General features: G+C 40.5%; 1 protein-coding gene across 1 annotated transcript; it reads left to right on the plus strand.

Annotated features, from left to right (window-relative positions):
* Nucleotides 1-10,462: 10,462 nt before the first annotated feature.
* Nucleotides 10,463-98,967, plus strand: ZPLD1 (zona pellucida like domain containing 1). Its single transcript, XM_058800319.1, has 12 exons — nucleotides 10,463-10,539; nucleotides 70,547-70,660; nucleotides 79,221-79,334; nucleotides 84,505-84,725; nucleotides 87,017-87,198; nucleotides 87,832-87,904; nucleotides 90,929-91,026; nucleotides 91,630-91,710; nucleotides 92,526-92,697; nucleotides 94,023-94,131; nucleotides 96,876-96,905; nucleotides 98,792-98,967. The coding sequence occupies exons 3-12, from the start codon at nucleotides 79,229-79,231 to the stop codon at nucleotides 98,965-98,967; spliced, it is 1,248 nt and encodes a 415-aa protein (XP_058656302.1). The 5' UTR covers nucleotides 10,463-10,539; nucleotides 70,547-70,660; nucleotides 79,221-79,228.
* The last annotated feature ends 45,212 nt before the right edge of the window (nucleotides 98,968-144,179 follow it).

The raw sequence follows: 144,179 nt of genomic DNA on the forward strand, positions 1-144,179 counted from the left end.
TCTCTTCCGACCTTACCCAGTCTGTGATTCTGTGACATGGGTGCATTTTATAGAGATGTAAATTTTGTGGTGTAAGCTGCATGCTTCCTTTTCGTACTTTTCTTTTCCATCTGTACATGATTTCCTTTCCATGCTTTACTCCCTCAGTTATTTGTTAGAATTCATCTTTATAACTGTCCCATGGTGGGTTTCCACACATATCACAATCGCAAACACACGCGTTGCATGTATGTGCCTGACACGAAACACAGCTCTGTATTTCACACTGGTTGCACCAGTCCTGACCGATACTGGAGTCGCTGTGCTGTGCTCAGGAGCTGCCTGGGAGCCAGGGCAAGCCTGGGGCACTGAAATGTTTGGTGTTGCAACACCTCCTATGTGCTGCACCAGTTCCAGCTCTCGCACTCCTCCCCGCTGACAAACTCTACAGGAATGCGCCAAGCCAAAGTCTCAGGGTTTCTGTTTAAGTTTTCCCTTCTATTTTGACTTCTTGAATAAAAGTAGATAAAGAGATGCACAATTTTCTGGGCTTCTAAATAAGACAATGCTGTGCCACTGGTGTATCTTCAAAAATTAGCCACAGAATTTTAGGAAAGAGAGCTCCCTTCTCAGAGAGCAGGTACTTGTGTCCTGCACATACATTAAGAAGAACAACAAAATCATTAGCTGCTCCCAAAAGCTTGGCCTAAGAATTTAAAATATGCTGTCCAAGAGGATATGAAGGTTTGAAAGACAACTTATATTGTGGCTCGTAGTGTGGTCTTCTAGGCAGCACAGAAATGCAAACAATGTATGTTATGAACCTCTCTTGAAAAAGCAAGTGCAATTCTTATGCTGTGTTTGTGTTTCTGGTGAGATCTTCCATAATTATTTTGATGTTAGTCTGATCAGTTACTGAGCTTTCATGAATTGCTACTGAGGGGTTTCTTTCTGCCTTATAACTGGCTGATCAGTGATTTAAAGTCAAGTGAAGGCTGGGATTTCAAATTCTGCAAGATATTTTGCACTTGGGAATGTTTTCAGCCATTGCTTCTAACTTGCATACTTGTCTTCTGTAACCTGGAATAATGTTTTATTTCTTCAGTCAATATCACTGAAGTAATGATGTTAAATTAGTCATGATCCAGTAACTTACAGCATGGGATGTTTTGTCAGCATAGAACATTGTATCTTTTAGATTGTAGGGCGGGAGTCTACTCACTCACTCTGTTTTTAATTTTAAAAATAAATAGCACAAGCTGGGATGCTTTCTAAAACTAACAAAAATAGAGGAAGCAAATATGATTATTTTCAGGGTTCCAGCTCAAAGGGGCAAAGGTCAAAGGCCTGTAATGGATTGAAGTTATTAATTAACAACTACTTACTACTTTTCCTAATTTATGACTGCATGTATTATTACTAGTTTGGAAAAACATCATAAACATGCCCAGTGAGTAATCATACAGTCTGAATTGACAAAAAAAAAGCTTAGAACACAGCAGCTACAAATTAGTAGAGTCTCTTCTTGACTGGAGCAGGTCAGAATTTACTCAGCAAAGCCCTTTGTTGAAAGAAAGACTCCTCAGTTGTTTTAATAAAGTAGAGGAATCCCCCTGGGCGCTGGACAGGAGCTGGCTCTGCCAGGGTGTGCTGCCCATGCCTGGAGCAGGGCACAGCTGTAGTGCTGGGGGCTCAAGGGCAGCCCAACAAGTGGGCCAGAAATCAGCTGCATCCTTATTTAGGGACACTTTGTGTGGCTCCCTGTGTGACTGTACTGCAGGTGTGGGTGAGGGCTCTGGGGCCATGGCCATGCTGAACTGACCAGGACACACTCTGCAGGGCCAAGGAATTGCTGGGCAAGGTGGGGGCCCTCATAGGAGACCCCCAAGAGGCTTGTGAAGATTGGCATCTGTCTGAGCTTTTATTTAAACAGGACTATGCAATTTGATCAGAATATTAAACCTCAAAATGACTTTGAGAGCATCTGCTTCCCCACTAGTCTGCAGAATTTAACATTTAACCACCCTTTAGAACCAGGGCATGATGAATGTTTGTATCCCCTCTAGCAGGAGGGGAAAGGGAAAGGGAGAGAGGAAAGTCTGAAAAGTGAGTGTGGAGTCAGGAAGGTGAAGACCAAAGGGCTTGATGAGGCTTTTTCTCTCCCTGGCATCTTGAAAACTTTTCTGTATAGGGGGTAACCCACAGTCCATCTTGTTCTGATTCAGCCATATTTCAATAATAAATACAATTTCAGTGTGAGAGGCTGAAACATGCCAGGAAATCAGTGTTAATTAGACAGTGGCCATTTTACTTGTGGGAGGTTTGGACAGAATCCCCAAGGGATCAGGATCCTGCAGGAGGTGGATTTCCATATCTGCCTGATTGCCTCTCTGCCTCCCATCATCATGGCTATTTGCAGTAACTAATAACCTCATAACTTGCCTGTGAGGCATTGTCTTTGCCTTATGGATTAGAAGCTGAAGTGCTGTACAGACAAATGACTTGCCCAAGGTCATGCAGGAAATCTCTGTGTGAGCCAAGAGCTTCAAAACCAGCATTTCTGAATCATGGCTTTAACATCTCTGCACCAGCTTTAGCTTGGTTAAGGCTGGGTCCCTGTGCGGAAGGAAAGAGCGGAAAAAATCCCCAAAAAAGCACAAAACACACCAAACCCCATGTTGACATTCTTTAATGAGAAACTGCCTCTAAATCAAGCTTTTCTCTTATGCTCTGACCCTTCATATTCCCAGCTGTCAGTTACTCTGAAGAGCCTTCCCTGCTCTGTTTGCTTGGTCAATGAGTGAACCTTCAGGGTCACAAAGCTTTCTTGCCCGCTGCCTCTTGGATTTTTCTTTGTTTTCTTTTCCTTTCTGTGGTGTTGGAGGGCAGGGAAGGGAGGGACCTCAGGGGCAGGCAGCCAAGGGTGTGAGCAGTGCCAGGTTACATAATGGCTGTGCTGACACGGATTCTCGTAAGTGCTGCCTGTTCCTGCCCTGCCAGGAACAGCCCATCAGGCGGCACGTTTTGAAAGTCTAATCAGCCCAGACCAATAATCTGTTGACCCACACAGGGCTGCAGGAGAAACCCTGCTCATATATGTGTGTGTTTTCTGAGGGAACTTATTAATTAAATGTAATAATATTTAATTACTTTGGTAATAGGTGGCTGGGAGCTACAGGAGTCTGATGGAGCACATGTGAGAGGCTGAGGGAGGTTGGTGTGATCACAGTGCAGGAGGGAGGGCACAGGCTGAGCTCAGGGGGGATGCAGGGAGCTGCTCCCAGAGTGCCTGACCCCAGGGGCAGGATGCTGGTGATCCCTGGAAAGCAGTGCCTCACTCTGCTCACATCTGCTCACTAAAGGGTATGATTCCCTCTCATTTTTTTGTCTACCTCCTCTTTTGTTTATTGATGGTCTGCAGGGGTGGAGTTGCAGGCATTTTGAAGTGCCCAAGCAAATCCTCTGTGTTGGTTTGAGCTTTAAAGCCATCTGAACACGCTGTATACACCACTTTCTTTCCACAGGATTGGAAACTATCTCATTTTCAGTAATTGCTTTAAATAGGATTTAAAGCGATAAGATCCTAAATTTTCTTCATTAAGCAGTCTAGCTCTTTAACTAACTGATGAAGCAAACCCTGATATCTCATTCCTGCATTTTTCCTGCCCACTTTGAGTTCATTAATTTATCAATGCCTCTTCCTTGTCACAATGTCAGAGAAGCAGCTCAAAGCCTAGTCCTCTGAAGGTGACTGTTCAAAAGAACAGCTTGATGGACATACTGAAGTTAAGATATATATTTTGAAGTCTTCTACCAAAAAAAGACATTAGGTTCTGAAAGCCAAAATATCATGATGGAAATATTTTGGAGAAAATGAAGATTGTTCACGCATTTTTTTTTTTGAACTACCATATTTGTAGTGGTCTATATTTGTGATAGAGGTGCAAATGATTTTCCTGTGGGATTCTTTCACAGGCTTTAGCACAGAGCACATCTGTGCACTTTTTCCACATCATTCCTTGGTTTTAAGAAATTTGTGCTTTCAGCATTTTGGCACTTCCATCAGGGTGATGTGAAGAGCAGGTGAATTGTTTGGAAGTGCTCTTGACTCAAGCTTTGCTGGGGCACAGGCCTTTGCACAGAACCTGAAGTGGGGCTGGAGGGAGCCAGAGGGCAGAGGTGGAGATGCTCAGTGGGACCCAGAGCCCCTTTCTCTGCTGGGGCAGACCTCACCTGCTGCGTCCCTGGGGGAGAGGAGGCTTCATCTGGGCCTTTTGTGTTGACACAAAGGAGCTTTGCATTGCTTAACTGCCCCATTTGAGGCAATACTTCACCTCATGGGGAATGTCTCTGACCGTGATTTGAAGCATCTGTTTTGCCTTTGTGGGCTGCATGCACAGGGATGTTGTCCACTCCTCCTTGCTGTAGAAAGGGTGTGCAAGCTTGCCAGAATCAGCCTTCTACAGACACTAAACACAGTTGCTGTGCAGCACTAGTGGAGAGTATCACAAATCCTAATTTTTGCAGGCTGATGTGAACCAACTCATACCCATTAAACCAGCAAGAATAGATTGTTGTTTTTTAGAGTTTTCATTTAATCAATTAAAAAAAACCTAAACATCTCCTGAAATGAAGATTTTGATATTTCTCAGATAATGGGAAGGGTAAATACTTGTGCAATAGGGATGAATTATACTCTAAACATCATCTGAAATTTGCTTTTGATGTAGTTTGTTGAAAGAGCTCCATTCACTGATAGAGCAAATTTCTTGGCTATTTGTGATGACTCAATCCTGAACTAAAAAAAAAGTCAATTGGAGCAACCACACCAAGAGAAAATGTGACTACCCTACTGGGAAATTCTGTATTCAGTGCAGAACGACTTGTTTCATTACTTATTAAAATCAAAAATATTTAATGGTTTGCTAATCTCATGCATAGAAGCTAGTGTACATATTGGTTTAGAGAAAGTGTATTTATGGATGTAAAGGGAGTAGGACTGGAAGGTCTTTGAAAGAATTTGCTGTTTGGCTCACTACAGGTATGGCTGATATGGCTGATGCACACAGCACACTTTGGTTTCACTATGATTTAAAAAAAAATCCATCTTTGACCAAGAAGTGACCAACATCAGTTTTGTTTTTTTTTTTTTTTCCTGACAAGTCAGCAATTCCACTTCCTCCTTTGCTCTCCACGAGGAGCAAATGCTATACAACCACAGAATGGTTTGGGTTGAAAGGGGCCTTAAAGATCATCCTGTGCTATAGGCAGGGACACTTTCCACTAGACCAGGCTGCTCAAAGCCTCAGCCAGTCTGGCCCTGAACACTTCCTGGGTGGGGGCATCCATAATTTCTCCACACAACCAGTTCCAGGCATGCATAATTTCTCTGGGCAAATCAGTTCTCAGCACCCTCACAGTAAAGAATTTACTGAAACGCTGTCTTTCAATTTAAAATTGTTACTCTCCCTCCTATCACTACACACCTGATACAGAGTCCTTTCCAGTCTTCTCTTTAGGCCCCTCTTAGGTACCAGAAGTTTGCTATAAGGTCTCCCTGGAACATTCTCTCCCCTGAAAGCTAAATAACCCCAATTCTGTCTTATGGGGGATATTCCAGCCCTTGCATCCTCTCTGTGACCCTCCTCTGGGCCTGTCTTGTGCTGGGGACCCCAGAGCTGGATGCAGCACTGCAGGAGGGGTGGGGGGGTCTCATGAGAGTGGAATAGAGGGGCAGAGCCACCTGCTTCAACATGTTGGCCACACTTTTGATGAAGCCCAGGACTTTCTAGGCCGCAAGGCTGCATGGGCAGGTCGTGCCTGGATTTATGTTCACCTGGTGCTGTGTAGCTGGCTGTGGGCTGGTGGGGCTCTGGGGGGTTTGCGGTTCCAGCAGGCACTAATTACCTCCTTAACAAAAAGATTATCAGCGATTGTCATGGATATATTTTATGAAAAATCCTTTCCTTAGGATTTTTTTTTTCTCCTGAGAAGCTGAGAGGCCTCAAAAATGAAATGTAAACAATGATTATCTGCTGCTGTGGAATGCAACAGGTGCATCTGTGATTGGTCTCATGTGGTTGTTTTTAATTAAAGGCCAATCACAGTCCAGCTGTCTTGGACTCTGGTCAGTAACAAGATTTTATTATCATTCTTTTCTACTCCTTGCTAGCCTTCTGATGAAATCCTTTCTTCTATTATTTTAGTATCATTATAATATATAATTTTCTTTTAATGTAATATCTATCATAAAATAATAAATCAGCCTTCTGAAACATGGAGTCAAGATTCACATCTCTTCTCTCATCCTGGGACCCCTGTGAACACCACCACAAGTGATGGTCTGGAGACACACTAAATTTAATATTGCCCATGACCATACCCTTCAGAAAGAGGTCCTAGGTCATGAATTACTGTGTCATACATCTGATGCAGGACAGGGCCTGCCTAGTCACAGGCCTGATGGGGCTGTGTGTGCAGAGATGCCTTGCCTGGCTTTGCAGGAGCTGCTGCTGGCCCTGGAGGCTCTGCTGTTCCAGCAAGGCACTGGGGGGCTGGTTCCACACTCTGGATGGCTTTCAGATCCCAGCCAGGCAGGAGCCATGTGGATACCTGTGACTCTGTTGGTTCAGAGAGTCTCTTTTGGCTGCTCCAAACCAAGTAGAGACAGAGCTGTTGATAGAAACAAGAAATGCTTTGCACCCACCTAAAATGGTTACAGTGTCATCCTTCTTACTTCACCTGGACTACTCCACTTCTGCTGAGTGTGAACAAGTGTCAGTCTGAGAGTGGCCAGCTTGCCTGCTGCATGGCTGGTGGGTAGGGGGGTGTACGAGTGAGGGGTGTGTCTGTATGATGCTGTGGTTGCATCTGGCTCCAGGGTGTCTTGTTCTTCTTGGGGCTCCTGGGCCAGCAACTCTGGCTACATGGCCACGCCACAGCAAGCACATGGTGGAGATATAAATTATAGAAACTAATTCTATCAGAGCTTGAAATAACTGTCATGCTTCAGGGCATCCAAGTTACAGTTTGAATCTGATTGGATTTGCTGCCAGTCATGAGAACTGATTCTGGCAGGAATAATCAATACTGCCTCTTAATTCTCTTGATAGGTGCCAACACGTTCGTGCCTAAGAGACACATTCCTCGTGTTAAAGCATGGCAATCAAAATAGCTCAGTGCTGGATGAACATACTGAGAGACCTAAATACACCAATCTGTGGGCTTGCTCAGCCATGATGAGAATATGATCTGATTTCAGCTCTGGAGTGAAAACACACCCTTCTCAGAGGCAGATGATCTTGTCAGTCCAGGTAGCTCTAGGCAGAGCAGAGGTACTGTGTGTCTGCTTGTGTTACCCAGCACTTGGTGGCAGGGAGAAGCTGTGCTGGTACCTTGTGGCCTGGATACCACTGGGAGAGATGGAGCCCTTTCAGACATGGAGACTTGTAGCCATGCTGCTTAAACCTGTCCTGTCCATGTGTTTTGTGCATGTTGGTCATAAGGAGCTCCCTTAAGGTCAGGATTGGAGGCTCTTCTGGGTAAGTATGTCCAGCAGTGCCATGGTGAGCACCCCTGAAGAGCTGCACCTGTTTGTCTGGACCCTGTTCTCTCTCCAGGAGTGGCCAGGTGAACAGGCACTGTGGGGGAAGGCAGAGCAAGGCAGGTGTGCATGGTACTGCTCCCCTCGTGTTCACAGTAACTTCCTGAAAGTCACCCAAGAATTTCTGTCATGCACTTGGTCAGGGTTTTTACAATATTATGTGATCATGTGGTTTTAAAGTCTTCTCTGCCTTCATGGGGAACTCCCCATGAGTCAAGGTCTTAAACAGCAAAATCACCTCCATGAACAATACAATCTTTCCCCCTTCTCTTCCCCCTCACTTTGTGTCCCCAACCCTCAGAGCTGGGTTGGCAGTGACAGGAGCCTCAGCTCCTGGCTCTGATGCAGGCTGGCCAGGGGCTGCACAAGTGGTTCAGTCAGGTCCAGCATTGCAAATGATGCAGTGCCTTCAGGTGGGCTTTGGGGCAGGTAAAGAGGAAATTTCTGCTTTTAGATATTGCTGCTGCTCTGTGCTATAGATCTGGGACCTTGCTGTGCTAAGTGATGCACAGACAAATGTCCCAGATCCTGGCACACTGTAAGCTAAAATAATTCTGCCATGAAATCAGGTAGGAATCCAAACAGACACATCTATGTTCTCTGGCTTTGCTAGCAAAGGTTTGCCAAGTCACTTAAGGAAGCGAAGCAGTTTCCAGAGACTCTGCAAAGCTGCTCTGTCAGGTATTTTATGAGACATCTTTGCCAGGAAACTGAAGAAATACCATGATATGGTAAGGACACTTAACTCTCTTCCAGTATCAACACAGTGTGAACAAATAGCCAACTGACACAGAGCTGTATGAAAAGATACACATCAAACATATGCTCATGTGTAATGGATGATGGATACTTGTCATAACCTTAAGCATAAAACAATATGTTTTTATCTGGAATGGAATAATTGTTATAAAAACTCTTCAACTGCATTCTGAGTATTCTTCATTTCAATGCTGTTGAAAGCCATATTGTAGCCAATATATGAATATTTTAAATGATTTAGCTTTACAGATAAGAGAAAGATCTGAGTCATAAAATGAAATTTTTGTTATTTCCCCCATCTCTTCTTGAAGTAAGGGTGGACCCCTTAGAACTGATCAGCATTTTGTCAGCTTATGAGTTTTATATAGCATTCAGAGAAGACTTGAAATTCTACTAAAAATTTCCTTTCAAAGGAACAGATTGGTAAATTAAAAGAAAAACAGGGGTGCAGAGCTTTATCTGTTTCAGCAATTGATGTTAGTAGGTGGGAACAAAGAGTCACCTGAAATTTCTTGCACTACTTAATTTGCATTTCTGGGATTTTTAGAATAACGAAATATGCATCTTGTAAGGTGTAACTGAATTCAGTTCATGCAAAGAACGTGTTACAATTTTTTTGTTTTGTGACTTTCAAATTTGCAGTGTTTCTGACAGAATCATATAACTTTTCACATTAAGATAGGCTCTCTGCTCCCTTCATTGTCTGAATAAAAGGCAGAAGCTGACACTTGTGTATTATGATATTTATACTGATGCAACTTTTGATGCAAAACCATTTTCTTTCCCTACTTAACAGGCAGCTTCCTTTATGTGGTACTGAGAGCTAGACAATGAACCCCAAGTGATTGTAATACTCTCCAGACACTTCAATTATGTCACTTTTTTAGATTTCTGATGTGGAACAGGATCATCCAACCTGCTTGAGCAGCCATCCTCCTCCCTTTCACAACATTTAAAAAGTTTTCTTGAAAGGTGAAGTTGTTTCAAATGCTCTAAATGTTGAACCAAGAATGTCTGGTTCAACAAAAATCAAATAGCAGAGATGTCTTATTTATCATGAAACAAATGAAGTTGTGATGGATTCTTGTATCATGAACAAACTGGTTGTCTTCCCATCATCCTGGAAATGCCCCAATTTCATAGCATATACCTCTGGGGCAGAAGGAATTCAGCATGTGAATGCTGAATGTGTTGAAAGTTCATTTGTGTTTTTAACTTTAAAAAAAAAAAAAAACATTTGTGGAAGAGCTGTTGGGCATACTCTGATATGAAGGAATGATGAGCAGTGGCCAAGAATTCAAAGGTCCTTTGGCTTTGTTGCCTGGCTCTGGCATAATTGTACACTGGGGCTCTCCAGGAGAGCTGGGATCTGCCTCCAGGCCAGATGCCACTCATTTATTGGAAACTACACCTGCCTGTTGCAGAACTGTGGAAATTTGGCATGCTAGCTTGTTTTGTTGAGAAATGGTGGGGTTGCAGGGCAACAACCAGGCTTTCTAAAGCACTGTGTAAAGTTGAAATCAATGGGTAGTTTGGCACTGTGGCACCCAGAGCCTCCAAGGATTGTGATTCAGTGCCAGCTGAGGGGTGGTGGTCATGACATGGACATCACTCCTGTTCTCATCAGTCTGTCTGAAAGAGATGGGAGTAGCTGTGCTGTTATGCCTCACCAGTGCTGGTGGGATATCTAGGGGAGGGTCCTGACAATGAGCAGTAGCCAGGCTTGGCCCTCTCCTGCCTCATGTCACTTCACCCAGCTCTTCCACCTCACTGTATGCCCAGCTTGTGGAGTATACTCTGCACAAAGAGCTCTAGCTGAATTCATATTGATCATCTTCTAATATGGTCTTATCCCATTGTGTAGAAAGAATAGAGGTTTTTAACTGAAGAAATAGAAAAGAATGTGGTGGTTGCATTTTCAGCTATAGGAAATGTAGATGTGGTATTAGGACAAAGAGTGTTGAAACAGGTAATTGTTGGTGGCAAGACTGAATGAGATCCAGCTGGGTTAAAGCTCAACACTGAATGAGATCCAGCTCTGGCTTTTCCACCAAAGCAGGTGCCTTTTGTCCTTGCATGGTGGGTTAACAGGCTGGGAGTGCTGGAGGCTGCTGCTGGCCAGCTCTATTTAGCACCTTCCTCCTTGAAAGCACCTCTTTTGTTAAGGCGCTGGGGAATACAATGAGGAAATGAAACAGGTAAATATATCTTTCCTCATCCTCCTGTTGCTGTGAAGGGAATTTGAATGCATTTTTGAAATCTGCATTGACACAATTCCACAGAGTCTGAGGTAACAAGGATCAACTTCTGTTGTGCTAGGATGTGAGTCTTGAGATCAGCATGGCTGTGAGCCATTTGAAATATTTTACTTGGTATGAGGAGAGATAAATACCAGGGTTGTATAGCAGGTCTGGCTGAATAAGGACTCCAGTTAATCTCTGCAGAGGATTTCCAAAGGGAAGTATTTATCCTTGTGCCAAATGTCTATACCTGATATGTCTGACCTTGGGTGTAGTATATTTCTCCTCTAAAACACGAGATTTGAAGTGCTGCTGTTCTGATTTACTAGGTTTTTTTTTGCTTGGGTAGAGCAGGTGTGGGTGTACTTCTGCTCTGTTTCAGTTCACCACAGTGAGAAGTGAAGGCAAGCAAAGCAAGGCCCTGTTGAGGGGTGAGAGAGGGGAGACAAGTGTGGTTCTGCCTGGAGTTCAAGCTACAGCTTCTGACCCTGGGGTGGCTTTATTTGGGTAGGTCAAGGTGTGTGCAATTGGCCTGCCAATCAATACATCTCAAATGCCTTAAAAAATGTAAGATAGAACGCTTCCACCTAGAAATTGTTCTTATAAAGGTGTGGACATATAAACAGAGAAATAAAAAGCTTTGGAGGGGAAGTCTATATCTTCTGGATATCACTGTAAAACCAGAAGTGCCCAGTCTCTTTAATTTTTATTAAAAAAAAAAAAAAAAAAAAGAAGAAGACTCTGTTTAACAGTGTAACAATGTATTCAGAATTCTTTAGGTTATGTCTCAGAGCATAGGAATGAAATTATTGAAACATTTAGCTTTGCTAGGAGCAGAGTGTGTGGCTCAGCCAGTGGGCTACTGCAGACCTTATCTCTCACTACAGCAACCTGAAAGGAGGCTGTGGCCGGGCAGAGGTTTGCCTCTTCTCCCAATAACTAATGATAGGATGACAGAGAATGGCCTAAACTTGCACCAAGGGATGTTTAGATTGGATATTAGGAAACATTTCTTGACGGAGAGGGTTGTCAACCACTGGAGCACGTTGCCCAGGGAAGTGGTTGAGTCATCGTTCCTGGAGGGATTTAAAAGGTTTGTAGATGTGGCACTCAGGGACATGATTTAGTGGTGGACTTTAGTGGCAGTGCTGGGCTAATGGTTGGACTGGATGATGTTTAAAGGTCTTTTCCAACCTAAATGAGTCTATGATTCTAGTTCTATGCTCTTTCTGAAGGTTTTCAACATTCAAGGAAAAATGAGGAAAGTGTGTGTACGTCACAAAGCTGAAAGCAAGGTCCCATGGAAGGGAGCAGGAATATACTGTGGATGTTCTTACGAGACAATTTTGAACTGAGAAACTGTGGTGGGTGGAAGGATTCTGTTTTGGAGGAAAAAAAAGTCCTTATTATCTTCTTTCCTGTAATCCAGATCAAAATTTGTAATGACCTGAAAGTTCAATCAGACTTATGCTAAAAGCAAACCCAAGTAGTGAGGTGGAAATGCATCATTCTATGGGGTTTCCTTGTATGTAAAAACAGAAAGTCTGAGTTGATTTTTGGCATGCAAAGCAGAAAGCAGAAACAAGCTGTGATGGGGGTGAGAGTCATGAGATGGCTGAGCATAGGTTTGCTGAAACTCTGTAGTACTGGAAGAATAAAAAGTGGGGGCTTCACACTCTTCATGGGGTTATCCAAGCAGGCTGTTAAGAGTCTGGATATAAAGGTTGCAGAAATGAGAAATGAAAGGGTGGATGTGTTCACACTTAGGAAAACTTAAAAAATACATGGTTAGAATGAAAAAGAAACGAATCCACATTCTTTGATTAGGAATGGAATTTTCTGCTGTTTCCCAGACAATGCTGGCATCATGTGGCCATTTTATTTAGCTTGCCTTGTACTAAAATATATCTGAAAAGTCATTGCTTTCTCAGCATCTTTCTGATTGGGATTCCTTAAAAAATCCCAAAGTCATGAACACACACAATTCTTATGGTGTGAATCCTCGGGATGTCCTGTGCAGGACTAAGTGTTGGACTCAATGATCCATCCAACTCAGAATATTCTGTGACTGTCACTGCAAAACTCAGCTGCTTGTCTTGCCTGGATGTCCTGTGACACTATCTCCATTTTCTAGAAGAAATGAGGAGTCTTCAATTGGTCATTTGGGGTCTTTTGCTTTCTGACCACTGATCATGTTTTTAAAGTGATCAGTCAGCCTCTTTTAACACACAGAACAACTTTTAGTTGTGCTTGGCTTTTGAATCTAAATGAGAGGAAGAAATTGCCGTGTGCATGGCAGGCTGTGGTGGCAGTGTTTTCCCACTCTGGGGCCGTTTATAATGAGGGGGAACAATATTAAAGGACAGTTATTCTTCCCAAATAGGAAGAATGTGGGGTGCAAGAGGAGAAATTAAGCTCGTTTTTGAAAGGCCAGGAGCAGGAGAGATGATGCAGGGTCCAGGACATTACCACACAAGAAAAAGGAGTTAGAACAAGGAGGAAAGAGAGCTGCAGTGATGCTTTTCATGTGCTCTCTGCAAAGGAGCAACATCCTTTTTAAGGATCTTAGAGGAGTCTTCTGTGACTGCTGGGAGAGAAAAACTGTGCATGTAATTCCAAGTTGAGCTGATTAGTTAAAAAAATCAGGCTATATGGGAGTATTTTTACATCAGTACTACTGGTATTTTGGAAGAATGGAAACCTGAGTAGAATAGCATCTAATACTACTTGAAGAAGAATCCTCTTACACTGATCATCTTCAAAGGACTTTGCAGAAGTGCTCCTGAAGCTCAAGTAAATAATGCTTGGGTAGAGTAGCTTTAATCAATGATACTAGCAGCTTATTAACCTGCATCTCAAGTAACCTGGCAGGAACAGAATCTGTTTGGAGGAGTTCCTCTTTGCAGTTCTGTACATCCAGATAAAATGGAAAACTTGGCAATAAACACAAATAGTTGGAAAAGTATTTCTCCCAATAGTGTTTCAGACTGTGTAAGAGATGATGCAGAAATGTTAAATTTAATATGAGACTGAGCAAATGTATAATTGCACACAAGTACAAATGTACAGGGTAGTGGTGCATGTATATATTTCTGTATTTATAAACACTTGTGTATATATATATGCACAGCCAAATTCATTCTTATGAAGTTTTCTTTTTAAAATAGTCAAAAAAACAAATGGAAGTATAACATGCAAAACGAATGATAGAGCTGTTCAACCTTGTAAAACCAAAACCAAACAAGTCTTGGTCACAAATAAGTGCATTGTGTCTGGATGCCCGATAGCAGCAAGTGGAAAGTCAGTTACTAGGAAACACGTGCCTCCCTCCAAAGTACGCAGCGCTTGCTCTATAAATGCAGACATTTGTTTAAATAAATATTTACTATAATTATGGCGCTGTCTTAATGGCTTTTAGGAACTTTTTACTATGTGTTTAGGTGACATGAAATCTTTAATCTGAATTGATTGAGATTTAATGTTTAATCTTGCTCAGATTTGTTGCTCTTTGTTAAGATGTTTTGCTTGGATTCTGACAAAACTTCAGCTGGGATCAGGATACAGAATTCCATAATTCATGATAATAGAGTTACTTGGGCATCTGCTTTGTGTAGTAGAAAACAGATAGTTAAATATTTTTGCACCTAAGTGACGATTCAAAGCAGATCACTAAATTTCTTCTCCTTTATCACTTGGAATATAAGTGCAGTTTCCTGGGAAAGCATTCTTTATCTAGGGTAGACTCAGGAAAATCAGACTAATTGAATTCAGTACTGCAGATCCATGAATGCAGACTCTGCCGTTCTATGGTAGATACTTTTCTGCAGCTTTTATCCAAAAGGGAAGACACTTTTATTTCTTTAGCTATACATGGCTAAATATAAAGAGTAATTTATGCACATACCAGTTCTGTGTGAGGTTTGCTAGACTCTTCGTTCATAAAAAGCTGCTTTTTCAGCTTTTGTTCTTAGAAGTTTTGATAAAAAAACAGTAAAGATGTGTGCTGTTTTATCTGCTCTTTCAGTGCAATTTTACTCAGTAGACTGTCTGCATTGTTAAAAGTTGTTTGGCTGGACACAAATTGAACTCACCAGTATGTAGAGGTTTTACTGTCAGGAGTATGACTTACTGGAAGCCATTAAATACATTTGCCTGAGTGTATAAATGTTTGAAAAAGGAAAATGAGAAGATAATTGTGGCTGGGGAGAAGAGAATAGGTTCTTCTGCTTAAATGTGAAGCTAGGGAAAAGGTGAGCTTTTTGGTAGATTATGCTTTCTCTAATTGTAGCTTTGCCTTCTCAGCTCTCCTGGTTTGAAGAATTAGAAATTCATTCCTTAATGTTTTAGAGGCTTTTGCATAGCTCTATGGGTGAAAGTGGGATGCATCACTTACAATGACCTTAATCATTTTGGATCCCAATATTCCAGATGTCTGTGTAGCGTTACCAGAGCCATAGAGAGCAACCCCTGGCACGTAGAAGTGAAGCGCACCTTTACAAGGCAAACAGGCTTACACCTCTTTCTGCCACAGAATGAAACTTTTAGTTGTGAAAGAAAAATAGTGAGCTGGTTGAGGGTTTTTCTAAACTGTCACTTCCCTGTTTCACTCTGGTTTCTCAGTGGGGGCAGAGCAAACAACAGCTTAAGATACCATCAAACATGATAGCAAGGCATGCTTTATGTTCTCCAGAATATTGTCTATGAGCATGCCTTGCAAGAAGGACTGACACATCACATGCAGTGTAAAAGCATGTGCCAGAAATGGACAGTATTAAAATGTTTGTTGTTGCTGATTTCAAATCTAAATCTATTTTCAGGGAAAGAAAAAATCATGCTTTTTTTTTTTTTTTTCTCCTTTTCAAGGGGAGGAAGAATGAGACCTTCTTAGCTAATTCAGATCATGGTTTCCTACCTAGTTTGTTAAAGATTTAAAGCCTTAGGGAAGTGCCACCAAGTATCTTTGGTGACAGAACTCAATAGGGAGGTTTCAGCTCTAATTAGTGAATGAGAAACATCACAAGAAGTAGAGTACACACTGAGTAATCGGCTCAAATGCCCCATGGAAAATTTGACTGAACTGGAAATGATGTCAGATTCCCCCATGAACTAAACTACTCTTTCCTTAAAGTTCTAAAGAGGTCAGCACCCTGGCAAAGGTAGGAGAGTGAAGTTGCTCTTGCGAGAAGAAAAAACAAACAAAATAATCCCCAAACCCAAAGAAATCAGGATTTGTAAGATTGCATTGCTGGACGAATTGTGGGTTTTACATTTTGGGGAAGAGTGGATGAAGTGGTAGAAATTCAAGATCAAAGCATTCTTTAAGGATAACTTTGTGGCTACTGCATCCAGGCTGAAGACCCCAACTTTCCTGGGCTGTATCTGTTGTTACCCTGTTCGAGGACAGGCAGGGAGGAAGGTGGTGCTCAGTTAAGAATGTAATGAGAATTTAACAGCCCTGATTCAATACACGTGAGGATCAGCAGGAAGGAGGACTGCACTTGACTCAGGTTGGCACTATGCTGGCAGAATGCTGCCTGCTCAGGAGACAATGAATAGTGAGATACTCCCTCAGCTCTGGAATGTGGGAAAGAAAGGAGTATTGAGGGAACTGTGTGACCTTAAGCAGCCATTTAGACAGGCTCTAAGTTTTAGATCTCATATGGAAGGTAGAGACTGACAGAAACATGCTGCCTGTCCATTTGTTGCCCAGCTCTGGTGTCCGAATTCAGGACATTCCTCTGGCTGTCCTGAATTGCCAGAACCCCTGCCAGGGGGCACAGAGACCTTGGCATAGAGCCCAAGACACCTGTGATTTTGATTATGACCCATGGAAAAAAATTGCCAACCTTATATGAGGATCTGCAAGCCACGAAAGTTTAAGTAGAATAATAATTAGCTTGTCACAGGGTGAAAAACAGATTATTTGGGGTTTTTAGAATGGGGGTTCAGGGGGCAAGATGGAGAAATCTGGGCATGTCCAGCCTTTCTCCTTCTTCTTGGCCTCCATCTTCTGCTGTGATGTTGGCACTTTTGGATTGGTTTATAGTAGAAGCTCACTGTCTAACACAGGTGATAGGTATTGGGGAATAATTGTAAACATTATATATGTAGTTTTTAGTATAAAAAGTTTACACCACCCTGAGGGCGTCAGTGTGCCTCTGTCTGCTGAACAGACCTCAGCAGGCCAGAGAAAAGAATTTTATATGTAAGAAGCAAGAAACAGCCTTGAGACTGAGACAAGAAGAGCTCTGACTCCTTCTTTGAGCGCCGGGCTGAGAAAAGAGACTTTCTAACACATCTCAGGGTCACTCTGACCAGCTAAAGCCCTGAGACTCTGGGGCAGAAGAGCAAGCAGGTGTTAGGGCTTGGGCCAGCTGCTTTCTGGTAGCCCTTCTGGCTGTCTTGCTACAGGTGGATTTGGTCTGTGGGACTGGAGGCTGATGGAAAAGCTTGCAGGGCTGCTCTGTAAAATGCAAAATATGTACCAACCTAAGGGAAAGAGTGTGGGAACTACTCTTCAGTGGTAAGGCTTGGGAATGAGTGAAAACAGGTAATACCACAAAGGGTAGCAGGTGTCTCATGGATCCCGGCTTTGGATTGACTCAGTGCTGTTGGAAAGTATTGGAGGGAGAGCTTAGTATTAAAAAAAAACCCACCCTGCTTTTCTGGTAGAGGTACACAGGATTTTTTCTGCTTAATATATCCTCTCTCTTTTCCCCTCTCTAGCTGTGTTTCTACCTCATTCCGACCTTACAATATATTTAATACTTTTAAATTTTTCTTTTGTGTCCTTGCCATGGCATGTGCTCTTTTGAGCAAGTCACTGTGAGCTTTGTAAGCAGCGTTGCTTGTTCCCCACACAATTGCTCTGCTGCAGTGAGGTTTGTGAAACTGAATTTGTTTGCTGCTGCTGTTCTCTTTCCCCAAATATTTTTCATAAGATATATCAAGGCTGTCATGAGATTTTTAAATTTAAGAGGTGGAATGGGTAATGGAACATGTGAAACATGGAGCTCTTTTAACATCCCTGAAAGAAATCTGGATATTTTTTGTCTCTAATGTTTTTCCTTGGTGTGCTTGAGCTGTCTGTAATTTATAATCAATTCAACCCTTCCAACATTTTTAATGAGAAAAATACCCCTAATCTATAGCAATAACTTCAATATAGTGTATCTTACCGTGGTAATAAAAACATTCAACAATATTTTAATCTAGTATTATGGAATACTCTTGGGTATTTTTTTAAATGAACATAAAGGCTGAATGCTGGAAGATGCTCCATAAAAACAAATTGTATTATTAATCAAACCAAAACACAGAATTCCTCACATAGTGATTTTAAAATGCCCAAGACAGTCTTTAATTGAAATGTTACAGAAAATAATGGAATGAGAAACTGTGTACTTGGTGTTTAATTAACTTACAATGTATGTTCAGAAGCTTGTTAGATGGATCAAAATGTAACTATAGGATGTAAGAGTGTGTTGGCAACATAAGTCCATTTATGTGTTGTCCAATAATAAATTTCAACTTAGATTAACAAGCACCATTTTAATTAAACAGTCTTCCCTTGTTGCATGCTGAAATGGCTGGTGCTAAGTGCCATTTCCATTCATTGTCTCCCATCAAATTCAGCACTTGCTCTTCCTTATGAGCATTATCTGTCACACAAAAGAACCAGGTTTGAACAATGATTTTTCTCTCAGCACCTGTCATGTAGTTGATTTTTTTTTTTTTTTGCATTCTCTTATCTAAATCCAGGCTGTATTTTAGCCTTCTGTGGCTGTGAAAAGGGTGCAGGAGATTTAAAGAACTCCCTGGAGGTAGACACCAGAATGGCCTTGTCCCCTTTCTGGTTTTGCTCTGTCCTTTTCAAAAAAGCTAAAGGAGGACATCCAGACTTTGGCAAAAGGTCCAGCTTGTGGTCTTGCTGTCGTGATGGATAGTGGATGACTGAATACAGTAGGAGTCCTAGTAAAATATATGTATTGTAAAAGTGACCTTGCCCTGATCCTAGTTGTTCCAAATGGGCTGCAGCTGTGGCTAATGAAGATAACTGGGATAAAAGGGGGTGGGTTGGCTGGTCAGGGAGAGCCTTGGGGGAGTCTTGATGAAGAAGCAGGGGTAACACTGCTGTGAAGAGCTGAGTGTGAGAAAACCCCTCAGAAGGTATGGGACTCTAGAAATATAATAACAACAAGTGGTGACCCTGATGTGACAGAAGATAGGACAGCTGAGAGCTGGGACTCTAGAAATATAACAACAAGATGTGATAGAAGATAGGACAGCCAAGAACTGTGACAGCCTGAGAGCCGTGGAGGAAACATGGCCTTTGAGTTGAGGAGCTGTGACAGCCAGGAGCTGTGAAAATATGGCCTTTGAGCAAGGGGCTGTGTCTGTTGTAAGTGGCCTTTGAGTCGTGGGGAAATGTATGTATTGTACTTTAATGTCTGTATTGTATTTGAATATCTGTAAGTAAAAGAAAAGGGGGAAATATAGTAGGAGTCCTAGTAAAATATATGTATTGTATAAGAGGCCTTGCCCCAATCCTAGTTGCTCTAAATGGGCTGCAGCTGTGATGCCCTTAATTGGGCAGCAGCTGTGGCTAATGAGGATAACTGGGATAAAAGGGGGTGGGTTGGCTGGTGGGGGAGGGCCTTGGAGGAGCCCTGACAAAGAAGCAGGAGCAACACTGCTGTGAAGAGCTGCGTGTGAGAAAACCCCTCAGAAGGTATGGGACTCTAGAAATATAATAACAACAACTGGAGAGCAATACAAGGACAGGAAAAACCTATGCTGATGCATTCCTATTATGTTCTGTTGGAATCATGTTGCCATGACTTTGTTCAAGCTGTGAACAAAGATCTCCATGCTACTGAAAGCTCCTTCCATAACTGGCCAGTGCTTGGGCCTTCAGGGCTTCTGCACCTGTGCCCACTTGGGTTAGCAGATATGCACCATCACAGCAGCTCCAACTCTGCAGAGGCCCAGCTCTTCCCTGACATTGCTGGTTTGGTTTTGTCCTCACCACTCTAGCACTGGCTGGTGAAGCCCCTGGACATGTCTAGTGTGGTGGGGCCACAGGTTAAGTCAAATAGAAGTAGTTTCTCTACACCTGACAAAAGGCTCTTCCCTCTTTTTTAACTTTATAGCAAGTTGTGTGGGATGGATTGTAGTACAGGGCTGGCAACCCTCTTGTTACCAAAGTAATTAATATAGCATGGCCTGGGTTAGAAGGGACCTTAAAGTCCATCTTGTTCCAAACGCTTTCTACTGGACCAGATTTTCAAACCCCCATCCAACCTGCCATGGAACACTTGTAGTGGTGGAGGGTCTAAAACTTCTCTGAGTAACCTGTTCCAGTGCCTCACCACCCTCATTGTAAAGAATTTCTTCTTCAGCTCTAATCCAAACCCACTGTGTTTCAGTTTAAAGCCACTGTCCTGTCACTGCATGCCCTTGTAAGCAGCTCCTGTCCAGTTGTTTTGTGGGTCCCCTCAGGTACTGAAAAGCTACAGTAATGTCACCTCAGAGCATGTGCTGGGCTTCAGTATAGGACAAGGAGTAACAGTTTTAAACAAAGGAGCTTGATTTGGAATAGATGTAAGGAAGAAGTCTTTAAAATGAGGGGGATAAAACGCTGGAATGGGTTGCTCAGAGAGGTGGTAGATGCAGTTCCTGAAACAAGGTGGGACAGGGCTCTGAGCACCCTGATCAAGTTGAAAAAGTCCCTGCTTCTTACTTCAAGTGGATCGGATTAGATAGTCTTAAAGGCCTTTTTCAACTCAAACTGTTCTATGATACACCCCCAAAAAGCAAGGGAGGATGGTGAGCAATAATCTTGCTCCTATTCAAGTACCATTTGATATCTGAGGTAAATGTTTAGGATCACTTCCCTGCTGCTTTATTCTAGCAAGGCTCCTCTCTAAAAGAAAGAGTGTCTTACCTACACCCACCTACAGAATTCAGGGCTGTCCCAGAATCCCTGCCATGGGCTGTGGGTGCTGTGGGGGATGACAGGGTACTTGTGGGGTTTGCTGGGCTAGGGGAAGGGAGGTGCCCTCAGGACACGGGGTAGGTCAGCACTGGGATGGGATGATAACAGTGAGGGCAAGCAAAAGTTTTCCTCTTGCTCAGATCTCAGCCACCTGACCCAGGTGCATATCAGTGTTGCCTTGCAATATCCAGAGCTGCCTCTGCTTTGTATCTTATACCAGTCATTAAGCCCTGCTTTTAAGGGTAATATCTCTGTTGGTACAAAGGTACCAAGTGAGCTGAGTGTGGCCTCTAGTGGTCTGTTAATATCAGATACTGAGAGTCAAGGCTTTCTGGGCTGGTGATCTGCTGCATTCTGTGTGCTTTGTGTTAATTAGGATCTGCAAATCTGTGAAAGAAAGTGACCACCAGAGAGCTGACATGAAGAGGTTGCTTGCTATCATGCACCTGCTCAGGTCAGGTCAAGCAGCACTGAGGGCATCAGTGCTGCACTAAAATAGCTGCCACTATGAGATGTGCCAGCTTCTTAAACTGGTGCCACAACTGGATCTCACTGCCAGAGCTTTGGTACTTTTCAATATACAGTAGAAGCTTTCAGTAACTTAAAAGCTGTAGTAGATGAGAGCGTTTAGACAAGGACAAAGTAAATATTAGACCACAGTAGTTGTAATATATTAATGTTTACTTCTCTAAGTTGCCGAGCTCTATTGTAGGCCCTCTGAAGTTTCTTAGCAGCAGGTATCTGGTTTGGGTATCAGAGGATGTAGTTTCAAAATGTCCAGCACATCTCACTTGGTCTATAGCAGGTTCTACTGTCCTCCAGAAGAGAAATGCAGAAGCAAAACTGCTCACTCTGAGCATATTAGGAATGAAAGAAAGCCCTAGCCCAACAGGATGCATTCCCTGAAGGACAGATTTAAATGATAAGCAATAACCATGTTACCAATCAGCTGATTTGTTTATCTGCTATCTTTCATTTTAATCCCAAGCAGTATAAGCATCTAGCAGATAAGGCAAATCAAGTGGCATTTCTGTTTTGCTTTTAGTTTCTGGGGGCTTTGTGCTTGGGGAATATATTTCCCACCTTTCATAGCATCCTGCAACAAATGTGTTCACACCTGTGCTTGCCCACAACTTTGATGTCTTGACATTGAAGAAAGTTATTCCTGGTGCTTGTTAAGTACAAAACATTCTTTGCAGTAAGAAACTTTCACAATTCTGTACTTCTGATCTGTGGTGCTGACTCACAAACATGAGCAAACTGTAAAATTGTGCTGGTGAAAAGTGAGCCTTCCCTGGACATCCATCATGCCCTGACTCAGATGTTATTCCCCTCTGAGGCATCTGGCCCTGCTTCAGCTGTGACTCAACTGTTTGTGGCACTGAACGGCACAAATAACAGCCCAGCCTATGAGGAAAGCTGAAACTGGCACTGATTATGTATTAATATGCTGCAGCTAGGCAGCCACTTGTGAGAAGCTGAGTCATGCCTGCAGCTGGCCCAGAAAAGTCTGAGGTAATTGGGAATCAGGCATGCTGCAGCTCACGCTCCTCCTTTCTCCAGCCCTGTGTCATTTCAGTCCCTCAGCAGCTAGGGAGAGCCTTCCTCACCCTGCAAGAGACAGAAACCTGGGAAACAAAAAAAGAGCTTAATTCCCCTTCTATCTGCTGCAATTTAACCTGCTTGCAGTGGTCTCTGTCCTGTGATTTGTGATGAGCAACATATGCCTGCTAGAGCATGGAATGATCATGAGGGTACATTTGAGTTTTCAGAAGCATGTAACAGAGAACCCATAACTGTTTCTAAAAACTGCTCCAGTATCTGCTTATCAAGGCTTTCTAACAGTGTACATTGACTTTTTTTGTTCATATAAAAAAGCTTTGATTTTTTTAATCACTTTTTTGTACTTGTCTAACAGGGACCTGTATGCTCTCACTAGTGAGGTTAGGCACCCTTGGACAAAGGTGATGTGAGGATGCTCTGAAAAAAATTACTTTTTGCCTTTTTTGTTTCTTCTTCCTGTTTGAGGACACAATAAAGGCCTCAACAGCTGCTTTGTCTTTAGAGAGAACCTGCCTCTTGTCTGCTTTTTAAAGCTGTGCCAAGAAGAAGAACTTTTTGGAGTGTGCCTGAAAAATACAGTAGAAACCATCTTAATGTTAACGTCTCCAGACTGTTATTTTTCTTTGTAATGAGACTGGGAAATGGTGATGTCTCAGATAACCCTGAAAAGATATGGCTGGAAAAAGCTGGCTTGGGTGAAATTGCTAAACTATATTTTAGCCACAAAAATCTTCCCTAACTGATTCCTACAGAGCTTAGGAGGTTTACCATGAAGAATCATGTTTTCTTTATGTGTGTAAACAGCATTTGGAATAAAAAAAGTATTCAAATGGCTGACTAAAAAGTGTCAGTAACTGGCAAACTGGAAAAACTGCCTCCCTGTCTAGCCTTCCTGATGGAGCTGCTTTTCCTGGTGAATAGGCTCTGCTCTCACCACTTTCTGTGAGCAAATGCATTCTCAGGAGAGGCAGGATGGAGTCAGCTTTATCCTGCCTGTGCAGGGTGACACTGTTTGTGTCAGTCTGGAGCTGGGAAAAGGATCTGTGCAAGGGAAAGGATAGGGAAAGAGGATACAAGACAGGAAAGTGACCCTTGTTTGAGCAGTGTTTTCTAGCCTATCTGTTCCTCACAGGCATAAACTTAATATACAACTTATTTTATGGCAAGAAGCTGTAGTACCTTTGAAGTCCTTTAACTGAAGAAAGTTTTGTTACATTTGCCTTTTCTCTGCTAGTTCAGACCTTGGTTGTTTTCATCTGGTATTCTAATTTCTATGTGAGTGGATGCTTCAGGGAAAGGCAAAGAAATAAAACGATCACCTTAAAATGGAGTACAAGTGTATAAAGTGTGGAGAGCTATGTGTGAGAAATGCTTCCTTGTCTGCAAGTGTGATCTGCCTATGCAGTGAAGCATGAAATTTGGTTATCATCTTATTCCAAACTTTATTGTAGGTTGTGGAGCTTAAAGCATTATTAATGTAAATAAAATGATTCAGCCTTTCCTAGGTAACATAGTACTCTTTAATTTTCAGAGTCAGAGAGTCCTGCAGATTGGTTCTGTACATCCAAGCAGGCAATTGTTTTTTGCCCCACAACTTGCTTTTACAGTAGCTGTGAGATAAGGGACCCACAGAAGGTCTACGTGTTCTGACCCAGTGCATGTAAAACTGAATGCTTTCAAAGACAATGGGTTTTTTTGTTGTTGTTGTATGCTGGTCTCTTTAAAAACAGAATCCCGTGCGTGTCTGGTCCGAAGCATCCCTTTTATCGCGGCAGATCAGAAACACATGGTGTGACTGTCAGAATATTTGGCAAATGCCTCAAGTCCAGGCTAGTCGGTCCCTGGGCAGGCTCTGCTGAGTGCCAGGGAGAACGAGCAAGATCGGAGCTGCAGCCGAGCCTGCAGATGGCAGCAGAAGAGCACCGAAAGCAGAGCCCTGTCCGCTCGGCGCAGCAGCATCCCCAGCCCTGCCTCAAAAGGAGAATTTCAGGCATTCTCCGCTGAATCCTTCTGCCAGGTTGAAGAGTGTGGGCAGTGAATTCAGGTATTCAAACCGTGTGTGAAGGTGTTGGAGTTCAATGCTTTGCTGACAAAAAATAACACTTTGGAAGAAAGTGAACTGTAAAGAGACAAAAATCCTTAAATGCAAAGAGCATACTAATAATGTATTACAAGGTGATGCCCTCTCAGTGTGTCCTGTTACTGTCCTCAGTAAATACTGACAAAGGAAGGTGTTGTTTCCCATCATGGGGTTCTTAACTGTGGTTCTGATGAATGCTCTCATTCCCAGACTGAGCTCAGGGATGCCTTTGGCAAAGAGAAACGGGGTACCAATACAGACTGGGAGAGACCTACTTCCAGAGTAGCTCTAACTTCATATTTAACAATTTCTCTCTTGAGACATTAGATCAGAAGCCCTTAGACAGAAAAAGAAATGAAGTAACATCATGAATGGTTCTTTGACTGTTGAGTAGCAGGGGCTGTTGCTGCTGCACCTAAGGGTGAATTGCAAAAGTTGTAGGACTCTCAATACACCTTGTCCTCACTGCTGTTCTCCCATATGTGTTACAAGGTGGGGGAGGCAGGCTTCAGCTCTGAATTTCCATCACTTCCAGGGTGAACCTTATTCTGGGAAATCTTCAGCCAGCTGCTGAAGCTAGCTATGAGCCTGTTTTGCATGGTTAGCTTATGTGCCAGGATCTAGCTCTGGGTGTCTGTTATGATTATTTATTATTGTGGGTGAATGTAATCATTCTAGAAGGCTGAAGAGGCCATTTACTGTATATAATAATGGCTGATTTTATTTGTTGGTATGTTTTACTGTTATTAAAAGCCCTCCCAGCAAAGGATCTAGTGTTCTGGTATCAATCAAAATAAGACTGCTATGAGAAAAGGTTATTGCCCATGCAACACAGCTCTTCTTCAGCAGTATTTTTATTAGGTATTTTTATACACATGCAGGTGGTAGTACATAACCTCTGGAAAAATGTGCAATTAAACAGAGTACTTGCACTCCTTTCAGAAATCATGATAATATGCCAATTTTTTTCTGCAGTCATGTTTCTGGAAGTGGTTTCTCACAATCACCATAATAATTGAAAAAAAGGGCAGTGTTCTGTATAATGGAGTTTATTGGGCATATTGAGCAGTAGCATACAGCTCAGTGAACCTGTGTGTAGCCAAATAACTCTAAGGTGTGGATGTAGTACTTGCTGCTTTGAAAATGAGCTAAAAATTGAGTTTGCTTTTAGCATAAGGTTCAGTCAGCAGGATGGGTGCTTTGTTTCATGTTTATCACCTGCCCTGTTGATCTCTAAAGCACCAGACCGGCAGCTAAAAGGGTATATTCCCCCCCCATATTTGCTTTAAATAACAAAAATATTAATCTGGCTCCTGATATTTTGCAGCACTGTCAAGTCAAATATAGTCAAGTACTTCTAGCCAAATGAAATATGGTGAGTCTCAGTAGTGCCATTGAGTTGCTGATTTCCTGATCCAAATTGGTTTGATACTTAAGGCTGTCACAGTATCAGTGTGTGCAGGAGCAAACAGAGTGGATCCCAATACAAAAGTTCACCTGTGGTATGAGAAATGTAGAGTTTAAACATGTAGGTTTGGTTTGGATAGAGGGTGGAAAACAGAACTGTCTCAGAATAGCACCTGTTGCATAAAGGTTGTCAGCAGATGTCACCTGAAGTCTTTGATGGTTGATCTTGATCTGTGTTGCTTAAAATACTTATGATTTTGAGAGAATGACATCTGCAGTGGTGACAGCACTTCTTGGCACAAGAAATATCTGGATTTGAATTTTAGTTCTGATAAAGGATTCCAAAATTTTGTGCTTAGGCTGGCAGATCAGCAGAAAGGACAGAAGGGAGGCCCCACTGTACATTAGCTGGAAGTTAGGTACTTCTTTTCCAAGTTGATCTAGTCACAAGGATCCACACATCCAGAGATGCTTGGCTGTGTTTTGTGTTCAGTAGCTGTTCCAAGCACTGGACACCCTAGGCTATGCAAGTGAAATCACACTGAGACCATTGCTTTGTCACAAAAAATCTTAAGGTTTTAATTCTTTGAGCTCAGCTTTTTGCCTCTGTTAAAAGTGGCATCCCCACCAGCTGGGGAGGAGTGAGGGGTGGCTGACTTGCTGTGGATTGAATGGAGTATTAAGTGAGTGACCTTTGCAAGACTGTTTTTGGAAATATTTCTGAAGTAATACTCCTATCTTTGTTCTTCTGTTTTTAGACTCTGGCCTTGAAATACACTCCTTGAATGCTCTCAGAAGCTTAGCAAGTTTTCATGTTGAAGCTCATGGAAACTGGGCTCTGTCTGTGTGCTCAGTTGTGATTATTCATTGTTGTGGGTGAATGTAATCATTGCAGCAGTGAGAGCTGTGTGCCTGGGTTGCTCATGTGCTGCAGCACCTTGACTTGAGCTACTTCTAATCCAAAATCTGTTTTCCATGTCAGCTTGGCTTGAGACAACAAGCTGATATGGCACCTTGCAGAGATGTCAGTGTGCCACAGTACATAACAATGATGATATCTGTCCCTGTAGCCTGGCATACAATGCAAGAACTCTGTCTTAGGTGGGATTTTGTTTGTGAGGTGTGTCTGTAAATCCAGCCACTGTTGACTGGAAAAAACAATTCTGACAATATCTAACAAAGTACAGATTGCTAGCAGAGGTTGGCACGGAGGCAAGGAGCATTGCAGTTACTGTCAATAAAGTTTTTAAAACAATGGGACTTCCCTGAGTATTCATTATTTCCAGAAGACCTCAGGGTGAGTCCTTTGTTCTACCTCTCCCTGCACAGCATCTTTGTACAGGACCACTGTAGGAGTGGAGTTTACCAGAGGTGGAAAAGGACCTTAAGATTGGATGGCCTGTCCTGGGAAGAGAGAATGAACTCTCTGAGCCAGAGAAGTGTGTTTTAGATGAAGGCAGTGATACAACAGGTGCAGAATGCTGGAATATATGAATGGAAATGAAATTCACAGTATTTACAGTGGTTTGCCACTAAAATGGGAGAACTAAGTAAGCCTGGAAAGTGTATTCTGGAGCCTATACTGCTGAGAACTTACAGAAGATGATTATTGAGTGTACTGGTGCTGGATGTTAAATTTTCTGGGCTCAAAAGAACTGCAGGTAGCTTGGAAATGACAAATAGCTTGAGAAACGAGGAAAATCGTGTGTAATAGAGAGCAATAGCATAGAATAGAAGGCAAGAAGAAAAATATAACTCAGCAGAACAAGTATGAGATACTTTGCTTAAGCAGGAAAAATGAATCGCACAGAAGCAGCATGGGGGAGTAACTCAGTAGGTGTAACTCAGGGAGGGGAGTGAATCTGGTCTCCCCTACAAAAGATGAGGTAGGGAATGGTAATTTATCACAAGTAGCATATGCATCAGTAGTGTTATGACACTAAGAAAAGAGGCAAATATGTTACTGAAGTGTATAGTAGACAGGATTACAGTCAATCAGAAGTGCTGAACAGACATACTGCTTCATATTGCTGTCCTGGCACTGCTGGAGTTCTGGAGCTATTCTGTATGGAGTGCTCAGGAAAGATGTGATCTCCTGGGGAGGCCCCAGCAGAGAGCACCATCAGAAAGCTCTGGCAAACATAACCTGTGACAGGCTGGAGGAAACTGATGGTGTGTGGCTTAGAAAATGGCATTCCTCTGTAAAGTACTGTAGAGGAGGGCAATGATGTGTGCCCTATGTGGTGGGTGCAATGAGACCTGATGGACCTGAATTGCTGCTTTTTGTTTAGGCAAAGTGTTAGGGGAAATCTGTGGGGATTACGATGGAAAGAGGGATTCAGAGAGCACTCTCAGCAACTGGAGGTATTTGAGAACAGAGTAAGTACCTGTCAAGAGTGACACCAGAAACCCACGAACTCCCTGTTATTTGGGCTGCCTATATAATTTTTTATTTGAGCACTGTCTCCATCCTTCATAATTTTAAAAACTTATTGGATATCCCCCCCATTTGGAAATACACCTCCACACCGTGCAATCCCTCCCTTTCCCATACAGTTGCCTTCTGCCTCTCGCTGCCCTTTCTCAGCCGCCGAGCTTGGAAATGCCGCTTTCGGGGACTCCTTGTTCGCTGTGGGACCCGGCGGGCCTCGGCCCTGCTGAGCCCCTGAGGCTGCCGAGCCGGGCTGCGGGGGCCGGGAGCCGCTCCCGGCAGCGGGGCGGGCGCCAGGGGCCGCTGCCGGGCCGGGAACCGGGCCCAGCGCGGCGGTGCCGCTGAGCCCCGGGCGGTGCCGGGCCGGGAACCGGGCCCAGCGCGGCGGTGCCGCCGAGCCCCGGGCGGTGCCGGGCCGGGAACCGGGCCCAGCGCGGCGGTGCCGGACCGGGAACCGGGCCGGGGCCTGGAGAAGAGGCAGCGGGGGCTGGTGTGAGGGTTGCGGGTAGGAAACCCGGGCTGGTGCTCGACAGAAGTTTCCTGAGGCAGGGATGTAGCGGGCTCTGTGTTGACCGGCGTGTTCAATCAGTAAGAGGTTTGCTGATTTCTATCGGTTATTGTTCACTTTCCAAGCCTTGGAAAGCAGGAGCATGACCCCCTGGTCGTCCTTCACAGCCCTGCTTTTTTTTTTCTTTTCTTGAAGATCAAAGTTCATTATGAATGCTAGTCCCGTTTTTTCAATTAGGTACTGGAGCACCTTTTCACACCTTCATGTTTTAGGCTTTTTCTGTCCTCTTTAGAACGAAATTTGAAGCATCCCTTAGGTGAATTTGAGAACTTAGTCGTTGACAGAGTAAACTTGCCCTGTTTACCTGCCACCTCTGAAATACAGAGCTGTGTTTCGTGTCAGGTACTTACAGGCAACGTGTGTGTTTGTGATTGTGATAAGTGTGCAGACTGACCATGGGACACTTATAAAGATGAATTCTAATAATAACTGATGAAAGTAAAGCACGGGAGAAGGCATTTGAACCTATGTTATGTTGGCAATTAACCTTAATTGATTTAGGAGCATTTGAATTAAAGTGTTAAGGATGTTGCTCTTTGCTTGTAGTTAAGCCTTAAAGAGTTTTGCAATAATAACCTTTTGAAGTATAATTTTAGAATATTGCTTGTATCCTTGATACTATAGCTTTGGAATATATATAAAGGAAATATGCTTATCTCACACCTTAATAAAGCAGAGAAAAACAGCTTGAGAAAGGAAGATGAACATCAACTCAAGGATGAATTGTTTCGACCATGGGAAGCTGGACATCACCATTATGAGACTTATAGTCTTTGGAATTAAAAGGTGGACCCACATCTGGGGAGCTGGACTTCACCAGATGGGGTTGATCTTTCTTCTTTTGGAAACTAGACCACCACCACGTGGGATACTCCTTTTGGGATACATCCTGAGAAAAACTAAATCACCATAGTGTATAGAACTGTGACGTAAAAAAATGGGAATATTAACAGCTGATGAGTAAAAACTGGAATAGAAACTGCTGAGAAAGCTTATGAGTACCCCTATAAATGCCTGTAAGACTCAACTATCGGTGTGCAGTTGGAGGGAAAACTTCCCCCGCTGTACCCAGCACTGTATTGCTCATACTTTACCATATTAATTAATAAATTGATTGTTGCTTGAATATTGGCCTAGTCAAGTTTCTTATTCGTAACACCTCTGCTGCGAATTATTAATACTGAGCACTTGAGTAGCGTAGCATGTGACAATCTCAAGTGCAATGTGACACAGTTAACTCCTATTGCTCAATATTGTGAGGAGATGCAATTTTGTATGAACCCTTCAAGTCCTATCATCTTCCTATCACCTTCTCAGAGGCTGGGAGCAAATCCTCAAGATTTATGCTGTTTTGCTTCATTAGCTGCTTTTGTCTTAGGAAGAATGTTTGGGATGTACTCCAGGTCTCTGAGAAAAGGATTCTACATGGCTGAAAGACCTTTCGGTTTGACTGCAAACTGGTCCCACACTGCAAAGATATCTGCAAATTGTGTCATCTCTCTTGTTCCCTGCAAATGAAAGGAAGCATTTTGCTATTAATTCACTTTCAACTATACTTAATGTGAATAATAACGGTCTCATTAAGGGCTGACAAACCTGTCTATTTTAGAAACTTTATTTTAACATGGGATGATTTGAATTTCCATAGATAAATTAGGTGTTAGCCTTGAGTAAGTACAAATTTGTAGATAATTAAAATCAGGATTAGTGAGAGAAGAGGTGAAAAATGGGGGTCAGATGCAAACCATCATGGGTCAGGCACTGTCAGCTTTGCTCTTTCATTTTTGTGCTGTTCAAAAAAAAAAGTTTTTGATTCTGCTGGTTACAACAAGTTTCTAATAGTTTGGTGAACGGAACTACTCATTTCTAAGCAGGGCCTTATCTCAGCAACAGTGATAAATTCTCTCACTTAACTAAAATTTGCAGACTAAAAGTTTAAATATATACTGAGTGTCCTTCCAGCTTTATGGAAGTTCTCCACAGACACCTAAAATAGGTGCAAGGAGTTCAATTTAGTTTAGGAAACACACACACATATATATTTAAATTATTTTTTAAATAGGGGAATATATTCCTTGAAATTGATTTGGGATTTCCTTATGGATTGTGCTTTAGGTATTAATGTATGTTTCTTGTGCTCATTGCCTATCTTATCTTTTGGGAGCCATTTTGTATGGGTGATAAAATGGGGATTCAGTGTCGTGGAAGGAGACCCGGACACCAGGTGGTTCATCACAGGTCCAGTTTATTGAAGAAAGCATCAAACACTTATACAGCAAATAATAAGCTTATGAATATTCTGTAAGCCAAGCAATCTATTGGTTAAACTATACCATCAACTCTTCCTCATTCCTTAGGGGTTACATCTCTCTTTTCTCATGTCTCTTTCACTATTTGTTATTATACTACAGCTAGGCCCAAGGACACGCTATCTAGCAGGTGCAGAACTTGGAATTAGCCACAGTTTTGTATTTTTCCAGTCTCTAGCAGCTAAATTCCCAACAATTCAGCTTAAAGTGCTTTGAAATGGAACTGTTATTCTTGGAGTAAAGTGCTTGAGGTAACATGCAAAATTCATGCAGCTTCATTGTTCAAGGAATGAGATAATAATTTATGGGAAGTGCAGGATTTAGAAGTTGTTTCAACCTCCAGCAGATTGCAGTGGCCCCCAGCTTGAGATCATCTTGTGGCATAGTTAAGGGTAAATGCTGGAAAATGTAAGTTTGCAGACTTCTGATTTAAGCAGTGAAGAGCTTTATTTCTCACTGCTGGTGGAGCACCATTCCTGCAGGTCTATACCTTATTAATGCACCATTATAATGCTACTGTCAACCTATAGATATTAAAGATTTTAAGAGATTTAATCCTTCTTATGGATTTATTTTTGTTACATCAAGAACTGTGTGACTTGTGTTTCAGTGGGAGTTATTTACCACCATATAGAAGGGAAGTTTGGTGTAGGGGACTCTCCCATAGTTTAATCTGGGGGGTTTGGAGGAGACATCAGAGCCTAGAAAAACTATCTTGTGCTTTGAGTAACGGAACTTCTAAGCATTGCTGAAATTGAGTCTAATGTATCACCCTCCACTGCTGGAGCAACAAAAACATAACCTGGAAGTAGCCTTTTAGCAGAGGCAGTAATGATAAAAGTAAAGCCAGGTCACAAAATTTCCCAGAAAATACAATAGAGGGAGGGGTCTGATGACAAGCAACTTGGTTATGTTCTCTGGGTAGAAGTGAGGGATGCCTTCATTCCTTGGGGAGTCCTATGGACTAACACAGGCCTTTAGGGTCAGCTTAGGTACATGGCTTTGGGGACCTTGACTCTACCCTCACTTGATATTCTTTGAATTCTCTGTAATTACAGAGTCCACACACCACCAGCGACTCTTCTAGTAACAAGAGATCAGTGAATTGAAGAGCCATCTTCAATTTTCATTTTTACTGTTTGCCTTGGTGTTAGGTGTCCCAGAAATGCAGAAAGGGGTTTGTTGTAAAAGCATGGTCTTGCTCCTCTGAAGACCTCAGGTGTCCAGCTGGAATTTGGATGTTTGCTGAGGTTTCTTTGGTTATTTTTAGAAAGGAGACATCCATCTTCTGAGATACTGAGACTTCATCCTGTAGCTTGAAGGGAGTAGGGGGCACATGAGGTTCCAACAGAGGGTTCATGAACCCCTACAGGAGTGAAAAAAATGTAACTGCTATCTTCCTTTGTTTCTGATATCCACAATTTTTATGGCAAAAAGCTCGTTTCCGTTCTGTTTGAAGAGCTGAACCTTTGCTTTAGCTGTCACTTAAACAAAGCCCAACCAACGAACCAACCAAAAAAGCCCAACCAAGCTGCTGCACACCCCCAATCACCCTATTCCCCACCCCAGTCTCCCTAATAACTAAAACCCTAAAAACAGAAATGTGTTTTGCCACTGTGGTAACTTGCAGGTTGAAGATCATTGCAGTGGAGAGGGGGAAAACCCGTCACCTGCAGAGCTTCTACCAATTAATTCATTTTCTTGCAGGAGAAAGTGAAAAATTTTCCACAAGATATAGGGGTGGTAAGGAAAAATTAATGATCCACTGCATGTTTCCTAGAGGTGTCAGTGACCTGGTTCCTACCTCCTGCAATAGTTCAAGATTTTAGGTGGGAGTCTTCCCCTACTGTCCTTCAGTTCCCAGTCCATCAATGTTATGTCTACTGTAGCTGCCAGGTTCCTGCCCCTCATCATTACTTGGCTGTTCAAAAGGAGGGAACTGTGGAGATTACTGGGTGACAGTTGTGTGGGTGTGAGCTGAATTCCACTCTTTCTCCAAAAATCAGGAGCAGAAGCTGGTGAGTAGTAGCACATCCTGAGGGACCTGAGCCTTGTCAGAGGCCCTTGAGAGGGGCACGTGGCCAGGGCAGAGCGAGACAAGCACTTGAAGGTGGGCAGGTGCCATTATCATAGTGCTGTGTTTGAGGGTAACTGGTTCCATGTCTTCCCCCACTGAGGATGAGAGAGCTGCAGGGGTGGCAGGAAAGAGTGGAAGAACTGTTCTTATGGGAATGGTGTTTCAAAGAGGACATGCTTTTTAGGATGTACACCAACTCCCTCTGCTTCCTGCTGATGCTTTGTTGAGGTATTCTGCAGAAGCAGGTTACTTCTGGATTAGCTGTGCCCTTGTGGTGACTTCCATATTTACAACTTTGGTGGAAAATAACGAATTATGAATAGCCATTTTATGTCATTAGAATTACTGGAATCATATGTGGATATTGGCCTTTTAAGATGTAGCTGAAATGAAGCCAGGGTGCAAAACCAGTAAATTAGGACACTTATTTTTCATCAATTGTCTGGAATTTCCATGTATTGTGCTGTGCTGTTTACAGCAGTGTGAGAAAACGAGAGTTAGAAACCAGATATATTTATCTGTGATTGTACAGTTTGCAATAATTTAGGCACAGCCAAAGTTTCCTGCAAATAAAGAAGAAGTTGATTCTTATGAATTTACTTATTTTATTTTAAAATTGCTCCTGCGGTTGCTGTAAGTGCTTGGAAAGCAAGATTAGAGCATTATTAGAAACTTGTCCCTTGGGGCACATCTTTTATAGTATTACCACTGGGAAAGAGGTGGTTGGGAGGGAAGCATTTATCCCTCCAGCAAGGTCAAGAAATATTTTTCTAAGTAATACAGAACTGAATGTCCAACCTGGTGACCCTTCACTGTCACAAAGAAATCCTTTGCTAGGCAGAGTGCCATTCATTTCCAAAGTGCCCTGTCACCTCCCTTACTTGTGCACTGGCAGTATTTTTCTCTCTATTTTTTCTTAAGGCATTAGGCATAAGAGTCTCCAGCTGAACCTATTCAAACATGGGTGTTCTGGTGAGCTGGGATGTACTTTTTGGCTTTTCAGCATTCTCTCCCAGGCCATTTATTGTCACATGGCACCTGTGGAGAACTTTCTCATCAATATTTCCTGTTTTCAGCAGCACTCCAGCTGTGACTGTCTCTAATAGCCTGTAGGATTGAAGAGGAAAGCAGGAAGAGTAGGCTGTGGGGAGGAAAGGAGGTGGTGAGACCTGTCCTTTGGTTTCTATAATTCTTAACTGGGTTTGGCCTTGTAACTTTTTTGACTGTTGATATTTTATTAAATCCACAGAAAAGGTGACTGGGGTTCCACTGAGCTGCTGTAATTTCCTACCTGTGGATATAAGGATTGGGATCTGTCTTCTTGCTCCAAGTGGTTTTTGTTCTGCCTCTAAGGAAGATCTTTTGTGGGATATGTGCTGGCTTGCAATGGACAATGGGATCCTCATTCTTTGTTTTCCAGTAAAGCAGTGCTTTCTCAGATAAAAACCTTTCCTGACAGCCAATTTTGATTTTAATCTCTTTCCACATGTTATTCTATTTTCTTTCATGAGGGTTGAAAAATCTTTTTGAAGAAATTTTTGGATTACTTTGCTCATTTAGTTTACTGAACCTCTGACTCCAGTCTAGGTGCTGTACAGAAATAGGTATGCCCTCATCAAGTTCTTTCAGGTCTTGTATCTGTGAGGGAGTGTTTTTGCCTTCCCTGTGGCAAAACTTCCTTACACTGAGGTGGTAGAACACATCAGCACCCCAGAAATGTCAAAATAGATGTAGAGTATCTGGGATAGCTCTGGGGTTTTTTCCTCCCTCTCCTCAGTGAAAATGTTTTCCAGTTTTAATTATGAGCCCTGGATGTGCATCTTGAGATTTACAGCATCTGGAGCACGGTGCAATGATTTCTGCTCTGTGACAGGCATGCAAATAAGCAGCAGCTTAGACTTGCTCCCTATTCCTCCTGGTATCTGTGTCACTTCTGCATGCAGGCTGTCTCCTCAGCCCATACACATATCTGCCTCCTTGTGTCAGTGTAAGAGACATCTTTTCAGACTCCCTTAGATTTCAAGGCAGAAGGATGGATTCTCTTAGGGGAAAACCTTACATGGCTTTAGTGGTTGGTTTCTTGAATTAAATGGGTATTTTCTAATTGGATAAACTCAAGTGAGTCACGCAGCTACACACGATAGGGGAGGGAAGATTGGCACTGAACTGGTTTGTTTATTGCTAAAACCCATGGATAATATTCTTCATAGTACCAAGTTTTCACTCCCACTTCCCCGTCCTGTCCATCACTTCATATATTGCCGAGGATAGCTCCAAATGGAACAGCTGTGCCATCTGCCTCCAAGATTATTTCAGTCCTCACTGTTTTGGGATAAATTTCATAAAGTGTATTGCACATGCAAACATTTAATTGAACAAATGGGAAGCCTCTCCAGTTAAGAAATCTTTGCAAATGACAAGTAGTGTCCAATTTCCATTCTAATGGTTACTCTGGGGCTTTAAAATATGTGTGAATTCATCTAGCAGGGGCTGATGGTATATTGGAGGCAGATGGCTTGGTTCTGCAAAGAAGAAATGTAAGTGGCTTTTACTATAAATCTTATTTTTTTTTGGCAGAGGGTTGACACAATAAAGATGTGACTATTACTGAGAGTGCTCTTTAATAATCATACTACCTTATGTTTTCCCTCAAGAATATGGTTAACTGACTAGAAAAATCTATTCTGAATTTTTATGTTTAACTATAACAAACAGTTTAGGAGCACCCTTTTCTTCCTCTCGGAACAAGACTGAATAGTGGGCAGGTGATTAAACAAAGGGCAAACACCAGGCCTTGCAGAAACACTGCAACCTCTGGAAAGGTGTTGGGCCTTGTGACAAATGCAGCCCAACCACGCTCAATGTCTTTGCTTATTCAAGGACCTTAAGACCAAGCTTAGACCTCTCCTTTCCTGTAGATTCTCAGATTTTTAAGGCAGTTAGGAAGTGGGCAGTCAGAAAATATTTGAAATGTTTCTCTTAAAGCTGTGCTCATGACCTTTGCTTTAAGCTTCAATGTCTTATAAATCTCAGTGCTCATGAAAGCTCAGCTGAGGATTTCTGGGTTGTTTGGCTGAGTGGGCAGAGACAAGAGTTGCTGAATGCAATGGAGATGAACATGCCTATGGCATGAGTAAAGGGGGAAGGTCTTCAGAATTTTGATAGTGCTTGTCTGAATTTGCATTCAATGACTGCATGGAACCAGGATGTCTAATATAGGTTTAGCTGTTGTCTGTGGCTTTGAGACACTTATGATACCTTAATGGAATAAAGCATGAACAAGTATAAATTTGTCAGTAAACTTAACTACACAGTAAGGACAGATCTTGTTAGCAGGAGCAGGAAGGGTGGACACCCCTGGTATGCATAACTGAGAATGTCTGTGTGTTTGCCATGAATTTGGTAAAAGCTGCATAGTCATCATGCCTTTCTTCTCAAGGTTTACTGAGCTACCCTTCTTCACTGATATTTTCCCTCCAAAAAAATCTCTCATCATTTTGTTTCATCCTAGCTCAGGATTTGGAGGTATGTATGGATTTTTGTGGATTCTGGTGCTAGCATTGTAAAGATGTTACTTGGACAGTTTCTGGAGCTCTCTTTGGAAGGTTGTGAACAACAACTGAGCTCTGGAGTTCATTTTAAATCTATCGTAAAAATAAAAGTAAATGGGAAGAGAGAACTAAATGTGCTACCTACCCTGGGGACTAGCACTCGATATTTAATACAAAGAAGACTTGAATTAAATCCTAAAACTTCAGCAACTATTGAAAAACTCACAACAATTACACTCAACCTCCAAATAACAATTATCCAGTATCAAGTCTTGTCTTATGTGTATGAATTTGTATACTAGTGAATACTTGCATATATCAAATATTAAAATATTCTTGTCAGGGCTCTTTTTATAAGAACAGACTGTATTATTGAGTCTGTAAGTGAATTTTTTCATTGACACAGGTTTTGCTAGAAAAGAAGGCAGACACAATGAAACCTTGACAGACTCCTTAACTGGGTAGTTTTGGCAGACACCAGACTAGTGTCCATAAGCCTTCTCAATGATTCTTATTTTAACTGTAATAAGCAGGTATTGACTTTATTGTAATCAGCATCAAGATTCATTGACCAGAGAGGTAAACAGTGGTGAGAGCAAAGCCAGGGTCAATACAATCCGCAAGGGATGGTTAATCTCTGTGGGCTGAAAGGGGAGTCAGTATTACATGATTGCAGTGTAAAAATTTCTTTTATATGCATGCACAAAGGAAAAAAGGAAGGATAATCCAGAAATGTAATGTAGCTATTTCAATGGACCCTGTGTGTAGGATTCAGGTCATGAAAGTTGATTATTTTACTGATCATATTCTACATGTAATTTTTTCTTGTGGTGCGGTCTGAATTTGGATCTGTGGAATTTTTCTTCACTCAGGGTCACCAAATTTGGTGGTGTTTGCAGGGATCCCAGGATGAGGGAAGAGACAAGAATCTTGACTCCATGTTTCAGAAGGCTGATTTATTATTTTATGATATATATTAAAAGAAAATTATGTTTTAAAACTATACTAAAAGAATAGAAGAAAGGATTTAATCAGAAATCTAGCAAGGAATAGAAAGGAATGGAATGATGATAAAATCTTGTGACTGACCAGAGTCTGAGACAGCTGGACTGTGATTGGCCACTAATTAAAAACAACCACATGAGACCAGTCCCAGATGCACCTGTTGCATTCCACAGCAGCAGATAATTATTGTTTTTCTTTTCCTCTGAGGTTTCTCAGCTTCTCAGGAGAAAAATCCTGGCAAAAGGATTTTTCAGAAAATATCATGGCGACATTTGGATCAAAAGAAAATGAAGAGCCTAAGACAGGGTGACAAGTAGATGACACTGCCCAAGTGTTTTTTTTTACTGGGTGGACATAACCCTGACAGGTGCTAAATATTGTCCTCTTTATGCAGCAGACTGTTGGAGTTGCTGTTATCGCTTACTGCAGAATAACTAAGTGCTTGCTGCTTCTCGGTCTTGAGAGCCACAGTTGTTACAGCAAGGCAGGATCTACCTTGAAGCTGGCTGGTGAACTGGTCTGTGCAGGCCAGGTCTTCTGGCCAGTCTTCCTAAACAATTACCTGACTTTTAACTGAGCCATGGTTGTGAACAGTGCATGGGGTTTTTGTGTCATCTTGCTCCCTGCCTGTCCCTTCCACTGTTCAGTTTCTTCTCTGGTCCATCTCTATCTCAGCTTGGGTAGAAATCTTAGAAACTAGCTCATTTGATGACTATTCCATAGTTTTGAATGCCATGCCATTTGAAAATAATGGTGAGCTTTTGGAGAACTTATTTTGGACAGGCTCTTGCAATTCATGATTTGTAAAGTACAGCAGCAATACGGCACAAAAGAACCATGGGGTGACAGGGATGCCAAATAACTGCTTATGAATCTATGCAAAATGTGAAGTCTTGCCTTTGTCCTGGGGAGGTCAGTGGTCTGAAGGGTGCATCTGGGCTTCAGAAACAAAAGCAAAGCCATTTTGAGAGCCCCTTGTCGCATTTGCTCTTCTGCCTGTGTCTGAAATGGGATTTGCCCTCTGGTGAAGCACCCTGCCAGCCCTGCTGCTGTGATTCACGAGTCACACTTGATGTGCTCTCTGAGGGAATATTGTCAGCTCCTAAACAGCTAGGTAAAGATGGCTTTTCAGTAGAAAACAAAATTGGCTGTTCCTGATTCGTGATTTGTTATTCCTCTTGTATGCATGTAGCAGCCCAAAGTTTCACCCATTCACTTGGGAAGAAGAAATGAAGTTGTGTGACTTGGGAACCTGCTCAAACACATTGGATAATAGGCAGGGAACAGTAAAAGTGAACAAGCTCGCAGGCAAACCCTCAGGGTGAATGTCCTTCATATAAATTATTCAGTGAGTAAATTGCAAACAGCAAAGATATTTGTAGAGGATGGATTTGGTTTTGAATTACTCAACAAAGTAAAAATAGGTTTGGAAACATTGGACCATTTACTCATAAAAATAACTAGACTGACTCTTTTCTCTCTTAGGATAGTCTGCAGGTTTCAAAATTCACATGTTTTTAGAAATACATCTTATCACCATCTACCCATCAGTCTACAAACACATGCACTTTTTGCATAAAAAATATTAATTCAATTCTTAAATAGGAATATGATTTAAGTGATGTAGATATAAATGCTTTACATGTGCTGTATTCAGATATATGTACATACAACAAAAAACATTGAGGTAATTCTATAAAACACATTTTAAAAAGTCAGTAATAAGAAAGGAAATACTATCTTTTCCACTGTTAATCATCCTGGCAGTTCATCTTCAACCAGACTTTCTGTAGGTATAACATCCTGGTAGGGCATGTTTTGAAAAGTGAAATTAGCTTCAAGTGTGGCTCTTATTTGGTGTTATTTCAGGTTTATCATGGTACAGGTTGGAATTAGATCAACAAAACTAGTTTGATATGGTGGCAATGCGGTTCTAGCTATTGTAAGCTTTGTCAGCTCCTGCTGTCCTTTTTATCCCACCTCATCGTTGTAGTATCCAGCTACCTGTTTTTCTTCAAGAGAGAACTTCTATCTAGAAAAACTTGCTTTGTTGGCTCTTTAAATGTTAAAGCAATATTATTGTGCAATGCACTGCAAATTCCACAAAATGTGAGCCAGACTACTGAGAGGTAGTTTTCCTTGATTTTCTACAAGTTAATTTCCTTCTCTGGATGTTCATATCTGGATTTCAAGGTAGTTTTCCTGCATGGGTGATTATTTTCAGTCCAGCCTTCTTATCAGAAGTTGGGTAGAGCTCAGAAAGACAAACTGTTTTGTCTCTTCAGTGCTGTCCCAACCCAGAAATTTTCCTAAAATGAAATGTTGCATCCAATATTGAGAAGCACAAAGAAAGAGGGTGCTGCTATTTATCTAGATGTATGTTAGAAATAATTGTAGCTAGATAAAAAATGTGAAATAATTGAACATTTCCATCCAGAATTAATAGAGCTGAAAAACAGGAGCTGCATAATTGTGACTAACTTTATTAAACCTAGGGTTTCAAACAGTTTTGTTGAAAAGAGGAAGAGAAGGAATGATACTTCTGCAAAACATTGAGAGTTTTGGTATTGTGGGCGGGTTTTTCTTTTTGTTTTTTTCCTTTTTTTTTTTTTTTAAGAGAGGAGATTGCTTTTTTTCATGTAGCTCTTTGAAGTAGTTTCCTAATACTCTGTAGTCATGGGATTATGTCCCAAAATGAAGAAAAAACCTCAAAGAACCTGACACATTGTGTCTACTACCATGTTAGAGCTTCTACTGTCTGACATCTCTATTTAATAGTAATAATCATAACCTCTGTTACAATTTCTACAGAAATTGGGCAATTCCTCTTTCCTGAGGTAGGATTAATTGTATTTTAGGCAAGGAAAAATTGAGCATAACAGTAATCTGCTGAAACACCCACCTGTAGAGAATTCCAACATTAGGGAGTAGATGCATTACTGACAAGAAAATATTTACAAGATATTTTGATAGAAAATAATTTAAAAGCCTTATGTAAAAAACTTCCTAGGCAGGAAACTTTACCCCAAATGCTCATTGCTATGTCTGCATATTGTGAGTGCTATAAATTGTTAAATATGTGCCCTCCTAATCTGTCATGAGAATATTGATTTGTCAAAAATTGATCGGAAGCACATCACAGATTCATGCATCTACTTTTTGCCACAGAATTGTAACACAGTTTTGTCTGAAAGATTCTCACATAATCCAAGTTTCTTTTTTTCTGTAATACAAATGAGACTGAGATGTGTATAACCTGGTAAAAGGGAAGAAATGCTTTTTCTAGAAGCCCAGTATTTCAGTGCAAAGTGTTCATTTGTCCCAGGAGCCACTTGCTGGAGATGTTGTTGCTGTTAGCACTGAATGGATGTTCAATTTCCAGGCTCACAGCAATGGACCTAAAGAATGTTGCACCAGCATGACTGTGTGAGTCAGACATGTGGCACTGGACTAACAAATTCATGTGCTGAGCTCAATGTTAATCAGCTTCTACCCTGTGAATTCCTCACATTTGCTTTTAAAGTATGTACTATCCATTTTATGTAAAGAGCAGATGTGCACTTCCAACATATGGTGCAATCAGAAAAGTCCAGAGGACAGCAGAGTACACATTGCCCATATTTTATTAGGGTTTGCAGCACACTGATAGCACATAGAGCAGCTCTCACCTTTTCTGTCTGTTGCTTTGGAATGTCCCTTCTCTTTTCTTGCAAATTACAGTTAGAAGTTGGTAACAATTTCACGTTACTTCCATTTGGCAGAAACTTTGTTCTTTTCAGTTTTTACCTACTTGTGTTCTTCGTGATACAAATGCAGTAGCTGTAAATATCTCCCTGCCTGTCTCTGTTCCCTTGTTTTAACTGTTGAAACAATGACCTTTTTTTTTTTTTTTTTTTTTTTCTTGTGTGAAAGCCAGAAATAATTTTATTCTGTTAAGATCTCTTGGAAAGATGGACTTCCCTCAATTCTGAGTTTCCTTAAGGCACTGAGGGCAGCCTAAGGGTATTGTAGGTCTTGTAAGAGCCCTGATGTCTGAATTCAGCTTTGTTGTACTTTGGTGGCAGCAGTCAGTGCGAAGTGGGTAAGATGTATTGCCCACATTGCAGGCTGTGTTTATAGTGTGTAAAATCTAATTCTGGATCCTTTAGCCATATAAACCTCCTGTTCTGCCTGCGGGCTAAAATGTTGTCCAAGTCTTTATTTTTTTTTTTTTAGGTTATCCATATCAGAGGCTGATCAGACTCTGCCCTTACTAGCTTGTCTTTGTGGCTTCCTCCTGTGCCCTTCACAGCGAGAAAAGCAGTGTAAATTTGTTCTTGGCCTGAGGCAACATTCACCTGGGTATGCCTCTCTTCTCCTGATCCAAGATCTTGGAATAAGAAGTCTTCATTAGGACTTGGAGGTTGGAGAAGGTTTTCACTGCAGAAATCTCTCATTGTTCAATCAAAGTGGCCGGAAGTCAAAAAAGCTTAGTTAAAGTTGAAAAATAATCCTTATTTCTATGGAGTTTTGACTATACCACGTATCTGTTCTTTACAGATACTGACCACTCAAAATCTGGTTGGCAAATGGTGTAACTTCCAATGCTGTCTGATCAGAAAGCTTCTGAACAATGAGCCTGTAAACACATGGAAACAGAGTGAAAAGATTTTTGCAGTCTCACATGTGGGCATTGCCAAATGCTGGGGCTAAGTGAAAATAACTGGCAGCTGCATGCAGAGCTGTTTCCTCATCATAAACATATGGACAGAGTTCCCAGAGGAGGGTAGAATACAGCTTGTCAGGGTTTGAGATGACCTTGCTGGGTTCCACCTGGGAAAGTGGATCTGGTCGGGCTTCTCTGCCCCTCTTCTACTTTGTTCCCACTTGCCTCAGAGGGTTAAGCTGAGGGGACCAGAGAATTTTGTATCATGACTTGCTGCACTCGTGGTGTGACTGTAGGAGGTCAAGGAGATAAGACTGCCTGCAAAGCTCCTTCTGCAATGCCTGTGCACTGCTCTCCCTTCTCTGTGTGCCTCTGCACTTGGCTCTTGCAAGCACTAAATAGCTGTGACAGACTGATGAACAACCAGAAGAGCAATCTGTGGGCAAAGACTGGTAACTAAACTCCTGCCCTGGGGCTTCTGCTCATACAAGATTGGAACTGGAGGAATAATAGCAGAGACTCCAGGCTCTTGTGTGTCTCCCGACCCCAACTTATGCATTGTCTTTGAAACACTGAAAAGGGATTTCTGGGGCCTTGTCTGAAACATGATTTCCCTCCTGTCCATTACCCAGGTACTGCTATTACATGTGTATCAATTTTCATCTTTCTTTCTTTTTTGTAAACCCCCTTTTATCATTGGGCATTTCTGCCTGTCTCATTTTATAGGTGTGTGGTGGGAACCAACTAGCCTTTTGTTTTCTGCAGATGAAAGGAATATGACACCAATGTACTTTTCTGGTATGGTACCAAAATTAACATATTTCCTTCTATGCCTCTTCCCCAGCGTTAGAAGAGTGATGGGAGTGATTTGCCTTGGTTCTTTAAATCTGTGGCAGGAGGCATCAGGGAGAACTGCATGTTCTGCAATGGCACAAAGCTGAGAGAAAAGCTGCAAGGGTAATGTTCTGTCCTTAATCTAATAATGTTCCTTGTTCAGTATTAGTAGAAAATTACTCTTTCTGCATTCCTTCATATTGCTCTGTAATAAACAACAGCATAATACTGAAAATATGAAGTAATTTACTAAGTTCAGGTTTTGTGTCAGATAATGGATAACTATGCACAGGAGTATAGTAAGTCTTGAATGACAGTTTTATTTGATTACCAAGCCTGAATGCAATGTTCCATGGCACTGCTTTACTGTAACACCCTGTCATGCTGTAGGAAGTCTGATTGCCCTCGGATCTGGCTGAGCAATTCTCATTTCTGTGGCCTCCTGTCTCATCAAATCTGACAGACTATGCCCCAGCAGTGCTTGGGTGGAACCTCTGGAGAAGATTTATGTGGGATAGAGTGAGAAGTCCTGGTGACTCAAACCCATCATCCCCACCTAGTCCAAACTGAAACAAAGTCTCTGAGATAGTGCTAAGTTAAGGTTTGATGCAGTTTCCATTTTCAGGTGTGATGTACTGCTCAGACTCATGCCAAATATTGAACCATAGGTTCTGTGGTTTCACTTATTTTATTTTTTTTTAAAAATTAAATTAAGAATTTTTTTCAGGTGTCCTTTCAGTGTCCCTTGGCTTCATTGCAATGATCAGTGAAATGGTTTCTAATGGAGTAGAAAGATGGCAAAGTTCTTTGTTGTTTCTGTCAGAAAGTCACAATTACTTAATAATTATTTCTCAGACACTGATGGGCAGATGGAATGTGTTCCTTCTCTCTCAGGCCCATTTTTTCCATTCAGCCTCTTACCACCATGCTGCTTTGGCAGGGTGACTTTGAGCAAAACAAGAAGACATTTGCCAGCTTTCTAATGAAGCACTGACACTGTCCTTTAATCCTGCCCTGAGAGAAGTCATGGTATTTTGCTTTGGCTTGATAGAAGGCAGCCAAATGTTGTGACATTTTGTGATGTGTGGGAGCTGGGAATGAGATTTTGTCCTTAGGCACTGAATTAGTTAACTGTTACATTAGTTTTGAGTCAATAAAGTTCAGTATGGATTTACTGAACACCCTATGGGTGTGGAAGGAGTTGCACTTCAGGTAGTTTGCTGTTTTCTTTGTGGAGATTGCCAATTTTAACAAAGATCATGTTGCACATGGTTACTTTGTTGGGCTTGTTCACAATTTGCTGATTTCAATTCTTAGATTTTTTGGTAAGAAGGCTTTTCTTATTATTCCTACATTTACATATATTTTAAGGAGGTATAAAGTTGAATGGATTTCCAATTATGTTTTTTTATTTTTATTTTCCTTGTTGTACCTCTTTGACAGAGATCCTGGGACAGGAGGAACTATTTCTCAATTATAAGATAAATTGCTGGAATTCTCTGTGCTAAAGATTGAAGCTATATAAAACTACTTTGCTGGAACACCACAAGGACAAAGAACTTGCTCTTTGCTAGTGCTAGAGAGAAAGATTTGAAGCTGGAGAGGTCATTTGGATATGCTCCTAACACCACTGTCAACTCATAAGACTGCAGTAAAAACAGCATTGCATCAGGATCACGTTTTTTAAAGTGTGCTGTAAATGGTCAAAATAGGGGCTTCTCTGTATCCCAACCAGTGGATATAATTTATTTTGACTTTCAAAAGGCTTTTGTTATACACATTCATAGAAGATGGCTGAGAATTCTTGGTTAAAGTGTGAGAGGAGGGGGGCCCTTTGAGAGAAGGAACAAAGGCTGAGAATAAATAGCTAATTCTCAGTGTGGAGGGAGGTTAATAGTGGTGCAGACCAGCTAGGATCTTGAAAGGAGTACTGGGAGATCAGAGAAGCTGTTTTAGAGAGTCCATCACCTACTCTTTATCATCTTATTCACCACTGAAGCTAACTTCTAAGGAAACTTCTTTTGTCTCTTTAATTAGACTGAATGTTAAAAAGCAGCTGGAACTTCTGCAGCTAAACTGAGGCCAAGTAGATGAATATTGAGGTTTCAGGGTCCTATGAAGGCAGTATAAACACAATGTGATGAGGGCACTTGTTAGGCAGAGCTCCTGCCTTCTCTCAACACTTGTGAAGAGAATGCAAATTTGCAGGATTTGATTCATGTTTTCTAATTCTAGAAAAGGCACTTAATGGGGAAAACCAGCTAAACTTTTTATTTCTCTTTGAAGAAGGTGTTTCCATACTGTTAGGCCCAATAACATCTCTTGGCAGACACCAGCTGTTGTGTTGTGTGTTTTACTGGTTGATTTATTTAGATCACATCAGTGCATTGAGCAGCCAGTGAGGAGACCAGTAATATGCAGCCTGTGGACACAGAACTCAGATGAGAATTTTGCTCTAAGGAGCTGTAAGTCAACCTGAAAAAGGATGAGCATCACCTTTTTTTATCCACTTCTGTGGATTTCTCTAATGTGGCTCGTTTTATACATAATGAGGCTCATTTTTGCAGAATGCTGTGTTTGGATTATGCATGTCATGTTTGAGGAGAGGAGATAAGGACTGGAATGAAGTAAGGAATAGAACCTGATTTACTTCTGGTCCCTTTAGATTTGAATAATACTTACTAAGTCAAGTATTTGGCCTCAATTCACTTGGCAGCATTAGCTCTCTATACTAAGGTTCTGTGCTAAATATACCTCAATGTCCTTATTTGCAACCAGCTATTAATATACTCCAGTTGAGTAAATAATACACAATCAGGGATTCATCCTGCAAATAGAATCTTGCTTTTCACCTTTGGAAAATACATGAGCAGTACAGTCATCTTGGCACCAAGATCTGCCTAAGTGTGACACTTGCTTTTTGCAAACAAATCCTTAAATTCTTAATTAAATCCTTAAATTCTTTTTTTCAACCATATCTGCTAGCATGACTCAGTGGCACGAACACATTGGAAAGTGAGTGCAAAAGAGGTCCATGTGATCAAAGGAAGTCCTTGGATTTTGAGACTTTAATATATAAATATATAGGTATTCAATTTTTATATATAGTATTCACACAGATCTTAACTTTTACTCAGGGGAGTTATCATGTCTGTGAGATGTTTGGTAATATGATGCCTAAATTCAAATTATACTTTAGGAATAAAATTATACTTTGGGAATGGCATATTTTTATCGTGTATTTTTAATATGTATTTTTGGTCAGAAACTGTATCCAGAATGCAGTCAATTAGAGATTGCCCTGATGGTGTAATGGCCATTGGTTACCTGAGGAGAAAGTGGATGGAGGTGACAGAGCACTGCAGGTACTCCACTCTATTGCCTGCATTTCATCACGGCTTTTAATCAACTCTCGCACCCCCCCTCCCTTTTCTCTCAGAACATCAAACTCATTTTAGAAAAAAGTGTTAAGCCAGGAAGAGAAATCCATTCTTTGTTCTTGAAAAGGTGACAGTGAGCACAGACGTGATTCCCTGTGCAAGTGCAGATAGAATTTCTCCAACATGGCCAGATTTATCTATAGTTAATAATGTGATGGGGGCAGGTCATGGCTAAACTGTGTCCATGTCACTTCAAGGGATTAAATTGTGCCCACCGAAATAAAGTGCAGAGCTTGCCCAGGGGAAGCAGGATATGGCCCTGAGTGGTGGAGGAGCTGGTATTACATGTGAGAATGTCAGGCAGAAAGCCACTGGAGCGTTAAGAGTTGATTTTTTTCCAGCTGGATTCAATGATTTAAGTCCTGAACCTTCGTAATGGACTCCTTTTCCTCCTTTGGGTTTTGGGTGTATAAGGTGGGTGTGTAATAGGTACAAACAGGACTTGCACAGAGGTAAAGACAGCAGGCTTTTATTTATTTGGGTCCATCCTTAAGCAATGGATGAAAGCATCCATGAGCATGGAGAGCAAAATTAGGATATTCCACAAATACTGTCCTTTCAGTTAAGCAACAGGCTGAATTTTAGCTTAATTGTTAAATTTCCTTATGACTTCAGATTCAAGTCACCTTCTGTTATTTTCCCTTGGTTCTGTTGCATGTGGATGCAGTATATTATGCTAGACTGGCTGAGGAGTCTACTAAGACATCTGACCTGTATTAAAGAGAGCTGACACACATCAGAATACTAAGTTGTGTCTTTGGTGCCAGTAATCTACACAACCCAACAGGCTGTGACTGCATTAAATTGCTGTGATTTTTGACAGAAGAGACCTTGTTTGCATAAATCCCTTGAATACCGATGGGAGTGTGATTACAGCTTTAACAAAGGGAGAGGTTGAATACAAATTTGGGAGGGCCAGAAAGTGTTTAGTATCTCTTATTGTTTTCATCAGAATTCTAAATCTTATTCATACTGGTGACTCTGATCTTTATATCAATGCACAAAAAGAGAAGAACAGAGGAGCAGAAAGACTCTTCTCTTCTGACTGAAACACTGATTTTGTTATCGTGTTACCAATGAGGGTCCATTTGGGATATTATTCAAGCACAGAGATCAGTGCTGGCCTTTTGTAAGAGCCCTTAAATGTTTGGAATACATTTTCCCTTAAGGGAGATAACCAACTGCAAAAAAGTTAGATTCAAAAGAGGAGATAGAGAAGGTGGGATTTTGCTTTGCACATTGATGCTTGCTGGCGAGCAGTTCTGCCTTAAGCTTAAAGCTACCTGCATTCTTTTGTAGCCCTCTGCACTTAATAGCTGGGTTCTGTTTTCTCTGTCAGGTTTTGTTCATGAAACAAATTGGCAATTAGCCATTGGCTGAGGCAACAAAGCATATTTGTTTGGGATTAAATGTGGTGATTGGGGTGTGTCTTGCTATTTGGTTTGAGATCAAAAATACCAGGCATGTGGGGTTTTTAACCAAATAAGTGAAACAGACTTCTTATTATACTTAGACTACCCATTCAGTTTTATTTTCTTTGTCCCTTGTTGCCTCTTGTTGCTTCAGGGGTGGTAGGGGTGCCTTCCAGACAGACCTGAACAAACCTGAGAAGTGGGCCCACAAGAGCCTAGTGAGGTTCAACAAGACCAAGAGCCAGATGCTGCATTTGGGTTGGGGCAATCTCAGACACGAGCACAGACTGGTAGGGGAATTGAGAGCAGCCTGTAGAGAAGGACTACAGTCTTTTCATGGATAAAATTCTGGACATGAGCCAACACTGTGTGCTCACAGCCTAGAAAGTGAGCCACATCGTGGCCAGTGTCAAGGGCAGCGTGGCCAGCAGGTGTAGGAAGGTGATGCTCCCCTCTACTCTGTCACTGTGAGAACCTCACCTGGAGAACTGCATCCAGCTCTGGGGTCCTCAGCACAAGAAAGATTGGAGTGAACCCAGAGGATGATCAGAGGGGTGGGGCACTTTTCCTGTGAAGAGACAGAGTTGGGATTGCTCAATCTGGAGAAGAGGTGGTTCCAAGGAGGTATCATTGTCGCCTTCCAGTACCTAGAGGGGGCTTTATAAAAAAGAGGGAGAGCAACTTTTTCCATGTGCATATAGCGAGAGGACAAGGGGAACTGGTTTTAAACTAAAAGAGGAGAAATTTAGGTGAGATATTAGTAAGAAGTTCTTCAATCTGATGGTCATGAGGCACTGGCACGAGTTGCCCAAAGAACTTTTCAATGTACCATACAGGTATAGGATTTAGATGCCCTTTTCTAGGTCTGATCATTGGTTGATTAAAGTTGTTTAAGAACTGTCCTGACTGTCTGGAATGTTCCGTGTGCAATATTACTCTCCATATAGGCAATGTAATGGTATGCCTAATCATAACTACATAAACCTACTGACATAGATTTTTCCCATGGACTTCCACAAATGGACTGGGTCTATTTCTGTCTTTTTTCCCTGCTTATCTTTCTTCTCCACCTTTCCAAGCTAGAAGAGCTGCCAAAAAAGGACACTTCTTCTTAAAGGAATAAGATCTGAGTAATTAAAATAACCTTTTTAAGAACTACCATGGGTCATTAAATAGCACTGTAGAGAAAACAGAAATATAAATAGCATTATTGGTTTATGCTTTTATCAATACATACTGCCTCAGAAGCGAGCACTTTACTTTAGGTCATCAGTTTTGACAATCCCAAAGACACAGTTGTTAAACGAATGCTCCTAATCAATAATGCAGGGTTTCTAGGTATACATCTTTATTTTAGTTGCCTTTTTTTGTGCCAAGTGTATGGACTGCCATAGGTAGCAGCTCATTCACTGCAAAGGAGATACGAATACTATTGATCTTATCCAGTGAATGTGCTGCTCTGTACTTTCATATTTTCTCCAGCACGCAGTTCCATAAATGCTACCAGGGGATCATAAGCACAGGAACAAGAATACTTGCCAGGCCAATTGTCAGTCTAACAGCAGGGTGCAGTTGTGGTATGTTGTCCAGTGTTATTTTTGTCACAACATTGACAAAGATGGATACTTCAGCAGTGCTCCTGTGGGCTCCAGCTGCTGCAGAGGTGCCTAAATGAGTATGGGCAATGCAAAGGACTGGAGTGTGGGTATGTGTGTGATCCATGTGTGTAGGAGTGACAGAAGGCCATAGGAGTGGGGGGAGATGAGGAGAAAAGCCCTGCATTTACCTGTCTTGCCAGTTCCTTAGTATCAAAATCCTGTTGTCTTTAGGTGCCCTTGCAGCTTGGAAGAAGCTGGACTGCAGCACTGTGCTGTGATCATCTTTGTGGTTGCACAGGTTGCATGACAGCAGTTTGACACAGCAGCAGTTGCCCTCACTGTTCACAGGAAAATGACAGATTGCTGTCCAAATATTTCACTGTATTAGTCCAAGACTAATATAAGAATTGTGATAATTCAAAGCAGAATGATGTTTGAAACTATTCTTGCTCTTCTTTTTTGCTTTCCAAATAGAATGATGTTTGTAACTAAGGAAGAGTTGGTGTCCTCTGTTATGTTTAAAAAAGAAGATAAAAAGATTAGGAATATTGAAGTAACTCAATGTCTTGCTGCTCAGTTACTGCTGTCTTTTCTCAGATTACTTCAGAATGAAGATGATGCTATTTCTAAATTACTTTCATCTTTACTGTAGTTACTAAAACTGGAGTTTTAGAGATATTTAAGCTGAATATCAGCTATTTTCAAGTTCCTGGTTTTGACTCTTGCTATACAATGACATGGCTAAAATGTAACTGTACAACCCCCATGGCTATTTGGGGTTCATTCTGATTCCCAGTAGACCACTTCTGCCCTAACATGCTGTCACCTATTTAATATCTTGGCTTTTGTCTGGGACTCTAAGCAATTAATTAGGAACCACTTGAAGTCAGTGAAAACTTGCCACACTCCTTTATCATATGTTGCCTTGAGTAGCACTCAATTATGAAGGGAATTCTCCTCCCCTTTAGATTTTATTTGCTTTCATAGTAATGAGAGCCACAAGTATTATGTGAAGCCTAGATCCTAACACAAAGAAATAAATGAAGGCCCCATGGCCAGCACTCGTTCCTCTCTGATCTTCTTCCATCTCCACAGTTTGCAACGTAACACCTTCTACACACCTGATTAGTACTCAGATGTTAAAAGTTGAATCTTGCAGATTTTCAGCTCTATACTCAAAAAAACCAAACCAAGCAAACAACAACAACAAAAATATATAAAATCAAACCAAATGAAGCATCTTAAAATTCTAAAGCACTGCTTTCGGTAGCCAAAAGTAGCCAAATGATGGGCATCAATATTCAGCTTGCTAGACTGGTGTTGTCTGTAGGCAGAATGAAATTAGTGATTAATGAATTTTTCTTGTGTGCAGAGACTGGGACTACCTGAATATATGGAGGTTAATCATGGAAGATATTGAAATAAACAAAAATAGTGTACAATCATCACCACTGTGTCAGGGAATGAATGGGACAAATGATATGCTGGATTTTTTTCAAATTTGAAGTGGTTGATTATTACATTTAATGGCACACTTGTTTCACCTTGTTACTAGGTTTTATGGAGAAATACTTTTAATAGGGAATAAGTATATAGCAAACATTCTGTAACTTGAATTTGTCTAGTTTTGATTTGAAATGTAGCTTGTATAAGCTCCTGTTGATAGGCATGAAAGCAGATATTTATTTTCCATTTATTTGATGAAATCAGTGGACTTGAGGAATGTGCTTCAGGCCAAAACTTGACCATCATGTCCAAGCCAAGTGTCAAATATGAATATGGCTTGAAAATAAGCAGTGGAGAGAAAACTTGATTGGGGGTTTGCCTTGCAGGGTCCCTGCTGCATTAGAGATAGTGTTTTTCACTTATTTGCTTTTTGTTTTCCATGTGAGAGCTTGCAGAGGGGCCCATCTTGTTATCTTCTTGACAGAGCTTTTGCCTGGTCCCTCTGTGGGATGAAGATACACATCTGGCCCAATTCCCATTGGCTAATGGGAAAAAAGAAACACAGTCTGTGGGTGTCAGCCCTGATAATTCAGGTTCTGAGGGTCTGTCTGAACTCAGTAGTTACCTTCCCAGTTCTGGATCTCTGGGGTGAGGATCTTCCCATGGAAGCAATCATCTGCTTTGGCTGGCACTCAACTTGCACTGAATTGCATGAGACCAGCAGGGAGAGTGGGAGAGCTACAGGGGAGTGAAAATCTACTTACACAGGAGGTAATATTTCCTTCCTCCTTTCCTTGTGAAAGGAAATATTGTCCCCTCTTTGCAAGCATCTTGAAAAGCCTTGGGAAAGACCTTGCAAATGTTGGCTTTGTCTTCTGTGTTTAGGAGCAGGAAAAAGGAGTGGAAGGAAGCTGTCCTTTGCTCTGACTGTTGGAGGGGAAACACAGCTTATAAATAATGAAACACTGGGCTCTTGCATGAGGTGTGACATAAACATCTTTCTCTGCCTATCTTGCAGGTGAACAGCATTGTGGATTTTTGTTTTACTCCTAAGGAAAAACAGGGAGAAAGACCTGTAGAGGTGCCAAGACTATAGTACAGCCTTCACACCTTGTGGCAAATAGTTATGGCTATAGACACTTCAGATTACACAAAGGCTGTGTCATTTCTTGCTGGCATGTGGCACAGCTATCATTTCTCTGCTTGGGCAGGGCTGTCTCATCAATCAGTGCTTGTGCTGCTTGCCAAGGCTGGGAAAAACATATTGTAATAATGACAATAATAATAGCAATCAAAATAAAAGGGCTACTAGAGGAGCATGATGAGCCCTCCTGTTGAGAATGCATTGTAAACATATTGACAAATGGAAATGTACTTCAGTCCTTTTAGTGCTCTGCTTCCTTGAATACATTTTGATGATATAGCATTGCCATGTGTTGTGTGGAGTGGAGAGTTGCTTCATGTTTTGTTCCATTTGTGTGTGCTGTAATTATGAAGTGGAAATGGAATTTCAAGTTGTCTCTCACCTGGGGTATGAATCTTCTGCTCAGTGCAGCTGAATGCATACATGCTTGTTTTCACAGCACCAACAAACAACTACATTAAAAGAGTGTTAGGGCTGTGAAATAAGTGTGGAGAGTAAGAGATGAGGAGTGAATCTCCAGCCCAGTGATGTGGGGTTTAAAGAATATCCAGCTACTGAACCACACTCCTCTGCTACTCAGCAGAAGTTAAATACTTAGGGGTATGTTTCTGTGCTTATTTCATTACTTACACAGATTTTCCCTGATATTTAAAGTCCTATGTCAGCTGATAGCGGTGGGCTGGTGCTTCTCTGGATATTCTATGCTTTCTTATTCTTTGAAATAACCAAAAGCAAATACCCTTATGAAACGACAAGGGTGTGCAAGCAGCGGCTGCCATGCACAAGAAACACTTGCAAATTTATTCATGTGAGCTTATACTTGATATGTATTCACATTGTATAGTTATGTACAGCTAATCAGTTTATGTAATTGGCTATTGTCAACCATATATTTGTATGTAAAGAAATACTGACCACAGTTTAGGTTTTTTTCAGTAGATTGTATAGTGAAAGGAACCTGAATATGAAGAACTTGGCCTTCAAAACAGCTGCTTGAATATGTGGTGGTTTTTATCCAAGAAATTTAAATTTAAAGTAACCTTTGAAGTACCTTTGTAGTTAATGCAGCTGTCAGATTTTTGTCTGGAGCTGTTGCCGTTCACCACATGTGTGGTATTGAGTGTACAGCTCCAATGGTGTTTGGAAGATCCTGATTTAAGAAAATTGAATTAAGTATCTGTCTTTTCTTGTGAGGCTACTAGTGCCAATTGTTGTATTTCTATCATAAGGAAGTCTTTCAAGTGCCGTTTCACAAATGGAAACATAGTATAGCATTGTAAATTAGGCATGTTTTGACAACTGTTTTGGGTTTGCAGAATTAATTTTGAGGCTTGGCAAGGCTTTTCTTTGCATTTTGAATGCTTATCCTTTTCATGTATTCTGCCTGCTGAAGAGCACAGTTGTTCCTAGAAGTTAATGAAATTTAAACAAGTACAAATGCAGTAAGATTTTTCTAGTTAATTTTTCCAATTCTACTTCAAGATAAAGTGTATCAAAATTCAGGATATTTGTTCATTGTATATTTAAGCTATCTGAGCCTCAAATATCTTGGTATTTAATAATGAAATACAATTTTTTGAATCAGGCTTTTTCATCTCATCTTTTTGGTCTCTAAGAACATGAATTTTGCTTTCCTTTTGTAATTATTTCCTTTGTGTGTGTGTCTGAACTCTCATCTATTCCATAGAGCTGAAGCACTTAATAACTGGTGCCTGAAAAAGATTTGGAGTAAGTGAGTGCTGCTAGATCCAGCAGACAATGTTCAATTGCTGTAAAGACTAATCAGTTTTATGATCACTTTGTCAGCTGTTGAAAATATGATGCTATGGTTTGCAAAGTAAATTTAAATAAGGCTATACAATAAATTCTCCTATAATGCTTCTGAATCAGGCACAATTCTCAGATTCCAGAGTCAGAAAATAAAACTGTAGGGAGACATTTCTGCTTGAGCCTCTCCCTTTCACAAATGAAAGCTGTTCCATACAAAAGTTGTACTTCTGGAGTCTGAGCTTTGTTAGACTAACTTTTGCCTGAAATAAAAAAAATTCTCTCCTTTACATGGCATGCTCCTGCCCCCATCATAATTGTTGCCAACTGATTTTATTTATTTCGTTTTTTGGGAGGGCCAGTGTCATGTTCAGTCCCTTCAAAATAGAGAGATTTTCTCTGATCAAATGTGTTGTGTTCTACCATTTGTGTCTTTGGCCACGCTCAGCTTCTCTGCTGATTTGGAACTTAAACCAGAGACATAATTAGCCGCTAATGAGGTATGACTAAGAGTTGCATGCCTTACCCCACTAATAATGTATGACTAAGCATTGTGTGTTTATTGGTGTTCATCTAATTACAAATTTGATATTGATCATTGGAGTATTTGATGAATATTGTACCATTTGGGATAGCCATTTAAGGAGACTGTTGTTCTCAAAGCTGATTGTGAAGAATTGTATTAAAGTAAGGACATTTGTTTCTGTACTTGTGCCATTTGTATAAGGTGAATAAATTCCTAAAGGGAAGGCATAGATCAAACCTGCTTTTGGCCATCGATCCAAAGCTCTGACTACAGTTTATTTTTTTTCTGCCAGCACTAAGATTACAAAAGAAAATAAAAGAAACCCAACAACTTTTCAAGGAGGCTTTAGAACCTGAAATAGAAAGAGCAGGGGAGGTGTTCTGTTGTGCAAAAGCTCAGACTAAAACATTCCAGGGGTTTCTCTGGTCTTCAATACATATTTGAAGTTAGAAGTCAGGTTTATGCTGTTCTGAGACTGAATTCCAGCCTAGAGAGGAAACATACAAATGTTTCTGATTGTGGTGGAGATACTAGTAACTGAATTCATGCTATGCAGCATGGTACAGAGGACTCAGAACTTTGGTTTTGGCATTTGTAAAATATGATGCTGATCATTTTTCTGCCTGCCATGGTTCTACACTTTGGTGCTTTGCAGGGTTTGGAACAATACCAGTTTTCATATGAGGTATTTTTGCTGGTGGTGTTTTCCCTCTACTGTGCCTTTGCTTCAGTAGTGTTTGTTTTTCCTGGAGGTGTTTAGTGACAACTCCAGCAAAGAGACTTCTCAGCAAGAAAACTTGACATGGTACAATGTCCCTGTTTAACTGGTTCCTGTGAGAGCATTTCCAGGTGTCACAGACATATTTTATGAAAAATCCTTTCCTTAGGATTTTTTTCTCCTAAGAAGCTGAGAGGCCTCAGGAACAAAATGTAAACAATGGTCATCTGCTGCTGTGGAATGCAACAGGTGGATCTGTGATTGGTCTCATGTGGTTGTTTCTAATTAATGGCCAATTACAGCCCATCTGTCTTGGACTCTCTGGTCAGTCACAAAATTTTATTATCATTCCATTCCTTTTGATTCCTTTGCTAGCCTTCTGATGAAATCCTTTCTTCTATTCTTTTAGTATAGTTTTAATATCATATATATCATAAAATAATAAATCAAGTCTTCTGAAACATGGAGTCAACATTCTTGTCTCTTTCCTCATCCTGGGACCCCTGTGAACACCATCACATCCAGGGGCCCTGGCATAGGTACTTTGCAGTTGAAAATAAATGGATGATGGAGTAGAGCATTCATTTGGAGGCTGGTAACTGTGGTAACTAGTCAGCATAACAAGGAGTCCATGACATTGGTGTGTTTATATCCTTCTGGTATATATAAGACAAGTAAGAATATTTCTGATTATTCAATAATTTGACTTAAGAAATCAAAATAAATTAAGAGTAGCTAATTCCTAAGATGGGCTTTTGGATGATTGATAAAACCAAACATTATTCACAGTCTCAAAGGGGCATCTTTATGCATTTGCTCGATGAGAGAAATAATCATCTTAAATCTGGGAGCAGGCCAGCAGCTGTGCTGTGCTCAGTCCATGGGATGACGGGCTCCTCGTCTCCCATGCATGAGCAGCCAGCCATGCATCATGGCCATGTGAGGCCTGCTGCCTTTCAGGGAGCCATGGGTTGCAGCTGCAGTGAAAGGCAGCAGGAAACCAGGCTCATTTCCTTGGATGCTGCTGAAAAGGAAGGTCCAGATCTGTGGCTGATGGGTGGAAAATCACCCTGTTCCACCTGTGACAGCCCAGCCCCACCTCTGTTTGGCTGGGTGAGCATGGTGGCATCACTGCCTGGCTCACAGCAGGGTCTGGGAGACAGCTCTGTGTGGTCCTGCCTGTGGCTTCCAGAGGGGCCTTGGATCTGATTCCTTTTTGCTTTGTCCAGGGGCACTGATGAATCCCATGACCAGATCTGCCTCTTGTCCCCAGACCCTGGGACTTGGCTCTGAGGCCACCAGGGCTGCTGGCTGCCTTGCCCTGGTGAACAGCTGGCCCTTTGCTGCTGCCTGACACTGGCTGGCTCGGGTACCCAAAGATACTGTGGGTCTCTGTCAGTGCTTTCCTGAGGAATCAGGTCCTGGAAACCACAGTGTTTGTTTTCCCTGTTTGTTTGTCTAGGTGTTAACTCTAGAGAAATAATGTTAGTATTTCTGGTAGCTTGTGACAGAAAATATCTCTTTGATATCTTGCTTGCAGAGCATAATGAAACAATGCCGTGATGGCCCAAGACCTTTAGTAGTATAATAACTGTGGTTTTCTGCACAGTGGGATCTAAAACATGATATATATGCCATTTCTTTTGACAGACATGCAGCACTTGAAAAAACTGGGTTTTCAACTATGGAATGCTTCTTTAAAAAACCTGAAATGTGCTGGTGGTATGAAAGATTTTTAGCAAGATGTTAATGATATATAGTCAAGGTGGGTACCAGCCAGGCCAGCCAGAAAGGTATTTGCAACAGTTCTACATGTAAAACAGCATGAAGCATATGCAATGCTTTCCTTTGTGATGGGAAGGGAGAAGGTCACAGCCACCAAGCAAGAGATGCAGTGGAAACAATCATTTGTCTTGGGGTCATCATGCTGCAGGACTGTTTCAGAGGTGTGCTGGAGTAAGACTGGGAATGGCTTGGATTTGTTCTGCTGTATGAAAGCATGGAGAAATTACAATCCTGAAAAATCAGGACTGGTGGAAACGTCTTTTTATTTTTCCTTTTTGTATGACAATTTTAAAATTAGGGAGGAATTGTACAAATTTTATTCATGTTACCCACATTAACACAATATCTCACCCTTCGGTGAAGTCTCCTGTATGCATCTCCTGAGTGGAGAAGAGAAGAATGGATACATTCATGTTTTGCAGTAAAATGGGAAACTAAATTGATGGAGGTCAGTGGTAGAAGCTTTTGTGTATCATGGAAGCATAAAAACCACTTGAGTTCTGTGAACAACTCAACTTGGTTCCTGTCGGGATGCTCTTCAGAGTTAGTGGATTCCTTTGTGTTTTGTTCTTGTGTGGAAGAGGGGAGATGCTTGTGACAGTGACCAAAGCTAATGTGCTAAAAATGGAAAGTCTTGGGAAGGGTGAATTTGTGGACAGTAGTCACAATCTTGTTTAACTGCCTATCCCACATTGCCTTCCTGCTTCCCTCTTTTCAGAATACTGGATTGTGTTGCTAGTTTGTCTGTACCACTTCTGCTTGTAGATTGTGTACTTTTTTTTTTGCCCTCTATCCTTGCTTCCAAACACTTATCCTTCTGTCCTGGTCTGCACAAGACACATAGGCACTTCCAGCTTACTGTGCTCCTACTTAGTGTTTAAAGGGCCTTAGTCTGGATCTAAGCTGAGGTAATTTTTCTCCCACATAAATAACTTAAAGGTACAGGTAATGAAATGATCATGTAAATATAAGACACCCTAATTTAGCAGAGCCACTAAATCTACTTCATCAGCTATTTACTAGTATATTAAGAATGCACATACATAAAAATAGACCGAAGTCTCAGCTAAGTCTCTGCCCATATTTTTCCTAATACAAATATTTAGATAGAAAAGTGGTCTAAAGTGTTAGGTTGGCTGATAACCTTTTTCTTAAGGGCGTGGGAAAATTGTGCAACCTTATTGTTACGCCTATAGGTGTATTTTAGCTCCCATACTTCTTCATAAATGTACCATGCTAACTTAAGTCAATAAATGAACTCAGATGAAACTTATTAAAATCTAACTCTGTTCACATCATTAATTGCATGACATTTTATATCCCTGGAACAAGCATCTCTACTGTAAAAGAACCTGCCCACAAGGTCATCTGTCCTTGCATAGTTATGGATTATAAATCTGGCCCAAGTATTTATGCTGATAGTAATTTTTGTTCTTCTCTTGCTCATAGTTCATAATATTTTTTAAATAATAGAATTATGGAAATTATTTTATCCCAATATGAGCATTTGAGTTATTTACAAGGTGAGAACTCTTGCCTGGTACTATTAATGTAGATTTTTGAAATAAAGGAATGAAATGCTACAGTTTAGTGTGTGCATAGAAAGAGTGTGAGTATAAGTAGAAGTAAGTGAATTCTGGAAGTAATTACTTTCAAACATTGGCATTCAAACCCAGTGTATTGATCTGTGTTAATGTGATTATCTCTAGGCAGTGTCTAAGTACTGCAGCTCCCTTCTGTGAAATCTCTACGTTTTTCCTTGTTGTGCAAGCAGATGAGGCCGCTCTTGTCATTTCACTCTGTGTCTTGTTCCAGAGATGGGGGCTCTGCCTCGTTGTCTGGTGGCTTGCTGAGTGTATTCATGCTCTGCTTGTACTCTTCTAGGATGGGAAAGTGCAGTTTTAGCTGGCTGTGTCAGTGATGCCTGTTTCTTTGTTCACTTGTTGCTGAGTTCTTCTGCACTGACTTGTGTCCATGCTCTTTGCAAGATCCTTTGTGGCTTTAGATGTTACAGTTCCTTCCTCATCCAGTACTGATAATATTGCCTTTTCCCTATAATCAGTGATGTGTCCTGCTTAAAACTTAAAAGATTATCTTTGTTATTTTGTTTCCTCTCAAGCCAGGTAAGAAATCTCTAAAATATACCTGTTCCTCTCCCTATTAAGGCTCTGCTATGTTAAGGCCTGAACACATCTTGGCTGGACTGCTTATGGTCTAAACCATTTCTCTTCCATTCGCCAAAAAGATGCTTCAATGTGACAAGAAAGAGCATGGAAAGGCTGGGAGCAGGGGCTGGATTTATGGCTGGGGATGGGATTTATCTGGCCTGTTTTCCCTGCTGCTCCAAGACAGGGGCCCAAGGACCACAGCTCCTCCTGCTGCTGCATGGGGTCTCATGGCTTTACTGGCTGTCCTGTATGTAAGCCACATGTTCTCGTGGACTGCAAATATAATTCCTAAGCTTTTGGGACAGATGCTATCATCTGGGTGTTTCTGCAGTCTCTGGCACAAATGTAGGATTGTTACAGTAGAAAGAGTATATAATTGTCAATGGATTTTATAGACAGTGCTTTATCTAGTTAAAGTTCTTTAACCAGAGCTTTAGCTGAAAGAAAATAGAAATACAAAGCTGAAAGAGAATTGAAAATGTTATTTATTTAAGAAAAATGAATTTTAGTGTGGACTTTTCTAAACTAGTGCATTATGTTGTATGTTCTTTCCACATGTGATATTTATTCTCACTTATAATGTTTGGAATTAAACTAGACAGTAAACTCTCCAAAGCATAATTGTTTTCCCAAATGTATTTGTCTTGCAAGTAGCAGGCTTTCATCTTAAGACAGCAGCTTCTTGCATAGAATAATAAAAGGTAATAGCAGTTACTTTTGTTTGGAAATAAAGCTGAAAATGATGTGGACTGTATAGAAAAAGTGTAAAAACAGTAGGCTTTGTTTATGATCTCCCTTCCCCTGTGCTAGCTTAAGCTGTAAGCTGCAAGTATAGTTGTGGTCTGTGGATATACTGCTTTAAAACAGATACAAGATCACATCCTGATGCATCTGTTCAAAGATTGTTATAATCATTAGTGTTACAGTTGTAGATTATTTTAGTAAGAGTTTTCATCTACTTTACTTGGATTCTCTATTTTAGTACTGATAATGTTGTCGCAAGCTTACATCACAAACTTGATTCTCTGTCTTTTATGTGATTGTCTCTGAGATTGTACATAGGTCCTGTTGAGGGAAAAATAATTTTTTTATGTATTAAAAGATTTATTACATGAGTAGAGTTTGTGTGTATGTGTTGGGCAGATTTTTAAAGCGTGATCTTCATTTTCTGTGGCTCTGCAACCTGATATGGACTTTCTAGTTTTCTCCAGTATTTCTTTTAAGTTAATCATAGGTCTGCAGCTCTTTGCTACAAGGATGTTCTTGAAGCTGTGATTTGTATTTTATTCAGGAATAGCATTGCTGAAGTTCTTGCTTCTTCTCTGTTTTGTGACCCATTGTTATTCATACATTCTTTTCTCTGTTCTAATTTTAAAACCGTCTGTGTTCCAATTTAGCTGAAGTGTTCAATGTATTCCTTTTTATGTTACTTAAAAGTTTTTGTATTTCTTAGTGGCTTGATTTCAGAAAGAGATCTGATGGAGCCAGCTGGCTGAGAAATGGATTTCTCCATTTCACAGGAGAACTTCCCTGCACTTATTTTAGAAAAATGATCTCTTTATTTCCCCAGCACCCTGATTTGAAATGGAAATGAAGTTCCAAATGTTCTGTGGAATTCAGTTTGTGAAAAAAGTATATTTCAGATGTATCAAGCTAAAAAAACCTCCAAACCAAAACTCTGATACTGTTTTAATGATTTATTTAACATTTTACTTGAGATATTTTCAACGACCAACATGCTAATGTTTTGGTCTCTAATCCAATTTTGTTTTCACTGCTCAAAAAAGTGTGGAGGAAAAGAGTAAGTACCTTTACAAACAATAAAGTACAGGAGACTCTCCAGCCACAGTGTGAGAATACATAAAAAGGAAATAAAACACCTGTTGAACATTGCTTTACCTAAAAACCCATGTTTTGGTAAGAATTGTCCTTGTGTAGCTGGTAACAAATATGAGAGTCTGTGCCTATCCCTGTGTCATTTCAGCCATTGCTGCTCAGCATTCAAAAGCCTAACAACAATTGTGTGAGTTGTATAGGCACAACAGAGAGTGTTTTGTCCATGTAAATGTGCTGGGTATTTACCTGATTCATGGATAGTTTTTTAAAAATGCTTTGGGTCCCCGGTGCTGTAGCCTGGCTCCCATGGGTAGAGCTGTGGGCTTGAAACATGTTAAAGTCAAAGACTGTCTCATCTCGCAGGATAAACTTTCAAACCATGTTTGGTGTGGGTCCTGGGGCTAAGCAAAAGGGGGAGGGCTGTCTCTCACAACAATATTTCTTTATCACAGAAAGACAAAAATATCCTATTACACCCTTAAATGTCTTTCTTGGCTGTAGCCATGCATGTCCTCAGTACAGCAAGCGTTTTGTGCTGCCACACGTAATTGTGAGCAGCAAATATCTGTGATCTGTTACTGCTGCGTTTAGCAGTAACAGTACTTTTAAATCAAATGACTTCTGAGTGGTTATCTTGATTAAAGCACTTGAATGAATAAATAATTCAGTGGACTTAAAAGTAAGGAAAGAAATAGATCAAGTGGAGCTGTAATTCTTGAGAAAATATATTTTCCTCAACTTTTAACTTTATGGATTTTTTAAAAATATATTTAATCACAATGTTTTTTGGGTTTTTTTCATTTTTTGCGGTGTTTTTGTTTAGTGCACTAAAATACAGTTTGATCTGTTGCTATGGTATTTAATAGGCAATTCTGATATTTAGCCTACAGTATCTTTCCATAATGTACAGACTAATGAAGATTTGCAAGCATTCATTTCTTCTGTGTTTTCTCTAGAAAATGAGTATGAAATTTAGAGCTTAAACTTTGTAGCTATTTGTGCTCTTTTAACATGGAAGAAGATGAAAATTAAGATGTGCGATGCTGAACCACCAGCATGTTTTAATTTTCAGTCCTGAGAAGTTGTCTTGCAGACTCTTGTACAGCAGCAAAGAAGGGACAAAATCACAGACTGGGTAGGTTGGAAAGGGCCACACTGGGTCCATCTGGTCCAACCTCCCTGCTCAAGCAGGGTCATCCCAGAGCACAGGGTTGTATCCAGAGAGGTCTGGAATATCTCCAGTGAGGGGACTCCACAATCTCTCTGGGCAACCTGTTCCAGTGCTCAGTCACCTGCAGAGTAAAGAATTTCAGAGAAGGACAGTTCAAAGTGGGGATTAGATGGATCAGCTAAGGTCTGGTGATGGGCATGTTCAGCTAGTGAACAAAGGGAGGAAGCACCAGCTTTGAGTTCTCTCAATGAAGAATGTGGGGTACGTTGTTTCCTGCCTTGGGAGATAAACTCTGCAATTGAAAATACATGTTCAAGCAATCAAAGAGAGTAACAGGTTCCTCCTCTCCCACCCCCCACAGAAATATCTGATCTTATTTGACTGACTACTAAGGTAAGGGCCATAAACCTCATTCTCCACTGAAATGAACAACTTAGGGAATGTCTAACTTGTTCAGAGATGTGACAGAAAGGAAAAAAGAAAGGATATGTCCAAAAATTGGAGCACTCCTCCCCCTTATAATTCTGTGCCTTTAGCTAGAGCAAAAATGATTTTGAAGTACTAGTGAATTTTGGAGTAAAACACCAAATTTAAACAGAAAACAACAACTCAGCAACCTATTCCCTTTCCTCAAACTATACCATTTTTTAATTACTCTACTCTCTAGCAGAAGATAAATAGCTCCTAAAGATAAACAACATTTTTTTATTGAATTTTGCCCTGACAAACAAATAGCTCCCTTGGAATCCAACCAGGTCCTGGGATGAAGATAACTCTTTACAAGAGAAAATTGTGCTTGCTACACAGTAAAGATGAGATGTAATAGGCAATTAATACCTGGTCAGTCTAAATTGCTGACAAGAGCAGGGTGCAATCAAATAAAATGAAAGCACTAGAGGGTAAAACAAGTGAGAGGAGTTAACACTAAATTTTGTACATATAAGTCTTAACTCTAAATACAAATTATAGAGGAATTAAAATAACTTGATGTGTAGAAGAGTCAGATGACAAGACTGATTCCAACCTTTCTCCTGAAAAAATCCAGTGAGTGCTTTTAGCATAGGGCATTTATGGATTGGTGATGTGTGGGTGGGAGAGGAAAACAAGCCTGACTGATGGCTGCAAGAATGTAGATTATGTATGTGGATTTTGTGCGTTGCCATAAAAGAAGAAATCAAATGTCAGCTTGAATGAAAAGATCATGGTTTTAACTTCTGTTATCCCTCTTGTGATGCTATTTGTAAAAGAATTTGGTGGCCGTGATAGAAAGTTGCTTCTGCAGTAGCTCCTCTCTGTCAATTTAGGGATCTGCCTGCTTGACTAAGATGTAGAAGACTTAGGTTTAATTCCTCTCTAGTCTGAGAGCATTATTTCAACTTTGTTGCTCAGGACAGTGCTGTAGGCACTGATCTAGATGTATGTTGAACTGGATTATTTTCTCATTTGTGGTAATTGACATTAGAGTTTTTATTTAACTGTTTCAGTGTGAGCTGGTGGGGACCCTGTTGCCACTAACCCAGGTGTAAGTTTAATCCTTTGACCTAATGGAGTGGTCCCCAAGGTGGAGCTGGAGGAGGGACATTCAGCCTGTTTTCCTGTGCTCTGGGTAAATGCCCTAACAGCTCTGGGCATAGAGTGGGGTGAGAACACAGTCTTGCTAAAACCACAATGATGGCAGCACAACTGATTTTATCAACAGCTTATTATTATTAGCTCTTTGCCATATCTGTGAAGATGCCCAAGAGGGGAAGCAAATATTTGTTCAACAGGGCACAAGAATGCTTTCATTCTCAGCTTTGATAATGACATGAAATATCCATCTCCAGTGGATCCAAAATCATGTTCTTTTTTAGCTGATGCAGCCACTAAGCTGGGAACTCCTCCTTGCACAAGGAGAGCTGTTCTGGAACATGTCCCTGCTTGGAGGGAGCCTGGGGCAGAAAGGTGTTCTTGTGCTGGGTGCTCGTAAATGATCTGAAGACGAGTGAAAATCGATGCAGCCTTGGCAAATTATGATTTGGGAGCTCATTATCTCTTTGTGAAACTCATTTTCCAGCCTACTGATTAGGCTTATAAAAGCACAGTTTTAATATGCCTCCCACCCTGTTTTTAATTCCCTGGCTGACAGTAAAGAAAATTCTGACCAACTCTCAGGACAATTTATACTCTTCTTTTATCTTGATGGCATATTGATCCTGCTGCATGTTCCTTCTGCAAAATAATGAACATGCATCTTAAATGCAGTTCATAGGGGTTGTGTAGTAAGCTTTTTTCTTCCTAGGGGCAGTTTGCTGCTTTTGTGTTCTGAGAGCAGGTGCAACCTAGGAGGAATGGGTCAAGGCTCTTCTGTGGAAAAATCTTTCTGATCTCTGTCACTCTTCTTTGCTCCTTTATTAGAGTTTCCTGACATTTAATGGTCTTATTGTTTTGAAGTTTTAATCTTGCATTTAATTACAGAAAATTGTCATAGTAACTACAACAGTGACTGTATTTGGCTGGGAAAAATCTTATCAAAAATGGTCTTAGAAATCTGTCCATGAATTGACTAAACATGGAAAACTCTGCATTTATTTCACTAACACTGTACTTGCTTTTTTTTTTTTTTTTTTTTCCCCTTGAAAATAAGTAGCTCAAATTCCCCCTGCCTCCAAAAATAAGAGACTTCCAAAAGAACATTCTGGTGTAGTGTAAAAAAGCTGAAAAACCCACTTACGCCAAAGGAGGTACGCAGAACCATTTGGCTTGGGGACCTTCACTGGTGTATTAAAGTACATAAAACTCTCATCCTACCTTACTTGGTGATTGCTTTCCTTCTGGCAGAAGCCCCAGGCTGTGGGTGCACACATGGTCTGCAGCAGTGCTTGGTGAGGCAGCCCCTCTGCCCAGCTCACTTTGGGCTCTCACTGAGCTGGAGCAGAAGCTGGGACTATCTGCATGTAATTTTTCACCATTGTGAGCAGGGCCTGACTCTCTGAAAAGGAAATAAAGGTCTCAGGATTTGTCACTGGAATAATGATAATTTCAGACATATTTCTTTGCAATGCAAGCTAAACTACCTGTATTTTTCCAACAAATAATTATTGCCTCATTCACCCTACAGTCTGGAGGCGAACAGGCTCGCAATCATATGAATAAGGTAATCTTTCAGCAACTTAACACTAAACTTGAGAAGAGATGAAATAAGGAAACCACTTAGAGGAAAATGACCTCTCTGTGATGGCCCTTTCTCAGAAATAGAAGATTTGCTGTTCAGCACCAGCAAGTGTGTAGGGAACCAGCTGAATGGGAGAATCTGTCCACTCCTCTAAGTACTTAATGGGACACTTATTTCCCTTTTCTAAAGAAAGGCTGGTGACATCTGCATTTAGTTGAAGAAGCTAATGGCAGAGGGAGACAAGGAAAAATGCTATGCTGTAAAGCAAGAGGACCAGGTGAATATTCCTTTCAGGTCAAAAACACCCTTTCTTCTCATCTGAGGGATGAGGGGGCCTCTGCAGAAGAAGAAAATGCTTTAACTACTGAAAAACTAAGAATAATCTAGGACAGGAATAAAGACTGTGGGTTTGGCTGGGAGGTGGAAATATGTTCATAAAGGAGGGTGCCTCAGTTGTTACATACAAATGTGCAGTGTTCAGGATTCATCTAATGCTACCAAAGAGTGTGCATATTTGGAAATTGTAGCCTTAAAAACAAACTTAGGTCTTGTGTATGAAAAGCGTAACTCTCTATGACCGGAGATAAGATAGCAAATGGTAACGTGGTGATTTTTTTGGGTTTTTTTTTTTTAGATTTGGGACAAAACAAAAATTTTCTGTATAATCCAAAAGGAAGTTGAATTCCAGATTTATTTTCACACTGAGGTGTCAAGTCTGTAATTGTCAACACGAAAACTCTTTTTCAAAACAGCCACAGGTGAGCTAAGGTAATCTACGGTGTTGATGTAGATCAGTTGTAGGTTCTGCCAGTAGGGGCTTAAAAATCTAAAACTAAAAAGCAGAGTTGTGAAATAAAAAGGAATTTTCAATGTAGAAATGAGCTGGTTTAAATGCTGTTCTAAAGCATAGGGAGTATGTATTTATTACCACTGAGCAGGCAGGTTTGCGTAAATCCAGAGAAGCTGAAGGAGTCTTGTGTGTATTTTTTATTTCAATTCCCAATTTGTAACCACAGCCATTTCTAATTCACATTTACCTCTGCTAATACTGAAACATAGTGGTCTTTTGATGTATATTGTTGTGTGCTAGTAAAACTAACAGGGATTTGTCATTCCCAGTTTTGTGGTCTGTACCCAAATGAAACGGATGCCAGGGTTATTCACAATCTGTTCGGGTCATGTTTTTGCCTTTGGTAAAACTTTGCCTAAACTGGATTTGGGTTCTGTGATGTTTCAGGGCAGGTGTACTTTCATGATAATTTTTCTCACTTGTGCTCCCTGTTCTGCTAGTAGATTGCATTGGAGAGATTTAAATTACAATTGCTTTGGCAAGAAAGAAAGTGAACTAGATGGTTTTGAGGTTGAATACTATTCAGTTAAAACTGGTGTGCGCTTTCTCTAGATGCCAATAATGTAAACAGCCATGACAATTTTTAAGCCATATGTTTGCGTGAGTATATTTGATTACAACTAGGGAGGAATCTCTCATGCAGTATTGATTTTTTTACTTTTTTTTTTCCTTGTGGTTACAGCACACATTGATTTGGTACAGTAAGAATTATATAAGTTGTTAATCCAGTTTAGCTGGGGTTTGAATTAGGTCTGATCTTTTAGAAAATAAACTTGGGTAGTAATGTGAATTGCTTATATCAAGGTGCTCAATATGGACTTAATACTGAGAAATGCCTAGAGAAGCAAGTGTGTGTGTGTGGAGTTTAAGTGCAGATGAATACAGGTGTAAGAAACACAAAGCAACTGGAGAAGGAGTGGGGGCCTGTTTGGAGGATTACAGAATTTCACTGCCAGAAGAACTGAATGTGGATGATGATGATGTCTGGGGAGAAAATCCGTGAGAATACTCTCAAATGTAAGCCTATACACAGATCACAGATATATGTCCCAAAAATATGCCAAACGTTGACAGGTTATTTTATCAGAAAGATTTGGTTGTTTGTGTTTTGACAGCTGAGGTTGTTCTTTCAACTATCCTTTTTTTTTCAGACATATTTTAAACATTTGATGTTGACATACATTCTACAAAAAGCACATTTTTATAGAAAAATTGCTTATCTAGTTGTGCATAAAACATTCTTCTGTTTCTAAACAGTGGAGATGTGCTTTGGCTGAATTGTTCCATTAGAAGGCCACTTAAGCTGCAGAACTCATTTAATGGATGCTCCAACAATCACTGTGCAACTTCAGTGCCCATTTCCAAAAAACCCAGAATCCCTCTTCACAGAGCAAAGCATTTCACTTTTAAAATGAGAATGGGAATTTCATATGACTTCTGACATGGAAGAATATTTTGTTTTGAAATAGCCTCTGTGCTTCAATGTAGCTGAGGTTTGTAGAATTTCATATTAACAGTGAAATTCTGATGTGGTCTCTGTTTGGTAGGAGCAAGTTTAAGATAATTCCAGAGCTATCTATTAGAGGATAATAGTGATAAAACCTAGACTTTTTTTTATTGTGGTTAATAATAAAGGATGATCTCATCTATATTATTTTTATTATGATAATTGCAAATCTGACAAAATATGTAGTTAATGTGGGCAAAACAGCAGTGGAATTTGGCTTGCATGTGGGCTGGTTAAAATCTTTGGACATAATTTTTCTTTGAAATTTGTTCTTCTCTATTGAGTTTTTCTATTTTCTTGCAGTTTCTCTGTCTCTTCACAGGTATTTAGATATGGGTAGCAAGGTGTGGGGGTTTTTAAGTTCTGGAGAAGAGGGGAAAAGAAATGTTTTTTGCTTATGTGTTATACCCTTCTACATGAAAAGAAAAAGTTCCTTAGAAGCCAATTAGATAAAATTAGTAATCAAACTGTGTCCAAATCTCCTTGAAAATTATGGTTTAGAAGAATCTGCTTGTCTGATTTCAAATAATATATAAAATATGAGTGAGATGGGCAGAGGGATTTGTGGAATGGAGACAGATTTTTAATTTGGAAATGAGCAAGATGTCTCTTAATGAGGTACATTTGGAAAGCTTATTGTGATCTATTCATAGAACTGTAGTCTTATATTTGTTCTGGCCAGAATAGCTGTTGGAAATCATGCTGAAAACTTTCAAAATAATTGACTATTATACCGGGTGAAAATAGTTTTCCTTATGAATACACTCTTAGATTGGAGAATCAAATATTTGGGGGCACATTCTCCCAAGGGTTAATGGTGAAATAGTCAGGGATTTTTTTTTTTTTTCTCTGTCAAAGGATTCAGGGATTTCCTTTTTTTTTTTTTTTTTGTAATGTAAAGAACCCAGAAATAGCACATTATATAGCAGGGGAATTACTGAATTCTCCATAGAGAAGTTGAAAAAGAAACTTGGATTTTTGAGGGCGTGTGGTACATCCTTCGGGTCACTTATAGGTACAGTGTAATAGCAGTGAAGGGCTTGTTTTTACTAAGAACAGGGATTTCTTGATTCATAGCTCTGTAAACAAGAGCAGTTAATAAATCATGAAACATGCTGGGCTGTTTTTCACCCTGCCTATGGGGTTTTAGATAGATTAAGGGGAAACCAGCTGCCCTTCCAGGTGGCAAAAGCTGGTTGGGGTTGGGAACATGCAGGTAATCACTGTTTCCCTGAGCAGGTAAAGGTGAGAGGCGCTTGTGAGCAGTGACTGCCGCAGGGAGCATGCTGTGCTGTGCCCTGCTGGGATGGAGGCAGGGGATGCAGCCACTGCAGCCAGCTTTTAACCCACTTTGCTCTCACACCTGGGCAGGTGGAAGTGTGCTCACCTCTGCCAAGCTGCTCCTACAGCTTTTGGGGAGAGCTGTCTCCCAGAAGAGCACAGCCACAGCTCCTCCTTGGACAGCTGCTGGAGAGCAGCTCCTTGAGTAAGGCTCTCATAATAAGGACCTGTCCCGCAGCCTTGTGCTTTGTCTCCTTAATTTGTTGAAAAACAGTCTGCAGCAAGGGAAAGGTGGGATGACACCTGTCAGGATTTCATTGTGTACATGCTCCTGCAGAGGGAGGAAACCCAGATGTTGCAGAAGCTGTGATTGCTGTCAGTGGAAACAGAAACTGCACTGTGATTTATGATGATTTGATGCTTCCAATAATCTCATCTGAAGACCAAAAGGCAAGGGATGGCTTTTGTTATTGGACATGTCTTAAATGATAAAACAACATAAATAGAGATTCTCATTTTGGAAACCTACTCAAGGTTAGAGTGTTCTTTAAATGCACTTGTTTGTGAAACTGATATTACACAGAGAAATTTTAGTTTGGATTTGTACGACACTTCAGTGTTAAGAGGAAAATCCGCTTTCATCTGTCACTGCCCTGACATGGAGGATGATGAGGAGGAGGGGAGTCAGTGCATCATGTTGGTGCTGGTTCTGCCAGGTCTGCTCTGTGGGGCCTGCCTGGGTTGCCATCAATGTATGCAGTGTGCTCTGCAGCACTTTGATGTTTAAGAGGAGCTGGCCAAAGTGGAGGCACGGCAGGGGCAGGGCTTTTCTCTTCTAAAAATTGCCCCACATTCCAACAAATCCAGGTACCTCATAGCTGTCTCTATATTGCAAAAGCCTACAAACCACTGTTTTCCCTGGCCAGAGGTGTAACAAAAGCTTCCAAGCATAGATGGTTACAATATAAACTGAAGGGAGGGGGCAGGAGGAGGAAGAAAGTCTAATGCCAGAAATGGGAGTTAAGCATCCCCTCCCCTTCCCCCCCTAAATCCCAGAAATAGAGGAGTAGACATTATGAAGCAGGCTTAGTTTCTAGCAGCTTGATCTTTGCCTTTGTGTGCACTTGGCTTTGTGTGCATTGATGTCCTGTTGGTAATTATCCTTCTGTTGTCACCTGTATTCACGATGACACCCCTATATCACATTTTCATCACAGCGTGAAATGTCGCTCTTTTTGCTTTTGTTTTGTTTAGTACTATGAGTTTAGCCCAGAGCTGAAAAAAACCACAAAAGACACTTCTCACAACACACAATGGTACATTGATAACCTTGCAGTTTAGTTACTGATCCTATCTCAATGCTTCCATCTCTCTCCTTCCTCCCACCCCTCTTTTTAAGCAGACAAGGTTTTCCCTCAACAAGCTGATGACAGAAAAATTTCTCCAGGTTGATTGTTCACCCCACATGGTCCTCTGGATTTCTTCATACAAGTGGAGAGAAGCAGATCAAAAGCCTGCAAGAAAAAAACAGGCAAATGATTTGAAAAAGGCACCATAAAGAACCTACTCAGGTTTCATTCTGATGATGAACAGGCTTGTAAAGTATTCTGAGACCTGTCAAATTTTCCCATCTGAAATCCAGACCTATTTTAAAAAGAATTTTCATAATGAGTGTCTCTTTTCCTCCATCCACAGGCTCAGAATATTTTCTGAAAAAGTTCTGCAGGGCAGAGGAGTTGAACAGTTGATCACATGCAGGAGCACGGGATAGATGGAGTACAGCTGACTCAACAGCTACAGGGGATTTGGGTAAGTGCCCACCATGTCAGCCAACTAGGACTTACTAAAATAGTGGTTAATATCACAGTACTCATTACTTTTAAAAGGAAATTCTTACTTTGTCACCCATCAGACAAATTTAACCTCACTAGGAAATCTCAGGGGTAGTTTGTTGGGGAAAAAGCAAGCAGGGAATGGCTGATGCAAACATGAAGGCTTTAGCGTCCAACTGGGATAGACTTTTGCAAGTTAGCTTTTACCTAAGGGTACACAGACCAGACTTGTGCTATTAATGCTAGGGGAGGAAGGTTATAAGCCCTGTGCAATGTGGAGGCTATCAGTGTATGTCAGACCCACTCGTGTTGCTTTCAGGAGGGAAACAATCAATTGCTTGAAGGAGGCAATTTTCCCCAACTTGTGGTGTCAGTCAGCCTGTTCCCACAGTCATTGCATTGATGGAGGAAAATTTTGATAAGCAGGACTTCTTATCTGGCTCCACTGCAGTTGAATGACAAGAGTTTGTTGATTGGAAGTGACATTGTTTCCGGTCACAAAGCTGGCTGGACATGGTAATTGCACCACCTTTGTTTATTTTTAAAGTAATGATAACAGCGATATATTCTTCAGTGAAGATCGCGGGGATTTGAAATCAAGTCTTGGGTTAAGCTGATGAACTGATACTGTCCAAATTGACATAGTTGCTATAATTGCCTTGTGTACTGTGGGGGAAAGCCTTAAGAGCTGCAGGAGATAGGAATGCTGGCCCTGCTTGCATATTCTTGGTCAAAGAATGGTTTTACCAGTGCATGATGATTTGTTTTTTTTCAACTAGATCTTCAGCAGTACACCTCAGGCTTGTCTTACAGGTTGGCTCAAAAATTACTTCAAATCTTGTTTTAAGTCCCAGATGGCTACAACACGGACTTGAAACATGATGAAAGAAATAGCCATAAGTGAATCTCTTCTATTTCACAGTAGAAGCAGTTTTTCTTTTTAAAATATAAATTTGGGAACGCAATCTCTTTGATTTCATAGTTTATGAAATCTGTGGTATTACATGCTTTCTTTGACCAAGATATTATTTACTGCTAATTTTTTTAACTTCCAAGGGTTAGATAAGGTTGTACTCTACTGCAGCGTTATTCTACATCCTTAGTGCTTAGTTGTTGCTTCTGAAAGCAAGGAAATTGAACTAATCATGATGGCATAAACTCTTGGTGCTTTTTGTCAGAGAAGTCTTATTTTACTGGTGACTTTTCAAGCTGCAAACAGATGGCTGCAGTATAATCTACTTGCTAGTGACATCAAGCATTATTTTACTGAAGATTTATATTTATATCGCTCTCTTCAAAAGCATAAAAAGCGCAATTAAGTCGAATGATACTAATTTAGATCTTTATCTGCCCATGTGATTGCAGGGCTCTGGGGTCAGGCAATAGGATTAAGAGCAGCTCATCACTAGATCAATGTGTTTGAATCCAGACCATGGTTAGAGGCTACTGAAGGCCAGTGGAATGTGATGACACTTCAGGGGCCTCTATCAGATGATTTGACACTCTCTGTAAATTTGATCTGTAAATTTGCTAGCTGGTGGAACCCCTATAATGATCAGTGGTCTGAGAAGGAAATCTGTGGACTGAATGTGCGTGTGTGGAGAATGTATTTAAGCTTAGGAACAGTCTTAGTTCCAGGTTTTAGGGACAGTCTTTGTACACTACCTGTGCAGGGGACATGACACAGCTTTTACTTTTGTGTTTCAGTCCAAGGTGATCCTGGACTTGCTTTAGTCTCAGTGATTGTCAAATTGCAGTGTCTCCAATGAAAGTGAAGGAGAAACACAAAGCAATAGAGCTAAATGGTCCCATTTTTTTCCTCACTATTGGATTAATTAGACAGTGTCTTAAGCACTGTAGTTCTGTTCATTACAGATACTTCTCTATGTGCTTGCCAGCCTGTAAGTGAATGTGGCCCAGCTGGTGTTTATCTGATGGCTCTTGTTTTGTAATCAGCTTGTTTATAGTATTTTGTGGCTGAAGTAAGATAAAGAAAATCCAACATGGTTTTTATTTTAGTTTTATGATGTGAGTCAGAACTGCAGTGGCCTCCATATCAATGGAATCTATCAATGTTTTCTGTTGGTTTATGTTCCTGGTGTTTCAGTTGAATCCACTGAGGTTGTACTAAAGAATTTAGCCACAAAATTAAAGAAAAGCAGAGCACAACAAGCCAAATTATGTTGATTTTAATGATTAAAAGGAGGACTTGATTTGTCAGGAACATCCAAATTTGAGCTAAAATGATCTTTTCAGACTAGTCACTGCAATAGTCTCCAAATCTTATACTGAATTTCCTTTCTTTTTTTCTCAGGTATCTTGCTGGTGTCAAAGTTTTTCTAATGCAGTAGACAATATTAAGCAGAGCTATGGTGAAAGTAATATGGAACAGTGTAGGGAGAAGATATCACATATGAAGAATATTATTTCACTAATGGATGTAGGAAATGCTAGAATAAATTTGCTATTTAGCACAGAATAGCAGCAAAACAGACCTCAACACTTGCAAGTGAACAAATTTAAATAGACCTAGTAAGTCAAGATCTCTGGCTTGTTCAACAATAGTTGTTTAGATTTATTTATACTATTATAATTGTATTTTCCCAGTAGTCTGTCTTCTTGGAAGAAGGTATTATGCTGCTTTTTATAAATCTGGAAATATTTCATAAAGGTGTAGTATTCACTTGATCACCATTCTCTTGTTACATTGGAAATATGCAGTTAACTCAGTTTCTTTTCAGACTAGATTAAAAAAAAGTCTGTGCATCCAAGGATTGGTTGTAAAAATAAAGATATACACATATACTAAGGTACAATGTTTAAAAGTTTATTAGGAATGTTTTGAAGTGTTAGAGGGTAGGTTTGTATTTTTTTAAAGAGCTTTTTGGCAGTGTGGTACACCAATTATATTTCCCTAGTCATTAGGCGGGCAGAAAAACTGTCTCAGCTGGATTTTTGTCTATCTGAGGCTCTGAGATGAAGCTCCAGATGGACCTGTGCTGCTGCCTCTCTCTAAACACACCTGGTTTTATAGATTCCAGAGCTGTAAGGCTTCTATTATTTACCCAACATACACATTTATTTCTCACTACAGTCATAAGCCTCACAAAAAACACTGAGCTGTGAATTCTGGAAGCAGATGTAGATTTTCAGCCTTTTGGTGTTCAGAAGGGTTTAGAATTATTTCATTTCAATTCATAAGCACATTATGTATTGCTTCCATATAAATATTTTATGATCTTGAATATGAGTTGCCCATTGTAGTGTGCTGGTGAAAATCTGGGGTCTTTCAAATTAAAGTCCAATGATTTTGTTGTAGCTTCCTTTTATGGAAACTTAACATCTCTTTCTCAGACCCTTTGGCTTTTTTGTTCTGTGAAAGAGATTATTGTAAAAACACTTGAAAATAACACAAAATTCTTTTAACTTACACTAGAATTTTTTACAATTTTGGACCAAAGCAAAAGCTTTGTTTTTCAAAAGCTGCAAAAATTTCTTCAGTCTCATTTTCCTTGGACAGTACGGGCACCTACTTGATTCACAAAACATCTTGGCATTTGAGGCTTTACCTATGATTTAGAATTGGTCAGGGGCAGCTCCCACTTCGTTCTGGTAGTATTTTGATAGATTAAGGAGGTGTTCCAAGCTTTTACCCAATATTTAATTACAAACCTAATATATTATGGAGCTAATTCAGGATTCTTTTTTATAAATCTCAAGAACTGAGGGCAAAAATATGACTAGGAAATACATACAGGTCATTCTGAGGCCAGATAATTGATGCTGAAGGCAAGTCCCTGCCTGACTAATGTGTGTTTTTAAATCATGGTCTTTCTCATTCAGTCCACAACTGCTGTGTTCTGAATAGCTACAAGACAGATTAGTTTATGTATTTTAAAGAAAAATATTTTCACATTTTCCATGTGTGGAATCATCTGGTTTTGTACATTCTGAGGTGCACCGATTTCTGATGTTCTTAGTTTTATTATTTCCTCATATATATCAAATTATTACATTTGCTGTGAGTCTTAAATACTGTAATTTTGGGAATATACAGGCTGTTCATAGGTTTAGTAGGAGACTGTTGAACTACAAGGCTCATGTGTGTGCCTCTGTGTGTTTGCATTTGTCATGTACATATATATATGTGCATATTTGTATATATTTATTTTTTCCATTTTGTAGGTTTTTATAGGTGTCAGGAATGTGATGGCACTATGGGGTCTGAAATCACAGAACACTCTAAAAAAGATATGTGTGTTTCAAAGTCTCAGAACCAAAGATTATCTACAAACATAGAGAAATTTTGTAGTTGAAATGTGTCTTAAAGTTCTTTGCATCTCAGTTGCCCTTTATCTATAAAAAAAAAGCTTTTAAAAAAAGGCAATTATCACCTTTTGATAGACTTATCTTTAAAACAGTTGCTGTAAAGATCCAAGTCCTGTTTTATCTGCATCAAAAGACCCAAGGATATAAAGTAGAAGGCGATACTGAAACTATCTGGATAATTTATTTCAACAGGATGTACAAGTCATAAGAAAAAGTTCCCCTGAAGAACTTGAAGTAGAGAGATATTCCTCTGTTTTTGTTCACTGGGTTACTTTTAAGTGATGGCAAACAGTCTCGTGTGTGCTTAGAAGCAAAGTGGTTCTGGAGGACCTGACAGCGGTGCAGTAAATGCTCTTCACAGCTACTCACATCTTGGGTGCACATGCAGAAACAAATGTGGCAGAAAGATGAATGCAAGCCAGGAGGACAAGGAGCTATTTTGTCATGAGATGGTTGAGATGGGCCTGTTGAACTATGTAATGATAATTTGAAAATATTTTTGTTAGAAGAAGTAATATTCCTATTCCATTATTTGTAAATACCTAGTGTACATTGCTAGACAACATTTAAGCAGTTACTAGGTATACCAGGCATGTATGAAAACACTTATAAATATAGCACCAGCTTATTATGTGCTCAACACATCTATAATTTTCTTTCAGAAATTTTTGTTATTATTATTAGCTGTACTTTTTAAAAGATTTATCCAGTCAAAAGGCATGAGGATCACCATGTTATTCTGCTGAACTGCCATACCCTGTGCATTAAAAATAGAGAATAAGCAGTGGACTATAGAAAGTTCTTATAAAATACAGGAAGAATATTTGAAGTAATAATGTGCTTGGAAGTTACAACTGGCTCACAAATGCAATTCAATAAAAATGTAGGGCTGAGTCAGTGAATACTGTTGACAATGGAAAATTTTTGAAGATCTTTTTAGAGAGGACGGGAGAGAAAAGAAATGAATATCAGGTCATGACAGAGGAAAGAAGAGGGAATTTAAATCAAACTATACTTTCTCAGTGGAATTAAATTCCTAAATTGACTGCAAAATCTTGTGATGTTTAAATCATAAACATCTTTACTTGGGAATTCTCTGCAGGTTTTCTGACATGGTGAAGTTTATCAGAGCAGGGACGAGGGCTTTGTAAAGTGATAGCAATTAAAGTGAGCACTGCCTGTTGCAACTCTGACCTCTCTGTACTCTTCAGTGGTGAGCAGCACAGAACAGCAGGGCCTGACTCTGGGTACATCAGTGAAACCTGGTATGGGTTTGTTGTTTAGGAGTTTAATGAACAGAGGGGGTCAGATTTCCCTTGCAGTATGTGTTGGCATCTTTTTAATCGTGAAAATCTTCTCAACAGCCAAATGTGTTTGTTGTAGATCAAAGAAGCCTTTTGTTTTTAAACCACCAAGAACAGCATTCCTCAAAAAAGGCATACTAAGAATTGCACACTAAATGAAGGAAAAAAGGCAGATATCTTCCTCATGTATTTCACTCCAGGATTATAAATCATCCCATTCCTGACACTTGCATGCTATCTTATGGTTTTGTACATGGATTTTTAGTTTCATATTTATATGTCAGCAATAATATAATGTCCCTGCTACTATTTTGATAAAACTTTTATGCTTCAATAATTGTACTAAATTGTCAGCCATATTGGTAGGGTAGGAAACTTTTGGTTAGGATGCCTTATACATTTGGGAGGGCTGAAGTTCAGAAATTTCTGTTGAGAAATATCTTTCTAGGGGCCTTTAAGACCAGACTGGAAAAGCAAAAATGGCTGCCTTAGTTGTGTCTGGGGAGGGCAGATCAGTGATGTTGGCCTCTCAGGATGCTTTCTAGCCCTACAGTTCTCTTGAAAAATGAAAAATTATGCATATTCATAGTTTATTTAACCAAAAGCAGCAGGAGTCAACTCAATTGGTGATATGGATGTGCATGTTGATTCATATGCAGATGAGTCAATAACCAAAAAGCAAGTAGGACATTATTGGTTGTGTTAAAATATGAAATGTTCTGAATACAGCTAGAGAAATAATGGTATAAATACTTAATGTCTTAATTCAGATTTGTTCCTTAGCAATCATCTATCCTTCTTCCAAAATGAAGCAGTTTAAGTTATGTTTAATAATTAAAATTTTAGAATTTATTGTGAAGTTCTGCTTTTCATATAAAATAATAATTACAGCTTTATCAGTGACATCTTTCATTTAACTCTTTTCAAACATTTTTTTACTAGCAGAAAGCCACCATGGATGTTAGAACATTAAACTCAGATTTAGATCTTGGTATATCCTTGATATATCCCATTGTAATGGACATCAGAAACCAGCCCATATACAAGAGAACAGTAATATCCACTTTATCAATGTAACTGCTGTATGTTCAAGCAGAGGTAAGGCTCCAGAACACTGGAGAAATGCCAATATTCTGAAAGAAATGATGTTTCTTTCAAAATAACATATAAATTTTCATAGTAAACAAACAAACAAAACACTGCTGTGCCTCTCTGTCTGAGAGTGATGGACAGGGTGAAGAGATCATGAAAATATAGAGGTTTCATAGCAACCCAGTTGGAAATTTTATTTTCTTTCTTATGTTTTCACAATTCTTCATCAACATTAGCTGCAAGTGCTGTCAATCTCCACAGGAATCTAATGGAAAAAGTGTTAAGAGTCAAAGAGTGTTTTTGTTTGGAATTAGGTATCTACCTGAAACAAAAAGGAAGTTGCTTTGTTGCTGTAAGTCACTCATTGAGAAAGTTGTGAAGAACTAGGTTGGAGAGCTGCTTTTGGATGTGATAATAGCAAAAGTTACACCTGGCTTCCCAAATGTGCATGCTTAGCTGGAAGCTGGTGTTTCCAATTCTGGTTTTATTCTGTGTGCTTCCAAGCAGAATTACACAAGAATCATTGGCTGTACACTTGGACACACCTTTGACTTTTTAGAAGAATTTGGGTCAGTGTTTTCTTGGAGTTGATCTGTTCGTTGACAAAGCATGTGGGAGTGTCCTCTAGGGGTCTTTCTTTCAATGCAGAGCATTAAATGAGCATGGTTTGAAAATTAGTGAAAGCCTTTGCATTTTTGAGGAGGAGCAGCTCACACTGCTGTGTAGCCATGAAAAATCCAGTAAAGAGTGACATTTTGTCTCGTGTTCTCTCCATGTGCTGTGGCCTGCTCTTCTCAGCAATGCAGGACAGTTCCTTGCCATGCCAGGTATGGCTGCAATTAGATGTGCTACACCTCTGGCGTTTGCACATGTACCTTATCCACTTGGAGAGAGGTGATCTGTGGTCTTAGAGGAAGCAATTTCCTAAATCTTGGAATTGCTGAGTTCCTGTCTAGGCAAATGGAGAACATTGCCACGTTTGGGGTCTACATCAGCAGCTATATTCTCTAGAATGACAAAATCTTACATATATAAAAACCCCAAACAAACAAACTAACAAAATAAACCAAACAAAGAATTAGTGCTCTTGAATTCACTGACAAAAATCTCAATATTTTGGGATGCTTTTGACAGACATGTATAAGAAGTTGGGATTTTTTGGTTGTGGTAAGTACCACAGGTATTACACCTTGGAGCTTTCCTTGAAAAAGGAATCATTACTGAGAACACTTGAAATTCATATGTTCTGATTGCCAGATACAATTCAAGTAGATGCAAGTGTCTGTACCAGCTCTTTGTGGAAGCTCGGTTTAATTGCATTTGTGCTGCAAAGAACAAATGTTTGGCAAACAGATATGAACCCATTTTTATTATAGGATCTTGAACCTCAGAATTTCTGAGCTAACAATTTATTTCTGTGGTTTTGTATGACTTGGAAAAATAGTTTTATTATAGCCAAGATGTCTTTCTTCAGCAATTTTACGCTGAAACATCAAAAAACGATTGGAATTTAAATATTCAAGCAATTCTAATCTATCATTATATTTTAGGCTTGTTTTTTTTCCCTTTTCTATTATCCTTGAATGCCTTATTTTGCTAGTTATGATTGAAGTTGGAAGTTAATATAAATTAGGCATTACTCAGGAGCAGAGAAATGGGCCCTGCTGCCTGTGACCTCTTTCCCACAAGCTTGTGAGCTTTATCCCCAGTTCCTTTGCTGGAGATCATCGCCTCCCAGCAGTGGAATGTTTGCAGTGAGCATCTTTAATGCAATGAACAGATGTGTGTAATAACCACCCCATATTTTGCTAGGTTTTGCAATGGAACAGGTATGGTTGCTGCTCCTGCTGACGATTAAAGTGCTCCCGGTGACTGCTCAGTTCAATGGATACAACTGTGATGCTAACCTCCATAGCAGGTTTCCTGGTAAGTATTTAATAGACTTTTTTTCTAATGGCTTCTTTATTGTCTTGGTTCAAAGCAGTGCTTATTTTTAAATACAGAGCTTTAAATCTGTCTAAGGCCTGGGGGTAGGACTCCAGATTTAGTGAGTCTTAACTGTTTTTGTGACAATGAACTTGCCTAATGCTGCACTTTACTTCCTTCTTAATTGCACAATGGGTCAAATTCAGCCTGGTAGCAAGGCAAACAATTCCCCTCACACCAGTGGGGCTTGACCTGCCTTTGCCAGTGCTCTAAACTACCCAAGACATTCACCAGAGCTCATATTGTTGTAAATGTTCTCTATAGATTTAACACTCTCACACTTCTAACTGGGTTTTCTTTCATGTTTAGGTTTTATAGTTTTCTTTTTCCTGGGTAAGAGAATATAATTATATCCTTTTAGTAAAATAAAGAAATATGTATCTATTTTAAGCGAAATTACCTTGATGGCAAAATTTTAGTGCCTCACTTCAACATTAAGTCCTTGCTTAGGGACAGGTGAAGCAATGAGTTTTGTCTATGGATGATGTATTTTCCTTCCTCTAAGAAAATGGGAATGAAGTAATTTTGGGGACATTGGATGCTCAGAGCTGTTAATACAAGGAGAAATAGAAATGAAATGTCAGTCTTGGTGGCATGGTATCAGGGTTTACTCAGGCAAAGGATCCTTTAGTTTCTATTACGTTGCTGATCCTTCCTGCTTCAGTTGTATCATGGGCAGAATAATAATAATAATAATAAAAAGAAGCCTATGACTACTGTCTCTCTCACATCTTGTTTTTCTGAGATAGTGATTGACTTGAATAGTTCAGTAATGAACACTCAGTATAGTATTACATTGTAATACCTCTCTTGTTGTTGCTTTCTGAATAATAAAAGTTTTGATTTTTTTTTTCAGGGTGGGTCAGCTCTTTTATTAAATTTAAGTCAGCAGAAGGCAGAAAGTCGGTGTATTGGTTCCCATGTTACTATCACACTGCTAGGTGTTTTGTTGGCATAAGGACCAGCAGTGGGTTTGATTCTTTTCCACTTAATCAATATGAACATGAAGAACAGAGAAATAAGATATGCAACGATCAAATACATTGTTTCCATTCCTGAGAAAATCACAGTTTAGCTGAATATTTTGCAAGCTACTTTTTAATATCTATATATTCCTATTATATTCTATTCATAATAAATACATTCCATTTAGTGTCAATTTTTGCAGACTTGCCTCTGAAGTGTGAGTAAATTTTGCCCACTTGCTTCAGAGCTACCTTTTGAGTTTCTTATGTAATTGTGGCTTATCTGGTCCCTGTTTCAGGCTTCTTGAGATGTTTGCAACAGATAGAGGGAAGTTTATGTTCTTCTTTCTGTGTTTTAAAATTTTTATTTGGTCATTTTTTGCACCTGCTCTGTGCCAATGTTTGTTTGCAATGTGATACCTGCGAATTGAATTCATCTCTTATTGAGGGTACTGAGGGGCCTCTTGCAGTTCTGCCTCATAAAAATGAGTCATATCAGATTCCATTTCTGCCAAATCTGATTGAATTGGGAGAAAATCTGTTTAGGTTACAGGCAAACAGATTTTTTTAAAGTAAATGCCAATTCACCCCTAACTGGCCATATGAGCTGAGAGCAGAGTCCTTCTTTTTCTTGTTTGTCATAGAAGATTCAAAGGCCAGGATTTAATCAACAGTCTTATTGTTGATGTTGAGAGCTAGGAAAGAAAAATAATTCTGTTTGTTAGTTGTGCATCTGAGATGGAGGTAAAAGCCAAGAACCCCTTTTGCCCCAAATTTGCCAGGTGTTATTTTAATATGCAGAAATGGGCATATGCTGTGTAATGGGCTGGGGCCAGTGGAGCTGTGAGGCTGCTGAAGGTGGAGAGAGCCTCTGCAGGGAGAAGGGGCTCACTCTTCCTCTGCTGGCTTCCCCAGCACTTGGCTCAGGAAGTGCTTCTCAAAAAGGAGAACATTTTAAAACCAATATCTTCCAGGCTGAGACAGTACTCGCAGAGCCTTGTTATGGGTAGATTTTTCTTCCTGTTCCTTATTTGTTCCATGCAAGGAGTCTTTATTGCTGTCAGCTGGAATACCAAGCATGATGTGCAGATACTGGAGAAGCCACTGGGTGTTGAAGTTGTCTCCTCTTTTTCTTTAAATGTTGATAAGAAACAGCAGTTGTCTTCAACAAAGAGTACAAATGAAGCCTTCCTAGAGGAACCATGGAGCTCATCCATTTTTCATTTGTTTGTGCTTTTATCATTCATTGCTTAGGTGACTTCTTGCATGGGAATAGTGCTGCATAAATAGGATGACAATCAAACAGAACTTTTGTTTCTGCAGTTTGCAGGTTTATTTTAGAGTGCAGGTATGCAATAGTCATCAGGAATGAAGGAAAAAATAGCCCTATTTTTGGTAGACTGAAAATGCAGCAATTTTTTTGTACCAAAGCTAGATTTGTTCTAGAGAATATATAATTAGGTTAGATCTTGCCATCATTCAGAAAGCTTACATAGGGAAAAAAACTTTAGATCTGCATTGCAGTGAAGCATAGCTTTTAGAAGGCTTCTGGGACATAGAGCCATATCAGTCTGTCTCCAGTTGGGACATGCAGTTTTGATTCAGGGGGCTCTTATCTTGAGTTCATGTTGAAAACTTTGTAGGGACTGAGGAAATATTGCAGATTTTTCACATACACTGTGCATTTTAATTTAATATCAAAGCAGGGATTTGATCAAAGAGGAGGCTCATGAGGAGAAACTGGTTTTGAACTACACAGGACTTTCATTCCTCTTCTGATGGGATGACTTTTATCAGTGGTGTTCTGTGGAAACTCTTCTCCTCTGAGGGTTTTTTGCTGCCTGCCCTGGGGTGAGTTGTCAATGTGTGGAGAGGCAACAGAACAGAAGTGGGCAATGGAGCTCCCAGCATTTTCCCCCATGAGTCTGTCCATAATTCAGGATGGTCTCTGTTTCTGTAGGATCTGTGTACCTCTTGGGCTATACTCTCTTGCTTGAGAGACATCCATGAGCACTTCTGGCTGTAGATAGCTTGTGTGATTTGAGTCAGAAAGAAACCAAATTTGCCTGTATGGAAACTCTGAAGCCCTCACAGTTAAGTCTTCATCAGCTGGGTGCCATAACCTTAAAGCCATCACTCCTCTGACTCAGAAAACCAGAGGCTTTTAATGCAGGAATGCAAATACTTTTTGTTTGTTTGTTTCTTTTAACTTATATAGGAAATATTTACCCTCCCAAATTATCAAGAAATGTGCTGGATATTTAGCAACTTAGAGGGCATTAGATGTGTTTGGGACTGGCTTCAGATAAATTTCTGCACAAAACATGTTTTATTTCCAGAATGGACTAATTTGGCAGCAATACTTCTTCATGAAATAGTGGGCAGAAAAGGTTAAGTCTGGAAAGGTTGTTTATCCTCCTCCTGTATCATGCAGAAGTTGGTTTTGTATGATAGGTCTCATCTCCCATAGTTTCAAATCATAATTTTGCAAGCAGTAATGATAAGTTAATTGGTAAAGTTATTATTCTGCTTTCTGAGAAGGCTTGAGGTGAGTTATGAAATTAACTGAGCTACTTTGTTACATCCTGCAATTTGTTATGATCTGTTTGTGCGTCAGTCCAAGGAAGCATAAACGCACAATTTGCCATTCCCTGTTTTGTGCTGGCCCCTCTACCTTGGTACACTCATTAAATGGATGGTAATAGTCCTCCTGCAGAGAAAACGAAGGCATGCTGCTTCCTGATCTTTGTGCGTTACATTAGTGGGATTATGATTGTGTACAAACCAGGAGAATTTCATGCCAAATCACTTCAACTCCTGTCTTGCCTCCAGTACCTTTCTGCCCAGATTTACAACCAGTGAGTAACATTTATCATGGCATTAGCTCAGGACTAAGTTTGGCCTGTTAATTTCTGCACTTGATTGTTTTGGCTTGAAAGCCACCATTAAAGCTGTCTAAATTAAACTGCTTGTGCTCCTGTAGCACGGGGGAAGAACTAGTTCATTGTAATGGAAATTTCATTTCCCCTCTGCTGTGACTACGAAGTGAAACAATTCGTTTTAGCAGGCCTAATGGTACAGTATTGACTGAAGTTGTTCTACAATTTTTAACAGCCCTTAATCTTTAAGCAGATGTAATAAATTAGTTCTATAAAGGAGTAATGTCTGTGTTTAATACAATGCAGTATGTATTTTTGTAAAGCACTGGGGGGAAATGCCAGAACAGCCCCCCAACCATCTATGGGCAAAGAAGAGTTTAAAGAAGAGCAATGTTACAGCTTTAAAGCAAAACAATCTCTTGCTTGTGCCTGTATCTGAACCTGATGCTTTTCCATTCAGAACATAAAAATCTTCAAAGCTTTTGAATAAAAGGTCAAATTGGCGAAGACACTTTTTTTGCTTTTCAAAAACTGATCAGTTTTAACAGCTGCTTCTTTCTAGGTCTTTTGTGTTGTCATAATGCACAGAATGAAAGATTGCAAGATGCTTTGTGGTATTGATCATAGTCTTTCTAGAGCCAACTGATTTTTCATTAAAGCTCAAGTTGATGGTTCTTAAAAAAAAACCCCAAAGCCAAAATCTAGGGAAAACCAACTTTAGAGAGATCATAATAAATTACTCTGATATGCGGTTGATTGTACTTCAAAGTCTGCACAGCCTGAGACTGTGATCTCATACAAAGCGGACTCCAGACAACTCAGAATAATGTAGCCAGTTTTCATGCCAGAGTGGGCTGGGAGGCAGAGCTTGGCCTTCTCTATTTCTCAGAATTGCTGGAAATTTCTGTTCCAGAGGGGGCTGCTTAATCAGACTCCAAATATTTGAACACTTGCTGTTTTCTACTCTATTGCAGTGTTTCATTTTACAAATGTGCTACTAAACGATTTGCTGTGGGATTAATATATTTCTTGCTTGTTTACACTATGTTACTATATTAACTTCTGTTTTTTTTCTTCAGCAAAATGGTAGAGTCAAATCTGTTCTTCATACTAATGCAATTCCTACCTTTACATTCTAATATTTCCCTGAAAGTGAAATCTAAAAATTTATCTGATTGTAAGTCACAATGCTAGACAAACTGCTACAATAGTTGTGTCATGATTTCTTCAAATCTTACAATGTCTTTCCCTCTGTTTTTCTTGCAGCTGAACGAGATATCAATGTTTTCTGTGGAGTACAGACAATTACTATGAAGATAAATTTTTGCACAGTTCTTTTTTCTGGTTATTCTGAGACAGATCTGGCACTGAATGGGAAACATGGGGATGCCCACTGCAGGGGCTTCATCAATAACAACACCTTTCCAGCAGTGGTCATTTTCATCATCAATCTGAGTACTTTAGAATCTTGTGGAAACACTTTAGTGGTAAGACCAAAGCAAAGTGAAATTATAGCATGGCTATGTATACATAGGATCAAGTGAATGCCCTTGACAGCATTGTGTCTTCCATAGATAATATTTAATTTGTCTTATCCAGTTGGAAACATATTGCATATATCAAAGAAAACCAGAAGAAGCTCATAATTTATAATCTTGATTGCTATTGAGAAAATATGATGGGACCCACGTTTGTGCTCTGATTAGAAAGTGTAATTTTTGTTTAAGTGTTTTGTCAGTGGAAGAATGAGATTGTTCCAAGGTCTTTCTAAAAGTCTTGCTGACCATGCCTTAGATTTAGCAGAAGTGGAGAGTTTGATAGTTCATGTGTATCACATTGAGTGAAATCAAAGTACCTATGAATAACTTAAAAAAACAAGTTTAAAAATGTGTTATTTTCAAGGCTTTTATTCTCTCCAAAATTCTTATTTGTACTTGATCCCTGTCAGTTTTTATAACAAACCCCCTGTTTTGTTGCTAATAATTTTCCTTAAATGTTTGATATGCTCTGTGACTTAGGGTGAGTTTTCTTTTAAAATTTTAACAAAAAACCAGTTCAGCCAATTCAAGACTCTCTTTTCTAGCTGTAGCACCTGTATGACTTGCAGTAGAAGAATTTTCCAGGAAGCAACTTCTTCCTGTTCCTGTGTATTTGGTCACCCTGTAAACTCTCTGATCTTGCTATTTGATCATAATCGTAAGAGATTGATGTTTAAAAAACAAAACAAAAAGACTCCCCAGTCTCATAAGTCCAAATAATTGGAGCTTCCCATGAAGTCCCCCATCAGGCTGCAATGAATACAAAGACAAAGCAGCTGCTAAAAATATACCAAGAAATATTCCCCCATCCTCTTTGCTTATTCATGCTGTGCCCCCAAATGAGGACAAAAATGGAGCAGGGAGCATTTCTTATCATGTTCCCCCCACTGGAGTTTTACAATCCCCTGCATTTCTTGGCAGTGTTTCACAGCAAAGACCTTCAAGCTAATTTTCAATAAAAGTAAAGGAAAGACAACAGTTCAGGCAGAACTTGTGTAAAACCCATGTCTTTCTGTAACACAGCAGGCTCTGCTTTTTACTTTATGGGAGTAGGGTGGTGAGGAAGTTAAAAAAGCTTTGGTTGACTGTACTAATTTAGCCTGTACTGTTTAGGCAAAACTCAGATCCTGGAAAATTCTATTTTCAACGTTTTGTGCCATTAAAAAAATGATTAAGTATGCTAGGGCAAAATGCATGCCTGTTTCTGTCTTTTGGGTTTGTTTTTGATGGACAAAGAAATCAAAATTCCATGCATCCTGTGCTACTTACTGCAAAATGCTACAACTCGTGCACCTCAGGATGATTCTTCCATAATGAAATGGTTTTTAAAGAAACCATGTGTTTTAAAGCTACTGAGAACATCTGTTTTGCTAATACAGTTGTAAGAAATGCTGCAATAGAAGTCCAGTGCCGTGTTAATTTGCCCTGTTGTGTCTGTGCCTACTGAGAAAGGAATTTGTGCTGTTCTCAGTTATTTTCAAACAACCCCCTTATTCAGATCAGTAGCTACAGATGGAGTGGGGCTGGGCTGGTACCAGCAGGGAAGAGTCCCTCAGTTTTCCTGAGGACTGTGTGTTCTTGCAGGCTCTGCACACTTTGTGAGCTGAGCAATACAGAATAGCATGTGCCCATGGATGCAATTCAGGTTGCATTGACATTAATTTTGTACTACTTTTGAGCTCTGTAATTTCTGACAGTTTATAGTTTATATTTAAGATTTAGAAATATATAATATAAACAAAGCCACACTCAAAGTTCAACTATTTGGCTTGTATCTGCTTATAAAAGTACCTTATTTTTGATGTGTCCAAACTGAAGTGCAACAGCGAGAGAATATTGTTTCTTGCTTGTGTATTGGCCTTTTTATTAGATATAGAAGCTCATTGTAAGATAATACTTTTTAACAGTAATAGAAAGCTTGCTTTAGTTTTTCCCAATGAGTTGCATAAATTAATTGGGAATGTAGAGAAAAAAAGTACCTATGAAAAAATATGCTTCCAAGATTCATAGTTCCTTTCAAATGTTTCTCAAGTCCGTTCTAAGAACAGTGACTTTTATATGCATGATTCCAGGGTGGTGAAAGACAGAACACAGGGAAGATGTTATTAAACTAAATAATTTTTGAATGTTTTAGTGACAATATTTCAGGGTAAATTATGGGCTAAACCATGAGTGTCCTTCAGTTTCTTTTGCTCCACACTTAACTTCAGCTAATAGAAATTTTCTCTCTTCCTCAATAGGTATCCTCAGCTAGAGGTATCAATGCCTATGGAAATACCTCAGTGGTACAGATAGGTAATGTTTCAGGCTATATTGATACACCAGACCCACCAACGATTATCAGCTATTTGCCGGGGCTTCTGTACAAATTTAGCTGTAGCTACCCACTGGAGTACTTGGTTAACAATACCCAGCTCGCTTCGTAAGTGCCTTTTCATTTCTATGTGTTTCATCCCCATGGTTGTCTTAGCATCTATATGTGCAGGCCATAACAGCATTGTCCATGTAGCAATTTTGGCTGCTTAAGAGTAAAGGAAAAGGAAAAAGCACCAAAAGAAGAAGTATTGCAAGGAAAAAGAAAATTCTGTAGTGTCATTATATGAGATAATATAATTTATGAAGACCTGCTGTTATGAAGAGACCCTTAGATAATGTAAAACTTCCCTTAAAATTCAGGTTTTCTTCTCAAAAATTATAGCAGAAAAAAAAATTCTTCATGAAATAGAAACTTGTAAATATAGAATGCAAGAGAAAATATTTCCATGAGTAAACCTTGTACATCATGTCACGTGAGTTCCTTTTTGTCACTTTGCCTCTCTGCTAATTATTTTTCTGATTCGTGTTTCCAGTACAATACATTATTTTCTGCATAGTTAAGACTGTCAGTATTTTCGCTATAAATTCCTGTTTCTGAAGTTTATAACCCAAATGCATAAATTAACTCCTTGTGATATGACTCATTGAGTTTTTTAATGATAAAGCCTACTGAAGTATGCAAAAACAAAAATAAGGTATCTTTCTTCATGATGGTTTTTGGTTTCTGGGTCTGTTGTAGGTCATCAGCTGCTATTTCTGTAAGAGAGAACAATGGTACATTTATCAGCACTTTGAATTTGTTGCTTTACAATGTGAGTATAAAGCACAGTATGACCTGGAATGAATTAATCTCTGTGCTATGTGGTTGCAAACTGTTTTAGCAGATGAAAGTATAGATTCGTCTTCATAATTTGCTGTTTTCTTCCCACTCCCCCCATGAGCCAAGACTTTCTTCCAGGCATCTTTCATCTCTGAATTCCTCCTTCCTTTTTGTTTGCATGTACCTGCTGTCTTGTGTTTATATGGCTGGTCTTTGAGGACAGGCACAGGATTTTTGTCCTGTATTTATTCAGTTCCTCAATTTACAGCTCTGGCTTTCGGCTGGTAGTGCCACGTGACCAATCAATTGTAGCCATAACAATCACACTCCAGAGTGCATATTTTGTTTGCATTGATTATGTTTCTCTGTGTGTCTATAGGTGCTTTGTGCTTAAACAGAGAGTACTCTGTAGAATTCTATAAAATTATTCCAGACCTATTCCCATAGCAATGAACTGGAGCACTTTGGCTGTGGTATTTTTATGTTCAAGCCACATCAGAGTGTTTCAATCATCTCTGATTGTTGTGAAGGATGCATCAATTCCAAATCTATATCCTGATGCATATGCTGCCTTAAGGTGTGGACTTTAAAGATGTAAAAGGTTAATAATTATGACAGTTTTCATCCAATGCTTCTTCCTTATGTTTTAGATAATTTGAATATGCATTATTGTAAAAGCTTTTACCATGTAAATGGGTTGGTGACACTGAAACATGAAAAATGCAAGGACCTCTATTTAACATTAATCCCTGAAATTATATTTTTGTGTTGATTAAAATTTTTACTCATACATTTTAAATACCTGATTTAAATATCAATTTTTCAATCTATCAAGCATCATTTTTTGTAAATTATGAATCCAATTTTTTTTGCATTATTATTCATGCCATCGTGTTGCTGAGTTATAATTCATGCAACTGATTTAAAAGTCAATGCTTTATGCTTTGAACATAATGAGCTATAAATATTGCAACAGGACATTTTTCAATGGCATTCTCTAAAAAATCGTGTTTGTTTGAAAGAGCAGAGCTCCAAATAACAACCTATAATCTGTTAAAATGATGATTATAGTTCTCTGATTTTTAAATAAACCTGTGATCAAAAAGATGGGGCAGAATGAAGAAGGCAAATTTCTCAGTCAAATCAAGCATTGACCACTGCACGTTGACTGCCTTTCAGGGCCCAGTTCAGCAAACAGCCCGGAATAAATGCAATTGTTGCTCATAATTGAGCACATTTTTTCCCTCAGATATCCCCAAAAGCCAAATGTGCTTTCATCCTGCCCACCCCTGTAAATTTACAAGCTGACCATCACCAGTGGTGGTAGCAGCCACATGGCTCACCCTAATGAGTAGCACTGTCAAAGAATTATACTGCTAGGGCTGGCAAATTCCAGTGGTGGATATGCCCTTCTGCTTCACTCCGCAGGGCTGGATAAATACATGGACACCTTGTGCACTGCCTGCCTTCTTCCCTGTTGGGAGTGCCTCTGGACACCTGCTGTCCTGTGGGCTCACTTGGTCCCTGTTAGTAGTCCTTGTTTTGGGCCTCAAGGCTCATGTCCACCCTTGCTATTAGTGAGGGGATGTGTACAGATTTGTCTCTTGACTGCAAGTCTTCTCCAAATTTACCTGTAGTGCTATTTCTTAATGCTGACTCTTCATCTTCTAAGCTTACCTCTGTCTTCCGTCACAAAGTGTTGTTTAGATTTACTTTGTGATGCTAGTACATGTCATTGTTAGGAAAGACAAGAGCTGTTATGGTAGACTCAGAGTTTAATAGCAAAATGTTTAATAGGCTTTCACAGAGCCTAAGTGGCTATGTGCTTTTATGCCTTTTTGCAAAAGTCTCTCTAAATGAATAAAAACTACTCTTAAAGAATAAAAGAGCAACTATGGAGTGTAATAGTGAGGGTCTTGCACTTTTAAATCAGTTGCAAAATGTGGCTGAACTGTTATAGAAATGTATAATTAATCTGAAAGAAGGCAAACCTACTTGAAGGCCTCTGATACTGCATAGATTAGATATTGGGCATGCTGTTAATTTTGGCATTTGAAAAAAAATCACTTGGTCTCTGGTGCAAACACTCTTGTTGCTGTCATTTGCTGCTTGCCATGGTCTCACTTGCCGCAATGAACCTGGTTGAAATCTTATCTACCAGTTTTTTCATATGTATTGAGTGTTTTGAACTTTCACAAGAAGTCTCGACATGCTGAGTCACTGTGCTATCTGTATTAGCACTAGTTTGACAAAGGTGACTTTACCAGGTAGTGCATTTTGATATTCTCGGTTAATCTCTGTTGCACAGATCTCTTTCATTGCTTTGTTGCTAAAGTGTAACGTGATGTTAATGGTTGAGATTTTGAACAAAAAGTCCCAGTAAAACAGCTATATTTAAGTAGTAGTATATGGGGAATTCCCAACTTTTATGTTGAATACAGCTTTCTTGAAACAGCTCTTTTGAAATATGAGTATTGAAATGAAAATATTGGTTACTTGTGATTTTCAAGAAGCCACTTTGACAGAAACTACACTTTGGCATAGCAGAATATCTTTGTTCTCCCAGACTATAGTTTGAAATATATAACATCTCATGGATAATATTCCTAATTCCACTAATTCAAATAGCTTTACCAACCTTTCCTGGGAAAGAGTGCACTGGGACAACCCAGTAAAGCTTCTCTATTAGAAAACCAGAGTAGCTCCCCTGTGAGCCTGTAAGCTCTGGGAGACTTACTGAAGTGGCAATGAATGATATGTTTTCCTTAATCATTGAGCCAACCACCTTATTAAATCATATATTCTCCCAAATTTTTTCATGGGCCAAAGCCAGTCTTTGCAGACAAACTTGCAGGCAATTTCTCTGGCATTGCTTCTTGCCTATTCCCTTACAGAGGACAAAGTAGCAATCATTCTACACAGAAGGGTCAGAAAAATTGCTGAGAGCTCAGTCTGGATGCAGATGGGTTGTTAAAGTGGAATTTCTGTTACAATTGAGGCAATGTTTGTTTTACAGGATTCAACCTACAGCCAGCAGCTCCTTATTCCAAGCACAGGTTTACCTTTGAAAACCAAAATATATGCAGCTGTAAGAGCAACGAACCTTGATGGCAGGTACCATAGAGGGTGTTATTTCTTGTCTTGCTCGCTTTTCAGCTCTTGTTACTTACCTGATTTAGAAGCATCTGTCTTTCCTCATAGCTTTTTGTATTTCAAAATAATGGTTGGTGTTCAATAATCACTGATCTCAGCTGGAGGGTGTCAGGTCCTTGGCAGTGAATGCATATTTTGCTGCAGTTCTCATTATGAAAGTTTTCCTGAATTAGACTTTAAATCCTACATAGCTTTATTTTTAAGAATAGGTCTCTGTTGGACCAAGAGAGAAAATCCAGGGCTTTTAAAAGTGGGCTGGTTGTGATTTCTAGCCCTTTGTGGCCATGATTTCTGAGAGGAGGTGTGCAGCGTGTGTTGACTTTGAAACCAAATAATTTGATTTATGAAGTTCTGCTGTAATGTTGTGCTGTTTAATCTTGTAAGTAGTTGAAGAAACAGGATGCCTGGCATGTGACCTGTTTAACACAGTAACTCAGTTTCACTGTAACAGCCTGCACTACCTGTTTGTATGCTTTTCTGTGCTGTCCTTTCATCTCACCTCACTCACACCCCCCATGCTTGCATTGCCAGCTCCCCTCATCTATCCCTTTGCTCCCTGTGCAGGTGGAATGTTTTGATGGACTACTGTTACACCACACCATCTGGCAATCCTAGTGACGATCTTCGGTATGATCTTTTCTTCAGGTAGGGCCTGTGCAAACCCAGTATTTTGTTGGTCCTTCTTTAAAATAATAATTATAAACTTCTTCAATAGTGGTGTCCTAAACTGCCTGGAAAGTTTAAGCATTATTAGTAGGCCGGACCAAGGGCTAGGCTTATAGATAACATGTCAGAGCTTCTTTTTGGGTGAACATAAATATAGAAGCACGTGCCAAGTTATAAGAATTATGAATGTAGAAACGCATATATCCAAAGTACTTCTTCCAGAGATAACATAAACACTTAAAGTGAATGGCTAAACTGGCCTTTATTTTACCAAAGGTGAATGTGGTGAATGACAGTGATGTAAAACATCAGAGACTTCAGTCCAGGAAAGTAGTTAAGCAAATGATCAAATGTAAATAGATGCTCCTACTTCTACTCCCAGTAATAACATTTATTTGAATTGGAACTTTGAAAAACATCCTGGAAATATCTCAAATTAAATTTTATCCATGACACCTAATGAAGAGATCCTGTCTTCATTTGGAGTTGCCTGTCTATACTGGTTAGCATACCTGCTTTTTGCTTCAATTCTCAAGTCTCTTTGAGCACTGGAATTAAATGGTACCTTGGTTGTAGCTGTGGTGCTGCAAAACAAAACAGTGTTTTTGTAGAAATGTGTTTCAGCACAGGAGCCTGCAGCCTAATTGTGCAGGCAGATTGTGTCTGCAGATATTTTCATTTCCAAGGAGCTAAAGTGTTGATCTTGCTGCTTAAGCTATCATATTCCCAGCTAAGAGCTTCAAAATACTAACAGAGCTGCTCATCCCAGTTTCACTCTTCTCTACAAAAACTAGCTGTGACAAGGACCCGCAGACAACCATAATTGAGAATGGCAAGAGTCAAATGGGCCGGTTTTCCTTTGAGGTGTTTCGCTTTGTGAAGCACAAGAACCAGAAGATGTCCACGGTCTTCCTCCACTGTGTGACGAAGCTGTGCAGAGCAGATGACTGTCCATTTCTTGTGCCAGTAAGTTGTAATTATCTGGATATAAAATAGGCATCCTGGAGTTCTGCATACAAGTGTTGTGGAAGTTTGGATGGCGCAGAATGAAAGCGACTTGTAGAGGCTGAAGTGAGAATGTTTTTTGTGTCTGAAGGAATGTGAAACTACTGATGAGGAATATGGAAATGAATACTGTCATCTGGAGATAAAATAATACTAGACCTGCAAAACACAGGTTATAGAATATATGAGAAATTACCTCTTTGCCTTGTGGTCCCTAATTTTTAAAAGTAACAACTCTTAGATGGTTTTCAGGTTGATGTTCTTAGTATAGTAGTAAGATATCCATCATCACAGTGATGAAGAATATATCTTAGAATATACTTTATGGAAAAGTTAAAGCTATAGAAAATGCTGTTATACTGACAAGGAAAATTTGTGAAAGTTTCTCACAGTGAAAAAAAATACCATGCCCTTTAGAGTATATAATCTCCTCTATCATCTGATAACTACTCTTGCGCTGAAGTTCATTCTGTTATGTCTATTTAAAATTAACTAATTTTAGTAGTATCAGGAACAACAAATAAATTTTGGAAATGGAAACATTTAAATAAACATATAAACACAAAGTTCTGTGCTGTCTTCAGAACACTGCATTGTTTCCTACAGAATGACTTCCCACTGAGAATTTTAAAGCGCGGTCAGTTCAGTGCACTCCTGAAATTTTGTATGTTGTTTATATTTTTATATTACACATTTACATAATTCATTTTGCATTCAATTCATATTCTGAGGTTTTTGAAGTTCTTTCACAAGAAGCTGAAACTAAGGAAATGCTCCTGTTTGGAGCATGCTTGAATACCATAGAATAAGGTAGATGGTAGGTTACAAACATTAAAGGCGCATTCCAGATGAGAGTGCTGGGGATTGTTTTAGTCTGTCATTGCTATTTAGAACTCCATGGAAGATGTGCAAACTCTCACTCAAGAAGCTTGCTAGAATAGGGATTTTCAAGCAAAACAGATTTGTTGGGGAAAACTGTCTGTAAACATAGCTTTGGGAAATTAACTACTGAAAATTTAATATACTATAAGATGGATCTTGTACACAACAGCAAAGTAGCTTTGTAAACAAAGTGAGGCAAAATAAAATGGGAAGCCAGGAATTTATAAGATGCACTTCTAGGCAATATTGCAGATGTTTTTATTGCAAAGTGATTATTGCATACTAAGAAATAAAATCAAAGTTGTAGTATTCCTTACCAAAGAAATCATATTACATCAGGAAGCACAAAAAGGCCACAGTTGTGTTCCACTCTGAGTCTGTGATTGTTTTGATTGACCACTCAGATCTGCAGCAACAGAGAAAGAAGAGACACTGGTGGAAGGACGACTTGGCGCCCTCAGAGCACATCGGGCAATGCTGTCATCTCTGCTGGCCCCATCATTACAAGGAGTGGTAGGAATAAACAATCTTTCTCTATGGACTGCAGGAATTTCAGAAACCTGGGGAAATGTTTTGCAGTTTAATGTAAATTTGCAGTCACTTTTTGCTGAGTATTTTTTTACTACTACTGAATATTTTTTATGACATTTTTTACTACTTTATTTGGTAGAAATTTTGAGCTACTATTTTTGTTTGGCTCTCACATGCTTCTTCCTCCAATAAAATCACTGTGGGATACTGTTACACATATAAGGCTATTATAAAAGTCCAGACTCAGTGGGTTGACATTTTTTTTGGTCAGATTTCACCGGAGATAATAGAATTTAAGGCACTGTGTTCAGCGTTGCAATTTAATTTGGATGGATAATGAATATTCACTGTCACTTTCTATTCACCATTTCTTCCAGCTTCCCTCTGGGTTTTTATCTACATGTTGCTTAAAATTAATGCACACTATTCTTAGATTCAGCTATAAGAAAGAAATGGGACAAAACCATTGTAAATTTTAAACAGTGGGACAAAATCCACTTTTAATTGAGGGTGAAATTCCGTGACTTTCATTTTTATTACCAATTGTTTTAGGAAAAAAATAACAGGCAGCTCTAAATGTAACCTGCAGTCTCTGAAAAAAATGTATATGACTGCTGTTTAAGTTTTACAAATTACAAATATTTATAAGTAGTTGCAGTTAAGCAATTGATTTCAGCAGTCTTAGGTTTAGGATGCTGAGAGTAGGACTGAACCTGGTCTAGGAAATCTAATTTAAAACTTGGGAATAAAATCCTTCTTTAAGTGCCAAGTACCTGTACACAAAGAGAGCAACTGACCCTCCAGAAGGGGGAACCACCAAACAAGAGACCATTTCTAGAGCAAACAGGCTCCGTTATGAGCAGCATATCTGCAATGAAAATGAGTGATTTTTTTCATTATACATGGTCCCATTTGAGTTGCTGCCATCTGATTAGCCAAGAAAAAGTGAGAAGAACTAACTTCAAAGTTGCATACATGAGTACATGTGGGAAATGAGTGATGGATTTGCTCAGCCAAACAAGCATGCTGGAGTAATGCTGCCTTAGGCAAGGAATGGAAACTAGATACAGCTTCTTATAGCAGCCCTTGGTAGGTAATATAGCTCATTATTCAAATGCTGGGGATGCTATTTTTACAATTCAAAAATTAAAATAAAAGGATACTGATCAATTATCTTTAAATATTGTATAGCTTCAAGCAAAGAGATCTGATGGATGTTTAATGGCGCCAAAGAAAGTATAAACAATTTTATAATTTCATGACAACTCTTGAGGTTGTTTAAATAAGGCTGAAAAAGGAAAGTAATTTTTAGGCATATTCTAAAGGTGGGTGGATAAAGCTTTTTTGATTTCTCCATCTTCATAGTGTGCTTTTGGAGCATTCCACTCATGCTGACAGAAGGATGGTTTAATGGGAAGTACTTGAAAAAAAATGGGATTCAATTCTAAACTGTGCCACAAATTTAATGATTGGCATTGGGCAAGTCCCTCAATCTCCCTTGCATTTCCCTTTTTCTTCTGGGTCAGAAAGAGGGATTTAGTCCTGCTGTCAATTCCCTTTGTGAAAATAAACTTGTAAGAACCAGGAGGTTTATGAATACCATTGTTAACAAACTAAAAAGGGGGAAGGTCATGTGAGAACTTGACCAAAACTATCTGGATGATGAATAATTTTGGATAAATTTGGAAAATTTTGGATAATTTTTTAGAATCTAGGTAAATTTTGGATGAAGAATACCAGGGTGCATAGAAGTGCTTACACTGTTTTCAAGGCCAGCACTGGTCTAGCTTTAGCACAGATACATTTGTCCCCCCATGGCCTGTCACCAGCTGCTCTGATGCAGCTGCCTTGGTAGGAACAGAAGAGTGCTGGTTCTTCTTCCATATGTTTCTGAACTCATATTTCTAACATTTGGCTCCTTTCAGAGAAACGTTATTCTTTTTTGTTAATCCAAAATAAGTCATTACAGGAGGCGCACACAGAAGAAAATGCTTTAGTCTCTGGAAGGAGACAAAGCAGGGACCTACTTGTGAAGTTAAAATTATGTAGCTTTTGATGGATGTCTCACTTAAGCTTGGGAGACAGCTGCTCAAAACAAATGTACATGTGAACTGTGCTCACAGATTGCACAAAAAAACCCCAAAACAGTGACAAGAAATGTTATTCTGAAATGGACACTGGCAAGTAAAAACTGAAGACAAAATACAAATATTAGCCTGAATATAAAGCCACTATGTAACTGCCAACAGGAAAATGAGCATGGAAAAAAGAGCTTTTTTGTAATAATTTATGGTTGCTGACATATTTTTTCTTGTAAAACTCAAGGTTTTCCCTATAGAGCTATTTTATAATATAATTAAGTGAAGGGGCTTGCATATAACATTGTGCTTACTCTTCTGATGTTACTGAGAGAGACAACAGGACTGGCCACCTTTTCAATTAAGAGATTCCTGATTTAAGGTGGTGTTGGTTTGTTTTTCCACAAGACATGAAAAACTTAAATTAATATTTTAATATCTCCTGATATTAAAAATGAAGCAATGGCATGCAATTAATGTTATTGTCCATATTTTAAGAGAGATGCTAAAAGCTGCTAGTCAATGTGGCAAGTGACCTGGTTTATTTTTAAAATAAAGCTACAACTATTGGGTTTTCTGTTGCAAGAGGGGAGGAGTTAGTCATAGGTATTTTAAAAATATGACACATGCCTTTTTTTTTTAATATAGATGAGACGCCAACCAACAATTCACAGCTTGGTAAGTTGATCAGAATTTCAAAAAACATAAGAGGGTTTATGATGGAAGCAGAACTGAGGATGAACCATTTTGATTAATATCTATGCACTGGGATTGTTTTCCTTTTTAATTTTTATTTATGTTTGTTGCTTAAATGAGTCAATATCAACATGCTCTGAAAAGAAAGCATTTGGTGAGTATGGAATTCTCAATTTATTGTGTGCACCCAGCACCACCTTTTAATTTTAAACTTTTAATTCCTGTGATGAAATTGAAATGAATATCTGATACTACAGCATATGAGGGTGATGGGTACATTATAGCCACCAGATGCAAAACCAGACTTAAGCAGTAAAATTTGCCATGCCACAACAGGAAAATTGTTGTTATGGTGCAGTCTAGCTTGGTTCATATCTCAAAGCCAGAAGTTCAGAGCTTCAGCTCCTGTTATCCTAGTGTTTAACCTCACAGAGTCTGTGGAAAAAATTGGATAGAACTTTTACCCTGCTAGGGCAGTGAAGGAAATAGGCTGCAGGACAGTTCAGCTCTTTAAGTTTTAGGGTGCTTTTCCTTTGGGCACTTGGAACACTTGTTTCAGCCTATCTGTTGCTGTTCTCTGCTGGTAACAAGGACTGGCTGATGGCTAAGAAAGGATGGTCAGGTGGTACACTGGGCCATTCCACCTTGTATTTCTTCATAACAGGACTGAGTGGAACGAAGAATCCATTCTGTCCTCTGAACTCTAACGCTATTTGTTCCTTTCTTTACTCAATTTAAAACATATAAAACCAGTTGCTGTTCTTGTCTGTCATGGAGAGCTCTCCCTGTAATTAATTGTTCCCTGGTGTGCTCCTACCCATGGATATAATTAAAATGATAAAAAGCAAATTCTTTATTTGCTGCACACAGTTTGCTGTGTTGATGGCTGCTATGTTTCCTTCCCATGCAACAAAAGAAGCATCCTCTCCATCCCAGAGCACAAGCCTTTCCTTTGCCTGTTGCTGTCTCTGTGGAGAGCACAGAGGTAGAGTGGGGTGAGGTTGCTGCTGTAGCAGCCAGAAAGCAGCACAGCGTTGGGAAGGGGAGGGTAACCAAATCAACAGTGCTGATTTCCTTTCAGCTTGGGTGAGGAGAGTGGGATTAATGGTGTTGAGGGCAGGGGGCTGCTTCTGGGAGGAGCAGTCTGGTTTCTCACATGAAGACTGTGTTGTCATTTCACCTCACTCTCCACCACTGGTAATGGCAAATGCTCATTGGTGCTCAAATGCTTTTTTCCCCTCCTGCTGGAAAACACAGTACTTGTTGTGGATGTATGTGGCTCATTATGTCAGAACTGGTCCATGAGCAGCTTCCTGATTTGCAATAAGTATTAAAAATGTCACCTTTCCTACCTGAGAATTGATAAACACCTTTCTGAAGGTGTGCAACAAGCTTCCAGAATGTCTGATATCCAATGTCAGACATGTCTGCTGATTTATATAGACTTTGAATTGAAATGTAGACAATGACAGTGGGGAAGAAATCTTTTCATTAACTTGATTAGGCTACAAATCCTTATACATCTACATTGATAGTCCTTGGATAAGTTCTTGGATAAGTCCTTGGATAATGATAGTCTTGCCTTGAGTAACACAGGTCAATGTTGGTCACTGGCAGATGAAGGTAATGCCTCAGAAGGCACATGTCTTTATCCCCCAACATGACTGATATTGAAAGAAACTGTTTGCAAAATATACTTAGATAAGCTTTATCCAAGTAGACAGGTGTACATTCTGAGGTACAGCTAGTTTTAGTTCCTTCCTTGCAACTATACAGTATATTGGGTGTTGGAAAGGGAAGGCAGAAGTGTTTGGCACTCATGAGAGATAAAACCAGACGTCACCTGAGAATTTTTCTTCTCCTTGCAGCTCACCCAAACGGACCTCCTTTCCAGATGAACACGGTCACCAGTGCGCTGATTTCAGGCATTGTCGTCCTGGGAATTTCAAGCATTTTCTTTTTTGTATGTTCTCTAACCCTTCTGCACAGAAACTGGCCCAACAGTTCGGTCCTGAGTGGCATCCGAAACCCAGTTTTCAACTGAAAGTGATGATTTGTTTGCACTTTTTGTTTGGGGTTGCCTTTCTTGTCTGTGAAGTATGATTCCATTAAAAAGTAATATTAAGGCAACACTCCAGTGATATCCAGCTTCTGTTCCAGCTATTCTGTATTTGTAGATTTGCTAGATGATGTTGTGTAGGTGAGCAGCAGTGATGTTGGTAACAAGCCTAGAAAATGTTGAGAATCTCAATTGTGTTTGCGATCAGACTGCATGACATTTGCCCATGAATGTGCTGACAATAGAGCTCACATCTTCATCTGCTCAGTAAAGTCTAAAAGCTGGAGAGGCTGCAGATGAGAACCTTTCCAAGTATGCCACTTTAACACAAAGGCTGACATATTCAGGAAAGTTCATAAGTTCATGAACACCTAGTAAGATAAGGATAACTTCTTTTTTTGGTATTACATTTTTCACAAATACAAGTGTGTCTCAGGAGGAATTTGTTTTCAGCTGTCTTTGCTAAAAAAGACCGAAGAGAGGCTTGGAACAAGTGACTTTTACTTATTTGTAATTTGGAAGTATTTTCTTAAATATATCTTTCATTGGCTTGTGGAGGTATCATGTATCAAGTATCACCCAAACTTCCCTCACAGAAAATTATTTTTGGAGCACAATTTGGCAACTGAGTAAAGCTCCCAGTAATATACTAATTGTTAAGGGCAAGTTTTGCCCCGTGAGTTTTTCATTTCTCAGATAAAGCTTTCATTTCCACATGGACAGTCATCAACCAGTGCTTATTTCTTTAGCAGATCTTCTGCATGAGTTAGACTTGTTCACTGCATGGATGAGGGAAAGAAGGCAACTAGAAGGATAACAGGCTACTGGTGGTACTGCACTGTTGCCTCTAGTTATTCTGATGAACATCTGACTTATCTGAAGTGAGTGTGAGGGGCAGGTGCCCCCAAACAGGAGCACAAGGCAGTGGCTTAGCTGTGTAGGGTAGACAAAAATGCTGGTACTAGAGAGGCCACCATGGGCACAACATATTAAGCTGGACCGGATAGACAGTTGGGATTTTGGTCACACATACAGCAGTTAAATTTCATTTTTCGTGTACTGTACATATTGGCCTAGAAACACCTCATTGATATTTATCATCATCCTGTGTTAACTGTGTCTATGTCAGAACTGGCTAATGATCAGGGCTTTTTGGCTCTCAAGGCTAAAGACAAATACAGTCTTGTTCTCAGTTTTCTCTGACCCTGCAAATGCTGTATAAAGGCCTGTTGTTTGCAAATTCCACTGTGCTGTAGGGCAGTATCCCTAACAACCAATACTGTGCCTGTTTTCCTCCAGTCTTAATACCTCAGAAACATTTTTGCACTTCAGGGGTTAGGTCTGATGACATGTAAAACACGATTGTTTAATAAAATTAAACATTTCAGAGTGGATGCTTTGTCTGAACTGTTTTCCTTCCCCTGTCCAATTGTTACTTTTGTACATGCTTCCAGGGACCTCATTCTACAGAGGGAAAACTGCACCTGCTTTTTTAAGTTGGTTTGGTAAGAGCTTTCAATATACAGGATAAATTAATATAATTATAGATTTACTGACCTTTAAAGGAGTGTGGTAAACCCTGGAGATTTATATTCCAGCCTGGGGATAAATAAATTCAGATAATCTATTTTAATTTACTAATAAAGACAACCACAAAAATCCCATTAAAGTAATTACTACTTAGTACGGAGCAGCTTTAGCTGCTTTAGCTGCTTTCAGCTTTAGCTGAAAGTTTCCCGTGATGGAGATAGCCATTATACTTAGAAAGTTGTTTCAGCAGTTAATTGATCTCTTCAATACTTTTAAAAATGCTTACTAATGTGAATATACCCATTTTAACTTGCCAGCCATTAAAAAATGTCAGGCTTGTGTCTGCTAGAGAGAGGGAGAGACCCTTTTTCTAACACAAATCCCATACAGTTTGGCTAAGGCCACAGAAAAAGAAAGTGAATGGTGTTGGAAGCAAAAAAAGTTGCTGATATGGTATCATACTTGTCCTGTTTGATTGCTCTGTGTTTCTGGAAGACAGTTTGTTGCTTTTCTATAAGGAAATGTATTTTATAGTCATTAACAAAGTCTTGTTGACCACATTTTTTGAGTCTCAGGTAACCTATTACAAAAATGGAGTTGCTACTCAATAATGTAATATGCAGAATTTTCTTCTTCTTTTTTTTTTTTTTATTTTATTTCTGGAGTGTTTTGTTTTTGTGAAGAACCAGGTAAGATGTCTGTGTAATTTTTCCTCATGTGGAAATTGCTGGTACCAAAGGGTGATCTCCCTTTAGCTAAATTAGTGACAGAGTTCCAACGTTTCAACAGCCATCTATAGGAGTCATTACTGAGCTTGTTATGGATTGTGAATGTATTTGTCTCCATCATTCATTAAAAGAGATAAATATATGTTCCTCCTTGTTAAAGAAACATGGAGAGCTACAGGTGGAAAATTATGCCTAAACCAAGTTTATCCATTTACAGATCTGACATGGGAATGATTTGAGTTGTAGGAGAGCTGAAAACTTGAGCCAGGCTGGCAAAATATTTCTAGGAAGGTGAAGACTGAATTTATAAAAACGTCCCCATCCTGGTTTGTTTGAAAGAAATATACAGGTATTAAGGAATGTGTGGAATCCATAATTTGTGACCTCACAAGTTTCAAGTAAGAGGTTAGGCAGAAGTTGAGTGGGTGTGCATGAAGGTTACACCCTACTTTTTGAGAGGCAGGATGTCAGGTGAGAGGGAATGGGGAATAGAATGAAAATATAAGTTTTAAATGGGGTACTGAAACTAAGATGACACTTTGTACCTTGTGTGAAGGAGCTCTGGCCCAATACAAAATGGGAGTTTTGCAGGTGTTAAGCGAAACAGAATTGCTAAAAGAATAGTGGCTCTGATAATGTAAGCAATTCTTTTAGGGATGCCTCTTATGTGTGGTTTTTTAATGCTTTTTTGGCACAGAGGTCAGGTTTCTGCAGGCAATCACAGTGTGCTGAAATATTCACAGGTTTGTGACCCAGATTGTGGAGCAGACTAAAAAGAAACTGAAATTTTAAGCTCAGTTCTAAATCCAGTATCATTTAATAAATATATAGAAAACAATTCCAGGCTTCCCCCTTGGAAGAGATAAATGGCATATCCAACTGGAGCTGTGTATTCCAGTGCTTGGGATAAATTCAGTTGATGTTTGAGAAACAGGCCTTGGCCGAGGAACCTGGAAGTAAATCACATTTCCTACTTCATTCAGCAGACTGTATTTCTTACTCTCAATATCTCTTAGGCTCCACAAAGGTGCCAGAAGAAGCAGACTTGCCCTGATTGAACTACTCACCTCTTCATCTGGAGGATACATAGGCAGGAGTGTTGTGGTAAACTAGGAAATGTTCCAATTGTTGCAAATTGGTCCTTCCTCAGGTCACTCCCAGGCTTTATTTCAATGCTGCTTGGACTTTCCACCATGCCTTTCAGGAAGAAGCAGGTAGGATGGACATGGAAGAGACATCAGAGAATAGCTCTGCAAAGACTGGTCCTGAGGTTGCAGTACTGTCATGGCTCTTTGCCATAACGTCTCTTGAAATGTTTTATTAATTTTTCTGTTATTAGTTAATTAACTCTTTCCTGGTCTTTAAAAGAGTATGTTTGTGTAATTAGGAAGCACATCCTTGAGATCAGAGAAATAGAAAATATACAGTGGAAAAGTTGTTCAAGTGACTTATTTTGTGAAGAAGGTAAACTAATCATGTTTGGTAAACCAAGGAACGTGCTGGCCAGCCAGATTTCAAATGCTGCTATTACACTTTTAACCTCTGCTTTTGTACTTCAGTGTAGCGTGAAAAGTACTTTGTGCTGAAGCAGCATCCCCTCCTGTCTTTGCAACCAAAAAAAATTCAGCCATAGTAGAAACGTTTGCTGCAATTCCCCGCCAAAAGGGGAAATCTTCACTCTTTTGAAGTCATAAGATGGTGGTGGTTATAGACATTCACTGCCCTCACCTGAGCAGGCATAAAATGCTCTGTTTACGTCCTGAACTATCTGTATAGACTCTAGGTCTCTGAAGTGTGTTTATCATACTTGCTTGTTTTGCATAAATAAAACGAAAAATAAAAATAGCTTTGCTTCAGCACGTTTTCAACCCCTTTTTCTGGACTGAAGATTGAATCAAGAGAGGCCCGGTGTTCCTGCCAGCAGTCTGCTTTATTTCTCATCAAGACAGAGAGGCTGAATGATATCCATTACAGATACTCTTCTAAGTGGGTAAAGAAGAATCTGCTCTTGTGACTGTTTTCTCCTCAGTGTTGTAATCCCTTGTCTCTTGATTCAAGCTGAGCTTGAATCAAGCTCTATTCAGGAAATTATTACTTTTATCAGGTAGTAATATATATTGTCTCTGCTTAGCAGCTGTTTTGAGGGACAGGCCTCATTTTAGTGTGGTTTTTTAAACTGATTTTTTATCAGTTTATGAAGAGGAATTAGTGAACTGGACCAGTCAGTACAATCACAAGCTACTTTATAGAGTAGATATTCCTGATTTGTGTTTTCCCCTCTCCAGATTCTCATAGATAAAAATAACGATGCTGTTAATGCAAATGCTAATTGCAAATGACTCCTAGGGCAAAAATTCAGTGTAGGGTCTGCAATGGATGACTCAGAGGATCATGCACACACAGCATACACAAGCCTGTGTATTCTGCACAGCCTTGCACCTGTTCTGTAGCCAGTGGCACATCAGGAGGTGAGTAGACTGGGCACTGTCTCACTTGAGAGTCAGACCCTGTTTCTGGAGGTTAGGGGCTGCACAGCTGGGTCAATGCCATGTGATGGAGTGATGCCTTGGGGCTTCCCTCCCTCCCCCCAAAACACTGAGCCCTGGGTTGCATATTGAAAATCACAGCACTGCAGTTATTGTGGGCAGGACCATGAGGTGGGTGGCCAGGACAGGTGCTCCCATCAGCCTCCCCACCATGTCCTGGTGCTTCCCAGGCTGCAGGTCTGACTCTGGGAGAGCTCTGCATGTGCACCGGGACTTGGCAAAGGGGGAGCAGAGCCGTGGCAGGGCTTGTGCTGCTTGTTTGTGCTGCTGCTCCTGCAGAGTGCTGAGCAGCTTGTTCTGCTGCACGTGAACCCCACACAGACTTGCTCTGCTGGGAACACCAATTAAATACAGAAACAGAAATGTGTGAATTAGTAACAAATCACAGAATGAGCCCCTTTCTGGATAATAGTGTTTGTTTTCACAAATGAAGGCGGGGCAGGGATATGGGGAGGTGTCAGGCCTGTGGCCTCAGGTGCAAGGGCAGCAGCCCCTGCAGATTGGGGTGCTGAGATGTCAGGCAACAAGGAAGAGAAGCAGCTTTATTCCATGTGTTATGTGGCAGGAATTTTTAATGTTTATGTTGTCTATGGGGCAAGCAAATATCTGTGGTTGGCCAGGTACACTCCAGGGCAGTCAGTGCATAATGTAGGCTCTGTGGTATAAACTAGAAAGGACTGAGTCATCCTGGGGAAATCTGCTTTGATACTGAGCTTACATCAAGATCACAGGTCTTCAGATTGAAACCTTAAGCACTCATCTACTTCTTTCTTGTACATATCATTTCTACAGCAGCAATATGTGTTTTTCTTCAGTGGCACTTGCGTGCTCTCAATTCTGTCAGCTTTTTTATCAGTGCTTGCAGAACACTGCACAGGTACAGTGCTCAGAAAGGAGCCTCTTCCTGGGAGCTGCTATTAAATTAATTTAACTTGATAAAAGTGTTTCTGGTCTGGCAGGCCCAAAACAGCAGTGTGACTTGTTCCTTCACTGCTAATGTGAAACTTAGACATGCTTTGAGTAGGGTCCTGTTTCAGTTGCTACCATAATTTTAATCCTTAGACTGGAAATTGCCAGTAGCTTATGATAGTGCTTTGTATTTTCTTAGTGTTTTTCAAATCTTCAAGTTCTTTAAGCCTATTAGGTTCTTCATTCCCTCAGCAGGTGTTCTAGCCTCTGACTATCTTGTTGGCCCTTCACCAGACTTCTTCCAGTTTACTGATGTTTTCCTTCCAGTGTGGGGATTAGAAAATGACATGGGTTATCTAGTTTGTGCAAAAAGTGACGAGTAGTGGGGGAAATGACTTCCCTCACTCTCCTGGCCATGCTCCTGTTCATACAGCCCTGGGCACTGCTGACCTGCCTTGCTGCCAGGACCCACTGCTGGCTCCTGTGCAGCCTCCTGCCCACCAAGATCCCCCTGCTTTTCACCAGGGCTGCTCCAACCAGCAGTCCCCAGCCTGTGTCACTGCAGGGGTTAATCCCAAACAGATACAGCACTTTGCAGTTGTGCTTGTTGAATTTCATTATGTTCCTGTCAGCCCATTCCTCCAGTGTGGTGAAGTCCCTCTAAATGGCAGCCCTGCCTTCAAGAGTATTGGGTGGTGATCCTAATTTGTGGCATCTGAAAATTTGACTATAGTCTGCTCTGTCACCTTCTCCAGATCATTGATAAAGGTATTAAAAAGGACAATCTCAAGCAGATTTCCACAGTATTCCATTTGTTGCTGGTATCCAGGCAGACAGTGACTACTGCCCACTGAACTAAATCATTCCGCCATCTGTCCAGGTTCATGTTCTGCTGATCTTGTATGATAGGGACAATGACAATGCTACACAGCAGAGGTTGTTATATTGCTTATTTTTAATCAGGAAATTACATCAGAAATCCAATCCTGACAGAAAGCTGATGGTACAAAGTAAAGCACTAAGGAGCTATGCTCAGATATGCTGTGTTTTCTTGGAAAGACTTCTTATTTTCCTTGGAATGTTGCTTTGCCTCCTAGGTACAAGGTGAACAATGAACCAGGGTAGTTTCAAGCAGTGTTTGAAAAGGAGTTTGCTGCTGAGTGGAGCCCTATCTCCTTTACTAAAGAAGTTGTTTCCAGTGAATAAGGCAGGGAAATGGTCTAAAAGACAATGGCTGTGTGGTGAAACTGGTTGATTCTGGTTTGCCCAGTTGGACAGTGCTTCTGGGTCAGTCTCTTGCTGGATATGGCTGGAATGACAGTTTAAATTGAAGTCAGGCTCTGTACCTTAATTCTTCACCTTCTCCCCACCTCCAATGTACTTGAGCCAAAGCCTCAATCCTTGGCATCATTCCTGGTGCAGGTTTCCACCAGTGTGTGTATTCCTGACCCTGCCTGCTGCTTTAGGGCTTTTTGAGGCTGTAGCCCCTGTGCTCTGCCCAGACCATTGTTTCTGCTGCTCCCTGACTGGGTGGGTGCCTGCCTGCTCTCATGCCTGTCCCCAGCCTGCCTGACTGCAGTTCTGCTTCTGTCCACCCAGCCTGGCTTAGCCCTGAGCTGTGACTCTGTGGGAGCCATGTAAGCATTATCTGTGTTTCTGGTTCTGAGGGTTAGTCCTCCTCCTCCAGTGGTTAAGCCAAACTCTTAGGTGATTGTTGCATTTTCAATTTCCATTTACTTGGGATAGGGCACAGGAGACCTCTGGTTATAGTAATGAAAGCATGCAGTGGCTAACAGTCTAGAAAATGAGTTCTTGTTTTGGTAAATGTCAAACCTACTGCTCCTCTGGGTAAGTCTTAAGGAAATAAATTTTGATGCTCAATATATTGAGCATGGTCTGCTGCTGTTATCTTATTGGAAAGAAGATCTAATAGTATTAAGAGGAAGGAAAACATGTAAAGCCACAGTGACACACTTTACTGATATTTTTTCACTTGCCTCATAATTAAAAAATAAATTTAAATCTATCTGTTTCAGTAGCATTTTTGGTTTATTCCATTTTGGACTGGAGTTGCGCAAAAATGTCACTGATACAGTCTCATTTACATGAATTTGCATACAGCATGAGGGGCTTCTAGAGTTAATAAAATAAAGCAGCAAGACATTTGTGTTCTCAGAGGGCATCCCTCTTAAGTTCTCCCTCAGCTCTTCATCCTTACAATTCATGCAGTTTTGCTCTGATGATACAGAGGCTGCCATCCTCATTATTTTACATGTTTTGCCATAGAAGAAGGCTGGAAAGAGACCTATATCCTGCTTCTTGCTTCTGTTTCTATGATTGACTGCTTCCAGGGTTAATTCTGCTTCCAGGAGTGTTGGAACCACCTTTTAAGGTAGGTATGGAGATCACTTGTCGTTGGCTGCCTGCAGGTAGAGAAGCTGAATTTTGCTGCTGTTTTGCTGTCAGGAAAGAGCTTCCCTCTGTGAGGAAAACCTCTGTAATGATTACCAGGCTGTGAATATACAATAGAATAGTTAATGGTATCTGTATCTGGTTCCATCTGGTAAAAACAGTCTGGCCTCTCACAGAGTTGCCTCACAAACACTTTCTGTTTGAATTGCTGAAGGAAACACAGAAATGGGTACACTACGAAAAGCATTGCCAGCAGGTCGAGGGAGGTGATCCTGCCTCTTTAGTCAGCCCTAGTGAGGCACAACTGGAATGCTGTGTCCAGGTCTGACTGTACACAGCATTCCAGATGCGCCTCACTCCTCAGGACAAGGGACACAAGGAGCTCCTGGAGCAGGTCCACTGGCAATGAAAATGAATAATGGACTGGAGCATCTCTCTTACAAGGAAAATCTGACACAGCTGGGCCTGTCCAGCCTTAAGAGGAGATTGCTTAGAGGGGATCCTGTCAATACCAACAAGTATCTGAAGGAAGGGTGTCAGGAGGATGGATCCAGGCTCTACTCGGTGCCAAGGAATGGGACCAGAGGCAATGGGCAGAAACTGAAGCACAGAAGTTCCACCTGAACATGAGAAGGAATTTCTTTACTGTGTAGTGACTGAACATTGGAACAGACTGGCCAGAGATGTTGTGGAGTCTTCCTCACTGGAAATGTTCCAGACCCATGTGGGCACAATCCTGTGCCATGTGCTCTGGTATGACTCTGCTTGAGCAGGGAGATTGGACCAGATGATCCACTGTGGTCTCTTCCGACCTTACCCAGTCTGTGATTCTGTGACATGGGTGCATTTTATAGAGATGTAAATTTTGTGGTGTAAGCTGCATGCTTCCTTTTCGTACTTTTCTTTTCCATCTGTACATGGTTTCCTTTCCTTTGATATTTTAGTTTCCTATCTCAGAAGCTTGCTGAAGACTTTCCTTTCTTAATAATAATCTTTCAATACCTTTCTCAGCATTGTTGCAATAGTGCTTCACCCTCTGACTTCTGCTGTGATACACTGGTGTCTTTTATAATCATAGTGCTTGTGTTTCTCTGTTCTTTTTAAAGCTGCTAGGGACAGTAGAAAAGGTATCTAAAGAGGAAAATAATAAACAACAATCTGGATTTTTTTTCTCAATTGATTTTTGCAAGATACCCTTGATCAAGTATTTGCTGAGGTATAGCAATGAAAGTCAGGATTAGCAAAGTAGCCTTTGGGAAGGCTTTTATTTGAAAAAAAAAAATTCTGTGTATCCTTCCATCTTGGATAAAATATCTCCTCTGTCTTTCTAGGCTATAGAGAATGCTTTACCTGCTTTTAATTGTAACAGGGTGACTTGGCCAGGCAGGATTTCTTCCAGTAAAATATAAATGTGGGATAGTAATGTACAAAGAACGCATGAACTGTGAAGGTTGTGAGGAGAGCTTATAAAACAAGTTATTTGTTACCATTTTATTCATTTAGTCATCTGAAGAGTTATGCCACTGTAAAACTGAGGAAATGGATAGATATTCCTGTGAGATACAACAGATCTCTTGACATCATGTGTTCTGTTTGACCAACCTGATCTCCTATGACAACATGACCTGCTGATGAGGGAAAGGCTGTGGGTGTTTGTCTAAACTTCAGTGAGGCATCTGGCACTGTCTCCCTTAGAGCTCTCATGGAGGAACTGGCTGCTCATGGCTCGGATGGGAATGCTCTTTATCAAGTAAAAACTGGCTGGATGTCCAGACCCAGAGAGTGGTGGTGAATGAAACCAAATCCAGTTGGCAGCTGTGATTCTCAGGTGGCAAGAAGCTGTTTGGACACGGTGGTATTGTGCAGGTTTGGTTGATATCCAGACAAGAAGAATGGGAACCTAAGTTAGCTGGGACTTGTTCATTTCCTCGACAATGGGATCTGGCAGCTGGTAATGTTCTGAGTCCCACACTGTTGAGACAAGCCTGTGCAGTGCTCAGCTGAGAATTATTCATTGATGCTGTAGCATCTGTCTTGAGCAAGTGATGGGAGAAAGCTGAGGTACAAAGTTGTGGTTTGTGAACTATGTCATGGTACTTGGGCAACTTTCGTGTTTCTGGGTAAGACAGCTGATATGGGCAGGTACCAGAAGATAAATACCAAAAGATAAGTAAAACACAAATCCATGCCCAGCTTAGGGTGTAACTTCCTCCTGGAGCACTGGGAGGGCAGCTGCTGGCTTTCTGGAGTGCACAGTGCCCATCTCCTGCTATGCTGGAACAACTCCTATGTGTGCTGTAGCATCTTTGTCACAGCATATCCCAATGTTTAACAGTGTGGGCTGGATAATGATGGAAAAGTGGGAAGGAGGCAGAATTAAGATCAAGAAGCAAGAATGAAAAGAAGTTTTGCAGGTGAAAACTGAAAACTTGTCAAGACTCAATCACTTCCTTGAATCCCGACCAGAGTTGTTTTAGGGATGTGTTGCAGCACCTTCCCTGTATGGACACATCAGTTAGATGGAGTATAGCTCCAGACAGCAATGCTTTGAAGGTTATTTTGCTGACCAAGGATTAAGGAGTCACACTGCTAAGTTAGCAAATAGTGTGGTAGATGCAGAGATATGATCAGGTTTTGTTTCTGAACTAGCACATTTCCAAGTCAGTCAAGGCAGCATGAAGGACTGATGAGCAGCTGCTCTCAGTTTATGGCAAAGTTAGTAAATATACTGAGGAGTCAATGGGAATCATTCAGGTTGGTACACTTAATGCTGTGGTGTCTGTGATGTCCATGTAAGATCAAAGTGCCCAGAGATGCACTGCTGATAGCACCAGCTCTATCAGAGGGTTTCTTGGAGTAGAGTTGGGAAAAATACTTTTTTTGCAGTTGTCACACTTTATATTTACCATTAAAGAGAAGGCACATAGTGATTATAAAGATCAACATTTGAAAATACAAATATATGGTATTTACTGGGAATTTATGTATCTGTATATAATTAACTGAAATTCTTGACCTTATCTCTTGCCCTCTTTTGAAAGATAGGAAGCTTCTGTGCTGTGGCTTCTGACGACAGCTCAGTACCTCTTTCCTGTTGCTACTGGCTCATCCCACGAATGGTGTCAGAAATCAGAGCCCTGCAGCTCATATAATCTATCCTGATATTTTGTATCAGGTCTGTCAATCATTACAGTACTGTACAAGGCTATTTCATATCACCCATATGAGCTCTGAGAAAATGACTTTGTGCTGAGGAGTAATATCATGTTTTGCTTTTATAGTGCTCTTCGTTGTACTGCAATATGAGGAGATTGTGTTTTGTTATTGTCTGGTGCCATTATTTGTTTTCTCCATGGACAAAGGGCATACAGATGCTCTTTGCATGAGTAATAAACTCCTTGGCAGCAAGAAGGAATAAGCTGGGTTTTTCAGGAGCATTGACTGAGCAATTAAAAAGCTAGCTGAAAATGCAAATAGGTGTTCTTTTATATGAAAAACTTTTATTTTCTGTAGAAGTGTGTGCTGGTTTTGCACAAAAAGAGGCAAACTTAAAAAGCAGTTTGCAGTTTTGAATAGTACAGCACTTTTCTGAATAAAATTTCTTATGTGTCTGTTGCAAGGTAGTCCTCATGTTAAGGCCTGTCCTTCCAAACTCAGCCCTGGAGTAAGCTGCTTTCAAGGTGGGGATCCTCTGGCTCTGGGGAAAGGCAGGAAAGCCTGTGCTGGAGCTGGAGTTGTTGAGAATAATTGTAAAATACCAGTAAGTGACAGGAAAAGGAAAAAAAAAATCATTTTTTCTTCAGCGACCTCCTAGTCAGAATCCTTGGGGTTTGGCTCCCCTGCTTGCAGGAGGTAGGGGCAGAAAATGTATGCAATTCCAGAGAAGGTTTGTGGGGTTCTGAGGATGTTCCAGGGCAGTGAGGCCCAAGCAGTGTTCTGCACTCTCATCTGCATGGATGGATTTAAAGGCTGTGATTTCAGACTTCATAACATCCCTACTGGCCAAGGCAGAGTCCTGTGTTTGTTCCACAGTGAAGCAGGTGGTTCTTCCTAGCATCCCTCTTTTCTGGAACTCAGGTGTGGCCATGGATTTCCAGGTAAGACATCCCACCTGAGTGTAAGTGGGATGCAGCACCACCATTAGCTTGGTGCTGTTTCAAGCTTGCTGCTGTGCCATAGGTTAAAACCAAAACTGCAGGAAGCATAGTAGATCAGGAGCTTTTTGACCATTCTGTTTCAAATTGAATTCCTGTAAATACCTTTTGCCTCTGCTTTTCTCTGGTTTATTTTCTTGGAGCTCAGGGTGTGTGAAGGTATCGAAAGAGTTAAAGAAAGTTCTTACATTTTAAAAAGGCAGCACTTCTGTATCCATTAAAAAATTCAGTTAACTCTTTATAGAACAGGTTTAAGCAGTCTTGCTTGCCACTGGCGTGATTTTTCAAATTGTTTACTAAGCACCTGAGATCCCTCAACTTTAGAGGATACAGGGGAGATAGCTCATTGCCAAGCAATGACAACATGAAAAGGAAAGAAGAGCTTTCCTTGTTATCTCCTCTCATATTTACTGATTCCAGGCCAACTAGATTGCCTTTGGTCTCTTTAACCTGCAAGTCTGTAGTGTGTTGTAGGGCACCTCCAGAGCGAGCAGAAGCCTAAAGCAGAGCAGTTGTGAAGTATCAGCTGGTAAAGCAAAGGGTTCTGCCCTGACACACAGCATCAACTCACAGAAAGCTGAGTGCCCTGCATCAGGTATGGTTGTAGCAAAGAGATTCTGGGGACAAATCACTGCACAACACAAAGTAACTGCTAAACCCTGAGCTCCTCAGAACATGAGAACATGGCAACTTTGTTGTTCTGGTTTGGTTTCTGATGTTAGTCTGCCCTAGCTAGAGAGGCAGTGGATGACACACACACATGAGCCTATTGCATTTCACGTTTTTCTCGTGTCCTTGGTGTCCCGTGTGAGAATGGCAGGAGGGAAACAGTGTGCAAAGACCTGTTAATATCATCAGATGTTCTCCACAAAGCAGGCAGCAACCTCCCTCTCCACACTAGAGAAGACAGGAGTGTTTTTTATTTGTGAGATGGTTGTGAGATGGTGGGGGGCGAAGTAAAGGAGAACAAAAAACCCCAGCATGATAGCAATCTATGCCTAGGAATAAACATAGAAAGTATTGTACAGTGGAAAGGAAAACAACATCTTAGGGATAGGTTACTCAAGCCAGCAAAACTCTCTCAACATTAAATGATGTATGAGAAACTCAGAAGTGTAATTTGAAGACAGATGTCGTGCCAGTTACGCTCCTTTGACTTCTTACAACAATTTCTGTCAGCAGATACTGCAAAGTCAGTACCATTTCATGAGCTGCTATTGCTGTTGTAGGAAATTGCTTCTCTCTGTTTTTTTTTCTTTTGCTGGAGATTTGCCTTTTATTAGTGAAGCCCAGCAGTGACTGATTCTTGGAAGAGTGACATTTGAATAGCTGAAGCTGCAGTGACCTACTTCTTGTAACAGTTTGATAAGGAGCTCCACAATGGGTCATGCCCATAAACAGCTGTATCTTGCAAAAACATTTGCTGCGTGGGAATTTTAATCTCATCTCTGCCCCTTTGTATCTAACTAAACATGTGAAAACATAAAGATTTTCCAATGAGTGAACTTCCAAAACTGAGTTTGTAATGAGTTAAATGGTGCAGAAAGTGAGCCCTGACTGATATTTCAAAATATGAGAAATGCTGTAAAGTCACAGCAAGTTAACTCCTCCTTGGAACAGGGTGTGGGGGTGGTGGCAGTGCGTGTGTCTGTGGCTTGGCATGCTGGTTTTGCTCACACTGCTTGCTTACCTCCATCTTCTGCCTCTGATTTGGAAAAGATCCTTACCTCCTGGCACTGCTCTCTACATTTCCCCCCTATCCTAACACCTTTCTCCCCACTCCCTAATTTTCTTGCTTTATTTCTCTCATAACCATGCCTTCCCTGCTTGTTCAAACCCAGAGTAAAGATGAATCTATAAAACTCTATTGATAGTTTCAAATCAATTTCTTGATTTTCAGATGAAAACTGGATTCTAGCAATTGCTTCTCTTAAACGTGACAAAACAGAGAAATAATGTATTAAATAGTTTAATACATTTAAACTATTTAATGGAGAAATTAAAAAGGGAAGAGATCAGTATATAATACCTTGACTCTCCCCACTTAGTTATTTTCTCTTTTTTTTTGGGTCAAATAATGCTTAATAAATTGTCCTAGAGCTAACTTTCGAGTTGGTTAATATTGGGGCTGTTTACATCAATAACTTACTGCTATGTAAAGTAACAGATTTGCAAAAGGTTCAGGACAATGATCTTCTGGCTGTTTTTTCAAATCAATAGGAATAAATGAGGCATTTCTATTGAAATTACATTTCACTCAGGAATAATTTTGTGAAAATAGGCTGCTACAATTAGAAGTAACTTAGATTAGTGATGATCCATTCCACAAAATCTTTCCCCAAAAGAGAATGGACAAAAATGTCTCTCCCCAATAAAAATATATCCTCAAAAAAGACCTTTCTCTTTGTGCTTGTTCATTTGAATAGAGAAAAAAAAATCAATTTGATGTTAAAGCTTTTCTGTTTGCAAAAAAAGTCCCCCCTCAAGTTAACTAATGGCAAAGCTATTTTTCTGCCAAGAGGCTGCATCATTAAACTGGGAATTAGACAAATGAGATCCTAATGCGTTTTAATAAAAACAATATATTTCTCCCTTCACTCTAAACCCCTGTAGTCTTGCATATTTTTTGTACTTATGCCACTGGCTATGTGGAGCTCAGTTATAATTGCTCACCTTATAACTCCTCCTGACACTTATACCTAGAGCAGATTGCATTACAGGGATGTAGATATATTCCAATTGCATAGGATATTTTTTAGTTATTCTAGAAATGTTTTCAGGAGAAATTAAGGTAGTTTTGAATGGCTTTTCAACCACTGAAAATGTGAATCTGTTATGCATTTTGTGCATATTATGCACATCTTACTATTCCACATTGTTCCATTAAAAATGTGCATTTTGGAGAGAAATGGCAATATGTAGGAATAGCATTTATCTATGCAACAGTTCTGTTCCTTGGGCGTACTGAGACATACTTACATCCTTTTCTGAGTAAAACTAAATGTTGTGACTTTTATTTCTTTTCCTTGCAGCTAATGTTCCAGAAAAGCCCGCATGGTTGTGGATCCTTGTCTCATCCCTGCCCTGTTGGTTTAAGCCATTTCACTGAACTCTGCATTCAGGATCCTGAATTTCTGCAGGAGCCCAGGACTGCTTGTTTGCCTTTGGGCTCTGAGCTGGGTTTGATGTCTACCAGTGGGAGGCTGTGAAAGACAGGGAAACCTGTGAAAGGGGGGTTCTCTCATCTTGCAACTCATGTTTAATTTGTGAATCATGTTTAGATGTGAATGCCTAGTGCATAAATCTTATAAATTTTTTTAGTTTTCCCATCTGCATGAGAGGTGCTAAGCCATGCTTCCTAACTCTAGGAACCCATGTTCATCATCTCTTTCACCTGTTTGAAATTTCCTCCCATTTGTCTTCTGTTGCTTAAGCACATCAGTTGTTTGATATCCCTGCTGGATTTTTGGTTTCCCTGTTTCCTGTGGTTTATTATTTCTTTTTTTACCCTAATATGCATGGCTCCTGTGAACTCCTTGGGATTTGTTTCCTTCTGTAACTTTACTAGTGTTTCACACAGGAAATAAGAAAGTTTCAAGCAGCAAACAAGTGCACATATTGGCAGAGTAATCACAGAATCATCAAGGTTGGAAGAGACTTTCATGATCACCTAGTCTAACATGGGTCTTCAATACTGTTAGAGAAATGCTAGAGATTTCTTTCAATTCCTCTGAGTGTTCTTTTTCCAGTGGGAGAAAGGATTTAAAAAGCTGTTCCTGAGGGTGAAGTGAGCAAACATTCTGCAGGGGAAGCGTTGGCATTGCTCTTTCCCATTTCTAGTTCATGGTTTTCACCTTCAGAGTGCTCTAAACACTAGATCAAACACTGCAGTTCCCTGTCCTGTACCTTTCCCTGCTGTGCCCACTGCAGACAGACCTCCAGTGGAATCCATCATCTCCTGGCTGTCAGGACATTTCTCCAGGTTATGGTGAGGTGTATGGGTGCAGCCTGGTGTTCCTCTCCTCAGCAGGAAAACATTGAGGTGCTGCCTTCTGAGAACAATGCTCCTCTCCAGCCAGGAGCACTCAGGTAAAGAAGCCTGGTTTATGTGCAGAGGATGGTGCTCCTCATTACAAGTACAGCCAGAGTTCAGGCCATAATGGTGAGCAAAGTGTGTCAGTGGAGAGCATGGTGAGTGTATGGATGGGTCCTGCTGTCTGCCTAGGTCATGGAGAGGAGGATAATGAATGTGGTGTTGCTCTTTTAAATGCTTGTCTTAACTTCCCATTTTTAAATTTTTTATTTTACTCTCTGTGGTGAGAAAAGCAGACTGAGCAGAAATGAAAGGAAAAACAAAACCCCACCACAGTCCTTGTAGTCCTTCTGTGATATTCACAGATTTGAGTTCATCTAGATGGCTGGTAGGGAAGGGAATGTATGGAGTTCAGCAAGAAGTATTTTCCTTTAGGCATCCAAAGGCAGACTCCATGGCTCAAATGCGTGCCCAAACCACTGCCTGTCAGTGTGATGAAGGCTCTGAGCAGAGCCAGCAGTGCCCAGGCATCCTGCACACATGCAGGCAAAAAGCAAATGCCAGATTCAAACCTTCCCCCTGACTTTACCCCACTCATAAGGGTGGTGATGTTCAAAACCAACCTGACTTCAGCTGATGTTGCTGGGGGGCTGCTCACTCTTTTCTTACTCATCCAGACAACAAGTGCTGCAGAATTGATTACATCACTGCTAAAAAATAGGTGAGGCTTTGTGGCCACAGCTCTCTTCACAGAGAGCAGCAGGCACAACTTCTCAAGGGTTTTTCCTGGGAAGGCAGTGAGAACCTCAGAGAAGAAGAGAAAACAATTCTTATCTCTATTCACTGCTCCTGTTGTTTTTGCACATGTGGAATGTGTTACAGAGATTGTCTACAGAAAGTGATTTGATTAACTGGACACGGGTGAAAGTTGTTTTGGTGATTGGCCAATCACTCAAAGCTGTGTCCTGGCTGTCCCAGGCAGTCACGGGTTTTCTTTAGTGTAATATGGAATAGTATCTCTTTAGTATGTAATTTAATATAGTAGTAGTGTAATATAGTATAGTTTTAATAAAGCAATTGTTCAGCATTCTGAATCATGGAGTCAGAGCACATTATTCCCTGGCTGGGGGATTGCCTGTTTCTAGGATAAGGCTTTGTGTGTACCAATGTCCTACTAGATGTCGTTCTGGCAGGCAGACTTACTCTCCTTTGCTCTTTATAGTTTCTGTGATATTTTAGAATCCTTGTTACCTTACTCTCCAAAGCTGCTGAGTTGTAGAAAATATAACAACATGCTCTGCACAGTGAATTGTAGAAATCTCGTCACTGCTTACACCGAGTCTGAGGTGAAGCTCATGACTTGCTTTGTCTGTCATGCTTCATCATCACAATAGGAGCAAAAAAATGTTTCATGGTCTTGATTAAAACCAAATATAAGCATGGAAATTGCCCACTAATTACCATCAATGTCAAGTAATTTTCTCCTACACAGTAGTTATATTTGTTTATTATGCATGTTTATTGCAGTCTTCTGGCCAGTGCTTATGATCAATACCCATTAAGGAAGAGGATACAGAAAATTCAGGGTCTGACCTGCAAAGCCCAGTCAGAAGTACCACAGTTAAGTTCAGACAGAGAAATATAACATGGTAGTATTGTGAGTTTTGTCATCCTATCCTAGGTTCTCACATACAAAACTCTCTTGAGTGTCTGAAGGCCTTTTATTTTGTGAAATAGTGAAGTCCATAAAATTGGTATAGTTCTTTGGATAGTGTTGTAATTCATATTTCACTCACTGTCCTCTGGTGCAGCTCTGAACATGAGTCTCACTCTTCATTCCTGGTCTTTACCTATGGACACTCTTGCCAGCTCTGTGTTGCTGTATGTCCATTGATTATTTTTTCTGTAAAAAAAGTTTCATTTCTAGAGTTGCATGGTTAGGTGAGATTCTCAGGCTTTGTTTAGAAAGTTCTTAATCTCTTTTAGTGGTGGAGAGGATTTTGAAAATATGATCTCTAAGGGCTCAACGGATGAAAGAATGAATATCAGAGGTATTATTTTTAAATTGTATGCCTTCTGACATCTGATGTGGCTTTTCATGGCTTGAAGAAGGCATTACAGCCTTAAAGCACCGGACACAGTTCCCTTATGATGAAAAGACAAGAATTTTGCTGCTTTAGCAAAAAGGCTTGACACTTAGGCACCTGAATCTGCATTTTTGATGCAAAATGGGTGTATGCTGCTTTTGAGGGACCAGAGAAGCCTGTGTCAATGTGAAAGGGTTTCCCTCTGTGTTCTGCTTGTTGCTTTGCACTGGCTCTGGGAAATGGTAGCCTCACACAGGAGAGCCCTAGGACTGAGAAAAGGAGCTTTCTGTTCTACTTAAGAACTCATGCTGTAGTAGCTATCCTGAGGTATATTCATTTAATTGTTAGTTTGTTGAATCTTGATCATATTTTTCTCATTTCAGTAAGCCAGTAATTTCCCTCCCTGTTGTCTCCCAGGGAGCCTGTCCAGGAAAATGTTCCAGAACAGATGAAATTCTGACCTTCAGTTGTCAAACTGATGAGCAGCTTTTGTGGTTTCTGACTGGTGTGAGCAGAAGCCATTCTGGGTCCCACATGAGTCTTTGGGAGAAGGGTTGGTTTGGGAAGAGGCCTTTGTGGGCTTTATCTGTTTAGTCACATGTGTAACAGGGTCAAGAATAGCTCCCAGTGGTTTGATATGTGTTTCAAATTCTCTTCCATGAGATGAACCTTCTGGGACCAGAGTCCAGTTTTCAAAAAAAGATTTTATGTGCCCAGTAGTTCACAGTCTGAGTTGCTTTAATCTATGATGCTCAGAAAAGTTTTACTGGCATCCCCTCAGACTTAAGTCTCTGAGCCCCTACTGAAAGTAAATTCCTACCTTGTTGAGACCTGGCTAAAATTGCCCCTCAAAGTGGTGGAAAGGGGGATTGTCCAGAAACCATTTTGGCAGAGGGGTATAGCAACTAAGTTCTGTTTAAGGACTCTCACTGGGAGACAATTGCACAACAAAGCATCTAAACAGTTTCCAGAGCACAGTGTAATACTGCAGCCCAGGCAAAACCCCCCTGGGCACTGTGCAGCTCCTGAACTAGGTGTGCACTTCAGTTCCTTTGAAATTCCAATTTTCATCTCTGTAAATCCCTTGGCAATACTTGTAACAAAATGCCTGTGTCAGAGAAATTTATTACTACTACTGACATGATAATACAAGGGGAAATCAGACATTGCTTAGAAATTTGAATTTCTGTTACAAAAATGCCTCTGTCAGGGCTGTGCATTACACATTACCTGCATTTTCTCATTTAAAGTAGTACGTCATCTTCAGCTGTACTGCTGGCTTTCAGCTCTTCCCCCCCCCCCCTTGTTAATAATTGGCAAATGATGGGATGTGATTACATGGCCATTTACAGTACTTATTAGCATTTCATTTATAACATTATCATATAAAACTCCCTTAATTGCCCTCTGGGTGTAAACATTTAAATTTTGTACATGGCAGCTCCATTCACTTCTCTGCCACTGAGGAATACAGTATATTGCTTCTCAGAAAAGAAAACACAAATTTTTCATGGATGGCTACATCCACTGTACGTGGAGAAGAAAGGGCTTAAAAGATGCTATGGCTCCTTGGGAGTATACACAAGGATAACAACATAATTTGCATTCAGGCATTTGCATATATGGTACAGTAATTTGGCATGGCTCCTTTGGTTTTTATCTCAAAGGAGGGAAGGATTGTCATTTTTCCAGTTAGTATCCTAAAAATCACATACCCTAATGCTGCAAAAAGCCTCTGCAAAAGCATCCATAGCTTTGTCACTGTAGAATTATTCTCAATAGAGTATTTATTGGTGCTTTGTCAAATCTGCATATAAATATACCAGTTGATGGCTTGGCATTATTTTCTTTTGGAGGGTATTCCAGAAGCTAAGCAGAGGTCTGTCTGGGGACTTTTTCCTTGGTGCTTGGTCTGAAATTTCATTGCATTTCCCCTTCTGCTCTTACCTGGTCTATCACCTGCATGCTCATTCAGCCAAGCTGGGCATATTTCTAGCCATTCATCTCCTTGTGAGGGACTTCTGAACCTCTTCAGGGAGCTGCTGTTTTCCACCTCATGGTGCTTTTTAAATGCCCACTGCCAATCTCCTCCATAACACTCTGCCCTTGCCTCCAAATGTTATTGGCCATTTTCTTGTGAGCTCTCTCTGGATAGCAGCTCGCTCAAAGCAGCCATCAACGTGCCAGCTGCTGCTGTGCCGGGGCTGCCAGCCTGATCCAGAGTGTGCTGAAGCCAGAGGAAAGCCTCCGTTGATTTTGGATCAGTACCATAATGAGGAACCAGGGAATATGATAATGGCCCATAACTTAAAGCACTGAAATGTGGGCCTATATCACAGTGCGAAGACTGAGTGCTTGAAGGGTAAAGGTCTTCCACAGCCATAGCCAAGAGGCAGCAGCAATTAGCTAACAAACCTAAAAAAATAGACAAAAATAAATGGCCAGAGTAAATTTTGTGGCTGAAGGCATTTTGGCAGGCTGGGCAGAGCTCAACTTGGCAGTGGTGGGTGTTATGACTAGAACAGCTGCCCAATTTTTTAAAAAGGTTGCAGAGTTCACAGGTTGGGCCAGTTGCTGCCAGGGTGGAGTTCTAACTGTTTGTTATTGTAATCACCTGTGGTTTTCGTTAACTACCTGTCCTTGATGGCTAAGAATTCCCCCTTAGAAGGGTGCTGCCCTGCTGCTTCCTGGAGGATGGCACCAGGACAGTGAAGAGGAAAGGGCATCGAGTTAGTGTGCAAATGACATCAGATCCAGCATGCAATGGGAAAAACTCCTCACCAAACCTAGCCAAAAACCCCTAAAAAAATGAACCAACACAAAACTGATGAATCAAAGTGATGACTAGACATGAGGAACAGAGCCTAGTATCCATTCAGACCCTTTATAGCCCTCACCCTAATCTAAAGATGTCGGCTAGACAGAGGACCTCGAATGTTGAACCAAAAAGTAGGGAATCTCCTGATGCCCTCCTGAGGATGGAGCCCCCAGCTCTGCCCACAGAGCAGTGGACACAGCCGCACTCTTCCTCCTCCTCAGAGTCACTCCTGGGAGCAGCAGCGCTGTGAGCGCGGACCTGTGAGTTCACCCCACCGGAGCTGATCACTTTTAGTAAAGGCATTGAAAAGGAGAAAGTTCTCCTGCCCGTGTTTATTTCAGTAGGCTAAGAGCAGTACAGCTGGCAGTGCTCCCTCTGGGCTCTGGGCTGAGAGAAGAGCTGTGAGGGCAGGATGGGGAGCCATGGGGCTCCCTGAGGACTGGGGGTTTGGTCACAGACTGACACAGTGTGACAACAGTTTGCTTGTGCTCCAGTTTGGTGGAAACAAAGGGAAAAGCGGTCCTGCAGTGCTGGTGGAATCTCAGCAGCTTTGGGAGGATTGGGACTGTGATGCGGGGATCAGTGGGGGTTGTCTGTGCTCCTGAGGCCAGCCAGCCTCCACTCCTGCCCTGAGTATGGGGAGGCAACAGCTGTGTCTGGGAAGGCAGGTGATGGGGCTAGGTGAATGTTTTTCAGCATTTCTGAGAAACAGGGTGTTTTGTTTCTGTGGTGTTGGGGGCAAGGGTCACTGCTGTGAATCTCTCTTTCACCAAAAGGCTCTGGAGATGAGAGATGGGAAGAGACTGCCTGCAGGACAGAATCATGACTGTCCTGCCTTCTTCCTCCCCACTATGCTGCTCTTTCAGGCTGTGCTAACTTGTCTGCCCATGGGTCTGGCATTCAGAGGAGGGGGGCTTGTTGCAGACATCTTTTGTGAAAAATCTTTTCTTGGGATTTTTCTCCCTTCTGAGAAGCTAGGGCCTCAGAAACAAGATGTAAATAATGGTTATCTGCTGCTGTGGAATGCATCAGGTTTTGTCTGTGATTGGGCCATCTTGTATATTTACAATTAATGGCCAACCACAGACCAGATAGCTTGGACTTTCTGTCCGAGACACAGATGTTTGTTATTCATTCTTTTCTATTCTTAGCTTAGCTAGGTTCTGAGGAAACCTTTCCTTTCTATTTCTTTTTAGTATAGTTATAATGTAAAATATATATATATATATATACCAAAAAATAATAAATCAAGCCTTCTGAACATGGAGTCAACATTCTCTTCTCTCCCTTCACCCGAAAACCCCTGTGACCACTGTCACAGGGGCTGACATCTTTCTCAGGATTTTCTGGTCTCACGTCTCCTTCTGGACCTGCCTCTGCTTTTTCCATGAAGTCGTATGCCTTTTCTCTTGTTTGTGCCTCGCTTGCTTCCAGCGTCTTCCTGTTTGGCCATGATTCTGCTGGCTTCCAGTAAACCACCCTTGTGCTGTCCCCTTCCCAAAACTGCTGCCTCACACCCTTTTGCTCTTATCTCCAGTGGCCAGCCCAGTGCTGGAGCAGTGGCTTCATACACTAAAGTCAGGGTAGGGAAGATGAAGAGCAAGTGATTTAAACCTGACTAAGGAGCTCCTTGGAACTCCAGCCACGTAAGCTGGGGGCAGTGTCTGAAGCTGCTCAGTGCTCTGCTTCCCCACAGCCCCCCTGGGCTGGACCGAGGGCAGCAGGAGCTCCCCTGCTCTACAGCCTGTCCACCCAGTGCCTTGCAGCTGACAGCCTGATGAGCTCTTCCTCATCCCACCAGCCAGCACTGGGGCTCAGGAACAGAGCCTGTAGTGCAGGCAGTGGTCTCTGGTTCGGGAGATGCTGCTGGGGCATCCCACTGCTCTCCCTAAGATGTTGTTTACTGTTACCTGGAGCGCAGAGAGCATCTCTGCCTGAGGTGAGACAAAACACAAGTGGTATCAGTGTTGTTTTTTCTCTTCCTCTGCGGTGTTTTCAGTCTCATCTGGGCTTCCTGAAGAAACCAGATAAGTTTTTGATCTTTTATCAAAGACCAGCAATGCATATTTCCACAGCAGACTGAGCTAGCTGGCTGATATCCTTTGCATCAGCAAGATTGTTACTTCAGATTTTCTTCTCCTTCCAGCTTTTGCCCAAAGCAGCTTGATTCATTTCAGTGTCTCTCTTACTGACCTTGCAGGTTAACTTTTTTGAATGTCTGTGAGAATAGAGGACCTTTTGGAATAAACAAAAAATGTCGTCATACCTGAACACGCACAGAGAGGATGTGAAACACATTGTATTAAATTGTTCTCCATGCAGGAAAGGGGAGACAATTATTTGAGATAGGAAAGGAAAATAAATATGAAAAAGAAGAAATGTGAAATGAAAGAGGAAGGAGAAAAGAAAAAGAGACCATCCTCCCACACACACAAAAAAAGATTAATGACAATCGCAGTGGCCATGCTTCCATAGCTAATTCCTAAGGATGCACTGCCACCTGCCAGCCTTTGAGCAAAACACATGGAAAGAAAAAGTGGATTTCATTCCTAATCGTACTGTCCCTTGACTGCCTGAATTGCTGCGTGGCCGATATGTCCATTTTAGAAAGGAAAGTGCAAGGAAGGATTTACACATGGATTTTTGCACTACACGTTGTGCGAAGGAGCAGAATCCATTTGCAAGGTGGAGGAGCACCCCGAGCCCAGCCAAGGCGGGCTGTGAATCAGGGCTGAGGGGCATTGCAGCCCCGGCCCCACAGAGCCCCTCTTGCCCTGTCCTCAGCTGAAGGTATGGAACATTGTGAGGGGAAGGCACAAATAAACAGGGTGCTGAGGAGTTGATTTATGCTCTTAGAAGAGATTAAATCTGCTGCATATTACAGGGTTGTTAAATGGGAGCAAAAGGGGTGTGTTGCTGAAACTTGAAGGTGACAAATAATGGAAGGAAAAGAAATATTGATTTAGGGTGGGTGCCCAGGAGTAATGGGATGAAATTTCAAAGGGAAACATGAGTGTTGTGTGTCAGGAAATGCTTCCACATACTGAGATCTATCAAGCTGTGAATATCTCAGGGGAAGCTTCTTCACCCCAGGCACTTTAAACTAGAATAGAATAAATGGTATGAAATTATTATAGAATGAAGTCTTATAGTGGTAAGGGGATGAAATAGACACTCTAATAGGTTTTTATTTCCTCTCTGAGCTGACTCTCCATTGTCTTTCATTATGCAGCACAAGCTGTTCAAGCCTGCTTATCCAGCAGAACACTGCTACTGCTATGCACACGGATGTGTTGTACAACACCTGGTAAAGGATGCACAGAGTATAGCTTTGCCTTGAACCTGCTGCAAGGCAATGTAAATTGCATTTCTGATCTCTCAGCCTCTTAGTCCTGGCTCAGATTTAGCTTTTCTTTAGCACTGTGCAGGGTCCATTACCGTGAAGAAACTCATACACGTTTTGTTCAATGTATTTCTTAGATAAAAATACTTGTGTAATTTGAAGCAGTACATCACCCTAAGACCTGATTGAGTCAAAACCAATTTAGCAAGGACAATCCAGTTAACTCCTCCTAAAGTGACATTGTCTTCTCTTGGTAGGGTTGTGTTGGATGTAAAAATTCAGAAATGCCTCTGGAAATTAAACAAACCTTCCATTTCCCTTTTAAACGTCAAACGTTCTTTGGGCTGGGACAGAGATAAAAAGTAACTGTCTTGTGTTCGTGACTGAATGAGCATTCTTAAGAGACTTTCTTGTGAGAAATGGTAAACAATTAAAGAAGTGGTTACTTGTGAGAGTTTCTCTTTTTGCATACAAAGGTGAAAATTAGTGAAAGTTATGGAAACACACAGTTGGAAAAATATGTTAAGAGTGGAATCAAGCCATGATTTTTATCACCTGGTTAAGTGCATTTACTACAAAAATATTGGCTTACCAAGAATTTTTTTTTCTTGTGTGCATTTATTCTGAAATACAATTTTAAAAGAGCCTCTCTCGCTTTTTTCATAAAGGCACCACACCAGTTGGCTGTGGCCTTACAAGACTCATGTATTAGCTGCCAACCTAACACTGTGCGTTTAACTTTCCTCTTCCCTTGTGAAACTGACTCTATTTTTTTTCTTTTTCTTCACTCTGGGAATCATTTTAAAACAAGTTCCACTTACAGATACTATGGGCAGTTTTACTTTAAGGGTGCAAGTACCATATGGTTGAAACTAGCCATATACTGAGCCCTATTTATCTTAAATGAATATTAAGAACATGTGCTTGTTTCTAAAAAGCAGTTCTTGTCTGTCACTGAGCTTTAGGAACTGAGTTTATGGGTTTATTCTTGGGAAATGTGAAGTTTAATCTGTAATGAATGTAAGAAGAAAGGTATTTGCTATTACCTACAGAGTGATGGCCAAAGCTCCCTCACTCTGAAGACCAAATTTGGCCGACTGCACATGAAGCACCTGAGCTGCTACTTTAACTCTGGTGAGAACAGCAAAATATTCAGAGTCTCAGCTCTTGGTCCTCTGGTTGAACCAGAGGTTGTGATGGTATTTTACACCAGAAGGTCCCTTGAGTCTGGTTTTTCTCCAACACAGCTTGGAGATCTCACATGCATTGTGGAGTCCCAGCTACAGATAGATTAAAAGCCAGCTGTGAAGGTCAGAAGAGCAGCAGTCCCCAGCATTCAGTGTGTGGAAGCTCACACTTCTCCTTGCAGTTCAGACATGATCAGTGATCAAACCAGAGGGCAGCTTTAGGGTACAACTATGCCAGTTAGAGTCCCCTGAACCACTGGGTCACCAAGAACAGTGTCACGGCAGAATACATGAAAATTTAAGCTGGGCCTGAGCAGTAATTCCTTGTTTTAGGAGCTGATGTGACATTGGGGCAGCTGGGAAATGAGGTTGTCCTTGCTGCAAAACCAATGTCTATCAGCCTTCTTTCAGGACAGGGGAACTGGGTGAGAACTGCTTTGGCAGGGAAAGGGGAAGTTAATGCCTTGTGGACAAGGGACAAAGGTTCTGGGAAGTGTGTGGGAAGGAGGAGGTGGTGACAAGCAAAGCAGCTGTAGGGGTTGGATGATGTACTAGAAGAAAGAACAAATCATCTGGACTGTGTTGTGTTCATTGTTTTGCCTTCTGGATGGAATATGCTGTGAGTGGGGACACTGGGATAATTGAATGCTTGATTATAGAGTATTTGTTAGGACTTCTGGCTTGGTTATGCCAGTGACAGCTTATGCAGAAGGTTCTTTGATTTGTATTCTCTGCAGGAGAGGAATAAAAATGAGTACCCATCTCATTAATCCCTTTAAAAACTATGTGTGGATGGGCTAAACAAACTTTAGTGGTTCCATTTCCTAATAAACAAGGAAATCATTACAAAAAGTTTATCAGCTTTACTTTGGTTAATCACCTCTATTGTTTCACTTCTATTGTGTAGTCTGAAAGAATAAATTAAACGGAATGAGCCTTTATGAAAGTCCTTTTTCACAACATGTTTGTTTGGAGTTTACCTACCAACTCTGTAAAACTCTTTACATTTCCAGGTTTCCAAGTGGATCTTACAACATCTATTGTGCTTGCCTAAATGTAGACTAAAAAGGAAACCCTAGTTCTCTTAGATCTACCCTCTGGGACTAATTATACTCATTTGACTAGAGCAGCAGTTAGATCTGAATTATAGTCATGAATAAGTTAGATCTTAATTAAAGTCATGTTTGGGTGCAAAAGGCAATGTCATACATGCAAAGAAGCTGCTTTGTAATATGCGGAAATTAGTGTTAATAGTAATTTGTGTATGAGATTTGGATTCCATTATTCTTCATATTGCTCTCTCTGGCACTTTACCCAGTTGATAGTGCATCCTACTCCCGTTTCCATGTTTGAGTACTCTCAAAGTAATAGAAGGTAAAATATTTCTGAGCCAAAAAATAAAATATCTCACTCAATTCACATCAATATTTAAGGAGCTTTGTAATTGTCAAGGCCTTATCAGGTGTTTGACAATATCTTGCTTCTATTTGGAATATGTTGAAAAATTAACGATATTATGGTGTACTGTAACATCTTTCTTCTGAAGACTTTCAGAGTTTCCCAGGAGGACAGCTTAATCTCATTTTTTCCCCTGTTCGGATCTGTTCTCATCTCTCATAAAGTTGCCAATAACACATAAATTAAACTGTAGGAGGGTAGGCTTAGGTTAGATATCAGAAAAAAATTCTTTATTGCAATTGTGGTGATGCCGTGAAAGAGCTTGCACAGAGTAGTTGTGGATGCCCCATCCCTGGAAGTGTCCCAGGCCAGGTTGGATGGAGCTTTGAGCAAGGAAGGGAAGGGATCCCTGTCATGGCAAGGGGTTGGAGCTAGATGAGCTTCGAGGTCTCTTCCAACACAAACTGTTCTGTGGTATTGTATTTGCAGAGAGCCTTGACGAAGGCAGGAATGATACATCTGACTCCATGTTCTCAGAAGGCTAATTTATTACTTTATTATACTATATTATATTATATTAAAGAATACTATACTATACTAAAAAATACAGAAGGGATACTTAGTGCTAAAAAGCTAATAATGAAAACTCATGGTTCTTTCCAGGGTCCCTACACAGCTTGGCCCCAATTGGCCAAAGAGTCAAAACAACTCACACCAGAGTCCAATCAGGCAATCACCTGTGGGTAAACAATCTCCAAATACATTCCAAAGGAGCACAACACAGGAGAAGCAAATAAAAACTGTTTTCCTTTTCTCTGAGGCCTCTCAGCTTCCCAGGAGGAAAATCCTGGGCAAAGGAATTTTTTCAGAGAATGTGAATTCCACACTATGCTGTGTACATACATAAATACACACTTCAAATCCCTACTGCATTTGGGCAGCCTTTTACCATTGTAACCCTTTACAACTTGTGTAAGGCCAGCTAATTACACTGGGCTCAAAGATCAACATGGCAATGCCACCTAGACCAAGAGATGCCTACATGGATAACCAACACACTCCAGTGAATTAGTGACTGTGTCTTTATGAGATGTTCCTCTTGCTGAATGGTGATCTGGGCCTTGTAAAGAGAATTGTCACCTGCTTGGTGTGAGCAGGTAGCCTGAGGCACAGTGTGAAAGCTTGGCACATTATGACATGTTCTTTCTTTTCCTATGGCATGTTATCTGCCAAATGTTGCATCCAAATATGTCAGTTGACAAAGGATCTTCTATATTTTTATGACCATCCTGTCATATGTTTTTATTTCTGAAGAAAACTTTGAGAAAGTCCAAGTACTTTCTTTTGATATTCTCTAAGGAACATGTTGTTTCTTGAAAGAAGATGCTATCTTTTGATCCCAAGCAACTTCTTTTTTGACACTTTGATGTATTTATTTAGAAAACTAGGGAGGAGTTGAAGAGATGGAAAACTTAAAATAGAATAAGCCTTTTTGACACCATCCTGAAAGAATTATTGTTGCCTTGTGATAATTTTTGCCTCCAGTAGATGCAGTATATCTATCTATATGTCTGTCTATCTATCTATCTATCTATCTATCTATCTATCTATCTATCTATCTATCTATCTATCTAATATATGCTGAGAAAAATTCAGGCAAGCATGATACCCTTGTATTTGTTTCACTGCTCTGGTCAATGACTTTGGCTTTCCACTGAATAGCACTGAAGAGCCTGGGTTTAGCCCTAACAGTGGATGTGGGACTCTGGGGATCACCTTGGAAGATGGATCTGGTGCACAAAGTTGCACCTGGGTGTGGGTCAGATCATTGTGCATATTTAATTCTGTAGTCACAGCATCACTGCCAAGATTGTGCTTGTGGATGCTGAAATTCTCTCTCTGTACTGCTCACCCCACTTGTGATGGTCTTTTGAAGCTACTCAATAGCCAAAATACTCAGAAAAAGGATGTCCAAGGCAATCTGGTTTAGGAGGAGTTGTTTGCACTACAGGTATGTAATGACACACAAATAGGGAAAATCTGGATGGATTCACATTGCAGCAAGGGAAATTTAGGCTAAACATTGAGACAAGATTTCCAGCAGTTCAGCCCTGGAATTGTCTATCCATAAACCTTCTCACATTCTGCTTCATAAAGATTTTAGGAACAAATAAGCAAGAAATGGTGTTGGTTAACTTGGCTAGAAGATAGATTGGAGGGTTCCTGGGGTCTTGATGTTTAGGTAAATTGTTCAAGGAAATTACCCACAAGAAATCAAGGCTAGCTCTTTGCAGAGGCTTGTATTTAAGATGTAAAATATCTTAAGGAAATAGTAGAAATTTTAGGACTTGACCAAATGGATTGTAATGAAAAATAAAAGTATATAAAGAAATATTTTAAAGTATAATTCAGAACTTTATACCATTTATTGTTATTTCAGAGATCAGGATAACTTGGTAGAATGGAGGACAGTACTCTGAATTTGTATGATTTTTTAAACTTTTTTACTGCCTTTTATTTTTTTAACTTATGAAACTCACTCTTTTGGACACTATTACTGAGGTGTTGAATTTGACTGCAGAGGATTCCACTCAGGTGAATGTCTATATTTGCAGTAGCTGGGATGAAGCAAATTATTAAAGATTTGAGCCCTTCTGCTTCAAGACATTAACTAGTCTTAAGCACCTTGGTTTTGGAAGAAACATCCTCTATGGGAACATTACTGCATGACTGTCTAGGAGGATTTGAAGCACCTGCTGTTGGTACCTGTCAGAGTCAAGGTAGCAGCAAACAGACTCACTGTGTGATTCAGCCCAGCAATTAATTTCCTTTGTAGGAATCCAGTAAAGCACAGAGCAGAGCAAAGCGCTGCCACTTCTCCTTTGTCTTAGTCACTGCTTCTTTTCTTCTAGGAGAAGAAAATTATTGCAACTAGAGAATGTGAATTACAAATACAGGTAGCATTCCTGTAAGTGAGTCTGAGAACAATTCAAATATATAAAAATCTTCAAAAGATTTTGCTCTAAGATGCAAAACAAGTCCTGAGTGTTTTGCATGAATGCACTGTGCCATGAGAGAAATGCAGGTGACCCTCTTCCTTGGCCTTGCATGGGATGATATTTACATGAGTTACTCAAATGTATTTCAAATTCTCTTTTTTTATTTTTTTTTTGCATTTATTTGTGGATTACCAACAGTCAGCATCAGTAATATATTTACTTTTATTTAACTAGATGTATCCATGCCTCTTTCAAGGTACTTTATTCCTCTTGGCAAAGGCAGAATCACTGAAACTCCCATTCATGTGAATAAGCCCAAAACAAAACTCTGGTGCTGATATAATTAGAACACATTTATGCTTGTTTTCCAGCCTTGGTCTGCTGAACAGCAATTACTTTGAAAGATAGTTACTGTGCCTTTTTAAAATTTCTTTTTCTTTTCCAGTGTTCCTTTTATTCAGTCATGGGCTTACAGTGGAAAGATGGATGAAGATGAGAGGTACATTCTTTGCATATTTCTCAGCAGAATGAAAAAGAATAGTGTACCATATACAACAATCTGCAAGTATACTAAGATAGCTGCAAAGAGCAAGGGCCTTGGATGGAAAACAATATTGATGAAGGAAGACTAGAAATAATGGGCATGTACTTCCCTAAGGGGATTTGAGATTGGATGTTAGATAACCTCCTTTGTAATACAAACTAATGCTTCTTTAACAAGACATGGGCTTCTATCTTTGTCAGTCCTTGAAACAAGTTAGATGAGCTGTTTGGGAAATGCTTAGGAGTGCTTCACCCTGCTCTGTGCAGAACAATGGCCAAGGTTGCCTCTCCAGCCCTCCTTTAGTTTTCATCAGCTGATGCACACCTTTGTTGTGTCATGTTTCAGCCATATAGGCACAATACTCTTCAAAATGTAGTTACACAGCTACAACAGTGATGGAAGTAGCCTAAGGATGTGCCACCAAGACACAGTTGCTCCTGTGGAAATGCCAGTCCCTACCAAGCATTGTCAAACAGCAGAAAGGATGATTCTTAACTAATTACAACAGCATTGACAACAGGGCTCACACACAAACGAGCCTACCACATGCCATCTGCTCATTGATGAAGGCATGAATGCTTTGCACTGGGACAGACCTTTCATCTGAGGATCTCAAAGTATTTTACAAAGTGGAAATATAAAGTGACATTATCTTAATTGCACAGTTAGATGAGCAGGATTGCCACCTTCCTTAATTGCATGCTGATAGCATAGGCTGGCATCTTCCTGAGGAAGGACTAGGAAATGAACAAGGGTGGTTTTGCTTAGCTCTTCTGGGGATACTTGGAGGAAAAATTGTTCTGTTGAGCCACAGGCCATATACAGGGGTGTGTGTGTGTAAGCACAAGTTTATTTCACCATCAGAAGTTCTTTGCATAGTGGTTGTGATGTGATTTTGCTCTTGTGAGGTATCTTCTTTACAGAAGAGCACGTGCACCCAACGCACTATTCTCATTGTGCACCCAACACAGCTATCCTCATATGTCTGCACCACTAGCAGTGTCACTGGACTGATGTGTGGGCATTAGAGCAGGTTAGTTGATGTCCTTGAGAAGGAGTTGAACACAGAGACAGCTGTACCTGGAGACACTTGGGTGAACAGTCCTGCAAAAAGCACCACCATTCCTGAACGGGTGCATTTCCTGTCCTTTGGCACAGAAGCAAAGCACTGACGGTGCTGGGAATGGAAAGGGAGACAGGCCCTCCCTTTTATCTACCATGTTTTCTACCAATGTAGAAAAGGGAGACAGACCCTCCATGTTTTCAACCAATGCAGGCATAGCATGGGCACCTCCTCCCTGCTGCAAACATTCACATAAACAATTTCCTAACCTTTTTGCTCTACATTTAGGATCCTAATCAGGAGAGAAGTTACCATTTTTCCTGGTAGTGAGTAAACATGTAACAGAGATGTCATGACAGAATGTGTGTCAGTGATGTACTTGTATCTGCTCCAGTTCCTTTTCAATATCTGTCTAAGCCAAAGTGCATGAAAGATATCTGAGTACAGCATGGAAGCTACATAAATCTGGTTTTGGACCCTAATAATGCCCTCCAAAACTTCCTTTCAGCAAGTCATTTCTCTTCCTGCTCTCATTTTTTAAATCCACTCTGCAGGTGAGATAAGAGAATTCTTTTTGCCCTTAAATTATGGCAGTTACAAGTAATCCTTGCTGTCTCTGTACATATGGGGCTTTTTTGCTGGTTTTTCTGTCTTTATTATTTTTTTTCCCCAAGGAAAACAACTATTTCATGCTCATGGAAAAAAAAAAAAAAACAAACAACAGAGATTAGCTGCACCAGAACAAAATATATGAGGTAACCTGAGGCAAAGCACAGCTGAACAGCAGCAATACAAACTTCCCCTCAGCTCTGGTGTCAAATGTCTCCAATGATAAACCTTTGCAGGCCATTAACTGGAAACGAAGTGTCCTTTATCAAGTTTCCTTTTTTATTAAAATCAGTAAATATAACCGAACATCTGATAGTAAATAATTTCCCTCCACCTGTCTGCAGATAAAGGAAGGATCTGAGGGGCAGCAGATACTTGTTCTCAGGAGAAACAATTCTGAGATGGTTTAAGGCAGCAGCTGCACTTGTGATCAGACAGGTCAGTGACATTAATTTAGTTTCAATGCATATTTAAAGACTCTCTGACCTACATACAAATATTTCCAGGACATGCACATTCTTATTCTAGCTGGCATCTTTTATGTGACTTGAGTGGCCCACACCTTTCTCTGCAAAGGCGTTACCACCCCTGTTTCTTGACTATGGAGAGGATTTGGAAGCTGCTTGGGTGAGTTATTTTTTGGTGTATTTTAGCTGGGAAACACCTGTTTAATTGCATAAAATCTAGGCAAAGAAATGAAACTTATATTCATCAAATACAAGAATCTTTATTTGAAAAGAGAATGTCTTAGGAGAGTGATGCCGTTCAGAGAAGGGCAACAACAGTGGCAGGGTGTGCTCTTGTTTCACCAGAGCAGGCAGAGACACTTGGGGACACAGGAGAGAGGTCAAATCACATCTGCCTGGTTCAGATCAGAGGCTACAGGGAAGTCTGGAAGAAACATCCCTGTTGCAGCTGTGCTGCTTTGAAAGGATGCCAGAGAAATAAGAGCAGTAATTGGGCTCTTTACCAGGACAATTTTATCAGAGCCTGTGCCTTACATTAAACAGAGAGAAGCTGCTGAGACATCTTCAGCAAGAGTCAATTGCTAAGCTACGTGGGCAGGGCCATAGATCTGTTTTCTCAGGTGATCTGTGCCACTCAAACCTTTGTCTTACTAAACAGGCAGGAAAACTGTAGTGATTTGTTGAAAATTTGGAAAGAGGAGATGTTTTAAAATCTAAGAGACTTATTTTCCTTCCTCAGGAGAATGGTATTTTGACTGTGGTGGGAGAATTTATGTTTGTTTTGAGTTTGTAGGATGTTGGCGAGAATAAAGGATCTTGCCAACCTCTGGGACTAATCAGCAGTGTGGTAAGTGATGACCCTTCTCCAGGTGTTTGGTGATGTATGAGTTTCAGATGAAATGGGAACTTCTCCCCAAGGTTTCTCTGAACTATGTCATTGTCCATGTTTTCCCAGGGTCACTCTCCCTTGCTGGAGCAAGGACAGTGTGGCTCTGCTAGGGGATTGATAGAGATTTCAAATTTCAACCAGGATTTTTGAAGTTGGCATGTTGGCCCAAAAGGCAACATCTGCACGTTGAGAATAAGTCTGAGAAAAAGCAGCATGGACGTTTTGGTTGCCTTTCAGGACTTGTAGGTAGCAGTATTTTTGACTTGGCCTGGCAGTTGTCTTGCTAATAATGGAAACAAGAGGTGGCCAAGCATAAGAGTAAGGAAGTGCAGAAGGGCTGACCTCTGTTTTATGACAGAGCTAAGAAAGAGAACAGGTGGCCACAGACTCACTTATTCAGAAGAAAACTGGAGACAAGCATCTGATGGGAGAACTTGAAAAATAATAAAGGGAAGATGAAAGACATCTTTAAGGGTATGCAGAAAAAGATTAAGGGAAGACAAGCAGTGTCTTACTTTTTGTTGTTTGACTCCAGGGTGAGTGTTACTTATTTGTGCAAAGCAGAACAATGCAGAGTCCCCTAGTCAGGTGCAAAGGAAATTGCACATTATTTATTGCATTTAAATGCCCTTTATTGCAAAAATCAGGCCTTTTTAAGCAGTCAGGCCTTTATCAGTTATATAGTTTTGGACCATAACAAACATAACTCAACCAACCACTACACACCACAGTTCAGGTTATATAACTTGTTTTTCTGCCTCTAATTCAGCTGAGTCATTTTCCTTTTCTACTTAGCTGGAGTAACAGGCCTCAGCCACAGTTTTACAAGGATTTCCTTTTGTAAGGTTTTACCTATATGCAACACTTACTGTTTATTTATAGGGCTGTTGATAAGGACATGGCTGAAAATGACAAGATACTGGTTTCATCCCCTAGAAGCAAGGATTAAATCATTACTGTCATTCACATTTTAAGCAAAAGAGAAATTATTCTTCTGATGCCCACTCAAGGGAAGCCAGCAGTCAGAAGGACAGGGGATTGTGTTCCCCTGTTACTCTGAAATGTGTAATGAGATTGCACTGCAAAATAACCATGGAAATTTTAATTCTAAAGTCTGTGGTGTGCTGTGGAAAGAGCAAGTGGGAAATGACAAATGAGCAACATCGATCAAATATCAGCATGTGCTGTGATTGCCAAGGGCTCAGGCAGACCTCTACTCCTTAGGGAAGTTCTTCTCCCTAAGGATCACATGAGAGACTACTCTGTTAGGCAAAAATAATACTGCAGAAATTTGTGAAATGTTCATTAAGTCCAGTAAGAGCAGGAACTTTCTAAGTGACTTAGTGTCACTTTGACAGATAGACTACAGTAGGTTATACTCAATAAATCCTCATGATCTCTGTGTGCATTGTCATTCAAAAGGAATTATTATTCCTAACTAAATAGTCCCTGAAAGTCTAAAAGGTCTGCCTGTTATGCACAGTCATGTCCTGAGTGACTGGGCTGTGTAACACAAGTCAGTGCGGAGGTAAGAGAATTAGGATGCTCTTGGACCTCTTAGGATGCTCACAGGGATGGGTCAGAGGGAAGTGCCCTCGCTGTGTTTGGAGCCCAGACACAGCTGGATGGCTGTGAGTCATATCCTATCTCTGGGGTTTCTTAAGATATAGACACTTTCTTCTAGACGAATGTACAGTCATTTCAGTATGTGTGAAGGGAAGAGGGGAAAAATAGAGATAAATGACATATTTTGTAAAGATGGATTGTAAATGCTGTAGAATTAAAGCAGATCCCAGTTCAAATTAGCAAAATTCACCATATCAAAGCTTGGGAACAATTTCAAGACTTTGAAGAACTGCTGGGGAGTTCTTTAGCAAGTGAGAAAGGCTAGGAAGATAACAAGGCAAACATGTAAGGGGAGCAGAACTTCTTTACCTGGGTGATGTCTGAGAACAAAGCTAACTTTATTCAGCTTTTGACCAAGTTATTGGGAGTCATATAGGATCTCATTTAAACTTCATCATTAGATTCCATACCTCATCTGTGCCCACAGACATGACTGGCATAGAAATAGGCTTACTCATTTTCTAATTGCATTCATTGGACCATGGGTGGAAAGCAAGCATGAAGGATGTGGGTGCAGCATTCCAGGGCCAGAATGGGGCATTTGTTGATCATGTCATTGCATAATGTCACATCACATAAAGGCTACAGTATTGAAAAATATAGCCACATAATTTCCTGGAATCAGTACTAATTAAAAAGCAAATTGGAGTGGGAAGCAGCTGAAGAATATCCAACTATTTCTATTATCATAGTTTTTTACAGGAAAGGACAGATGAGTAAATGCTGTGTTTGAATTGGAGAACATTAATTGTGCAGCTTCAAGGCTGCTGAGAAAATGAAATTTGCCTTTTTATTTTTTAAACAAAGATGTGTTTATTCATCTTCCTGCTATTTAGTACACAATAGCCTTAATAAATACAATACAACAATAGGGCTGCTGGATCAGATCCAAAAAAACCCTAAAATGATCAGGTGCTATAATGAGAATAACAGATTCTGACATTTTTGTTCCCTCAATTGTCCTCCTTGCTCCTTTTTCCAGCATCTACAAACAGCGCACCTGAAAAATGCCCACATTTAGGATGTCATCAGCACAGCATGGGGAAGAAGAACTCTTGGCTGTGGGGAGGCTGGGGTGTCTCCAGTGTGGTACATCCTGCCTCCAATGTGGTACAAGAGGTTTGTGGAGGGGTGCAGTGGAAGCCCTGGGTTGCAAGCAATGTGCAGACACTGTGGAATGTGCCTACTCTAAAATGAGTGCTTTTCTGACATCACTCCCTGCTTCAGTTGATGCTGAAACTGTGTGGAAAAGTATTATCCACCTCTTAATACTTCCTGCCTTTGCTGAGGTGAGTGGTGATGGAGAGTACTCATCACAATGGCTGTTTAACCAGGGTCTTTGGCTGTGGCTCTGCAGAGCTAGATATGTTGTCTTCCTTGATCTGCTTCAATTTATTTTTAGGTTATGACTGTGAAAAAGCTAGCAGTTTGCTGGAGTCAATTTTCACAAAAAGCCAGTGACAGGGTAAGAATTTCTGCCAATCTTCTTAACTTGCACTGAAAGCCTACAGTTTCTCAGACTGCAAGAGCACAACATTGAGAAAAAAAAATGGCAGCCATCAAAGCATGCTCAGAACAGAAATATTATGTTGCCTTTTGTGAGCACTTATTTCTCACAAAAATGTCCAGATTAAGAAGGCATGACTTGGGCATAGTCCTATACTTTGTCAATCTAACCCCCTCCTTGCCCCCTCAGTCTCTTGTCCCAATCACTGACTTAGTGAAAAGTGTTTTTCTTTTGGTGGGTCTCTTGGCATGGTTCTTCCCCTGGTAGTGCTGCTTGTTGCTCCTTATTCCTGTAGAGGTATAGAACTGACTGATCAGCATAGTTGGGCTCCATGAAGAAGGTCCTTCTTCTAGATTTAACCTGCAGGTGGACAACATTGGAAGAGGAATGCACTTTTGGTAGCTTTATCCTAAAAAAAAATGAGGAAAGATCTAGATTTCTTCACTGAAAATTTATTTTATTCATAGCCCTCTTCAGAAGTACAGAATTGTGCTGGCCCTATCACAATGGAAAATTTGTTCCAGGAAAGCAAGTTCCTCAAAGGTTTCACAAGGTTCCAGTTTCTCAAAGGTTCAAGAGCACTTCTTGTAAGAGCCTGAATGAGGGATGCAGGACTCCAGACCACTCTCCAAAATGCAGTTTATTGTATCCAATACATTACAGCAGTCCAGGGTCATGGGTGACAGAGCCTGTGCCCACAGCTGTCAGCTCCAGCTGCAGGCAGGCCTGGAGACCCTTTGGTTTTGGTTACAATGCATTATATACTTTTCTTTGCTGAGTATCTTAATACAGCATCTTAACTTTTATTTATAGCCTATCATAACTACTATAATTACCATATTCATGTTACTATTCTCCAGTCACTAAAAGTTAGTACGTTACAGTTTAAGCTAGAAGTTGTGTTTCAGTTTTCTTGCAGTGGAGAATTCTGAGACCTTTTTTCTACTTGCAGCATTGGCAGGCTTGTTTGCCTGTGCTATCTTCTTGCTTGGTAAAAACATCTTCTTGTTTGAGGTGGGTTTATCCTTTGCTAGAAGCCATAAAAACCCCTTCTAACTAACATACCCTTTGCCTTCTTGGTTATCCAGTAAGACTGGCTCAGCAATTGTTTTCTTCTATATCAACACTTGCTTTCATTTCTATTCCTTCTTCAGATTCTATATTCAGAAATCTTTCTGCTAAGCATACATATCTGTGAGAATTCTTGTCAAACTTTCATCCTTCCCAACACTGCCTTACTAGGAGTTTGTGTAAGGTGTGATCTTTAGGCAGAGGATGGTGCTGCTGTGCCCTAACATGCCCTGTGTTTAGGTGCTTGTTACAGGAATGGCCTGGACATGCTGGGGGTCAGGAAACAGGAGCCTATGGATGAGAAGTAACAGCTCTTCAGCAGGATGTGGCAGAGAGGGGTCAGGCTTTGCCTTCCCTTACAGAACCATTCCTGAACTCCCTGTGGGTTGACAAGCATTGTTGGTGCTGGGAATTGGCCTTGGCCAGCCATGAGGCTGGAATGACTCTGGTACCACAGGGATTTAGACCTCTAGTAGCAGCACATGGCACAGGGCTCTGTGCTGTGAGGGTTCCTGCACAGTGCATGTGCTGGCCTTGGAAAAGCTCACTTAGTAACTCAGGATTTGCTTCTCAGTTTGCTGCTGCTTCTACAAGCTTATTCAATTTGCCTGCAGTGTGCACAGGCTTCATGGTCAAAACATAAAAAATTGGCTGTCGTTTTACTTGATTCCAATTGTTTTTGGTGCTGTGGAAATGAGATGCTTAGAGATAAATAAGCTGGCTGTTAACTGTGTTTTTTATTTGGTTTTAATGGCTTGTACTAATTAACTGGGTCCTGTCTAGTTTCACTTGAGTGGGAGTGACATGAGCACAAAGATTACAGGTTGGCATTTACATTAGTCTGTTTCATTAAACAGGAAAAGATTCCGTTTAGCAAGAGACACCTCCAAGGAAAACAATGCCAGAGGGAACAAAACTATTTCTGTGCTTGAAGAGAACAGAGCTTCAATACAGTAGTCTAATTAAGATAGTTATCTGCTGGTAAACAAACATAGCTGACTCCTGTACAGTGGACAGGGGAATTTAAAGAGAAAAATTATTGATTGAGTCTGGAAAAAGAGTTGGAGCTCAACAGTGCGATGGATAAATACATATGCTTTCTCTGTCTCATTCTTTCACATTGAACAGATCTGATGGTGTTGGGGAAACTTTTCTTCTAATTTGTGGCTTTCTCTTCTTTTTCCCCCATCAGACTTTTCTGTGTAAGACTTTGCAGGGATGGCTTGGCATCATGGGTCAACCAATTCAGCTCCTTTGTTTAATTCCTTATTCTTAGATCCTGTCTGCTCTGAAAACACACTGTTGGTGCCACTTTGGTTAAAATTCCTCTGCAAATCCCTGCTCTATGAGTTAAGGCTTGTGCAGATGGTGGCAGTGCTGCTGAAAATGACACTAAAGAGTTGTTTTGTCTTTTCTAAAGCCAAGCAAGAGCATTTTAAACAGGAAACAGGCAGCTATTATGATTTTGGTGGCTTTTATCACTGCTCTGTAAAAAGGTATAAAAGTCCTTTGGCTGTCTCTTCCACTTTTCTAATTTGAAAAAATAGGAAATAAAACGTCCCCAGAAACTGGTGGTATATCAGTTGTTTCTCCTCAAAATCTTTTAGAAATCATAGCTTTATGAAGGGACAGATGCTTTAGTTTTGATGTGAAACTCTATTTGACTCAGAGGCACTCAGGAATCTGAGTGCTGGGGAGGCTTCACAGGACAAGGATTTTGCAGTGGGCACCTACTGGAGCCAGCCTGGCACCCTGCACTGGGAAACTGTCCCTGCTGGCTTCATTTTGTTTTGGTAAGTTCATTGCCTGCCCTATTGTAAATGAACAAAACACTGCTGCTGTCTTTTTCTCATTTTTGGAATAAACTGAAGATGTATCTGCATCATTCATGTGGAGGTATCCAAGCTTCATCCAAAGAAGGTGAAGTGGACTACAAAGAAAGAGAGCAGTAGGGTAAAAAGCAATAAACCTTTGTTTAGTCAGGTCTTCCTCCATACATAATTTTGTTATTGATTTGTAAGTTATGGAATAAATCATCTGGGAAGCTGTGGGAAATATCTCTGGTCCATGAACACTGGTAAGGCAGAGAATTGGGTCAGGCACAAGTCATGAATTGGATAACAAGGACCACCTTCCCTCTACTACTCTGGTTTCTCATCATGATAACCCAGACCTGAAGCTTATTCAATGAGAAGTGTCAGATAGAGCTGAATGGTGTTTCTCAGAAATTCTTGACAGCTTGGTACAAACATCCAGCCAAGGCATAGGAATACCATGTTGTTCAATTGACAACTCACAGGCCATAAATAATAGTCAAAGAGCTAGAAGAAGTGACTAGCCCACAGACAGAATCCATATGTTGAAATATGTTTGCATTAATTTTTACTGAAGGGCCTTGAATAATGAGGAGATTAGTAAAAATCAAAGTCCTTTTTGGATAATATATGAACAGGAACAAAACAAGGTAAGTTATGAGCTGCAAAGGGTTCTCCTAGTTGTAGTCATTGGCTTGTGGCATTCAGTCAATGCCTACTAATTTAGATCTTTAATGGTATTCATTTAAATTACATTTTTCCTTATCTGGCAGGGTGGACAAGTTCAAAGAGACCAGATGGTTAAAGAAATGCTGTGAAATAGCTGGACAAAGGGATCTTGTTGGTGTATGAATGGTGCTCTTTATATCTGGTATCTCTTTTCTGCAGAAGCTTTAGGACAATATCCAGTGAGCATAAAGGATTGCCATGAGGACAAGAACTGTCCATAATTTTGACTAGACTGGCAGATCAGACTATGAGCAAGAGATACAGACAAAAACTTCATCACATTTCTCAGAGAAGCCTGAAGTGTCAAAAGTTTAAAAACAGCTGTTTAAAAACCTGTCTGAGAATTGTCAGTGGGGAAGGAATAGGGAATTTCCAGCTAAAAAAGGCTTAAAAGATGTGATTTTGAGCACACTTGTTCAATGTGTTTTTCCCCAAAGCAGCCATCCTGGTGGATTGAAGAAAGGCAACTTGCAAAACTGTGTCTCTTGGTATGTACGAGAAGGGAGCAATAACTGTCCTGTTTTTTTTCACAGAGCCTCCTCTAGCAGCTTTTCTCCCTCCCTGCTGCCTCAGCTCAGGCTCCACATGTCCCTGGTGCATGTGCCAAGCAATCTGCCAGCCTCACGTTGGCTCTCCCTCCGCTCATCACGGGCACTGACCTCCAGCACTTGCATTAACAAAACTTCTCCTGCAGCTAAGATCATTACATTACTTTAAACATGAAGTGGCTCAAAATCATTGCAGAGCACAGGATGAATGGTAAGCATGTTACACAAGCAAAGAACATCCACTCTGAGTTCCTAAGGGCCAGAATTTTTAAGGGGCTTACAAACCTGCTCCTGTTAAAGATTCTTTCAGCATTTTCTCAGCAGGGATGAAGTCATTGCTGAAGTACTGCAATCTGCTACATGAAGGCAATGAGTGATTTTCTAATGTTACTTGAATATCTTGTGTGAATCTCTTTCTTTGCTTTCTTGGCTTTGCCATACAGAAGATTTGTTGAAGTTACTTTTCTACTCTTCTCATTTCAGGGCTCCCCAGTCTGACTTCTCCTTCCCAAATCAAGCTGCACCATACACAAAACCTCCTGCTGGAATATGCTAGGTATGGCACAGATTTCAGATAAGAAATAACATGCCTTTATACAGATGATGCAACACTGCTTCCAAATCAAGTATGAAGGATTTCTTGCAAGCAATATCTTCAGGCATTTTAATGTTTTGGTATTTGGTAACAATTTTTAATTGACCTGAATGTATCCTAGCCCTTTTTCCATCAAATGGCAAACATTCAGTGCTACAGGTCTTGAAACTTCCCGCTTTTCTTTGAAGTATGGAGGGGGCTGAAAAGCCCATTTTTCTTGAGCTGCCAGGTGTGCAGTCCCTGCCTCTCTGTCCATCTCCTTAGCAGAGCTGCACCACAAGTTCACTCTTTCTCCAGCAGCACATGTGGGTGAAGCACAGCAGCAACCTGGTGGCAGTGGGTGAGAGCACAGAGAGTTAAATGTGCTTGCCTGGCTTTAGTGGTCAGTCAGAACTGCATGCTGGTAATTTCATGGTAACAGCACTTCAACTAGCCAAGAGATAGAATAAAAAGTCTGCCTCTGAAAAGATAATCAGAAGTTTCTTCGACCTTGGTTTAAGCAATAGCATGCAACTCCATCATTCCTAAGCCTTATTGGAAATGCTGAGAAAAGACATTTAGGAGTAAGCAATCACTTTTGTGCTTAGGAAAAAGCATATTGTAAACACTGTTTCTCTTGTGTTCTCTTAGAACTTCTCCTTTTATTCATTGCCATTTGGGCTTCCCACTCTAACCCTTTATTGATAGTGAAGGGCCACCACACTGTTCTGATTTGTCTTATCACCATGGCCATGGCTAACAGCTCAGGTCATGTGCTGTGCCTGGAGACCTTTGGTGACCACAGTTCTGCTCTAGAGCAATTCCCACAGGACTGGAGCACTCAGTGCTTTCTGCTCCTGAGGGCAGGTCTGTCCAGAAGGGTCACACATTTCCTGTAATGTTTTGCAGATGGTGCATGTGTCTCTTTGGGGAAATAATCATTCTTCCTCAAGCTTGCAGGAGAGTTATACACACATAAAAGGAAAAGAGAATACTAGATACATACAGGTCCTCCTTTTAATATCTCACTAAGCACATTGTGCTTTTTCATGTCTGCTGTGCTCCAGGCTGTATTGCTCTGGCACTGTGATGAAAAGCAGTTTCTTTGATTCGTTCTCAGCTTTCTTCTCAATAATACCTGAGTAACACTAATTTGTAGTGGAACAAATCAGTATGAACCCAGGAGCAAGTCATCCTAAATGGCTTCAACATCTTCTTTCTTAAGAGAAGCCTCATGACAATATAAGTATTGAATTGCCTCCTAATTCAGTGCTGGTTACTCTGACAGAGTTCAGCTGCTTTGGGAACTGGCACTGTGAGTCTGAAAGCTGTTGAGATAAACATTGTCCTCCTTCACTGATCTTCTCCTAACTCCTCACACCAGCAGCAGGCATGCATTTATTGTCCATCTCAGTTTGAAAGGAAAACACAGGTGGTGCAGCACAATGCTGTCCAGCCCTGTGACCTTTCTCATGGCACTACATTGTCTTTGGAAAGAGACAGAAGCAGTGAGCTGTGACAGACAGTGACATTTACACGTGTCAACTTGCTAAAGTAAATATATTTATACATAGTCAATTGAGAAAAGCCAAATGTGATATGTTTTGGGAAGATAGGCACATGGGCGAGTTGCAGTGTAAAAGGCAGGTTAAAATAACAGGGATGTATGCAAGAAGGCAAAAAAAAGTGCTGTTTGAAAGTTTGCATCCCTTGAATTGGTATTCTTCACCTCTGAATACCAGTGCCTAGAGCACAGAAATCCACAGTGTGGATTGCACTGCATGCCCAGTTTTGTCTGGTCTTGAGTATGGTGTGGGGAATCATCCAGAATCTACTGTGTGTTTCATTTGCAGCTGTGTGCCTGAAATAATCTGAGATTTGTTGAATGCTTGTTTTCCAGTCACAGGCTACACACAGGAAATAAATTCCCAGGCATTCAAAGTGGCATTGAATGGGATAAAATCAGGCTTGGGCAGCTTCCTCTGAGGTACTGTGTAGTAATGGTTTGGTTCAGGGAGTTCCTCTGTGGGAGCTGGATCCTAGTTTTGGGGGCAGAAGGGGGTCAGGATTTGGCTGGGTTCTCTCTGTTCTCCCCGCTGTGGGTGAAGAGAACTGCATTTGTAGCAGGGCAAAACCAGAGCCAAGGTCTGCTGGCCCCTGCAGCATCATGAGATAATGATAATTTTGTGAATTTCAGAGGAAGTCCTATTCTGCTCTCAAAGCCTGGGAAAAGGGAGGGGAGAGAGGGGTGAGAGATAAAGGTTTAAAGACAAGGAATGGGAATAGCTCCTCCAGACCCTGCTGGAAACCAGTCTCTGTGTGAGTGACACTGGTGGATCGAGTAAAAAAAAAAATTAGGAAATGGATCAATTCCATGCAAAATGCTCATGTTCTTGCAATAGAGGGGGCTGAAAGGAATGACTGAGATCTGGAGGGAAGGGCAAGGGCAAGGTTAGTTGATCACAAAGGCTGAGATCTTGCTATATCCACCAGAGCTCTATGTCAGGGGGAAGTGATGGAAATGTCTCAAAAGGGCTCTTCAGCCCTGCCAGAGAGTAATTTTTTTTTAATTCCCCTTTTCTTTGTTCTTGAATGCCCCATGAAAATTTCAGAATCAGTTTGGTTGAAACAATGTGTGAGAGAATGGCCTGATCTGTTCTCAGCTCCACAAAGACAGAGCAGTGTGAATATCTGTCTGTTTGGGGAAATGGGAAAAACTCTCACCCAGTATCTGCAAGGGGAGAGTGAATGTTAGCTTCAGTCATGTTTAAACAATTCAGAACAAGCAAAAAAAATCCCAAATAAGGTTATTTGGGTTCAGTGCATTTCACATGATAGAGTTATTGGTAGTTCTTGGTAGCTTGTTTCTGATCTCCCTTCAGTCAGAGGTGTTTGGGGCTGGCTGATGGTTTGCTTGTGTGCTTTTAGGGCAAGGAACACCTGGCCTTGTAACAAAAGCACTGGTCCCAGCCTTAGAAAATACCAATGCTGTCCACACGAGGGAAGCTAAAAGCCTACCAATGCTCTAGGAAATGACAGGAGGTAATGGTAGGCTCACAAGCACTGAACAAGGCGCCAGGTCATTTACCCATTTCATAAGAGCACAAGGTGTCTTTATGGATGAGTAACTAGATTATTCCCTGCCTCTTTCTCCCTGCAGCATCAGAGATGCCTGAGAGATTAATGGTAGCACCAGCTAAATGGCCTCTTATTCCCATTCCTGAGGACCCTTCTCAGCATGCTTTGATGTTAGGATCAGGGAGCCAGACTCATGGCAGTCTCCTGCACAGCTCCTTTTCCCGATGTAACTGACAGAACAGCTAAAATTTGAAATATTAACTCCATTTAGTATCTCTCTTTCCATGTTCTACAGCCTTGAAAAGTACTTAGTACGGATTTTAGGGATGAAGAGTGCCTCTTGTTTCAAAAGGCAGACAAGCACTGAAGTCACAGACCAGAATTAACAAAAGTTTTGCTTCTCAGTTTCCTTAATACTGTCTTTCAGCTCTAAAAACCAGTTTTGAAGCAGTGATTCTTAAGCTTCTCATTTTATAAAGCCAACATGTAATAAAATTGCTGACAGGTTGACTGATCACTGTTTGATACATTATC

This window comes from Ammospiza caudacuta, chromosome 2 (assembly GCF_027887145.1).
Source record: "Ammospiza caudacuta isolate bAmmCau1 chromosome 2, bAmmCau1.pri, whole genome shotgun sequence".
Lineage (NCBI taxonomy): Eukaryota > Metazoa > Chordata > Aves > Passeriformes > Passerellidae > Ammospiza > Ammospiza caudacuta.

Excerpts from the sequence above, each read along its gene's own strand:
- ZPLD1 (XM_058800319.1), top strand. The coding sequence starts at position 79,229 with ATGGAACAGGTATGGTTGCTGCTCCTGCTGACGATTAAAGTGCTCCCG. Across the intron at positions 84,726-87,016 it reads CTTGTGGAAACACTTTAGTG|GTATCCTCAGCTAGAGGTAT; the intron begins GTAAGACCAAAG and ends CTTCCTCAATAG. Across the intron at positions 94,132-96,875 it reads CCCCATCATTACAAGGAGTG|ATGAGACGCCAACCAACAAT; the intron begins GTAGGAATAAAC and ends TTTTTAATATAG.